At 45.2% G+C, this 101,613-nt stretch overlaps 2 protein-coding genes across 2 annotated transcripts; one reads left to right on the top strand and one right to left on the bottom strand.

Annotated features, from left to right (window-relative positions):
* Window positions 1–25,029: 25,029 nt before the first annotated feature.
* SWSAP1 (SWIM-type zinc finger 7 associated protein 1) lies at window positions 25,030–29,080 on the bottom strand. Its single transcript, XM_063445955.1, has 2 exons — window positions 28,680–29,080; window positions 25,030–25,903 (listed from the first exon to the last, which is right to left on the bottom strand). The coding sequence occupies exons 1-2, from the start codon at window positions 29,028–29,030 to the stop codon at window positions 25,421–25,423; spliced, it is 834 nt and encodes a 277-aa protein (XP_063302025.1). The 5' UTR covers window positions 29,031–29,080; the 3' UTR covers window positions 25,030–25,420.
* A 27,946-nt stretch (window positions 29,081–57,026) lies between these two features.
* On the top strand, window positions 57,027–86,633 carry EPOR (erythropoietin receptor). Its single transcript, XM_063449548.1, has 8 exons — window positions 57,027–57,399; window positions 70,196–70,322; window positions 80,564–80,742; window positions 80,866–81,014; window positions 81,959–82,112; window positions 82,664–82,751; window positions 83,078–83,165; window positions 83,873–86,633. Exons 1-8 carry the CDS (start codon window positions 57,282–57,284, stop codon window positions 84,572–84,574), a joined length of 1,605 nt encoding a protein of 534 aa, XP_063305618.1. The 5' UTR covers window positions 57,027–57,281; the 3' UTR covers window positions 84,575–86,633.
* The last annotated feature ends 14,980 nt before the right edge of the window (window positions 86,634–101,613 follow it).

Consider the following 101,613-nt stretch of genomic DNA (forward strand, 5'->3'; position numbering starts at 1 on the left):
CTCAGGAACACGCATCTTCCATTTTATTGTGAAGTATAAGATCTCTTTTTATTTTCTTGGTGGAGTTTGTGTTTTTTTTTTTGTTGCACTAGAAACCAATTGGGCACATTTTTTGTTTCTCTTTGCACATAATTGTTTCACAATGTGCATAGCCACTGTGTCCCAAACACAGTGCACAAACTTCTATGTCACATCTTATAACAAACAGAGACGATTAGACAAAGGATACACTCCCATGCGCTAAACCCTAAGGGTGGTAGTGCCGGGTGCAACCTGAAGTCTTAGGTACGGCAAATTTTTGATAAATCTAAACGAGATGTATGGTGTAGAGATACCGACCAAGTTTTCTATATACCAGCGATGACATTTTTGCATCATTTAACCGCTTGACTAATTTATTCCAACAACAAATTAAAACAGGATGGGAAATTGCATCTCTGGAAAAATACTTAAAATAACAACTTATACCGAGGGGACTGAGGGTACAAAATATCCCAATGTCACATATTGAAGAGGAAGAGTTCACTAAAGAGTGGGAGGAAGCTGCAGGAATATGTTCCAAGAGATTTATGGAAATATTATGTAAATTTGAATCAAAAAGACTAGAAAAAGTAAACAAAGAGGTTGATGAGCAAATCAATAAGATCGAAAAATGTAAGGATGAACCAAATTTTGAATCATTAGAAACTAAACTCAAGAACAACTTAGACAAATTCCAACAAAATATTAAGATTCGTAAACATTCCAAGTTTATTAGGGATAGCAATGATTTTAAAAATGAGAATGTATGTAGGAAGAACTAGGAAGAGTTTTTCTGAGCCAATTTCAACTTCTTAATATGAAACCAGCGGCTCTGACTCAGATTCAAACAAAGGGGGCACCACAATACCACATGAACGTAACACCAGAAGCATACTCAAAAGAGGGGTGTCTTTTTTAGGGCACCCGAATATGGAGGAAAACATGGCACCGCAGACACGGAGCCATGGCAGACCGCCACAACAGTTCAGAAGAAAAAGGTATTAGATAAGGCACCCGAGGCGAATCAAATCATTAACCTCTCTTCCTATACCACCACTAAATCAGAATTACAGCTATTACAACGTGGTATGTCCTTCGTTTCAGTTTCTAACTTTGATAAGTTTAGCTGGACGAAGGACATACGCCTCTTTGTAAGAAAATTGGCATTGCATAAATTTCATCGTATTCGCGATGAAAAAAGAGCCAAGACACTGGGCTTACAAGCCTCAGATATCGGTCTACTTGATACATTAGTGGACCTATTAGCATGTAATGATACTTCTGAAAATCCACAACCCCCTTTCACACAACTGAAGAAAAAGAGTTTGTTTACCCCGCACTTGGCGGAGTTCAAATATATAGACCTATTTGTTGAGTTAACATGTAGCGAAATTGATAAAATCAATCATAAAGACCTCATGATTCAACCAGGCAGTAACATCACCCCACAAGAAAAAACATCCCTTAAAGGGAAACTCCAGTGCCAGAAAAACGATCAGTTTTTCTGGCACTGGAGGGTCCCTCTCCCTCCCACCCCCAAATCCCCGGTTACTGAAGGGGTGAAAACCCCTTCAGTGACTTACCTGGGACAGCGGCGATGTCCCTCGCCGCTGTCTCCGCCTCCGCGACGCTCCTCCTGGTGATTACGTCGGCCGGTGGGCGAGACTAATCTCGCCCACCGGCCGAGGAGACCTAATGCGCATGCGCGGAAATGCTGCGCATGCGCATTACGTCTCCCCATAGGAAAGCATTGAAAAATCATTTCAATGCTTTCCTATGGGGAATAGAGCGACGCTGGAGGTCCTCACACAGCGTGAGGACGTCCAGCGACGCTCTAGCACAGGAATCCTGTGCTAGAAACTAGGAAGTGACCTCTAGTGGCTGTCTAATAGACAGCCACTAGAGGTGGAGTTAACCCTGCAATGTAATTATTGCAGTTTATGAAAAACTGCAATAATTACACTTGCAGGGTTAAGGGTAGTGGGAGTTGGCACCCAGACCACTCCAATGGGCAGAAGTGGTCTGGGTGCCTACAGTGTCCCTTTAAGCATCTCAAAGAGATAGATGAGGTGATTTTTAAACCATCCGATAAAGGTGGAAATACACTCATCCTCAATAAACCAGATTATGTCTCGATGGTACATAAATTAATCGAAGAAAGGGATACTTATGAAGTACTCAGTGGGGATCCCACCAAAAAATACCTAGTGGAATTAAAAAATATCCTTGATACAGCCTTGTCCCTTCGCCTGATCTCTAAGGATGAATACAATTTCATACTTGTTAAAAACCCGGTAACCGCCACATTCTATGCACTTCCAAAAGTACATAAACAACAACCAGCATTAAGTGGCAGGCCATTTATCTCTGGTAAAGGTAACCTTACTCAAAATGCCAGTCTGTATGTGGACCAGATTCTAAGGAAGTTGGTAGTCGAACTCCCTTCATATTTAAGGGACACGAAACATACATTAAGCATTATAGAAGAAATCAAACTCACCGAAGATGCCTATGGAGTCTCGATGTCGAGAGTCTATATAGCTCTATACCACATACAGTGGGCCTACAACACCTTAGAGCCTCTTTAGATATGCATTCGACAGCTTCGACAAGACATAACCAATTTGTTCAGGATTTGATGAAGTTCATCCTGACACATAATCATTTTATTTTTCAGGGCAAATACTACCACCAGGTGAGAGGGACAGCTATGGGGACGGCTTGTGCCCCCTCATATGGCAACCTCCACCTGGGCTGGTGGGAAAAAACTATGGTGTTTAATGCAAACATGGAGTGTTATACAAAACATATAAAACTGTGGAAGAGATATATCGATGATGTCTTGATCATATGGACAGACACCACCGATCTCTTCCAAGAATTTGACACGACCCTTAACATCAACGATATCAACTTACATACGTTTTAGCAAGTGCAACCATTATCATATACAGTCCCCTTATTTCAAATGTAATTGAACAAATTAAAACAATCATATATAAAATGTTACATTTTAATATAATTTTGTCGATAATCCCTGCATGCAATGACTGATTGAAGTCTGGAACACATGGACATCCCCAAACACTAGGTTTCCTCCTATGGGATGCCTTGCCAGGCCTTTACAGCAGCTGTTTTCAGTTGTTGTTTGTTCATGGGTCTTTCTGTCTTAAGTTTTGTCTTCAGCAAATTAAATGCTCCATCAGGCTGAGATCAGTTGATTGACTTGGCCATTGCAGAATATTCCACTTCTTAGCTTTAAAAAAAACTCTTGGGTTGCTTTCACAGCATGTTTTGGGTCATTGTTCATCTGTAAAGTGAAGCGCTGTCCAATCAACTATGCAGAATTTGGCTGAATCTGAGCAGACAATATATCCCTATACACTGAATTAATCCGGCTGCTTCTGTCCCAACATCAATAAACACTAGTGACCCAGTGACACTGGAAGCCATGCATGCCCATGCCATTACACTGCCTCCACCATGTTTTACAGATGATGTGGTATGCTTCGGATTATGAGCCGTTCCAAGCCTTCTTCGTACTCTTTTCCCCCCTTTCATTCTGGTACCGTTTGATCTTAGTTTCATCTGTCCAAATGCAGTTCAGAACTGGGCTGGCTTTCTTAGATTTTTTTTTGGCAAAGTCTAATCTGGCCTTTCTATTCATGTTTTTTATGACTGGGTTGCTCCTTGTGCTGAACGCTCTTTATTTGCTCTCTTGAATTCTTCTGTACACTCTCTGCAGTCTTCTCATGCAATGTTCTTTACTTGGCTGGATATCAAAGGATCCTACGATCTTCCACCACTGTTTTCCATGGACGTCCAGGCCTTTTTGTGTTGCAGAGCTCACCAGAATCTGCCAAACTGTTGACTTGACCACTCCTAATGTTCCTGCTATCTCTCTGATGGATTTTTGCAGCCTAATGGTGGCCTGTTTTACTTGAATTGAGAGCTTCTTTTGGCCACATGTCGTGGGTTCACAGCAACAGCTTCCAAATGTGAATACCACATCTGGAATCAATTCCAGAACCTTCACCTGCTTAATAAAGAAATGACAAAGGAATAGCCCACACCTGTCTATTAAACAGCTTTTAAATCAATTGTCCAAATATTTTTTGGTCCCTTGAAAAAGAGTGGCCTACATATTAAAGATCTGTAATTCTTAAACCCTTCCTCCTATATGGATGTGAATACCTTCAAATTAAAGCTGAGAGACCACATTTTAAACTCATATTCATTGTTTAACTGTAACTTGAATTTATTTTGGAAACAGCCGAAATAACAAAACTTGAGTCAGTGTTAAAATATTTCCCGACCTAACTATATATAGGGTTTGCCAAATCCACCTAGTTTTCTTAGATACATCTCACTACTTCATGATGTTGGCCAGCGCATGAATTGTGCTGCCCAGTAGTATGTGTCATTCATTTGCTGAAGGAGGGGACCCGACCCCACCCACCACCACCACCTCCACGACCTTGCCTCTATTCCAGGGCTGTTCATGATCTCCCTTCAGTCCGATCCTCCTTTACTGATGTCACTCATCCTTGCTGGTGGGTTAGGGATGTAAGGTGAGGACAGGCTGAAGGGAGGACATGGACGGCACGCGGTGGGGGTGGGAGGGAGAGGGTGCCTCCATTGGCTGGCTGTCACCAGCATGCTATGTGTGCCGAGGATATATGCCAACTTTGAACAGAACTGACACTAGCCAACCCGGAACTCTTGATGGCACTGCCTGGGGTGTAGTTACACTTCTCGCAGAAGCAGAATGAAGGTATGTATGTACAAGTTTTCATAGCGAAACACAGCACATACATACTCCAGGGATGATAACCAGCATGACATGACATGCAGGGCCGGATTAAGAGCACACGGTGCCTGGTGCTGAAAATTATGATGGGCCTAATTACGGAATCTTATCGACCAAAAACACTAACACAGTCATACCTCCCAAGCGTCATGTATCTGATGGAGATGGTGCTGGAGGGAAACTCATAGGATGCAGCTATAAGAAAACACATACTCTATACTAATCTCTCTCTAATTTATGCTTTTATCTTTCATGTAAATCCATAACCCCTAACAGCAGTGAAGCAGGAAGTCAATGGGTGGGGTAAAAGGTTGTGCCACTGGCGCAAATTACGTGACAAGAACTACCAAAAGGGGTGAACATGCCCAAAAAGGGGGCATGTTTGTCCAAAGAATTGGAAGGTCAGCCAGGCATGAATGCATGTCAGGCTGCCTGCCAATCCTGCAGGCTGTCCAACTAAGGGCATACTATGCAGGCAGCACCTTGAGCTTGACATAAATGCGTCTAATGATGCGCTCACTCCATGCTTTCTAAGGACTGTCCCCTAGCACTCGCTGGTCCACTTGCCTCCTTACCTTCTTACTAGCAGGCAGAAGTTCCCGGTATATAGTCTGAGACAGAGAAAAGGTGTATGTAGTTAGTGTAGAAGAAAGGGGACATGCCACAGTGTTAGAGAGACCAACGTCTGCATTACCTAAACCAATTTTAATGTCAGCCAGTCCACACAAGTTTTGTTCCCATACATCCCTCTTAAGCTTCCAAACTTAAAGGGACACTATAGTCACCAGAACAACTACAGCTTATTGTATTTGTTCTGGTAAGTAGAATCATTCCATTCAGGCTTTTTGCAGTAAACACTGTCTTTTCAGAGAAAATAACTCCACTGGCCGCTCCTTAGATGGCTGCTAGAGGTGCTTCCTGGGGCAGTACTGCCTAGTGTGCAGCACTGCCATTCAGTGTCTCCACCCTCTGCATGCAGACACTGAACTTTCCTCATAGAGATGCATTGATTCAATTTATCTTTATGAGGAGATGCTGATTGGCCAGGGCTATGTTGGACTTGTGCTGGCTCTGCCCCTGATCTGCCTAGTTTACAGTCTCAGCCAATCCTATGGGGAAGTATTGTAATTTGATCACACCACCACTTCTGAGCCAGCAGCTGCAGTAATGAATACAAGTAATATTTTACTATATTTAGGGAGGCAAGAAGGGGCCAGGGTGGTGGTTTTAACATAATAGGGTCAGAAATACATGATTGTGTTCCTGACCCTATAGTGCTCCTTTAAGCAAGAGTATGTGACGAGTAGTTAAGGTTGCCAACTTTCTTGGAAAAAAATACCAGACATAATCATTTGTATAATTAATTAGTTATGCGTGACATCACATGATGTAAATCACAAGGAGTGACATCAGAAAATTCTGTAAAATCACCAACAAACTACTCACAGTTTGATTCTGCTGTATATATGGATTGCTCCCAGTGTCTCCCTGTCTCCCAGTGTCTCAGTCTTGCAAGTCACCCAGTGTCTCAGTGTCCCTATGTATCACAATGTCAGTGTCCCCATGTCGCCCAGTCCCCTAGTCTCCCAGTGTCTGTGTCCCCATTTCTCCCAGTGTCCCAATGTGTCAGTGTGTCCCCATGTCACTAGGATACTGGGGACACAGAGACCCGGGGACACAGGGAGACATGGGGACACAGAGAGACATGGGGACACTGGGAGACACAGATATTTAGGGAAACTGGGAGAAATGGGGACACTGAGACACTAGGGACACAGACACTTGGGGAGACATGGGGACAGTTGTGGACATAGACATGGGGACACTGGGACATATAGGGACTCTAGGCACACTGAGACACTGGCTGGGGGACATGGGAACATAGTGTCTCCGTGTCCCAATGTCTCAGTGTTTCCCAATGTCTCTATGTCTCACAGCGTCCCCTAGTGTCTCAGCATCCCCATGTGTCCCCTAGTGTCTCAGCATCCCCATGTGTCCCCTAGTGTCTCAGTGTCCCCATGTGTCCCCTAGTGTCTCAGTGTCCCCATGTGTCCCCTAGTGTCTCAGTGTCCCCATGTGTCCCAGTGTCCCCTAGTGTCTCAGTGTCCCCATGTTTTCCAGTGTCCTCAAGTGTCTGTGTCCCCATGTGTCTGTGTCCCCATGTTTTCCTGTGTCCCCATGTGTCTGTGTCCCCATGTTTTCCTGTGTCCCCACGTGTCTGTGTCCCCATATGTCCCCTAATGTCTGTGTCCCCATGTGTCCCCTAGTGTCTCAGTGTCCCCATGTTTCCCTGCTGCCTTTCCCCCCATCCCTCACTTACCTGACTGTCTGGACTGTCTGGACCACGGATCAGTGAGTAGTAGAAAGAGGCAGGGATATGCTGTAACTTCCTATCCCTGCCTCTCTCCACACACAGTGACCCCTACTGGCCGGTGCTGGTATTGCAGAGTAATCTCCATTATTCAGAGAAAATTACCTGCATTTGTATTGCCGGTATTGCTGCAATACCGTCAGGGCCAGGCAGCCTCAAATACCGGCTGTGCCAGTAAAAAAACACAGTCAGGTGGCAAACCTAAGAGTAGTGTGTAAAAAAAAACAAAAAACATTTTTTTTTTTTTAAATGGGCCTATTCCATGGGCCTGGGCCTGGAGCTGCAGCTCCATCAGCCCCTATGTTAATCCGGCCCTGATGACATGGTGCATCTGACAACCTTAGAAAACAGACACAGCATGTAATATGGAGTCTCATTAGATCTGATCATCAACCGTAACGGTTCTTTCTAGATTATAAGACTGGTGTGAGTTCTTGGATTGTATTCATAGACTCTGATTTCTTTTTTCCTCGAAAAAAATAAAGACACAATGCTTATCGCAATGTCAGAGACAATTGTGACTCGCTGTGTATCCTGGAGATATACAGTAGTCTAACGGGAATCCTTAAATAGTATTAGGATATCCCTAAAAGGTGAGGGTTATAAAATAAAAATAAAATTAAAAGTTGCCTAAATGCTTCACAATATATGGAAAATATATAGATATTAGAATTATATTAGTGATATCAGGTATCTACTATGAGCTTCATTGTATCTGGCTCAGTAGATAACCACAACACTATTTATTTAGAATCTAATATATTAACCAAAAAACAAGGAAAAACAAAATACTCTAAAGTGCTACCCCTAATTAGCCCAAACTGCTGTTTAGAAGTGTATATGGGAAGGGAGGGATTGGTAACTACTATTTTTCACTGCAAATTTTACATGCAGTATATCCTTACTACTATACCATCTACATTCCTTTACCCTAACCTTCTCACAACTATATACTCTATACTTTATTTATCTATCCATAGATGTATCATTGAGCATTCTAAGCATCATGACATCTATGTTTAACACTCGAGGAGAAAATCCCAAATGTTAATGGGTAATTGGAAGGGAGAGCAAGGGCCCGGCTTCCAAAGGCCACTAGCAGAGGGTGTGCCCATATGGAAGAGTAGGTAACTCAAGTCCCATGGCTGAAATAATGAAATAAAATAAAATGAAAATAAAAAATCTTTATTAGGAAAAAATGTTAAAAAAAACAATATGATAACCCAAGTAAGTGCAAACAAACTGTGCAAAAAAGGGTGTGAAAAAACGTGCCACACACACTTGGTCTCAATCTTAGCTAAGGTCCCATGGGTGTACCCCTCAGGTATAATATACTATATGTAAAGTATATTATAGAGGGACCATGCACTTGCCTAGTGGCTAAACAAAACAGGAAAGGGGGCGGAGGGGGGGGGGAAGCAGGGGCTAGCCTGTGTACAAACAGGAGAGAGTGCCCATACACATAAATGGAGCTCCTCCTAGTCAGCACAGCCCAGAAGCATTCGTAAGTAACCTATATAGAGAAGGGGGCAGACCAATGGTATGAAATGCCCTCCTAGTAGGGATAGAAGTAAAGGCAGAGATATCACAGGTGTAATTGTCTGACAAAAAAACAACCAATAAGTGACCCCTACTGTAAGATATAATATAGATAAAAATATAAATGCATCTAAATATCCCCCAATCTAAGTCCAGGTTGATTAGCAGACTCCACTTATACAGAGACTAGGTCCTCTCTTGTTAGAGTATAGGAGGTAGTGTTACTATTCTCCTAACTGCATCATAGTATCAAAGTGCTTGAAAGCAAAATATATAGAGAAAGATACTCAGTTGCTACCTAGTATAGGATAATCTCTGATTGCTAGCCCAGTAGAAAAACAAAGCGGAGTGCAGAGCCCTGGACTGTCACCTGACTAGTTCTAGATCTAATTGGAAGCTAGACAGAGTAATCCCTAAGAGACTTGTGGCGAAACCAACTTCGCCACTGTGAACTGGAGAAGCCTGGTTGCTAGCCTCCTGCCCTGCGACTATGGCCCCTGGACATATTGTACTGGAAAAACTATATTTGGGCATGTAATAATGTATATTACTGCTACTGGGCCTTTAAGGGCCATCCGTGGATCTATGGGGACTTTTGGGATACTGTACCTTTAAGACTGTGGAGCGTAGTACAGTAATCCTGCCTGTAATACTTTAATGTCATGTATGTATTGTTGTATGCAGTTAACCTGGGTTATATATATATGCAGCATTCATCTGATTGTTCGGTAGAATCACTCCATTCATTGTATTGAGGAAACTACCGAACAACCAGACCACCCAGGACTAAGTGTGCCTCCAATTACCGTTTGCAACAATGTTGCAAACGGGTAATTGGCAATCAGTGTAGTGTGGTCTTTGTCCTCTGGGTGGCCGCCATTCGGGAAACAAACACGTGGCGGCGGCCATCTTAAACTACCGAACAGCGGTGTTTTGCCGTCGAGTGTCTGGAACTAAAATCGGACACTTGACTAGGCAAACACCGCTGAGACCTCCATACTTCCAGAAATTCGTATAGAAACTACCGAATGACCCGCCGTTCGGTAGAAAGAACCCCACAAACAAGGGAATTCATTCAAACCCTCTCCAGGCTCTATAACACAGGCAATTCGTCTGTTTTTATTCCCTTGTTTGTGACCGACCGCAGGGCCAAAATGCATGGAACTGTTTTCGGATACTTTACCCATGCGGTCGGTCAAATCTTTGGAACCTCATATCTCCCGAACCATTCATCCGAATGACCTGATTCTTGCATATGTTGTCCCCCTGAATAAGGGCTATCAGGGGATACCTGTTTTGGAGGTGTATTTGGGGTACATCCAGGAATTGGGGAAAAGGGTGTACGGTATAATTATATTAAGTGCTAATCTAAGGGGAGGAAATGTGTGGGAGGTACATCCCTGTGATTGGTTAATTTCATCCTCCCCCTGGGAGTGTCCTGTATGTACTTGTTTGTAATAAAAGCCAGGCTGGATGAGCCAGTCTGTAGTTCCTGTTTAACCCTCAAAATGAAGTGTCGTCTCGTTCTTGGGGGGAATTGGATTGTAAGCTGACTGCCAAGAGTGTAAGCGGATTGTATGCTTTTCTTGTTCAGCTGTTCCAGTTCGGAGTGTTATTTCGTATCCAGATCGGGAGTTTGGTGTTCTGCAGTAGCTGTGCCTGTCTCTAGAAAAGGGGATTATCGCCTAAACGGATTTTTCCCCTTTTATGCTGAAACGGTCCGTTACAAGACTTATCAGCTAGTAACGTAAAACCTGCCTGATTCTATTCGGTATAATCGCCGGGCAGAGTAAACCCTCAATCTAGTACCAGCTATTAGTCATTTCAAAGGGTAAAGGAGAGACCCAAAGTGGTGTTTGGAGGACCCTAAAAACAGCGTTTCGGTGCTATGTGGCGCCTTTATCAAGAGAGTCTTTCAGCCAAATTTACTACTACTAAGTAAAGATTACTTAGTAGTAGTAAATTATGCCCCTACTCGCTATACCGCGAGTAGGGGCATGTCTATTAAAGCCTGTGGCTGCTCACTGTAAAAATTTTTTAGAATATTATGTTTTTTTAATTTGCCTTTTTTGGGGCTGAAAAAAGAAGATTTTAGAAGAAAGAAAACATCGAATGGTAAGTTTTTTTTTTTTTCCAGTTACTTTGTTAAAGGTCCCACCCTCATTATTTTTAGGGTGAGGAGGGTGGGGACAGGGGGGGGGAGGACATTAGGTCCCCCCCTTATTCCAATTTAGGGCCCCCACCGCCGCTCAGGGGGAAGGACATTAGGTCCCCCCCTTATTAGTATTTAGGGCCCCCACCCACCGCCCAGGGGTGGGGGCCAGGGGGAGGACATTAGGTCCCCCCCCTTATTCCAATTTAGGGCCCCCACCCGCCGCTCAGGGGTGGGGAGTCAGGGGGAGGACATTAGGTCCCCCCCTTATTAGTATTTAGGGCCCCCACCCGCCGCTCAGGGGTGGGGGCCAGGGGGGAGGACATTAGGTCCCCCTCTTATTCCAATTTAGGGCCCCCACCCGCCGCTCAGGGGTGGGGGCCAGGGGGGAGGACATTAGGTCCCCCCCCCCTTATTAGTATTTAGGATCCCCACCCACCGCTCAGGGGTGGGGGTCAGGGGGGGAGGACATTAGGTCCCCCCCTTAATTTACTGTGGGCCCCCACTTGCCGCTCAGGGGTGGGGGCAGGACATTAGGTCCCCCCTTATTAGTATTTAGGGCCCCCACCCACCGCTCAGGGGTGGGAGCCGGGGGGGAGGACCCTATTTTTTTTTTTTTTTTTAACAGTGAGCAGCCACTGTTTCCTAGACATGCCCCTACTCGCGGTATAGCGAGTAGGGGCAAAATTTACTAATACTAAGTAATTTTTACTTAGTATTAGTAAATTTGGCTGAAAGACCAATTTAGGTCTTTCAGCCTTTTGGTAGATAACTCCCTAATACCGTGGGAATTAGGGAGTTATCTACTAAGCGGCTGCAAGAGAAGTCCCGAAGTGCCAAAGTCCCGAAATTCCGAAATGCCGAAGTTCCAAAATTCCGAAGTGTCAAAGTGCCAACGTGCCGATGTTCCGAAGTGTCAAAGTGCCGAAGTTCCGAATTGCAAAAATCCAGAATTTCGGAATGCCGAACCGAACCGGAAATTTTCCCCATGCACATGCCTAATAGAGAGACAAGACTCTTCTATCTCTTGAAGTCTTGTATATATTTTATTTGCTTTTATTTTACTCTCTGATATGTGTATCTTTTGGATTACAATATTACTAGCATTACCTATCCAGTATTGACCGATAGTGCATTAATCTAACCTTTAGACCTCACTATAGAGCAGTGTTTCCCAACCCAGTCCTCAAGGCACACCTACCAGTCCAGGATTTAAGGATTACCCAGTTTTGTCTAAGGTGTTTTTTCTTTTTTTTTCTAAAAACACCTTAGACAAAACTGGGTAATCCTTAAATCCTGGACTGGTAGGTGTGCCTTGAGGACTGGGTTGGGAAACACTGCTATAGAGGATGTTTTTTGGCAAGTTTAGCCAGTTTGGATATGTATGCTAAAATGGAGTGCTTCTTGTGCTAGGGGTAGCACTTTAGAGTATTTTGTTTTTCCTTGTTTTTTGGTTAATATATTAGATTCTATATAGATAGTGTTGCGGTTATCTACTGAGCCAGATACAATAAAGCTCATAGTAGATACCTGATATCACTAATATAATTCTAATATCTATATATTTTCCATATATTGTGGAGCATTTAGGCAACTTTTAATTTTATTTTTATTTTATAACTATCACCTTTTAGGGATATCCTAATACTATTTAAGTATTCCCGTTAGACTACTATATATCTCCAGGATACACAGCGAGTCACAATTGTCTCTGATATTATGATAAGCATTGTGTCTTTATTTATTTTTTTCTATACAATCCCAGGGGTTAAGCCCCTTGAGTCTCTTTTTTGGTACTTCAGCTGGTTTTTCACAATTAGACCACCGACACAAGTAGCTGGTGTTCAGTTGTGAATCATTAGTATATATATTTTCTTTTTTTCTCTTATAAACTAATAATTGGTTATAATGAAGTAGCAATATTGAGACCCAATATGTGCATGCCCTGCTTTTTTGGTGTTGACCTCTTTGTGGTAGTGCTTGTGGTCACAGAAGTAACTTGTGAAGGCAGGGCAAAGCAGGGTTCCACAAGCATGTCTGGCAGGAGGGGCAGTTGGGGTGTCTAACCAAAATAAAGTTATAGAAGCATCTCAGTTTGGAATGAGAGATGCCTATGGGCTATACTCCAGGGGACCTTAACCCCCAATTTTTTATTTCTTCTGCCTCTATAAGCCGTGCAGAAGGAATGGAGGTAGTGGGTATTAAGTTGGACTTTCTTCTACCTAGATGTAATGATGGGCCAGTCCTTGCAGTTTCACCTCGAGTCGGTAAATAAGACTCGTAGTGAGGCTGTGAAAGTTGGATATATTGTGGAAGTATAATCAGCAAGATTGAAAGAGTTTATTTTCAATCTCCTTCAGGTCAAAGTACTTTGGGGATAAAGAAACTGGAGAAACTGGAAAGAAGCAAAAGGAGGATACTGAGAAGGAAGCACCAAGCAAGCGAACAAAATAATCTGGAAGCAAGAGGTAGGGTCAGAGGCGTAGCTAGAAACCACAGGGCCCCAGTGCAAAAATTGCCCTGGAGCCTCCCCAAACATCCCCCCCGACACATACAGACAAACATATACACATGCAGACACACACCCACACACACATACAAACAGACACACATGCACACACACATACAAACAGACACACACATATAAACAGACACATACACATACAGAGAAACATACATACAGAGACACACACACACATATACAGATACAGAGACACACACACATACAGACACACACACATGCAAAATGTTTTAGTTACCCTACCTTTTAGGTGCAGGAGGGTGACCTTTCCTGGGGTCCAGTGGCTCAGGCTGATGGGAGAGTTCCCACTCTGACTCCCTCCTCTCCTTCCTCCTTCCTTGCGGCACGGTGATTGCTGGGAGGAAGTAACCGGGGCTGTCACTTCGTCCCAGCGTCTGATCTCATCACAGGGGGCCCGGTTGCGCTGTTAAAGCGCCACAGCACTGACCGTGCCCCCTGGTAATACTTTGCCATTGGGTGACCATAACAGCATGGGCCACGTGATGGGCCCCTGAACGCATGGCACCGCCAGTTTTACCGCACAGGCGTTACATAGCCGGCAGACATCCCAGTCGCAGGGGTCCGCAGGGCCCCCAGGATTGAGGGGCCCGGTCGCAGCTGCGACCCCTGCAACCGTGGTAGTTCCACCACTGGGTATGGTGTCATTGGTGCTAATAATACTTTGTTTGGAAGCTAATAGGTTTGAGGAATCAGATGCAGAACACAGTTGTAGCCAGTAGTGCAGATAGGATACAAAACTAAGCATCAATTCTGGGTCTTAGGTGGTACAACCCCTACGATTTGGATAAGAGCACGTTTAAAAGGATACTATAAATCCTGATAACGCACCCACCCTGCCCTGACAAGCATACCGTACGAAAAGGTCTGAGCAGCAATACCATTCTCAAACAAGGCAAATGTTACTCTGGCTCATAAGCATTCGCAAACCTCCCCTGAACGCAGGTTTCTCTACTGACTACGCTCCACGCACTGCACCAGCACAGGGGGCCCCCCCACGACCGACACTACACAGGCACATAAACCCCAGCAGAACTCTACACGGCGCACAATCACACAGCAAACCGATACGCTACTCACTAACACCCTGCCACTCACATAATCTAGATTACAATGCAAATCAAGCTTATGTACACCTCAATCTGGACCCTCGACTACCACCCACTCATATGACCCACAAGCACCTACAGCTAGATACACAACTCCCGCTAGGAAGGAACATGTTCAGTTTGAATATTTTGCTTGCCGATAGGCTTGTATATAATTTAAATGTCCATTATTGTTATTTCATGTTATAAAAAAAAAAAGTGCTGTACTAATGACATTTCACGACAACTTGATCTCAACCTTACTGTATTGTATCCCTTTTTCACTTGAAAATGTCACTGTGAACTTGTTAACTAAAACATGCACTGCAAAAATAAAGAATTAAAAAAAAAAAAAAAAAAAAAAAGGATACTATAAGCATCAAAACAGCACTAGCTTAATCAAATTGTTTTTGTGTACAGATCCTGCCTCTTCAGTGTCACCGTTCAATTCTCTGCCCTTTAGGAGTTAAATCATTTTTGCAGCCCTAGATACACCTATCCTGGCTGTGACTCACACAGTCTGCGTGAGAAAAAAATGGCTTGATTTGCCATCAGATCTTCCAAAGTTTTATCTCCTGATCTGTTAATTGAAGTCTAATCACACTTATGAAACTCCTGCAGGGTTTTAACCCCTTAAGGACACATGACATGTGTGACATGTCATGATTCCCTTTTATTCCAGAAGTTTGGTCCTTAAGGGGTTAAAGGCTTTTAACAGAGCAGTAGCTAGAAAATTCTAGAATAAACAGAATATGCAATAAATGAAGTGTAAACTTAAGATCTCTCGTTACAGGAAGTTTTTAGGAAAGTTGCAGGGAGCTGTGACTAGGGCTGCATAAACATGATTTAACATAATGTCAGTGTAACGGATCGCCTGGCACCCCGACCGGGTACCTCCGTTAATGGATGCTCCAAGCGCTTCCTGAGGCCTCCAAGCACTCTAGCCGACACCACAATCACCGAATCAGAGAAGTATATGAATCCTCTCAAGCCTCTGAATGCTGTAGACAGTTGAATAGGAACCATACGAATAGGTTTGCACTCCTAGCAGTCAAACTGGAACAGCATGCAATAAATCCTTCCCCCAATAATGAGACGACACTTCACTTTGAGGGTAAAACAGGAACTCTGGACTGGCTCATCCAGCCTGGCTTTTATTTCCATCTCACACATACAGGCCACACCCAGGGGGAGGCATAAAATGACCAATAGTATCACGGGTGCAACCCACACATCCCCTCCCCTTAGTGTGACACATAATCCCATTATGCATACAGTTTAAAACATAACTTTTATACAATATCTGTAACTTCAAAACCATACATCACATTCACATACAAATCACATATTCAGACTCAGCATACTTTAAACATAAACACTTCCAAAATTCAGGCAAATCCCTCCAGTGGATCAAAAGTTACACGGAAGTCCTTTTATGATCGACCGCAAGCACATTTTCTTGCCCAAAACAGTTCCATAGATTTGGGCTGTGCGGTCGGTCAATTCCTGGCATAAAAACGGCTAAGTCCCATTCGAAGTGTGCCTGTACTTCGACTTTAGTCGAAGTGGAGTTGATGTTAAGGGTCGGCGGTGTTCGAAGTTAAAATGGCCGCCGCCACGTGGTCCTTTGTCCGATACCGGCCACTTCGACCACTTCGACAACTTCGGTAACTTCGACAGCTTCGACTGTGTCCGAAGTGCCATATACAAAAGTACCAATCTGTCCCCAACGTATTTAAAGGGCTAGGGACAGTATTATACAATCCACATGCCCAAAAGTAGTTCTTAAAGGGTCAGTACATTATGGTAGCAGTCCATAAGCCCCAATTCAGTCCCTTAAAGGGCAATATCTCCCAGGGACCATAATCACTGGGCAGGAGGCTAGCAACCAGGCTTCTCCAGTTCTCAGTGGCGAGGTTGGTTCCGCCACATTTCTCCCCTTTACCCAATAGACTAACAGGGTATCTGACCTCCTGCCGGTCAGTGCCCTCGTTAGTCCAGCAACCCACCCACAAAACAGAAACAGCAGTGCAGCCCACCCACAATAACTGGTTACTACACCTGGGTAGAGGAGAAATTGGTCCATGTCCAGGTGCCTCACCATGGCTGTGTGGGGGACTGGTAGGCTGCCTTGGTGGGTTGCTAAGTGGGCTGAGACCAGCGGTACTCTGCCCGGATGCCAGCACTACCACGGGAGTAGTCGGGTTGAAGCCTGGTTGCTGGAGACCGACTGTCTCCCATTTAAATACACCGCTCTGTTGCTGGAGACCGACTGTCTCCCCTTTGGTTACACAGCTCTGCTGCTGGAGACAGACTGTCTCCCCTTTGGCTAAACAGCCCTGTCGTGGGGGGGCAGGACCGACCGTCCCTACCCCTTGTGCTGTAAGTGCAGAGACCACGGTCCCATCTGCACAGGTGTGGGGCTTACAGTCTCCCCCTGGTACATTAAGCTGCTGCTGGGGAGAGGTGGTAACCAGCTCCTCTCCCATTAGAACACTCTGCCGCTGGGGAATGGAGACTGGGCTCTCTATTCCCTGTACATTAATGATCCGCCGCTGGGGAGAGGTGGTAACAATCTCCTCTCCCATACATACTTCCCGTCTCTGCGGAGGGAGACCGACTGTCTCTCCTCCCAGCACAGAGTCCTGCTGTGGGGAAAAGGGGGCTGGGCTCTCCATTCCCTGCTGGATACTCTGCCGCTGGGGAATGGAGACTGGGCTCCCAATTCCCAACAAATCACACTGCCGCTGGGGAGGGAGGACGGTCCCTTCAGCTCCCTGTAACTTGGGCGCAGAGACCACGGTCCCATCTGCGCTGGTGTGGGGCTTACTGTCTCCCCTTGGTGTGCTAAGCTGCCGCTGGGGAGAGGGGGTAACAAACTCCTCTCCCTTACACATTTTCAGCCGCTGGGGAGCAGGGCTGACCCTCTGTACTCCCTGTAGGCAGGGCGCAGAGACCACGGTCCCATCTGCGCTGGTGAGGGGCTTACTGTCTCCCCTTGGTGAGCTGTGCTGCCGCTGGGGAGAGGGAATAACAAACTCCTCTCCCTTACACACCTTCAGCCGCTGGGGAGAGGGGATAACAGGCTCCTCTCCCTGCACCGTAGACTGCCGCTGGGGAGCAAGAACGGCACCTTCAGCTCCCTGTAACGCACACTGCCGCTGGGGATCTGGGCCGACTGCCCAGCATACCTGTAGGGCCGGTAGAGAGATCTCGGTCCCATCTCCACCTGCCATCTGTGGGTCTCTCCAGGACCAGTCTATGAGGTCCCCAACTTCTGCAGCTGGTAGTGAAGCAGGGGGTACCTCGGCCACGTTTTCCCAGCTGTAGGCTAGCAGGTCTGGGTCTGCCACCCAGTTTTCCCGGTCTGCGTCCCTGCTCTGCGGCTGGCAGGAATTTAATAGTTCTACATAGTCCATCTCCAGCTCTCGTTCCATGGCAGCGAAACGGCGGAGGTCTTCTCCCAGTCCAATAGATCTCGGGCCCTGTATCATCTCACCTCGGTAATGCAAGATAGCCCAGTACCATGACTCTGCTGGACTGCCGAAGTCGACGTCCTCCGCTAAGGCTTTCCACAACAGGCCAGGGCTAGCGTAGTTCTCCCCCTCTGGCTGGATGCCCTCTGCCCTCCACGTCTCTGGCTGGACAGTGCACCACCACAGTGCCCGGTATGAGGTGTCCAGGCTCAGTTCCCTTTCCACGAGGTACTCGAGTTGTCTTACCCGCTGCCCTCCAGGTTGATCTCCCAGAAGCGGCATCCGCCAGGCCATTTGTTCCTCCAACCGATATGCGACACCAGGAAGGCGCTGCTGCCGTTGATACTGGACTTCCTCCAGGGCATCGTACCATAAGTCTCTCCGGGCATTATCTCTCCATTCCAATTCACTCTCTTCCTCAGGTGTGAGTGCCCAGGGGTCTACGAACCCCATTTTCACAAATCTTTATGTAAACAGGGACGCTGTATGAACACTAGCGTCGCCCTTACTTTGTAAATCCCAACGAACTGTGTCTCCGAGCTGCTTTACCTCGCACTAGGACGCCTTCCCACCGCTGCCACCAATGTAACGGATCGCCTGGCACCCCGACCGGGTACCTCCGTTAATGGATGCTCCTAGCGCTTCCTGAGGCCTCCAAGCACTCTAGCCGACACCACAATCACCGAATCAGAGAAGCATATGAATCCTCTCAAGCCTCTGAATGCTGTAGACAGTTGAATAGGAACCATACGAATAGGTTTGCACTCCTAGCAGTCAAACTGGAACAGCATGCAATAAATCCTTCCCCCAATAATGAGACGACACTTCACTTTGAGGGTAAAACAGGAACTCTGGACTGGCTCATCCAGCCTGGCTTTTATTTCCATCTCACACATACAGGCCACACCCAGGGGGAGGCATAAAATGACCAATAGTATCACGGGTGCAACCCACACATCCCCTCCCCTTAGTGTGACACATAATCCCATTATGCATACAGTTTAAAACATAACTTTTACACAATATCTGTAACTTCAAAACCATACATCACATTCACACTCAGACTCAGCATACTTTAAACATAAACACTTCCAAAATTCAGGCAAATCCCTCCAGTGGATCAAAAGTTACACGGAAGTCCTTTTATGACCGACCGCAAGCACATTTTCTTGCCCAAAACAGCTCCATAGATTTGGGCTGTGCGGTCGGTCAATTCCTGGCATAAAAACGGCTAAGTCCCATTCGAAGTGTGCCTGTACTTCGACTTTAGTCGAAGTGTCGAAGTGGAGTTGATGTTAAGGGTCGGCGGTGTTCGAAGTTAAAATGGCCGCCGCCACGTGGTCCTTTGTCCGATACCGGCCAGTTCGACCACTTCGACAACTTCGGTAACTTCGACAGCTTCGACTGTGTCCGAAGTGCCATATACAAAAGTACCAATCTGTCCCCAAAGTATTTAAAGGGCTAGGGACAGTATTATACAATCCACATGCCCAAAAGTAGTTTTTAAAGGGTCAGTACATTATGGTAGTAGTCCATAAGCCCCAATTCAGTCCCTTAAAGGGCAATATCTCCCAGGGACCATAATCACTGGGCAGGAGGCTAGCAACCAGGCTTCTCCAGTTCTCAGTGGCGAGGTTGGTTCCGCCACAGTCAGAGAATTGAGATGTGAGATTGCAGGGGTATGATCTATACACCAAAACCACTCCTTTAAGCTAAAGGTATTTTAGTGCTTATTATGTCTCGTTATGTATTTTTAATTTAATCGAACCCCAGAATTGGGAAAAGTCAGGAGTACATAAAGCATCAGAGTTGAACGTTGCGCAAGTGGCCTCCAGGAAGCAAACCGGTCTAGACACAAGGAGGGGGTAGCTGTTGTGCACAATACCTGGTTTGTGAGACGTCTAGGATGGCTGTAGAGGCACTAATCAGACTGCATAGCTTATTTGAACATATATTCCACTGTATAGGAGCAAATGCAACCATGTTTCAAACTTGAGATGTTGCAAGGAACACCTCCCTCCCCCTGATCTACCATACTATATAACACTTCATGGCATCACAAGAAAGTCTGCAGCAAAGCTTATGCTTAGTTGATAACTTTGTATAAAACTGGATTTCACGAGAACACTTTGTAAAGTCAATGACCTCCTATCTACCATGTAGTGAAGAGACTGGGGTTGTGTACGCATGGTCGGCCAACTCAGAAGCAGAGCACTCCTAGGATTCAAGCAAGGATGGTCACCATTATGTATGACGTGCAAAGATCCAACAGCAGACATGGTGATCAGATGGTACGAATGCAGACTTTTTTTTTAGCACTAGATGTTTGAGATGGAGACGTGGTTTGGCATTGAATTGCTTGGTAACTGAGCATCTTGAGTTAGCTGGAAATTAAGATCATGAGAGATCTGTATGTGAAGGAGGTTTAGGCAAACATTTTTACCTATATACATTTACTATAACTAATTAGACATTACAGTTGGCATGAAAAATGTTTTGCAAGTCGTATTCACAGTCTAATGAGGAATAAAAATGTTCTATTTTTGGTGGTAATGAGAGGTTCTATCAATACATGAGCATTATATTCTACTCTTGTGTTATGTTTGAGAGTATTGAACTTATGGACCATAATGGTCTTAAAGGAAGTCTCAAGTTATATACTGCAATATGACATCCTAGGAACCACACAAGGCTGCTACCCGATCAGTTCATTTTTAGTATAAAAAATTAACAAAAGTAGAATCGTGATGTTTTCTTGAACCCAGACACAACTCTCTCCCACCCTTGCTTTATGATCTCTGGTTTTAGTTTATGTCTATATTTACATTTCTCTCTTTATGACAAGTGTTACAGACGCAGACTGCAACTTTTGTAATGGAATATTTGGTTATGTGGCTCAGTAATATTTGTTATCTCTCTGCTAGTTCACGCATATGACATTGTTGAATACAGCATTTGTTCTCACAGTATTCAATTTATTTGTGTTTCTCATGCCTCTCTTCAATCCCGTGGCACATGTCGCATCTACTTGACCGTATTCTAAACACTTAGTCACTGTGACACCAGTCTCCCCAGCTCTGGGAAGGTCTGTTTACCGACCAGCGCATTATAGTGAGCAGACAACTTTTAAAATCTAGATAAGAAGTTATTAACCTTTTTTTTTTTTTTTACCCTGACAACCCATTCTTAAATGTGAAATGAATCTTTTTCTGATAGCAATAAAGTACATGGCAAAATGATAGCTGCAAAACATCTTACATTCTTCTCAGTGTTAAGAATTGCCCAATATGGCCTGTACATTACTCAATTTACTATGAGCAGTTGCCCATGATTAAATGGTTATGATTATGTGTTTAAACCAACGGGGAAGTGAAATAGAATGCGGACCCAATCTTAGGTCCTTACCAACAGGATTATTTACTAAAATGTCAGGAATTTAAACTGAATTCAAGGTAATTTCAAATTAGGCCAAAATAGAATAACTGAAAACAATGATGACTTGGAGATTTTATCCAATTTAGCTACATTGGCCAAACATTTTAAAGGAACACTGTAGGGTCAAGAACACAAACATATATTCCTGACCCTATAATGTTAAAATCACCATCTAGCGGGGGCGGGGCCTGACAGCCAAGATGGCCGGTCGAGTTTAACTAGAACTGAGAGTTCCTGGTCCAGCGGGCGCAAACACACTACTTCAGAATGAGATATTGGCACCAACAGCCCGGGAGGCTCGGAAACTGAAGCGGAATCAAGCGGGGATCAGGGGGATACCTCTTCTGACCCGGTACACCAAGCGACTACTGCAACCGGCCAGGCGGCCGATCCCCTGGCATGGGACACGCTCATACCAGAGAGCCCACTATAGTCCTGCTGCCCCCCCTTGGACCGGCGGGGGTTATCCCGCTCCTCGCTGGGGACGACTATCCCCACAACTCAGCATGTAACCAAACGGACCCAAGATACCCCTGAAACTGCTGCCACAGTAGCACCCACAAAACCTAGGGCAAGCACAGGGAACTCAAGCCCAGAACACACTGCCTACGCAGCAAGGCTTAACGTGATTTTCCAGGCCTTTTGGGATGAGCTGGAGCGGCGCATGCAGCAGAGCGCCACACTTAAACAAGGCACCCGCTCATTAGCACCCACGTGGAGCGCCCAAATTGGCCGCCGCGAGTCGATCTACCCACCCGGAGGGCTTGCGACACCGACCAACCCCACACGTTAAACAGCGGGCTCACGCTTCCAATCGGAGCAGCAGACTAACCCCCGGACGGAAAACTCTACAGGACCGAGCGCATACCCGATCCGTGGGCCACCGCGGAAAGCGAGGCTCTTCCACATGCCGACCCGGCAAAGGCCCACAAGCGACGGCATGGAGGCGGGAACCGCCGTGGAGCAAGCCCAAACCTGACAAGCTGCAGAGAGACCAAACTCTGGTCGCCAAACTGCACTGCCTATCATCTGGACCCCAAAGCTTGGCATGCCCCAGTGCGGGCAGGGACTGTGTCCTACCGATGCAAGGAATAGGGTGACTGTGGACTATAATAAGGGTGCACCGGTGGGATCCATCAGCCTTACTCTGCTAGGTGCGAACGAACTGCCTTACTACCCCTGGATGCCACCAGTTTTGATTGCACTCTGAGCCCAGCTAGGTCTCCTGGTAATGTACCCGTTGTTCGTTAATATTTTCTCTATAGACAGGCTGGATATTGGCTGAAATACGCGCTGCCCCTATAGCTATAGCCAGTTACTATCACTGTTATAATGCTTGCAACCTCTTTTGCCCTACCCACTACATCGATTACTAGAAGCACCATAATGTTATTGTAACTAGCTGAATATCTACTATGTTTTATGCTTGTATTATGCTAGATCAGCTAAACTATCACAGCTCAACGTTGACAGCCATGCTAGCTACTGCTGATGAATCTTGTTAAACATTACTGCCAAACAAATGTAAAATTGTGCACGTAAACGCGATACCCCATTGTAACGTGTTGCATTAACGCATGACGATTGACGTAAATTTCACTTAACGTGATCATCATAAATAGACAGGAAAGCTCAATTGTAACTTACTATGTCTATGCACTGTCTACTCTTTCTCTCAAGGAAACGTAAAAAATTGTGCTGAATATTCATATGCCATGTTTTGATTGTTATGCCTATTACTGCTTACGACTGCTATCGTGGCTGAGTAAGCCTATTGTTACACCATGCACAACAAAAATAAAGAATAAAAAAAAAAAAATCACCATCTAGCCATCCTGCCCCTCCCTCCCCCCCCTCTACTAAATATAGTAAAATCTTACTTTTATTGCAGTCTGCAGCTGCTGGCTCTGCCCTGATGTGCCTGCTTGGCTGACAATCAGAAGTGATTATCTCAGTCATGATTCTACTCACCTGTACAAATACAATAAGCTATAGTTGTTCTGGTGACTATAGTGTCCCTTTAAATTTTCTTTGAATCCACTTTGTATTCCAAAAATTCTAAATTGTCCCAAATTTTGCCGTATATCATAAGTCAATCACTTTTCATTGGGCGAAAACAGTTTGTTTTTACTGTGTAAAGAAAGTAACGTAATTGGGTTTCACTATTTACAAGGACATGTAAAAATGTGTACATCAAAATCTATACAACAATAAAACTGCTCTATATTTATTTTTAGGGGTTCTGAAGGCATTGGAAGTTGATGATTAAAGATCCACAGCTTTACACGGAGGCAAAGAATCTTCAATGACCAATAAAGTATTGATAAAATATACTTTAAAAATGTTTCATTTAATGTGAACAATCTAAAATTGTAGGTCTTATTCTTCTATCCACTGCAACCACACAGGGTAATTGAAACATACTGGACTGTTTGTGGTCCTAATAGACCAGTTCAATAGATTCCTGGGATATTCTGGTAGGTAGAGGATCAGGTATATTCAGCAAGACTCCCTAAAGATTAGGATTCCCATGTACTATTGTTCGCTAACCTTTGCCAATACAGATCTTTTTGAACTATATATCCCAGTCAGCCAGAGAATGATGGTAGTTGCAAGTCACCTGACAGCAGGGGGATGGGACCTATTGCACATGTGCAGCAAGCACCACTTTTGCATTAAGACTTCCTCCGTAGGAATGCATTTTGTAATGCTTTCATATGGGGTTTTGGGTGACGCTGGATGTCCTCATGCATAGAGTGAGGACGTCCAGCATCCGAACGACCTGGAAGCCCCTCTAGTGGCTGTCTGGTAGACAGTCACTAGAAATGCAGTTAACCCTGCAGCAATGTAATTACTACAGTTTGTGAAAAACTGCAATAATTACAATTGCACGGTTAACAGACCTAGGACACTGCACCCAGACCACTTCAATGAGCTGAAGTGGTGTGGGTGCCTATATTGCCCGTTTATTAAGCTTTGTAACAAGTTGTGCTTCTTACACAGCATATAATGCAAGGAGTCTCCCATCCCTTTCGTCAAAGACAAATTTGCTGATCAGTGCAGTGATTTATTAAAGGAAGGGGGGTAATTACAACTTTAAGTCCACCCTCTCAGTGACAGATATCACAGCAGTAAAGAGTTACTCAAAGCACTATGACCTCTTCAGTGACATGAAGTGGTCATGGTAGCTGGCGTCATAGCAAAACTCTGCACATACAGTGTTTAAACCTTCTACTGCCAGAGGTGAAACTCCACGCCAGCTTGGCCCTCTGTGCTGGAACACATGTAAGTTTTAGCTTTATTCATATTTAATTTTTGTCGTTCAAGGAGACCACCACAGCCTCTATTTACAGGAAGTGATTTCTCTATATTAGGTAGGTTTTGAACATTACCTGCAGTGAGGTGTAACTAGGGGAGCATAAACAAAAAGATTTAACTCCTAAATGGCAGTAAGACTGCAGGGGATGATCTATACATCAAAACTGCTTCATTAAGCTAAAGTTGCTTTGGTAACTATAGTGTCCCTTTAAAAGAGTAAACAGACGTCTAGATAAACATACAAAGCTGTTCAGTAGACTAAATGTCATAATACTTTAATTTTCTCATTCAAATCACAATAAAGGAATTCACAACTATTTACATCTCCATTGGCAGAAACAAGACAATTTCTAGTTAAGTAAATAACAGGCTACTGGGTAGTTTATATGCCATCGTATGCATTAGCATTGAAATGGACTGTCAGGGTTACTCACTAAACTGAAAAAAGCCGATTTGAGAAATATTTTCTAGTTTAACCATTTTGGTCTTGCGTATGGGAAGTAGTAAGTATTCATTCGGTATATGTAGTCTGCTGTATCCTGCAAATAGATCCCAAAAGTTACACATTACATAAAATATATGCACCTTATGTGAGTTATTGAAAATAATTTTAATGAAAAAATAGAAGTAGATAAATGGTACAATGTGGTCCTTCCAGCAAAATTAGTTTATTAATGTTCTGATGACCGTTTCAGTGGTATCTGCTGCACCTTATTTTCTGTCCATTGGGTTCTATGCGTTTGTTTGTTTGGCTGGTTGTTGAAGATCCTGAGGGTTCCATCCTGATGGATTTGAAGAAACCGTTCTGGGAGATTGTTCAAGTAGGCAATACTATACTTCTTCTGCTCCACGTCTGTTGACACCTCTGGAGATAGGTGGCACTGGTTTGGAAAGTATCTCTCAACAGTCATAAACACCCCATCAACTACCTCCAACGGGGGAACTGCAGACACCAGAAGGCCGCAACGAAGGTTTGTGGAAGAGTCCAGAAGAAGGGCGGAAAGGAAAGCCCCATCAGTAGGGCTACAACCCGGAGGCAGAAAATGCTCCAACCCATCCAACAAAAGAAAGGAGGGAGAGGGTGATGTAAGATGAAGGGAAGAAAGGAGTTGCAGGAGATCTTCCAGTGTTTTTGGGTAGAGAAAGCGGATTTGCTGTATGAAGAAAAGCAAAGAGGGATTATGTCACAACCACGCATGGGCAATTATAAATAATTAGACTAAGGTATAATACATCACGTTGAATTGAGCATAGTAAACTATTCATACAGGTTACATTTTTAAACTGCTGAATGTGTTTTAAAAACATTAAAATAACAGTTCATAGAGTATTTGTTCTGAGCCTTTTTTAAGATTAATTTTTAAAGGATCACTTTAGTGTCAGCAAAATAAAACTAGTTTTCCTGACACTATAGAACCCTTAGTCCCCCCCACCCTCAGGACCCCCCTCCCTCGGCGCTGAAGGGGTTAAAACCCTTTCAGTTACTTACTTTAATCCAGCACCGGGCTCTCTCGGCGCTGGTGACCTCTCCTCCCACTCCGATGTCAGCTCCCGAGTGGAGCAGAATGCGCATGTGCGGCCAGAGCCGCGCACGCATTAAAAAACACACATAGGAAAGCATTTCTCAATGCTTTCCTATGGACGTTCTGCATGCTGAATGCGATTTCCGCATTCAGCGTTGCAGAAGCACCTCTAGCGGCTGTCAGGAAGACAGCCACTCGATGCTGGATTAACCCTAGTGTAAACATAAGCTGAAGTGGTCTGGGTGACTATAGTGTTCCTTTAAGTGAGAAATCAAGTGGGCATTTAAACATACATTTTATTAACCAATACATCCTCTAGAGGGGGCTATAGCTCCTGTCTATAGATATAAAAACTATTTCATATATTGGAACTAGCCAGAAGTTAAGAGCATGATTATACCTATGTTTATTTATGTAAATTGCTATTTTCTGTCCAACCAGCCTTTCTGAAATCCCAGATATATTTTCATTCCTCCTAAAAATTGCTATGTCCAGAGTTCTGAACTCATGGGTGAGATTTCTTACCATGCTCTGAATTTTAGGAGCAAATCCTACAGGGAGATAATTACAGTCATCTACAGATTGCAAGGAATGCATTATATCCATCCTGCTGTAAATACTGCAAACACATCTCCAATTGCATCATAATAGGAGCAAATGAGAGCCCTTTCAATGTGGCCCAGCCCAATGTGACGCAGTGTGAATGACTAAAAATTTGTATTCCTAACACTATAGTGCCCTCCTCCAACGTCATACGAGAGGGGGACCTTATGTGCAGTGAATCAATGCTTTCCTATGGGGACTTGACCAACGCTGGATGTCCTAATGCAAAAGGTGAGGATGTCCAGCGTCGTTTAAGGGACTCAGAGTCCGATAAATTCCCAGAACTGGCAATGTATGGTTAAAATAAAGAAGCAGGTGTAAGTATACATGTAGCTCCTAACTACATCCCTTTAGGAGATTGCTAGAACTTAGTAAAAAGTCCAACAGTCATCAAAGTCTCACTTCTAGCTTTCAAAACGTTTATTTCCGTTAATTAACTTAATGGTATATAAATAAATGTAGCCAAACTATAGACAAGTTGAAGAATTTTGAAACTCAGATTTCAACTTGCTACAGATTCCAGGGAATAAATCAACTTGTTCAGTGAATTCTGACATTTACAGGGTTCTTATTAACATAGATAGACCAATTATTGGTTATTAGAGCAGATACCCATTGTACAGCGCTACGGAATGTGATGGCGCTATATAAATAATAATAGTCTGCATTTTACCAATAATCAGTATCGGCCTCGTAATTTACAATAACTTACTCGCCTCACCCAGTCACCACACGCCGCTTTCTGCATCCAGAAACTCTAGCGCCACCCAATGAAGTTCCACATCGGAATCTCACGTCACCTCTTTCTGGGAGTCCCCGCATGCGGAGCTCAGCTGAAGGCAGGGAAGTGAGACAGTGAATAATCTACTGTAATGTACTGGGTTGGCTGACAGTGAGATGAGTGTGCTTGCTGTCATCAAACTCCTGTCAGTAACAGCACTGTACATGCTGGGTTCTCACAGATCCCAACATGGCCTTAGAGAGATATCAGTGTGATTGCGGCCAGGATGATCAGTTGGTGCCAGATTTGGGAAGCAATTGTTAGTTTTTCAAAAACTTCAAAAGTACAGAATATCAGCACGCGTTATCAGCCATCACTCCAAAAGGCAACCAATCGGTATTTGCTTTAGCAAAATAATATAAGATGATCCCCAATTAGCATACACAGAAATGTATTGGAAAAATAAACTGCACCAATAGAACTTGCTGGGGCATCTGAGCAAACACTTCAACTGCAATTTACTGTCAAATTCAAGGATTTTTCAATACATTTTGCAGTTTGTAGCAATTTAGAGTTTAGTAGGCAACACTATAGATTTTACAGAATTAATGTGTGTAAGATATTATTAGAGGCAAATAACATGACTTTTCTGCTTGGGCAAGTGGATGCAGTAAATATATATTTTTAAATAAAACACACTCCAATCACCATAACCACTAAATCACACTGCAATAGTTATGGTGCCACAAGTGCTCTGGCTCGCGCGCACATTGGCCCCCTAGTAAGGTAAGCTATCAAATAGCTATCTGTAGTGGTTATGGTGCTTGAAGTTTGTTTTATTATATATTTCTTTTATACTCAGAAATTAAAGGTTGCTGACCAGAACAAACCATTATATGGATTAATAGAATAAGGCAGGTCTAAAATATTCTCAAATATAGTTTGTAACTGACTCTGACATTAGAACTGTTGAGTTTACAATAACCGAGTTACCACAATAAAGATGCTACTAAGATTGTAGGGTAGAGAGTCCCCCAATGTGTTCCTCTTTCACCATGCACACCCCAGCCCAGTAATAGGCACCTTGAGTATGAGTGGGTCCCTTGCTAGCTTGCCTGCTCCAGGTAGTTTCTGCAGGGGGTCTCTGGACAGGTAGATCACAGGCCCAGCACCTTCCTCAGCAGCCACAACAGCGGCCAGGAAGAGAAGAGCTGTCTTCCCGCAATCATGGGGTCCAATGAGTAACAGTGGGGGCCCCTGAGGGCCACAGAGAGCAGAGCAGACATAGCCAGGCCCCTGGGGGCCAGTGATGGAGGACTCCCTGTCCTGGGGGGTTGGGTGGTGTGATGGTCCAGGTGGTGACAGCCCAGGGTCACACCTCACATGGCTGGTGTCCAGGAGCTCATCCAGGACCCTCAGAAACACCTGAGCCATGGAGCAACACGTGGGTATCGCGTAGCCCCGCCTTCTCGGTGCCTATTGGCTGTGAGACCGGAAGTAAAGAAATAGATCAGCGTCTGCGTGTCAGGTCTCGATGTCGCGCAGACTGTACTGTGTGTGAATCAAACTGAGGCTTAGAACGCGGAAGTGTCAACATTGTTCTGTGCATCATGTCATTTATGTGCTGTAGTCTGACTGTACATGGAGAGGAGAGGATAGAGCCAGCTAGTATCTAAATGCTCAGTAATAGCTTCCTTATCCATTCAGTGCAGTATAAGGGCTGCCAGACCCACCATGTTATCTTGGATAGCTGCTGTTGAATGGCACATGAAGCATGCTGCCTTGTTGTATGTGGAATTCATATGCTGCAAGGGGGAAATCAAATAGTCATTGAACAACTTATTGAAATTCTAACTGCATGAAAGGTTTACCCCAAGCACCATGACCATCACATCCTGCAGTGGTTATGGTGACTGGAGTACCTTGGCGCTTTTTCACAGTAATGGGCAATTGGTTTTACAACAGTTTGTCGTGTTACATGGGTACCAGCCGTGTCTTCTTTGCATCAGGAAAAAGAGAAGTTGGATGTCTATCCTGCCATGCATTCATTGGCTCAGAGGGTCGGCTGATCACTCTCAGTCAATGGCTTCCCCTCCATGCATAGAAACACGAACAGAGTTGAAAGTAGCCAATCTGGAACTTTTGTTCTAGGATGGCTAGGGACCGTCCGGCAGCAAAGGGGTGAAACTCTGTATAAAATGCTATAATACAGACTCCAGCGACCATGAACACTTCAAATCACTGAAGTTAAGTAGCCCTTTATTGAACTGATTTCTATTCTGCATGAAACGACTTCAGGGCAGCACTATTCATGAATCATCCTACAGCGTGTATCAGCAAAGTGTTCTAGAACATATGTAGGATCTGGCATTGCCAAATGGGATTGCGTGAATGAATATAGTTTCAATATTAACTGACTTCCATAACCTTGCAAGCACGTGGCCTTTAGGCTCACATCATTGCATGGTAGATTTACAGTTTTTGCAAGCTGTTTTTCAAAGACCTCCAAAGAAAACATGCAGAAATAAAAATACATGCATGTTTCCTTTTGTTGTATATCTACTATGTTGTAATAAAAATGTAATACATTTTCAGTGGAGCTTCTTTGGTGCGACCAGTACCCGACAGGTCCGAGGTAAGGTGTCAAACCATTCTCATACCCTGGTGGCCGCCAAGGCAATCCTGGCACCTAAAGCTGACTGAAGAGTTTGTGAGGCTTGGAGTGTTCCTCTAAAGATCAATGGCTATAAAGGCTATCTATTTTTTTCCTGTCTTTTATTCTACTTTTCATTTCTTTGTGTGTGTGAAGGGTATAGTGTGTGTGTGAGAGAAAGGTGCAGTGTGTGTGAGGGGGCCGAGTGTGTGACGGGTGCAGTGTGTGTGTGTGTGTGCGAAGGGTGCTATATGTGTGTGAAGGGTGTAGTGTGTAGGGTTGCTGTAAGTGTGTGATGGTTGCCGTGCATGTGTGAAGGTTGCTGTGCATGTGTGAGGGTTGCCGTGCATGTGTGAGGGTTGCCGTGCATGTGTGAAGGTTGCTGTGCATGTGTGAAGGGTGTTGTACGTCTGTGAAGAGTGCTTTGCATGTGTAAGGGGGGCAGTGTGTGTGTGTGTGAGGCGTGTAGTGTGAGTAAGGAGGCTGTCTGTGTTTGTGAGGGGGCAGTGTATGTGTGTGAGGGGGCAGTGTGTGTTTGTGTGTGACTGGTACATAGAGTCTATGCTGTGTGTAGGTGAATGAGATGTGAATATCTATCTTAATGTCTCCCCTCCCTTTTACCAGGGAGGGGGGATATAATGCTGCCAGCCCTGGTGGTCCAATTGGGGCATGTTCACTTAAGCCTGCAGGCTGACTCTCCTGCCCTCCTGTGAACGCAGCACTGTATCGGAGCTTTGCCATGGTAGCACGTGGAAATGCTCCAACCAGCCTGCTCGCTGGAGGAACACAGAGCCTCCCAGGCCCTTCCCTCCCTCTGCTGGAACTAAGTGCCAGCGGCCCGTTGAGGGAGACCAGCCCGAGAGGGCTTACAGCAAGGCTGACTCGGCATGGTCCGGGTCCATGGCCATCAAAGCCCACTGGGCATTTTCTGCAGAACCCACCAACGCTCACCTGGAATCCCAAACTGCCCACTAGTGGGCGGTAGGGATCAGGTTGACTACCCCTGATATAGACATATAATAAATACCTGTAATTCATCAACATTCAGCATCTATATTGAACCCAACCCCAAACATTAACCCCTTAAGGACACATGACATGTCTGACACGTCATGATTCCCTTTTATTCCAGAAGTTTGGTCCTTAAGGGGTTAAAGGAACACTATAGTCACCAAATTACTTTAGCTAAATAAAGCAGTTTTAGTGTATAGATCATTCCCCTGCAATTTCACTGCTCAATTCACTGTCATTTAGGAGTTAAAGCACTTTGTTTCTGTTTATGCAGCCCTAGCCACACCTCCCCTGGCTATGATTGACAGAACCTGCATGAAAAAAAAACTGGTTTCACTTTCAAACAGATATAATTTACCTTAAATAATTGTATCTCAATCTCTAAATTGAACTTTAATCACATACAGGAGGCTCTTGCAGGGTCTAGCAAGCTATTAACATAGCAGGGGATAAGAAAATCTTAATTAAACAGAACTTGCAATAAAGAAAGTCTAAATAGGGCTCTCTTTACAGGAAGTGTTTATGGAAGGCTGTGCAAGTCACATTCAGGGAGGTGTGACTAGGGTTCATAAACAAAGGTATTTAACTCTTAAATGGCAGAGGATTGAGCAGTGAGGCTGCAGGGGCATGTTCTATACACCAAAACTGCTTCATTAAGCTAAAGTTGTTCAGGTGACTATAGTGTCCCTTTAAATGTATATTTCTTCATCTGTAACCACATCCTATCTATAACAGAAATTATTTTGTTTTATTTCTTAATACATAGTTTTCACATTATATACATACTCCTGTAGCATGGTGACAGATGTGATAAGAAATGGTTGTGTGGGTGTAATACTTGATTATACTTTATTTGATTCACACAGCCCATACCAATCAGAAAAGAAACTTATAAATATTTTTTCATGATATTTTGAATTTATAGATTTATGTTGTGTGATCTATCTCAGTAAGATGTTTGACAGAAAAGTCATTATGCAAGCCGTAAGACCTCAGCCTGCCGTTGCTTTTTAAACCAGACATTTTCAATATATCAAGACCACTCATAGCAGACACAATAAAAAAAAAAAAAAAATCTCAGGTAGCGGAGGAACCTGGAGGGACCATACAAAAAAAGGGAAGGGAGAGCAAGCATAATCATTGAAGGTGTCCTGTCTGTAAGGGAGAAACTCATTATGTCTGTTGCCAGCATTGTCGCTGACAACAGATACGTAAATATGCACAGAATTGACATTTAGCTGTCCGGGTTGTAACTAGCCCCCGGCACACAAGTGCAAATAACTCTGTATGTGCAGAATTTCAAGCTGAAATGCTGCACATCCTGATTCTTACCACCATAACCACTGCAAATCACTGAAGTGGTGATAGTGGTAGAAGTAACCCTTTAATATTTCTTGCCATGTCTATTACTGCAGACCTGGCGTCCTACACTCTGGACTGATCCTCTTTATACAAAGTATTTAGTATTATTGCATATTGAAATTTTGCATCCACCAAGCTAATTTAAATATCAATAGAATAAGTGCTGTCTTCAATGTCAGTGGGCATTAGTTAAAAGGCAGTTGGAAAACATTTGATAGCAGATTGTAAGAAATAAAATAGATTGTCAGCTCTGTTGAAACCAAAGGCTGAATCAATAGACATAAATGGATCAGAATGAAATTTATTGCAACACATACAATACAATTCAGAGGGACGCGTATTCCTGCTACATATATTAGCAACAATGTAGAGATTTCTCTGCTTGTAAACCCCTAGTGGTTGTTTTATATATAAAGCTAAGGCCTCACATTTTCTTATTTATTTATTTTTAAAAACTCTGTTTGTCACCAGCAGGAAATAGTTAACAGACTCAGGCGGGAAAGAGGCCCTACTAGTTGTTTTTTACGTAGGAGTCTTGGGAGGGACAGTGTCTGCTGTTAGAGATAATAAATAACTAAACTAAATGTTTGTGAGACACTCTATGTTCTCCCAAGGATACTGCACTCTCTGCCTGTAGCATATCTTGGAGACACTGCTGTCAAACCACACACTTCAACTAGTACAGAACCAATTGCTATAATCCCACACACACAGCCCTGTCATTGCTATGGTACGGTAATTCAAAGCCACCATTATGATATCACAAATGGCTCTGTCATTACAACTGAAGCATGACAATATGGTCAGTGTCACGACTTTAAAGAAAAAAACTATTATCAAAGCTAATTATGGAACAGTGAGCCCCCTTTCAGCTCTGTTATGGAACCCCCAGAGAAATCTAGAGCCACCATCACCACCTCAAAACCTCATACAGTCCTGTCTTGAGAACTTCATAGTCAGAGACGGATGAAGTTCCCCATGTGCCCTAGGCGGGTTAATCGTTTGGGCCCCCCTTGCATTCCTCACAAAGGGGTGGTTAATGGACCAAGCAAATTCATGGTTCTAGTTGCTTCCGTCTAACCCCTGGCCTTAGACGGATGCCTAGAGTCGCCTTATGGTTAATCCCACTCTAGCTATAGAATCTAGAGTGCATATACCAACTCTACAAAACTCTATCATTACAGAATGTGTAATGATTGTAACTAACACAATGTCCCAAACTCAGTTTTAGTACGGAATCTCCACAATAATCTGGAGCTACCACCTCAAAACTCCATACAACGGTTCATTACCTTTTATTGAGTGGCACAGGTCTCCGTGGGGACTCATTGGAAAGCAAATTCTGAAAAACTCTTTCTTGTGCCCGATGGGATTCAGTGACATTAGGAAATGCAGCTCTGCCATAGCAGTCTATTGCCTGGGGCTATTATGATGTTCCTACTCTCCACGTCTAAATGACCCTGTTTGTGGACTTTTGTCAGCTCTAGAACACGGAGTGAAATTCAAGCTAACTGGGAAATGATATAAAGTCTCTACCACTTAAATTTCAGTCAGAATGAAGCCCCCCAGAGTATTTATATTTTTGATTTAAGTTTGGTTATCAGCTAGAATTTGTTTTTTGTGAGTATATTCTTAAGTTTTCAAACAGTTTGTGCAGCTACAGGTGGATACCAAATCCACCATCTTGTGATTTATTCCAAACTGTAGTTGACTATAACCCATTAGTGTATAATACCGGCACAAGGTGAGTTTAGGGGCTGTGTTGGCTCCTGTGTTTTTGGTGAGCAACTACATGGTCACTCCAACAACTCCGACCCCTGATGCTATAGGTCAGTGAAGACTCACGGCAGAAAAGGCTACCCACAGTGACATCATTTAAAAAAAAGAAAGGTAGGGGTCACAATTTCCTTCTATAATAGAGTGCATCTATGTTAAAGGAACACTTGAACTGGTAAGCTCCCAGTGTAAGTCTCGCGAGAGCCGCGGGGTCATAGTGCGGGTCTCTCGAGACTTACACTGTGAGCTGACAGAGGAGCTGCACGGACCGGTGCAGAGGAGGAGAGAGCTGACAGGAGCTGCAGGAGAGGTAAGTAACAGCTTCCTGCCAGCCCCCCCACACACTGCACTCATGCACACACTGCACTCATACACACACACTGCATTCATACACACACTGCATTCATACACACACACTGCATTCATACACACACTGCATTCATACACACACTGCACTCATACACACACACTGCACTCATACACACACTGCACTCATATACACACACACTGCATTCATACATACACACATCACTCATACACACGCTGCACTCATACACACACGCTGCACTCATACACACCCACTACATTCATACACACACACACTGCATTCATACACACACACTGCATTCACACACACACACTGCATTCATTATATACACACACTGTAAATAAATATTCAATTAATATAAATTTTTTAGGATCTAATTTTATTTAGAAATTTACCAGTAGCTACTGCATTTCCCACCCTAGTCTTATACTCGAGTCAATAAGTTTTCCCAGTTTTTTTGGGTAAAATTAGGGGCCTTGGCTTATATTCGGGTGGGCTTATACTCGAGTATATACGGTATTTGATTTTATTGTATTTTTATGTTCAGGTACAAAATGGAGTTTAGCCTCTATCCATGGAGATAATTGGATTACTTCCCAATTATCTCCAGGATAGAGAGGAGGGTTTATCTACATCAAGGGGGAGTGTTTATGCTTGTGCCACTGTGATTGGCTACTTTATCCACATTGTCCCAGTCTTCCATCTGGTCCCCTAGGGGAGTGTCCACCAGGTGGGAGACCTGCATAAATACTGGGCAGGTAGCCCTCAATAAACCAGATCTCTGCTTAACCCTCAATACGGAGCTTGGTCTCGTACTTGGGGGTATTGGATTTGTATGATTTACTCGTTCGGCTGTTTGGCTCATGAAAGATTTTGTATGGTTCCTGTTCGGCTAACAGAACCTTACAGTTCCCTGGTGCCTGTGGAATAATCAAGGGAATTGTATTTTATATCATCTGTTCGGTAGTAATGCACCTTATAAATAAATGAATCAAACTACCGAACACCGGACCACCCTGCTGGTAATTAAGGGATATTTTACCTCCCAGTTCTATTTCAGCCGTTCGTATGGGTCAGCACGAATCCTTTGTGTTAAGTATAGTTGGCCGCCATTTCGGGACTTTGCACGTGTTCGCGGCCATCTTACGCACGAACAGCGGTGTTTGCCAGCAATCGTCTGGAACTAAAAAAGGCTACGCAAACAGGCGAACACCGCTGAGACCTCCATAGCACCGGGGATTCGTGCCAAAGCTACCGAACACCCTGCTGTTTGGTAGAAAGACTTAACAGCCTATGGGGATTCTAGCGACCACCGAGATTCGAATCGATGGCAAGATTTTCGTGCCTTTTTACCGTACGAACGAGGACCGACCGCAAGGCCAAAACTTATGGAACTATTTTCGGCTAGTTTGTCTGTGCGGTCGGTCAAAACTTTGGAACTCCATAACTCCCGAACCTTTCATCCGAATGGGCTGATATTTGGATATGTTGTTCCCCTGAATGAGAAAGGTGTACCCCCTGTTTTTGGGGTACATCCAGAACTTGAGTAAAATTGTGTATGTTTTAATTATGTTACATGTTATCTGAGGGGAGGAGACGTGGGGGTTGAACCATGTATGTGATTGGCTATTTTATACCTCCCCCTGGGTGTGTTCTGTTTGTACTTTACTGTAATAAAAACCAGGCTGGGTGTTCCAGCACTCAGTTCTTCTTGACCCTTCAAAACGTAGCCTCGTCTCGTTCTTGAAAGGGAATTATATTGGATTATTACTCTGCTCTTTTTACAGCTGAACCTGACTCTCCCTCTGGATCTCGTGGATGGGATTATACCAGTTTTACTTTGATACAGCAACTTGCCAAGGAAAAGGACGTCTCCAACGGCTGATACCCTCTCACTACCTGGGTAGCCGTTACAGAACTGCTATTAGCTGCTTCTTCATTCGGAAAGGGAACTTCCTCAGCGGTATTAACCCCTCTTATACCAGGGTGTACCGTAACAGTATAAATAACACAAGCAGAATACGGCAGCATAGACACCTCAATTTAAAAAAAATAGGACCGGCACGCTACGGGACATCTCAATCCTATATCGGCACAGTGCTGCTTAAAGGTTGCCTACCCCTGGCTTAGATCATCAATTCTGATCTCAGCCAAGGAGACAGGGGGGTGGAACCAAACACTATCCTGGCCAATCAGCATCTCCTTATAAAGATGTATTTAATTAATGCATCTCTATAAGAAAAGTTCAGTGTCTCCATGCAGAGGGTGGAGGCACTGACTGTCAGTGGTGCACCCAGAAAGCACCTCTAGTAGCCATCTGAGGAGTGGCCACTGGAGGAGTTCCTAGTGTCAGGATCGGGACAGGGATCCAACACGCAGAGTACAAACAGTAGCCAGATACGTATACCGGACCTTAGAATGGCCGGACTAACGTAAGTAGCACAGTATAGAATGGTCAAAGACAAGCCGAGGTCGAGGGTAACAGAAGACAGGTAAGCGAGAGACAAGCCGAATCAAGGGTAACAGAGATAAGCAGAGTAAGGTAAACAAGCCGGGTCAAAACCAAAAGGGATAATAGAATACACAAGCACTGAGTGACTAGAACAAGCTAGAACCACGACAGGGCAATGAGCTAATGAAAGAAGCTCGGTTAAATACCCTGTTCAGAGCAGTAACCACGCCTCCGAGGCGTCTTGATTGGTCCTGCAGCAATTGACTGACAGGTCGTTCCGGGGGAGTGTCCTGATGACTACTTCCTGCCTAGATGCTGTAAAAGGCAGTCACTCCCTCGCGGCCGGCCTAGCATGACCGGATAGACCGCGGGGAAGGGAGCCATCAGACCGTCTGGATGGAGGAACAGCTAAGTCTCTACCTCTTTCGGAGGTAGAGACCACAGGTACCCTGACAGTACCCCCCTCTCAGATACGCCCACCGGGCGGAATGAACCAGGACGAGATGGGAAGCGAGAGTGATACGCCCTGCGGAGACGGGGAGCATGAACATCCTCCTGAGGTACTCAACTCCTCTCCTCAGGACCATATCCCTTCCAATCAACCAGATATTGTACTCTCCCCCGGGAGATTCGAGAATCAATAATAGAGTTAACCTCATACTCCTCCTGACCCTCCACCTGAACGGAGCGAGGAGGGGCTATTGTGGAGGAAAATCTGTTACATATGAGTGGTTTCAGCAATGAAACGTGAAACGAGTTCGGGATGCGTAAGGTATTAGGAAGAGCTAAACGATACGCAACTGGATTGATACGGGTCAGCACCCTGTAGGGTCCAATATAACGAGGAGCGAACTTCATGGATGGCACTTTTAAACGGATGTTCCTCGTGCTCAGCCATACCCTATCACCTGGAACAAAGACCGGAGCCGCCCTTCTACGTTTATCAGCGTGTTTCTTAACCAACATAGAGTTGTGCACAAGGATTTGTCGAGTTTGATCCCACAACTTCCTCAAATTGGCAACATGAACATCAACCGACGGCACCACCTGGGAAGGAGAATCCGAAGGAAGAATAGACGGATGAAAACCATAATTCATGAAGAAGGGGCTTGAATGAGTAGAATCGCAAACGAGATTGTTGTGTGCAAACTCCGCCCAAGGAATCAAACCGACCCAATCGTCCTGGTGTTCTGAAACGAACAACGTAGATATTGTTCAACTTTTTGGTTAGTGCGTTCAGCAGCTCCATTGGACTGAGGATGATAGGCAGAGGAGAAATTCAATTTGATGCCTAGTTGGGAGCAGAATGATCTCCAAAAACGGGAAACAAATTGGGAGCCTCTGTCAGAGACAATTTGGGAAGGTATCCCATGCAACCGGAAAATCTCCCTGGCGAATATCTCCGCTAATTCGGGCGAAGATGGGAGTTTAGGTAAGGGAATGAAGTGAGCCATTTTAGTAAATCTGTCTACCACAGTGAGGATGACAGTCTGCTTTTTAGAGATAGGCAAATCAACAATGAAGTCCATTGCCAGACAGGACCAAGGCTTTTCAGGAACCTCTAAAGGGTGCAGAAATCCGCATGGAAGCGAATGGGGTAGCTTGGTCTTGGTACAAACTTCACATGCCCCGATGAATTCTTTAATATCCTTGCGTAAGTCAGGCCACCAAAAATCTTTAGAGACCAGCGCATAAGTCTTGCGGATACCAGGATGCCCAGCCACCTTGCTGTTATGGAGACAGCGTAGCACCTCCAGTTGGAGAGCGGCAGGAACGAAGTGTCGATCCCCAGGAGTCTGTTTGGGTGCCAAATGCTGAAACTTCATGATCTCAGAAAGCAATGGAGAGTGAATCCTGAGATTCGTGTTCGCGATGATATTCCCCTTAGGAACTATGGATGACAGAAGTGGTTCAGTTATAGTGGATGGTTCATATTGACGAGACAAAGCATCGGCTTTAGAGTTCTTAGAACCAGGTCTATACGTAAGTACATAATTAAAGTGAGTGAGGAACAAAGCCCAGCGAGCCTGCCTGGCGGACAAGCGCTTAGCCTCCCCAATATAAGACAAGTTCTAATGATCCGTTAGGATAGTAACAGGGTGTAGTGTCCCTTCCAGTAAATGTCTCCACTCCTTTAAAGCCTTAATGACCGCTAACAGTTCCCTCTCCCCGATGTCATATCTGCTCTCAGGCCCAGAAAATTTTTTAGAGAAGAAACCACAAGGGTGTAACGGTTTATCCACCCCTAACCTTTGAGACAGAACAGCCCCAACTCCTGTCTCAGAAGCATTGACCTCGAGCAGGAAAGGCAGAGTCGTATCAGGATGAACTAGAATGGGAGCTGAGGCAAAAAGTTCCTTGAGAGTCTTAAAAGCACCAAGAGCTTCCTCAGACCAGAACTTAGTATCAGCCCCTTGTTTCGTCATATTGGTAATAGGCGCAATGATAGAGGAGTAACCCTTAATGAAGCGCCTATAGTAGTTGGAGAAACCAATAAACCTTTGGATAGCCTTGAGTCCTTTGGGCAAAGGCCAGTCTAAAATAGATTGGAGTTTACCAGGATCCATTTTAAAACCTTCCCCAGAAATCACGTACCCAAGAAAGTCTACCTGAGACTGATCAAAACTGCACTTCTCCAATTTGCAGTATAGACCATGTTGCAGAAGTTTGAGTAACACCTTTCTAACCTGTCTATGGTGAGTCTCAATCTCCTTAGAGTGTATTAGTATGTCGTCCAGGTAAACAATAACACAATCATGCTGAAACTCCCTAAGTACCTCATTAATCAACTCTTGAAATACTGCAGGAGCATTGCATAGTCCAAATGGCATAACAGTGTACTCGTAATGGCCATACCGGGTATTGAATGCCGTCATCCACTCGTGACCTTGCTGGATTCTCACCAAATTGTAAGCCCCTCTGAGATCTAACTTGGTGAAGATTTTGGAGCCCTTAAGACGATCAAATAACTCGGTAATCAGTGGGATGGGATAGGCATTTCTGACAGTTATTTTATTTAAGCCTCGGTAATCGATAGGTCTCAGCGTGCCATCTTTCTTTTTAATAAAAAAGAATCCCGCCCCGGCCGGAGAAGAAGACCTCCTGATGAATCCCTTTTCTAAATTCTCCTGAATATACTCCTCTAGAACCGAGTTCTCCTGAACAGACAAAGGATATACATGGCCCCTCGGAGGCATAGTCCCGGGTAGAAGCTTAATTTTACAGTCAAATGACCTGTGTGGCGGCAAAGAATCGGCATTCTTCTTGTCAAACACTGCCCTTAAGTCTAGGTAAAGGTCTGGTATTTGTCTTTCTGTGGACTGAGTAGGATTCTCCTGTATGTTAATATTAGCTAATGGAGAAACCTTGCACAAACACCGATCCTGGCAGCCCTGGCCCCACGAGAGTATCTCCCCTAACTCCCAATCAATAATAGGGTTATGTTCCTTCAACCATGGGTACCCCAGAACTATGGGAACGGAAGGAGACGAAATGAGCAGAAGAGATAAATTCTCCACGTGTAGGATGCCAACATTTAACTCAATGGGTATGGTTTCACGAAAGATAACAGGGTCTAGTAGTGGTCTACCATCTATGGCCTCAACGGCCAAGGGTGTCTCCCTTAGCTGGGATGGGAAATTGTTTTTACTGGCAAAGGCTTGGTCGATAAAATTCTCAGCAGCACCGGAATCTATCAAAGCCATAGCCCTTACTACTTCCCTCCCGCAAGTTAAGGAAACTGGTAGCAGAAGCCTGTGATCTTTATACTTAGGATTAGAGGACAAAATAGAAACACCCAAGGCCTGTCCTCTAGAGAGACTTAGGTGCGAGCGTTTCCCGGGCGGTTAGAACAGTTTGAGAGTAAATGACCCTTAGCTCCACAATACATACGCAAACCCTCTCTTCTCCTGTACTGTCTTTCCTCCTCAGAGAGGCGGGTATACCCTATCTGCATAGGTTCAGGAAGCAAAGATACCGTGGAGTCAGGACTTGGAAAAGCGGGAGTTAACCTAATAGAAGGTCTCCGGTTCTTCTCTCGAGTGTTCTGTCTCTCTCTTAAACGTTCATCTATACGAGAGATGAACGAAATTAAATCCTCTAAATTCTCAGGGAGTTCTCTGGTAGCAACCTCATCAAGGATTACTTCAGATAAGCCATTCAAAAATACATCCATATACGCCTGCTCATTCCACTTGACCTCTGACGCCAGAGACCTGAACTCTAGTGCATAATCCACCAGTGTTCGGTTCTCCTGTCTCAGACGCAACAGTAGTCTGGCTGCATTAACCTTTCTACCTGGAGGGTCAAATGTTCTTCTAAAAGCAGTTACAAAGGCGTTATAGTTATAAACTAATGGGTTATCGTTCTCCCATAATGGGTTGGCCCATCTCAGAGCTTTCTCAATAAGTAGGGTGATAATAAATCCTACCTTTGCCCTATCTGTAGGATAAGAGCGAGGCTGCAATTCAAAATGGATCCATTGGCCCTGTCGTAATGTCAGGATCGGGACAGGGATCCAACACGCAGAGTACAAACAGTAGCCAGATACGTATACCGGACCTTAGAATGGCCGGACTAACGTAAGTAGCACAGTATAGAATGGTCAAAGACAAGCCGAGGTCGAGGGTAACAGAAGACAGGTAAGCGAGAGACAAGCCGAATCAAGGGTAACAGAGATAAGCAGAGTAAGGTAAACAAGCCGGGTCAAAACCAAAAGGGATAATAGAATACACAAGCACTGAGTGACTAGAACAAGCTAGAACCACGACAGGGCAATGAGCTAATGAAAGAAGCTCTGTTAAATACCCTGTTCAGAGCAGTAACCACGCCTCCGAGGCGCAGGGGAGGGCTGGCAGCCTTAGGCCTGGGGGGCAAAACCAGTCAAGTGGCCCATTGCGCCACCAAATCGGTTCACCATCCATGCCCACCTTTTTCTGGTTTTATAACGGATATTGATGTTATGCTAATCAGTAGCTCTTTGCCATACCCGCTCCTTCACGGCTCTGACTTTCAATGTTGTCAGAGCACAGGCTGAGAATCTCTGAGCCTGTGCTCTGACTCACTAACTGAGCGCCGGAACCACAAGGGAGAGGATATGATCTGACTGCACCTACTGCTGGTGCGCACCAGTGGACCACCAGCGAATCGTTTAAATTAAATATGCTGGTGTACCCAACTTGTGAGCTGTGTTGGCCGCCGGGCGCCTCTGTTGTCATGGCACCCTGCGTGACCGCACAGCTTGCCCACCCCAACGGCTGGCCCTGCTGACACACACTGATGTTACTACTTAGACATCCCTCAATATTAATACAGAGATGAGAGTAAACACCAATAAACTGTGGAAACAGAGCTGATCCCCCCAAATTTATAAAGGTTTGCTTAGAGGATTTATTGTAAGATTAAATCATGCCTCCTCCTCTCTCCCCCATGCGCTGCTCTGTAGGCTGGGAGGAAGTGAAGAGTAATCACAGTCTCCCAGCACAACGCCACCTGTGGCTGCATGGGGAACAGCTGTTTAATGGAATGCTTGCAGGACGGCCAGCTGCCGCAGAACCTCTTTGTTTCCGTCTCTGCAAAGGGCTCCAGGCACTGCTTGTTGTGAGTGTGAGCCACTGTAAATTAGGGGCAGAGGGCACTTGCACTGCGGTCAAGACGGGTCTGGGCAGGAGGAGAGTGCAGTGCAATCAGTGAACTCCCCTCCTGTGGGTCACCAGTAGACTGCCCAGGATCAGAGCCGGTGCAAGGATTTTTGCCGCCCTAGACAAAATATAAATTTGCCGCCCCCCCCCCCATGTGACATCACAATGCCCCACCCATATGATCTGCCATATGAACTAACGCCAGTGCTGCACACAGTGTGTGTTTACATTAAAAAGCCTGCAGGGACCAGCTATAGACACCAGAACCACTTCATTAAGCTATAGTGTCCCTTTAATGTGAGGTAAATTATAGATTAGTGTCACTAATAATATACTAGATTGCCTACTTACAATTAGATGAGGATGATGGTGGGCTGCAGTTTGGCTCCACTGGTCTGGTGTAGAACAGGACCTCTGGAGGCTGTTTGCAACTGTGGTCACAAAATTCAACGTTCTGGGAGAATTGGAAGCAGCTCCATTTTTTGGGGGCCTCTTACACAGCTCAAGGTCTGGGCCCCAGTGCCTGACAGTGAGTATGCCCATAAGGCCCACTCATAAGTCCACTTATATGTTCCACCCACCCATGAGCTCGCTCACAGGGAGTGGAGTGTGTAGGGGATGTGTTATGTGTTATCTAATATGTGTGCTTATGGTATGTAGTGTATAGGGATACTAGTTTGTGCAGGTGATGCAGTGTGTTTGTGTGTAGTGGAAGCAGTGTGTATTTGTGTATAAGTGTCAGGATCGGGACAGGGATCCAACACGCAGAGTACGAACAGGAGAGGAGTACGTATACCGGACCTTAGAATGGCCGGACTAACGTAAGGAGAAAGCAAAGAATGGTCAGAGACAAGCCGAGGTCGAGGGACCGAGAGAACAGGTAAGCGAGAGACAAGCCGAGGTCAAAGGACACGAGAGGTAAACAGGAACGATAGTACAAGCCGAGTCAAAACCAAATAGAACAATAGACATAAGAGCACTGAGGAACCAGACAAGCTAGAACCACGACAGGGCAATGAACCATTACACACATCCCTCTTTTATACCCTGGTTCTCTAATTGATGACTCCGCCCTTGCCGAGCCCTGATTCGTTGTTCCGAACTAGATTGACAGGTCGGGATGTGATTGCCGTCATGACGTCGGCTCCTGAGCGTCGTGTCATAAAAGGAAGCGGGGCTATCCCGGCCGGCGTGGGAATGACTAAGAGAGCTGTGAGGATTGGATGAATCAGCCCCCCTGAGAGAACGGCCGTCGGGAAGTCTAACCTCCTCCGAGGTAGAGACTTCAGGTACCCTGACAGTACCCCCCCCCCTCAGAAACGCCCACCGGGCGGAAGGAACCGGGGCGAGACGGAAAGCGAGCATGAAAAGCCCTGAGAAGGCGAGGAGCATGCACATCCTCCTGGACCACCCAAGATCTTTCCTCAGGACCATATCCTTTCCAGTCAACAAGATACTGCACCTTCCCCCGAGAAATCCGAGAATCGAGGATGGAATTGATCTCATACTCCTCCTGACCCTCAACCTGGACAGAACGAGGGGAAGGCACAGTGGAGGAAAATCTGTTACACACCAAAGGCTTTAATAAAGAAACATGAAAGGAGTTCGGGATGCGTAAAGCAGGCGGAAGAGCCAGACGATATGCAACAGGATTTATACGACACAGAACCCTGTAAGGACCTATGTAACGAGGAGCAAATTTCATGGAAGGAACTTTCAAGCGGATGTTCCTGGTACTCAACCATACCCCATCACCCGGAGAGAATACCGGAGCCAGCCTTCTGCGTTTGTCAGCGTGTCGTTTGGACACCATGGAATTATGAATAAGAATTTGTCGAGTCTGATCCCACAACTTTCTCAGATTGGCAACATGAATATCAACCGACGGTATCCCCTGGGAGGGGGAGGCCGACGGAAGAACGGAAGGATGAAAGCCATAATTCATGAAAAAGGGGCTAGAACGAGTAGAATCGCAAACACTGTTTAGTCATGTTGGTAATAGGAGCAATAATAGACGAGTACCCCTTAATGAAGCGCCTGTAGTAATTCGAGAATCCGATAAACCTCTGAATGGCCTTGAGTCCCTTGGGCAATGGCCAATCCAAGATAGATTGGAGTTTAACAGGATCCATCTTAAACCCCTCACCAGAAATAACGTAACCAAGAAAGTTTACCTGAGATTGGTCGGAGCTACACTTCTCCAATTTGCAATACAACCCATGCTGTAGGAGTTTGTGCAATACCCTTCTGACTTGTTTGTGATGAACCTCAGGCTCTTTAGAGTGTATTAATATATCATCCAAATAAACTAGAACACATTCATGTTGAAATTCCCTAAGAACCTCATTAATCAAGTCCTGGAATACAGCAGGGGCATTGCAAAGCCCGAAGGGCATTACCGTGTACTCGTAGTGGCCATACCGGGTATTGAAAGCCGTTTTCCATTCATCGCCCTGCTGAATTCTCACCAAGTTATAAGCTCCCCTCAGATCTAACTTGGTAAAAATCTTAGAGCCTTTAAGGCGATCAAATAGCTCAGTAATTAGGGGAATCGGATAAGCATTTCTGATAGTTATCTTATTCAAGCCCCGATAATCAATGCAAGGCCGTAGTGTACCGTCTTTTTTATCTACAAAAAAGAAACCGGCTCCGGCTGGAGAAGAGGATCTTCTAATAAATCCTTTGTCTAGATTCTCCTGAATGTACTCTTCTAAGACTAAGTTCTCCTTAGTGGATAGAGGATATACATTGCCCCTCGGAGGCATAGTACCAGGTAGGAGATTAATCTTACAATCAAAGGACCTGTGTGGGGGTAAAGTATCAGCCTTCCTCTTATCAAAGACTGCCTTTAAATCCTGGTACTGGGAAGGTATCTGTAATTCTGTGGGCTTGTTAGAGTTACTAGGTGTGTCCACTACGCACAATGGTGAGACTTTCTGTACACAACCTTTCTGGCAACCCTGACCCCAAGAGACTATTTCACCTTGCTCCCAATCAATAGTAGGGTTATGCTTTTTAAGCCAGGGATACCCCAAAACTATAGGAACTGAAGGGGATGAGATAAGCATGAGATAAATCTCCTCCTCGTGTAAAATACCAATGGTTAACTTAACTGGTATAGTTTCACGAGAAATCACAGGATCTGATAAAGGTCTACCATCTATGGCCTCAACGGCCAATGGAGTCTCCTTTAGCTGAGATGGGATAGAGTGGTTTTTGACAAAAGTTTGATCAATAAAGCTTTCAGCTGCTCCGGAATCTATTAATGCCATAGCTTTAAGTACTCCCTTTTCCCAAGTTAAAGAAACCTGTAGTAGTAACCTATGATCCCTGTAATCATATGTAGAGGACAAAATAGAAACACCCAAGGCCTGTCCTCTGGAGAAACTTAGGTGCGAGCGTTTCCCGGACGGTTAGGGCAATTTAGGCGTAAATGCCCGCCTACTCCACAATACATACACCGACCCTCCCTTCTCCTATATTGTCTTTCATTCTCTGAAAGGCGAGTGTTACCAATTTGCATAGGTTCTGGGAGAGCTAGTATAGTAGATTCAGAATTCTGAAATGCGGGAGTTAGTCTTAAGGAAGGTCTATAACCATTATCACGAGTGTTCTGCCTCTGTCTCATACGTTCATCTATACGAGAAATAAATGAAATTAATTCCTCTAAATTTTCAGGAAGATCCCTTGTGGCAACCTCGTCTAAGATCACATCTGATAATCCGTTCAGAAATACGTCCATATAGGCTTGTTCATTCCACTTGACCTCTGCCGCCAAGGATCTGAACTCTAGCGCATAATCCACAAGGGTTAGATTATGCTGTCTAAGACGTAATAGTAATCTAGCTGCACTGGCCTTTCTCCCTGGGGGATCAAAAGTCCTCCTAAAAGTAGTAATAAACGCATTATAGTTATAGACTACTGGATTATCATTTTCCCACAGAGGGTTAGCCCATCTAAGAGCTTTGTCAATGAGTAGCGAGATTATGAATCCAACCTTCGCCCTGTCAGTAGGGTAGGCGCGGGGTTGTAATTCAAAATGAATTCCTATCTGGTTTAGGAAACCTCGACAGGTATCCGGAGCACCGCCATACCGTAAAGGGGAAGTAACACGGGAAGAAGTTCCCACTGTGGCTACCTCTAGGCCTCAGTTAGCAAGAGAGATAGATGGAGTACGCATCTCCTCTGCTTGATTACTCGGATGGGATAGTAATGCTTGCAGCGCTAGGGCCATTTGGTCCATTCTATGGTCCATGGCTTCAAACCTCGAGTAAGGCGGACCAAGCTGAGCGTTTGTACCTGCAGGATCCATGGCCCTGTCGTAATGTCAGGATCGGGACAGGGATCCAACACGCAGAGTACGAACAGGAGAGGAGTACGTATACCGGACCTTAGAATGGCCGGACTAACGTAAGGAGAAAGCAAAGAATGGTCAGAGACAAGCCGAGGTCGAGGGACCGAGAGAACAGGTAAGCGAGAGACAAGCCGAGGTCAAAGGACACGAGAGGTAAACAGGAACGATAGTACAAGCCGAGTCAAAACCAAATAGAACAATAGACATAAGAGCACTGAGGAACTAGACAAGCTAGAACCACGACAGGGCAATGAACCATTACACACATCCCTCTTTTATACCCTGGTTCTCTAATTGATGACTCCGCCCTTGCCCTGGTTACCCTGGTTCTCTAATTGATGACTCCGCCCTTGCCGAGCCCTGATTCGTTGTTCCGAACTAGATTGACAGGTCGGGATGTGATTGCCGTCATGACGTCGGCTCCTGAGCGTCGTGTCATAAAAGGAAGCGGGGCTATCGCGGCCGGCGTGGGAATGACTAAGAGAGCTGTGAGGATTGGATGAATCAGCCCCCCTGAGAGAACGGCCGTCGGGAAGTCTAACCTCCTCCGAGGTAGAGACTTCAGGTACCCTGACAATAAGGGATGTATTATGTGTTTCTGGTTGTGTGTGAGGGATGCATTGTGTGAATCTGTGTTTGTATGCATAAGGGATGCAAGGTGTGTGTCTGTATGTGTGTGCATTGAGTGTAAGAGATACATTGTGTTTCTGTGTGTATGTAAGAAAACAGTGTGTGTGTTTGCATGTGTGTGTAAGGGTTTGCATTGTATGTTTCTGTGTATGTGTGCAAATGATGCATTGTCTTTGTGTGTAAGGGTTGCATTGTGTGTGTGTGTAATGGATGCATTGTGTGTTTCTCTGTGTGTAAGGGAAGCATGTTCTGTTTCTGTGTATGTATAGGGATGCATTGTGTGTTTCTGTGTATGTATAGGGGTGCATTGTGTGTTTCTGTGTATGTATAGGGATGCATTGTGTGTGTGTGCGCGTAGTGTTAAAGAGCTCCCTGTCTTGCCCCCTGTCCTATAGAGCTGTCCCTTCTGTCCCTTAGAGCTCTCCCCTGCCCCTTAGTGGTCTCTCCTCTCCCCCACCCTCCCGTAGCAGTCTCTTCTCACACTCACCCACCCTCATGTGCTCTTCTCATCCCCCCTCCACCCTCCCTGTGTTCTTCTCACTCCTCCCTCTGTGTGTTCTCACCCCCCCCCTGTGTTCTTCTTACCCCCCTCCTCCCTGTGTTCTTCTTACTCCCCCCCTTGTTCTTCTTACCCCCTTCTTCTTATTACTCCCCCCTTCTTCTTACCCCCCTTCTTCTTCTTACCCCTCCTTCTTCTTCTTACCCCATTCTTCTTCTTACCCCTTCTTCTTCTTACTCCCCCCTCTTCTTCTTACTCCCCCCTCTTCTTCTTACTCCCCCTTCTTCTTCTTACTCCCCCTTCTTCTTCTTACCCCCCTCTTCTTCTTACCCCTTCTTCTAATTACTCCCCACTCTTGTTCTTACTCCCCCTTCTTCTTCTTACCCCCCTCTTTTTCTTATCTCCCCTCTTCTTACTCCCTCTCTTCCATCTTCTTACTCCCTCTCTTCCCTCTTCTTACTCCCCCCTCCCCTCTTCTTACTCCCCCCGCCCCTCTTCTTACTCTCCCCCCTTCCCACTTCTTACTCCCCCCGCCCCTCTTCTTACTCTCCCCCCTTCCCACTTCTTACTCTCCCCCCCTCCCCTCTTCTTACTCTCCCCCCTCCCCTTTTCTTACTCTCCCCCCCCTCCCCTCTTCTTCTTACTCTCCCCCCTCCCCCCCCCCTTCTTACCCCCAACCCTGTAGGTGGCCGAGCTGCACTCCGGTCTGCGGTCCCGGCCGGAGTGATAGGAAAGTGCTCAGTGTGCACCTTCCTGTCAGTCCGGCCGGGTAACGGAAACAGAAACTCCTGTTCCGCGTGGAACAGGAGTTTCTGTTTCCTGTACCCGGCCGGACTGATAGGAAGTGCAAACTGAGCACTTTCCTATCACTCCGGCCGGGACCGCGGACCGGAGTGCAGCTCGGCCACCTACAGGGGAGGGGAGGGAGGGAAAAGCAGCTGCAGCCGTCTGAGCGCTCTGCTCGGCGGCTGCAGCATTTAAAGGGCCGGCCCGCCGCAGCCGGTCCTAAAATAATTTCGGGCGGCCTGGGGGGCAATTGCCTCCCTGCCCCCCGGCCCAGCCCGCCCCTGCCGAGGCGTCTTGATTGGTCCTGCAGCAATTGACTGACAGGTCGTTCCGGGGGAGTGTCCTGATGACTACTTCCTGCCTAGATGCTGTAAAAGGCAGTCACTCCCTCGCGGCCGGCCTAGCATGACCGGATAGACCGCGGGGAAGGGAGCCATCAGACCGTCTGGATGGAGGAACAGCTAAGTCTCTACCTCTTTCGGAGGTAGAGACCACAGGTACCCTGACACCTAGGCAGCAATGCAGACACTGCCTTTTTTCTGAAAAGACAGTGCTTACTGCAAAAATTGTGCAGGGACTGACTATACATTAAGCTGTAGTTGTTCTAGTGACTATAGTGTCCCTTTAAGATTAGTAGGCATGCTTTAACAATAATTATGTGGCTAGGATGTAATCAAAGACGACGTTTCAGAAATGCTGCAAGAACATCTGTAAGTGAATGTATATATTAAAGAAAATAAATAAAATGAAAAAGAAGGTTATCCTAATTCAGCCACAAACCAGGTATAATATAAAACAGTCTGATATCGTGGTATAACTAGCAGTGTAAAGTAGGTCATGTCAGCAAGCTCCCCGTGCTATTTTACCCATGCAAAATGAATGCCTCAGGATTGATTTATGACAACAATACCTATCACCCAGTAATTTTTCCAAAAGTAATCCTAAAAACATTTGTAAATATGAGCATTGCCCAATGCTTCCTTATTCCTGACCTCCACACCAGTACGATACACAAGATGACCAGACTTTTATGTATTTATAACCACAAACAACAAAACTTCGGGATACGGCAGAGAATGATTCTAAATGGAACATAAAAAATATACAACATAGTGAAGTACAATTAACACATCTTTTTGCGCTATATATGAATGCACTCACAAAATTGTAGTAGAATATATCGCTCATAGGGTGCCTCCCCCGATAGATGTGGGGGGCTGATGGTCCCTTGGCTCCTCGTGAGGCTCCTTATTAATGCTCAGGACTTCAGACAGGTTGGTAGGAAAAATGCTTTTATTGATAAAAGGTGAAAAATCACCATCAATAAAATAAATTAAAAGACGGTATGGTCCTACGCGTTTCGTTCTGCAAAGAACTTCCTCAGGGACCGCATATAAAAATAAGATCAATGTACAATCATAACATATGAAAAAAACATATATGTTTTTTTCATATGTTATGTTTTTTTCATATGTTATGATTGTAGGGATATGTTTTTTTCATATGTTATGATTGTACATTGATCTTATTTTTATATGCGGACCCTGAGGAAGTTCTTTGCAGAACGAAACGCGTAGGACCATACCGTCTTTTAATTTATTTTATTGATGGTGATTTTTCACCTTTTATCAATAAAAGCATTTTTCCTACCAACCTGTCTGAAGTCCTGAGCATTATTAAGGAGCCTCACGAGGAGCCAAGGGACCATCAGCCCCCCACATCTATCGGGGGAGGCACCCTATGAGCGATATATTCTACTACAATTTTGTGAGTGCATTCATATATAGCGCAAAAAGATGTGTTAACTGTACTTCACTATGTTGTATATTTTTTTATGTTCCATTTAGAATCATTCTCAGCCGTATCCCGAAGTTTTGTTGTTTGTGGTTATCTATATTTGAAAAGGTCGTCTTCTTTGGGTAACGATCTTGGGAGGCTGCATTATAACATTTAAGCTAAGTATTTGTGTATATATTTAAATACAATTACTATCTATAGTAGTGTGTATACTGCATTGTACCATTTTATGTATTTATGTCTAGAGGAAAGAAATTACCTTTTTTCATGAGATGCCACAATTTCTTGTAAATTTATATTAAAGATTTAATAAGTGGCATCATATTCCAGTTTGGACAAGGCAAAACCGGGGTGTACATTGCAAATGGAGATTTAGTTACTAGCTGTTTCGGATGATCTTTAGGGTCTTTTTTTAGGGCTTTTTTGGGCTTGATTTAATGCACCAGATAAACAGGTTAGCTTCAACAACAACCAATAAATGTGCATCAAAAGCAGATTTATCTGCCTTTTTAATGATCATCCCTGTTAGTCATTACAAAATAAATGAAATAGAAGCCCATGCAGGTCAATATGACCCTAATATTATCACAAGGAAGGTACTAAACCTCCCTCATGCCCCTAACCATCACGGTTAGACACAGTAAACTAAACAGTGAGCAGCCAGCAGCCCAGTCTCTATTAACATACAGGGGGTCAGGTCATTGTCCGTGTTCCCATGATGGGGATATAATTAAATAATAAATATGAAAGTGTACCCCAAAGGTGTACATCCAAAAGGTGACCAGCAGGTTGTATCAATTAATATAAATGGGGAGGAACCTAGTGTTCTCCCAGAACCCCCACCTAGGAGCAATGAGTGGGTGCTCTAATTATAATAACAAATTAAGGGCTGTTCTCCCCCACAGCACCACCCATAAGTGGCGAGTGGGGACTCTAATTAGAATAACCAGGGGGGAAACCTAATTCCCCACAGCCCCACCCATAAGTGACAGATGGGCACTCTAATTAGAATAACCAGGGGGGACCTAATCTCCCCCACAGCCCCACCCATAAGTGGCAGGTAGGTCCTCTAATTAGAATAACCAGGGGGGACCTAATGTCCCCCCTCCCCATCCCCAAACCATGGGCGGCTGATGGAGGCTATAATTACAATGCACAAGGAGTGAGGACATCCCATCGTCCATCCTCCCCCCACAGCGCAATATAAATAATCCAAGTTAACCCACAGAGCTTTGCGTAGACTGAGCATGCATAGCGGGGAAGAACCCTATTGCTTTTTTGCACTTCAGTTTCTATGTAGTATTTTAATAGTTGTGTTGGGACTTAGAGGGACAAGCATCACTTGACAATGAATTTTTTCAGCAAGCAAGCATACAATTTTAAAGAAATATACAAACCAAAATAAAGCAAGAACATCTTTGAAAATGATGTAATAGACATTTATAAACTTGGTCAGAGTCCCTTTTTGTTGTGTCACAATGATGTATGTCCCTTTAGTGGATTTTTTTGCCCTTTTTGGTGGCTGAAGAAAGAAAGATTTAAGAAAAAATAAAACATCTGATAATAAGCAGAATTTTTTAAATTTATTTTTTTACCCCCTCACCCACGGAGTGAGGGGGTAGGCAAGACTTTTTATTATGGAAATGGGAAGGGGTGCACACTGCACAGAGCTCTAGCCAAGTGGGGGAGAGAACCTTGAATAAATTATGGCATGTTCACCCCCCTTCTATATTTAGTCAATCACTTGGCGGAGACCCTCAAGAAGGACATTAGCCCCTCCCCCCAGTATATAAAGTCAAATATACCTGCCACCTACTCCATATTTTATTTAATTAGTTTCCTCTACTGTGGGGGAAGGGAGGGACACTTGCTTTTTTATCTGTCCACCCACCCATCATTTAATTTATAGCCCCCACCCAATTCCCACGGGTTGGGGCATAGCAGGTACTTGTGCCAAGTATGTTATTAACACATTGAGCACTGCACATAGCTCGTCTGGGCAGAGGTGACATTACCATATGGTGCAGCCGGGGGGCGCAATTTCCGGGTGACCAGCTGGTTGGAGCGCACAGTATTTGCATTTTGCCGCTCACTCTATGCCAGCGTTTCCCAATTGGGGTTCCGCCAAAAGTTTAAAAAAATAAAATGGCCGCGGGCAGCGAGGGAGCAGTGAGCAGTGATCTCCCTGCTCAGCTCCCTCGCGCGCACAGCAGTGATGCTGGAGCCGGAATATGACATCACTCCGGCTACAACATCACTAAGAGGCATGCAATTGAGCTGAGCAGGGAGATCACTGCTCCCTCACCGCACGCATGCCAGCCACTCAGCAGCCCCACTAGACCCCAGGGACTCCATGCCTGCACTCCTAAAGGTAGGGGGGCTGGGTGGAGTAAAATGTAAAAAAAATTGTATGTGTATCTGTTAGGGAGTTTGTATGTGTTTGTGTGTTTGTCAAAGAGTATATGTGTGTTTGTCAGTGAGAGGGAATGTGTGCTTGTCAGTGAGTGTGTGAGAGTATGTGTTTGTCAGTGAGAATTTATTGGTTCTTCTCAGTGAGAGTGTATATGTGTTTGTATGTGTGTCTGTCAAAGAGTATGTATGTTTGTCAGTGAGAGTGTATGTGTGTCTGTCAAAGAGTATGTGTGTCTGAGTGTGTCAGTGTGTGTATCTGTGTGTCAAGGTTTGTGTATGTGTCACTGTGTGTATCTAAGTGTGTGTGTATGTACCAGTGTGTGTGTGCGTATGTCAGTGTGTATGTATCTGAGTGTGTGTATCTGAGTGTGTCAGTGTGTGTATGTGTCAGTGTGTATCTGTGGGTGCAAGTGTGTGTATCTGAGTGTGTGTGTATTTGTGAGCCAAGATGTGTGTGTGTCAGTGTGTATCTGAGTGTGTGTATCTGTGTGTCAAGGTGTGTGTCAGTCTGTATCTGTGTGCCACTATGTGCCAGTGTGTTTGTGTATCTGTGTGTCAGATACATACACACATGCACACACACACACACACACACACACAGATACACACTGACACAGAGATACACACACTGGCGCATACAAACACAGATATACACACCTTGACACACACCAACACATACAAACACAGATACACACACCTTGACACACAGATACACACACACACACACACAGATACACACTGTGTGTCAAGGTGTGTGTATCTGTGTCAGTGTGTGTATCTGTGTGTCAGATTCATACACACTGTCACATAGTGGCACACAGATACACACACCTTGATACACAGACACATACAAACACAGATACACACACTTTGACACACAGATACATACACACACCTTGACACACAGTGTGTATCTGTGTGTGTGTGTATCTGTGTGTCAGTGTGTGTATCTGTGTGCCACTATGTGCCAGTGTGTGTGTGTTAGACATGTGCAATTCGTTTCGTTCCGAATGCAAATTCGGACGAAATGTCCGAATTGCTGAATTTCCAAAGTGCCGAATTTAGGAAAGCCGAACCGAATTGCTGAAGTACCGAATTGGCGAATTTCTGAAGTGCCGAATTTCTGAATGCCGAACCAAGCCGAATTGCAGAAATGCCCTAGTGCCGAAAATCGGAAGTGCCGAAGTGCTTCAGATTTCTGAAAAGTGGCAAAACAAGAGAGGGTTGGGATTGGGGTAGGGTTAGGGTAGAATTAGTGGTTGGGGTAGAGGTACGGTTAGGACTAAAATTAAAACCAGCGTGCGGGCCCTGGTGCAGTCGCATCAGCTGCACCGGCGGTAGTTCCGCCACTGGGCAGGGGGAAGAAAGAGAAAGAGGGGGGTTATCAGAGGCTCACAAGGGGGTGTAAGACACACAAAGAGGCAAAAGACATTTAAAAGAGGGATATGAAAAACAAAAGGGGCTAAAGAGGGTAAGAAATTCAAAAGCAGGCTTACGAGACACACAGGTGATGGTGCTTTTTTTCTTTGGGTGGAGGCAGGAAAATGTCTGTTTAGCCAAAAGTCCTTGCACCAGCCCTGAGTCTGGGATTATTAACTGGAACATACCTGGGGATATCTGATCTAACCTGCTGCCAGGCTGGGTGCAGGCTCAGAACTAAATGGATCATGGGACGCAGGAGAAGGAGTTGTGGGTTTCAGCATTTCATTTTATTTCTTACACGCCCCAAATACATATTGTGAATAAGTAAACATAATATTAACCCCTTAAGGACCGAGAACGGTTCAGGACCGTCATCGGCATTTTTGCGTTGCCGACCGGTGACGGTCCTGAACCGTCCTAACAGTCTGAGTTACTTACCCGATCGCAATCCTTCCCCCGGCGGCGATCGGCGGTGCTCCCGGTGTGGGGAGACTGCCTGCAGCCCAGACAGTCTCCCCGCGGCGGATTAGGACCCCTGGGGCCATGTGATCGCTCAACACAGCGATCACATGGTCACAATGGGTGTCCATGTGCCTGCCTGCAGGGGGACTGTCTGTGCTGACAGGATGTCTCCCTGCTAGTGTAAAGTCATTAAAACAAATAAAGTTAATGTTAATAAAAAAAAATAATAATTATATATGTGTATATATATATATATATATAAATATATGATATATAGACATATGTCTATATATCATATATATAATGTCATACTAAGTGTATTTTTATATTAATATGTACATATATTAATATAAAAATACACTTATAATTAAATTACACACCTATATATATAATATATATAATAACTATATATATTGTATATAAATATTATTTTAAAATACAAATAAGTCATTTAAATTAAATAAAAAAATGTAAAAATAATAATAAAAATTTAAAAAAATGATATATCTATATGAAATTTTATTCTAACTGTATTTTGATATTAATATATATATATTTATATCCAAATACAGTTAGAATGAAATTGTATATATAAATAAATAAAAAGAATACGAACTATACATTTGTCCATATACAAAATTACATAAATAATTATATAAATATACACGTAGACTTCAAATATATAAATATGCATATATATTTAAATTCTACGTGCGTATTTATGTAATATTTTTACATAATTAAGTAATTTTATTGATTGCAATTTAAAGGACCTGCCTGCCAACCCAGGTCGAAAGTCCAGAGAATTTAATTTGCTAGCACTGTATTTTACCCTGTAACTTTCTACGACACCCTAAAACCTGTACATGGGGGGTACTGTTTTACTCGGGAGACTTCGTTGAACACAAATATTAGTGATTCAAAACAGTAAAACATATCACAGTGATGATATTGTCAGTGAAAGTGACTTTTTTTTGCATTTTTCACACACAAACAGCACTTTTACTGATGATATAATTGTTGTGATACATTTTCCAGTTTTGAAACACTTATATTTGTGTTCAGTAAAGTCTCCTGAGTATAACAGTACCCCCCATGTACAGGTTTTATAGCGTTTTTGATAGTTACAGGGTCAAATATATGGGTCAAATATTTTTACATTGAAAATGGCCAGGTTGGTTACGTTGCCTTTGAGAGCGTATGGTAGCCCAGGAATGAAAATTACCCCCATGATGGCATACTATTTGCAAAAGAAGACAACCCAAGGTATTGCAAATGGGGTATGTCTAGTCTTTTTTAGTAACCACTTAGTCACAAACACTGGGCAAAATTAGCGTTCAATTTAGTTTTTTACTTTTTTCACACACAAACAAATATGAACGGCCAGTGTTTGCGACTAAGTGGCTACTAAGGGACAGTTTCCCTTTAACGTTACTAAACAATAGGCTTTGAACTATTGCACTACACCAACTTCCATGCATTCCTCTTCCCTAGCATCACCACTAGAGTGTGAGCTTATAGGAACAGAGCCGTCAATCCTTCTGTACCAGTGGGTGTAGATATATGACCATGTTATGTTATATTTCATGTAATATTCCTTGTATATCACTTAGTCTGTAACACTCTTATATTGTACAACTTTATGGATATTGCTGGCACGTTATAAAACAAAAGTCTGTATTATGAAATAGTTCTCGTATGGACACATTTGTTTGTGGCACAAAAAAATTTCAAAACATGTGCCATGCTTATTTACTCTCATTTCTACCAGTTCCCACTCCGCCAGTGTATCTTATCTCGGTTGTCACACGTGAGTAAAGACAGGGAGAGAGACAGGGGTAGAAGCGTGAGTGAGAATCAGAGGGTACAAAACACGATGTTGACTCGCAGAGGACAGTGTGTGTCTGAGTGAGATAGAGAGAGAAAGGGGTGGTACGAACGTGGAGTGTGAACGTCTCTTGACAAAAGAAAGTTAGTAAGAAAGACAAAAGGAGAAAAATATACAGTGCAAGCTATGGCAGAAATGACAGCGACAATGTCAGAGTGAGCGCATTGGGTGAGATTGCTGGATACTTAATGAGACGAAGACCCCCCAAAACACCATGGGTGTGCGCAGTACGTGCCTGCCAAGGAGTTTATCCTGGTGGTCTCTCACAGTAATGCTGGGCATCTTTGTGGGTATCTCTAGAGAAGCACTTACACCTCAGTTTCTTCGCAGAGGTAGGTAGAATGTTGCATGCCTACAGGTCGCCTGTCCTGTTATATTATTGTATGTCTCTGGTACAGCTCTCTGTCACTGTTCTTGTCACCCTGGTATCTGCTCCGATATCCTCTTTAACTTTCACAAACTCGTCCTATTTCTAACACTGCGTCTGCTTCTTAATTAACGCTGCCACTAATTGGGAGTGAAATATGGCATAATTAAAGGATGAGTCCCACTGGGCAGCATAGTAACCTAGTGACAATGACAAGTTTAATGGGTTAAAGGATCAGTCCCAATAGGCAGCACAGTGACATAATGACATGTTTAATGGGTTAAAGGATCAGTCCCAATAGGCAGCACAGTGACATAATGACATGTTTAATGGGTTAAAGGATCAGTCCCAATAGGCAGCACAGTGACATAATGACAGGTTTAATGGGTTAAAGGATCAGTCCCAATAGGCAGCATAGTGACATAATGACATGTTTAATGGGTTAAAGGATCAGTCCCAATAGGCAGCACAGTGACATAATGACAGGTTTAATGGGTTAAAGGATCAGTCCCAATAGGCAGCACAGTGACATAATGACATGTTTAATAGGTTAAAGGATCAGTCCCAATAGGCAGCACAGTGACATAACGACATGTTTAATGGGTTAAATAATCAGTCCCAATGGGCAGCACAGTGACATAATGACATGTTTAATGGGTTAAAGGATCAGTCCCAATAGGCAGCATAGTGACATAATGACATGTTTAATGGGTTAAAGGATCAGTCCCAATAGGCAGCACAGTGACATAATGACATGTTTAATGGGTTAAAGGATCAGTCCCAATAGGCAGCATAGTGACATAATGACATGTTTAATGGGTTAAAGGGTCAGTCCCAATGGGCAGCACAGTGAAATAATGACATGTTTAATGGGTTAAAGGATCAGTCCCAATAGGCAGCACAGTGACATAATGACATGTTTGATGGGTTAAAGGATCAGTCCCAATAGGCAGCACAGTGACATAATGACAGGTTTAATGGGTTAAAGGATCAGTCCCAATAGGCAGCACAGTGACATAATGACATGTTTAATGGGTTAAAGGATCAGTCCCAATAGGCAGCACAGTGACATAATGACATGTTTAATGGGTTAAAGGATCAGTCCCAATAGGCAGCACAGTGACATAATGACATGTTTAATGGGTTAAAGGATCAGTCCCAATAGGCAGCACAGTGACATAATGACATGTTTAATGGGTTAAAGGATCAGTCCCAATAGGCAGCACAGTGACATAATGACAGGTTTAATGGGTTAAAGGATCAGTCCCAATAGGCAGCACAGTGACATAATGACATGTTTAATGGGTTAAAGGGTCAGTCCCAATGGGCAGCACAGTGACATAATGACATGTTTAATGGGTTAAAGGATCAGTCCCAATAGGCAGCACAGTGACATAATGACATGTTTAATGGGTTAAAGGATCAGTCCCAATAGGCAGCACAGTGACATAATGACATGTTTAATGGGTTAAAGGATCAGTCCCAATAGGCAGCACAGTGACATAATGACATGTTTAATGGGTTAAAGGATCAGTCCCAATAGGCAGCACAGTGACATAATGACATGTTTAATGGGTTAAAGGATCAGTCCCAATAGGCAGCACAGTGACATAACGACATGTTTAATGGGTTAAAGGATCAGTCCCAATAGGCAGCACAGTGACATAATGACATGTTTAATGGGTTAAAGGATCAGTCCCAATAGGCAGCACAGTGACATAATGACATGTTTAATGGGTTAAAGGATCAGTCCCAATAGGCAGCACAGTGACATAATGACAGGTTTAATGGGTTAAATGATCAGTCCCAATAGGCAGCACAGTGACATAATGACATGTTTAATGGGTTAAAGGATCAGTCCCAATAGGCAGCACAGTGACATAATGACATGTTTAATGGGTTAAAGGATCAGTCCCAATAGGCAGCACAGTGACATAATGACATGTTTAATGGGTTAAAGGATCAGTCCCAATAGGCAGCACAGTGACATAATGACATGTTTAATGGGTTAAAGGATCAGTCCCAATAGGCAGCACAGTGACATAATGACAGGTTTAATGGGTTAAAGGATCAGTCCCAATAGGCAGCACAGTGACATAATGACATGTTTAATGGGTTAAAGGGTCAGTCCCAATGGGCAGCACAGTGACATAATGACATGTTTAATGGGTTAAAGGATCAGTCCCAATAGGCAGCACAGTGACATAATGACATGTTTAATGGGTTAAAGGATCAGTCCCAATAGGCAGCACAGTGACATAACGACATGTTTAATGGGTTAAAGGATCAGTCCCAATAGGCAGCACAGTGACATAATGACATGTTTAATGGGTTAAAGGATCAGTCCCAATAGGCAGCACAGTGACATAATGACATGTTTAATGGGTTAAAGGATCAGTCCCAATAGGCAGCACAGTGACATAATGACATGTTTAATGGGTTAAAGGATCAGTCCCAATAGGCAGCACAGTGACATAATGACAGGTTTAATGGGTTAAAGGATCAGTCCCAATATGCAGCACAGTGACATAATGACATGTTTAATGGGTTAAAGGATCAGTCCCAATAGGCAGCACAGTGACATAATGACATGTTTAATGGGTTAAAGGATCAGTCCCAATAGGCAGCACAGTGACATAATGACAAGTTTAATGGGTTAAAGGATCAGTCCCAATAGGCAGCACAGTGACATAATGACATGTTTAATGGGTCAAAGGATCAGTCCCAATAGGCAGCACAGTGACATAATGACATGTTTAATGGGTTAAAGGATCAGTCCCAATAGGCAGCACAGTGACATAATGACATGTTTAATGGGTTAAAGGATCAGTCCCAATAGGCAGCACAGTGACATAATGACATGTTTAATGGGTTAAAGGATCAGTCCCAATAGGCAGCACAGTGACATAATGACATGTTTAATGGGTTAAAGGATCAGTCCCAATAGGCAGCATAGTGACATAATGACATGTTTAATGGGTTAAAGGATCAGTCCCAATAGGCAGCATAGTGACATAATGACATGTTTAATGGGTTAAAGGATCAGTCCCAATAGGCAGCACAGTGACATAATGACATGTTTAATGGGTTAAAGGATCAGTCCCAATAGGCAGCATAGTGACATAATGACATGTTTAATGGGTTAAAGGGTCAGTCCCAATGGGCAGCACAGTGAAATAATGACATGTTTAATGGGTTAAAGGATCAGTCCCAATAGGCAGCACAGTGACATAATGACATGTTTAATGGGTTAAAGGATCAGTCCCAATAGGCAGCACAGTGACATAATGACATGTTTAATGGGTTAAAGGATCAGTCCCAATAGGCAGCACAGTGACATAATGACAGGTTTAATGGGTTAAAGGATCAGTCCCAATAGGCAGCACAGTGACATAATGACAGGTTTAATGGGTTAAAGGATCAGTCCCAATAGGCAGCACAGTGACATAATGACATGTTTAATGGGTTAAAGGGTCAGTCCCAATGGGCAGCACAGTGACATAATGACATGTTTAATGGGTTAAAGGATCAGTCCCAATAGGCAGCACAGTGACATAATGACATGTTTAATGGGTTAAAGGATCAGTCCCAATAGGCAGCACAGTGACATAACGACATGTTTAATGGGTTAAAGGATCAGTCCCAATAGGCAGCACAGTGACATAATGACATGTTTAATGGGTTAAAGGATCAGTCCCAATGGGCAGCACAGTGACATAATGACATGTTTAATGGGTTAAAGGATCAGTCCCAATAGGCAGCACAGTGACATAATGACATGTTTAATGGGTTAAAGGATCAGTCCCAATAGGCAGCATAGTGACATAATGACATGTTTAATGGGTTAAAGGATCAGTCCCAATAGGCAGCATAGTGACATAATGACAGGTTTAATGGGTTAAAGGATCAGTCCCAATAGGCAGCATAGTGACATAATGACATGTTTAATGGGTTAAAGGGTCAGTCCCAATAGGCAGCATAGTGACATAATGACATGTTTAATGGGTTAAAGGGTCAGTCCCAATAGGCAGCACAGTGACATCATGACAGGTTTAATGGGTTAAAGGATCAGTCCCAATTGGCAGCACAGTGACATAATGACATGTTTAATGGGTTAAAGGATCAGTCCCAATAGGCAGCACAGTGACATAATGACATGTTTAATGGGTTAAAGGATCAGTCCCAATAGGCAGCACAGTGACATAATGACATGTTTAATGGGTTAAAGGATCAGTCCCAATAGGCAGCACAGTGACATAATGACATGTTTAATGGGTTAAAGGATCAGTCCCAATAGGCAGCACAGTGACATAATGACAGGTTTAATGGGTTAAAGGATCAGTCCCAATAGGCAGCACAGTGACATAATGACATGTTTAATGGGTTAAAGGGTCAGTCCCAATGGGCAGCACAGTGACATAATGACATGTTTAATGGGTTAAAGGATCAGTCCCAATAGGCAGCACAGTGACATAATGACATGTTTAATGGGTTAAAGGATCAGTCCCAATAGGCAGCACAGTGACATAACGACATGTTTAATGGGTTAAAGGATCAGTCCCAATAGGCAGCACAGTGACATAATGACATGTTTAATGGGTTAAAGGATCAGTCCCAATGGGCAGCACAGTGACATAATGACATGTTTAATGGGTTAAAGGATCAGTCCCAATAGGCAGCACTGTGACATAATGACATGTTTAATGGGTTAAAGGATCAGTCCCAATGGGCAGCACAGTGACATAATGACATGTTTAATGGGTTAAAGGATCAGTCCCAATAGGCAGCACAGTGACATAATGACAGGTTTAATGGGTTAAAGGATCAGTCCCAATAGGCAGCACAGTGACATAATGACATGTTTAATGGGTTAAAGGATCAGTCCCAATAGGCAGCATAGTGACATAATGACATGTTTAATGGGTTAAAGGGTCAGTCCCAATGGGCAGCACAGTGAAATAATGACATGTTTAATGGGTTAAAGGATCAGTCCCAATAGGCAGCACAGTGACATAATGACATGTTTAATGGGTTAAAGGATCAGTCCCAATAGGCAGCACAGTGACATAATGACATGTTTAATGGGTTAAAGGATCAGTCCCAATAGGCAGCACAGTGACATCATGACAGGTTTAATGGGTTAAAGGATCAGTCCCAATAGGCAGCACAGTGACATAATGACATGTTTAATGGGTTAAAGGATCAGTCCCAATAGGCAGCATAGTGACATAATGACATGTTTAATGGGTTCAAGGGTCAGTCCCAATAGGCAGCACAGTGACATAATGACATGTTTAATGGGTTAAAGGATCAGTCCCAATAGGCAGCACAGTGACATAATGACATGTTTAATGGGTTAAAGGATCAGTCCCAATAGGCAGCATAGTGACATAATGACATGTTTAATGGGTTAAAGGATCAGTCCCAATAGGCAGCATAGTGACATAATGACATGTTTAATGGGTTAAAGGATCAGTCCCAATAGGCAGCACAGTGACATAATGACATGTTTAATGGGTTAAAGGATCAGTCCCAATAGGCAGCATAGTGACATAATGACATGTTTAATGGGTTAAAGGGTCAGTCCCAATGGGCAGCACAGTGAAATAATGACATGTTTAATGGGTTAAAGGATCAGTCCCAATAGGCAGCACAGTGACATAATGACATGTTTAATGGGTTAAAGGATCAGTCCCAATAGGCAGCACAGTGACATCATGACAGGTTTAATGGGTTAAAGGATCAGTCCCAATAGGCAGCACAGTGACATAATGACATGTTTAATGGGTTAAAGGATCAGTCCCAATAGGCAGCACAGTGACATAATGACATGTTTAATGGGTTAAAGGATCAGTCCCAATAGGCAGCACAGTGACATAATGACATGTTTAATGGGTTAAAGGATCAGTCCCAATAGGCAGCACAGTGACATAATGACATGTTTAATGGGTTAAAGGATCAGTCCCAATAGGCAGCACAGTGACATAATGACAGGTTTAATGGGTTAAAGGATCAGTCCCAATAGGCAGCACAGTGACATAATGACATGTTTAATGGGTTAAAGGGTCAGTCCCAATGGGCAGCACAGTGACATAATGACATGTTTAATGGGTTAAAGGATCAGTCCCAATAGGCAGCACAGTGACATAATGACATGTTTAATGGGTTAAAGGATCAGTCCCAATAGGCAGCACAGTGACATAACGACATGTTTAATGGGTTAAAGGATCAGTCCCAATAGGCAGCACAGTGACATAATGACATGTTTAATGGGTTAAAGGATCAGTCCCAATGGGCAGCACAGTGACATAATGACATGTTTAATGGGTTAAAGGATCAGTCCCAATAGGCAGCACTGTGACATAATGACATGTTTAATGGGTTAAATAATCAGTCCCAATGGGCAGCACAGTGACATAATGACATGTTTAATGGGTTAAAGGATCAGTCCCAATAGGCAGCATAGTGACATAATGACATGTTTAATGGGTTAAAGGATCAGTCCCAATAGGCAGCACAGTGACATAATGACATGTTTAATGGGTTAAAGGATCAGTCCCAATAGGCAGCATAGTGACATAATGACATGTTTAATGGGTTAAAGGGTCAGTCCCAATGGGCAGCACAGTGAAATAATGACAGGTTTAATGGATTAAAGGGTCAGTTCCACTATGCAGCATAGTGATATAATTATATGTTTAATGGGTTAAAGGGTCAGTCCCACTGGGCAGCATAGTGATATAATGACAATGACAGGTTTAATGGGTTAAAGGATCAGTCCCACTAGGCAGCATAGTGATCTAATGACAATGACAGGTTCAATGTGTTAAAGGGTCAGCACAGTGATCTAATGACAATAACAGGTTTTATGGGTTAAAGGGTCAGTCCCACTAGGCAGTCACTGGGACGCGCAGTGACCTAATGACAGTAAGGTGTTTAATTGGTTAATGTGTCTAAAAGTTGCAGAAGTCAATGTAAAGTCCAGTTATTTTGCTGCATAAAGGCACACCTGGCTGAGTTTACCTGCTCTTTTAAATCAATAAATCGGACTGTTTGTGAGATGGAGAGTGAAGAAAAGGTGTGAAACCTTTAATATTCTCCATTTTTTTTAAGGCAATCTTTAATGAGCCCCATACTGTCTGGAGAATAGGAATGGGTGTTTCGTTTAGTACAGTGAGGGCACAAGACTCTCTTTTTTTATATACTAGATGTGACTATCTGGATGGGTTTGTCTATTCCTTTTATTACGTAAAATAAGTATCATTAAGGTATTGGGAGAATATTCTCCAATTTGCTCTCCTGGACGTCCAATATAATAATACATTTAAAAAAAAAATCTACAAATCTGAGCGATACCTTGTCTGTAAATAGTTTTAGTTTGAAAGGCTTAACAGTGCCCCCACCATGGTACTGAAAGGGTTACTGAAAGGTTACATAATAAATTGCAAAACAGTCTTTAAAAAAAAATAGAAGAGTTTCTTATGGGAAAAGACAGTGAGATCCTGCTGCAGGAAAGGCCGCCATTTCTCTGACTCACTACTCCCGCTACCTTTATCTATGGTGCCAGATGGACACATAGAGGAGGGGTGTGAGGATGAGGACACGTACTGTGTGTTCACTACTCTACATGTGAGATCCATGACTTTATGTGAACCGTGTTATTGTAAACAACTTGTGATGGGGGTTACTACGATACATAATATCATACAATAACAAGATCATGGGTTCAAAGAGAGGGGGGGGGGGGGGGCAGGGGGGGGGACTGATCTCCCCACAAAATTATTTTAAAAAAAGAATAGACTGATGTTCTATAGTCATGATGGTCTATCTCATGGGTAGGCAAGCTTTGGCAGCCCAGATGTTGTGAACTACATCTCCCATAATGCTCTTACTGCCATAATGTTGGCGAAGCTTTAGGGGAGAGACAGTCCACAACATCGGGAGTGCCGAAAGCTGCCTACCCCTAGTCTAGCAGTTACCACCGTCTGCCTAATAGTTTAAGCAACCTGTAAAGTTATTGGTTAATTTCTCTACCTAGCTGTCCTAGTGTGGTTTAAAATGGGAAATTGTGTATTTGCATGTAATCAAAAGTTAAGGCCATGTTGTTTAAGCCATGTTGTTTAAATAGACACTATCACTTACAGGGAAAAAATAGTAAATTCTATTGCAGCGTATAACGGGGTAAATAAAGCTCGCCTTGTGTTAAACTTCCGTGTTGTGGATGACAAACTTACATGATGTCTTGCGCATGTTGATGCGTGCTGTAGCATCTACAGAGAAATTGGGTATAGTGTGTACTTAACAAATTTACATACTATGCTCAGTGTGCTCATCATGTCACAAAAATGTAAATATTTATATAGTCATTTTTAAAAAAAAAAGTAGATTAATATATACCCCATTGTTTTCAATATCCTAAATAAAATAAGGCACTTAGGAGCCGGGTTACTGTAGTAAGATGTTACAGTGTAATAAGGCACTCAGGAGCCGGGTTACTGTAATAAGATGTTACAGGGTAATAAGGACCTCAGGAGCTGGGTTACTGTAATAAGATGTTACAGGGTAATAAAGCACTCAGGAGCTGGGTTACTGTAATAAGATGTTACAGGGTAATAAGGCACTCAGGAGTCGGGTTACTGTAATAGAATGTTACAGTGTAATAAGGCACTCAGGGTTACTGTAATAAGATGTTACAGTGTAATAAGGCACTCAGGAGCTGGGTTACTGTAATAAGATGTTACGGGGTTATAAGGCACTCAGGAGCCGGGTTACTGTAATAAGGCACTCAGGAGCCGGGTTACTGTAATAAGATGTTACAGGGTAATAAGGCACTCAGGAGCCGGGTTACTGTAATAAGATGTTACAGGGTAATAAGGCGCTCAGGAGCCGGGTTACTGTAATAAGATGTTACAGGGTAATAAGGCACTCAGGGGCTGGGTTACTGTAATAAGATGTTACAGGGTAATAAGGCACTCAGGGGCCGGGTTACTGTAATAAGATGTTACAGGGTAATAAGGCACTCAGGGTTACTGTAATAAGATGTTACAGGGTAATAAGGCACTCAGGAGCTGGGTTACTGTAATAAGATGTTACAGGGTAATAAGGCACTCAGGGTTACTGTAATAAGATGTTACAGGGTAATAAGGCACTCAGGGGCCGGGTTACTGTAATAAGATGTTACAGGGTAATAAGGCACTCAGGGTTACTGTAATAAGATGTTACAGGGTAATAAGGCACTCAGGAGCCGGGTTACTGTAATAAGATGTTACAGGGTAATAAGGCACTCAGGAGCTGGGTTACTGTAATAAGATGTTACAGGGTAATAAGGCACTCAGGAGCCGGGTTACTGTAATAAGATGTTACAGTGTAATAAGGCACTCAGGGTTACTGTAATAAGATGTTACAGGGTAATAAGGCACTCAGGAGCTGGGTTACTGTAATAAGATGTTACAGGGTAATAAGGCACTCAGGAGCCGGGTTACTGTAATAAGATGTTACAGTGTAATAAGGCACTCAGGGTTACTGTAATAAGATGTTACAGGGTAATAAGGCACTCAGGAGCTGGGTTACTGTAATAAGATGTTACAGGGTAATAAGGCACTCAGGAGCCGGGTTACTGTAATAAGATGTTACGGGGTTATAAGGCACTCAGGAGCCGGGTTACTGTAATAAGATGTTACAGGGGGTAATAAGGGACTCAGGAGCTGGGTTACTGTAATAAGATGTTACAGGGTAATAAGGCACTCAGGAGCCGGGTTACTGTAATAAGATGTTACAGGGTAATAAGGCACTCAGGAGCCGGGTTACTGTAATAAGATGTTACAGTGTAATAAGGCACTCAGGGTTACTGTAATAAGATGTTACAGGGTAATAAGGCACTCAGGAGCTGGGTTACTGTAATAAGATGTTACAGTGTAATAAGGCACTCAGGAGCCGGGTTACTGTAATAAGATGTTACAGGGTAATAAGGCACTCAGGAGCCGGGTTACTGTAATAAGATGTTACAGTGTAATAAGGCACTCAGGGTTACTGTAATAAGATGTTACAGGGTAATAAGGCACTCAGGAGCTGGGTTACTGTAATAAGATGTTACGGGGTTATAAGGCACTCAGGAGCCGGGTTACTGTAATAAGATGTTACAGGGGGTAATAAGGGACTCAGGAGCCGGGTTACTGTAATAAGATGTTACAGGGTAATAAGGCACTCAGGAGCCGGGTTACTTTAATAAGATGTTACAGGGTAATAAGGGACTCAGGAGCCGGGTTACTGTAATAAGATGTTACAGGGTAATAAGGCACTCAGGAGCCGGGTTACTGTAATAAGATGTTACAGGGTAATAAGGCGCTCAGGAGCCGGGTTACTGTAATAAGATGTTACAGGGTAATAAGGCGCTCAGGAGCCGGGTTACTGTAATAAGATGTTACAGGGTAATAAGGCACTCAGGAGCCGGGTTACTGTAATAAGATGTTCCAGGGTAATAAGGCACTCAGGAGCCGGGTTACTGTAATAAGATGTTACAGGGTAATAAGGCACTCAGGAACCGGGTTACTGTAATAAGATGTTACAGGGTAATAAGGCACTCAGGAGCCGGGTTACTGTAATAAGATGTTACAGGGTAATAAGGCACTCAAGAGCCAGGTTACTGTAATAAGATGTTACAGGGGGTAATAAGGCACTCAGGAGCCGGATTACTGTAATAAGATGTTACAGAGCAATAAGGCACTCAGGAACCGGGTTACTGTAATAAGATGTTACAGGGTAATAAGGCACTCAGGATCCGGGTTACTGTAATAAGATGTTACAGGGTAATAAGGCACTCAGGAGCTGGGTTACTGTAATAAGATGTTACAGGGCAATAAGGCACTCAGGAGCCGGGTTACTGTAATAAGATGTTACAGGGTAATAAGGCACTCAGGGTTACTGTAATAAGATGTTACAGGGTAATAAGGCACTCAGGAGCCAGGTTACTGTAATAAAATGTTACAGGGTAATAAGGCACTCAGGAGCCGGGTTACTGTAATAAGATGTTACAGGGTAATAAGGCACTCAGGAGCCGGGTTACTGTAATAAGATGTTACAGGGTAATAAGTCACTCAGGAGCCGGGTTACTGTAATAAGATGTTACAGGGTAATAAGGCACTCAGGGGCCGGGTTACTATAATAAGATGTTACAGGGTAATAATGCACTCAGGCACCGGGTTACTGTAATAAGATGTTACAGTGTAATAAGGCACTCAGGAGCCGGGTTACTGTAATAAGATGTTACAGGGTAATAAGGCACTCAGGAGCCGGGTTACTGTAATAAGATGTTACAGGGTAATAAGGCACTCAGGAGCTGGGTTACTGTAATAAGATGTTACAGGGTAATAAGGCACTCAGGAGCCGGGTTACTGTAATAAGATGTTACAGGGGTAATAAGGCGCTCAGGAGCCGGGTTACTGTAATAAGATGTTACAGGGTAATAAGGTGCTCAGGAGCAGGGTTACTGTAATAAGATGTTACAGGGTAATAAGGCACTCAGGAGCCGGGTTACTGTAATAAGATGTTACAGGGGTAATAAGGCGCTCAGGAGCCGGGTTACTGTAATAAGATGTTACAGGGTAATAAGGCGCTCAGGAGCAGGGTTACTGTAATAAGATGTTACAGGGTAATAAGTCACTCAGGAGCCGGGTTACTGTAATAAGATGTTACAGGGTAATAAGGCACTCAGGAGCTGGGTTACTGTAATAAGATGTTCCAGGGTAATAAGGCACTCAGGAGCCGGGTTACTGTAATAAGATGTTACAGGGTAATAAGGCGCTCAGGAGCCGGGTTACTGTAATAAGATGTTACAGGGTAATAAGGCGCTCAGGAGCAGGGTTACTGTAATAAGATGTTACAGGGTAATAAGTCACTCAGGAGCCGGGTTACTGTAATAAGATGTTACAGGGTAATAAGGCACTCAGGAGCCGGATTACTGTAATAAGATGTTACAGGGTAATAAGGCACTCAGGAGCCGGGTTACTGTAATAAGATGTTACAGGGTAATAAGGCACTCAGGAGCCGGGTTACTGTAATAAGATGTTACAGGGGTAATAAGGCGCTCAGGAGCCGGGTTACTGTAATAAGATGTTACAGGGGTAATAAGGCACTCAGGAGCCGGGTTACTGTAATAAGATGTTACAGGGTAATAAGGCGCTCAGGAGCCGGGTTACTGTAATAAGATGTTACAGGGTAATAAGGCACTCAGGAGCCGGGTTACTGTAATAAGATGTTACAGGGGTAATAAGGCGCTCAGGAGCCGGGTTACTGTAATAAGATGTTACAGGGTAATAAGGCGCTCAGGAGCCGGGTTACTGTAATAAGATGTTACAGGGTAATAAGGCGCTCAGGAGCCGGGTTACTGTAATAAGAAGTTACAGGGTAATAAGGCACTCAGGAGCTGGGTTACTGTAATAAGATGTTACAGGGTAATAAGGCACTCAGGAGCCGGGTTACTGTAATAAGATGTTACAGGGTAATAAGGCACTCAGGGGCCAGGTTACTGTAATAAGATGTTACAGGGTAATGAGGCACTCAGGAGCCGGGTTACTGTAATAGGATGTTATGGGGTAATAAGGCACTCAGGAGCCGGGTTACTGTAATAGGATGTTATGGGGTAATAAGGCACTCAGGAGCCGGGTTACTGTAATAAGATGTTACAGGGTAATAAGATGTGACAGGGTAATAAGATGTGACAGGGTAATACGTCATTTATAAATCATTCTTTTTTTCCCCCCCAGTTTATGAGGTTATCCATGTGAACTCGACGATTCCATACTGTTACACCACAAATGAATTTGATCTGGTTTGCTTCTGGGAGAGCGAGGAACTGGAAAATTCAACATACACCTTTCAGTATGAATATGAGTGAGTACAATGCATGTAGTCCTGTCCCTCTATGTACAGTCACATTATCACACACGCAGTTCAGAGGTTTGGGTATAAAGTCCCTTTCTCTCCACAATGGCAGGAGATGGCTCTCAGCCAGGGCCGTCTTTAATACTGATTGGACCCTGGGCAGGTATTTGATTGGGGCCCCTTGACCTAGCCCTTCCCCTTCCTAGCATGCAATCACGCCATCAACGTCCACACAAAAATAAATAAAAAACACACACTTAGCCCTCTCATTTCTTACTGAGACAAAATACACATACTAACATTCTTACAGATGCAAACACTGACATACATAGAGACACATATGCATATACACACTGACACACCTACATACACTGATGCACAGATACACACACTTACATACATGCAGATAAACAGAAACACTAACATACAGATACATACAGGGACCCACATGCAGATACATATATACACACAGATACAGACACTGACACATACAGATACACAGACACACATGCAGCTACACATACACACAGAATGATACACATTCAAATACACAGAATGACACTCACACAGATACAAACGCAGACACACATGCAGATACACACTGACACACATGCAGATACAAAGACATGCAGACACACATACAAACAGATACACATATAAACATATACACATATAGACATACACATATACAAACAGAAACAGATACACCTATATACAAAGACACACATATGGACAAACAGAAACTCATACTGATGCACAGGGTCACATAGAGACACATGCAGATACAGAAACACACATGCATACAAACAGACACTGCATACAAACAGATACATACAGACAGACAGACACATACATACATACAAACAGACACATACATACATACAAACAGACAGACACATACATACATGCACATTTTTTTCTTTGTTTCCTACCTTTGGAGTGCAGGAGGCTGGCTCAGGCTGATGGGAGTCAGAGCTCCCACTCTGACTCCCTCCTTTTCCACTCCTCCTCCCGTGCGGCGCTCGATGAATGCTGGGAGGAAGTGACTGGCTGTCACTTCCTCCCAGCATCCTGACATCACAGGGGGCCCGGTTGCGCTCCTAAAGTGGCCAGGCCCCTGAAAATCCATCGCTATCGGGTGGCCCTTAGAGCATTGGCCACCCAATGAGCCTCCACATCGCGCAGCCCACGGTGGTAGTTCCACGCGGGCCGTACACACCACAGCAGCTGGAGGGTTGCAGGGGCAGCTGCTTTGGGCCTCCTAAGACTGACTGGGCCTGGGGCAGCTGCCCCTTTTGCCCCGTGTTAAAGACGGCCCTGCTCTCAGCAATGCTGGACAATCCCTCTGCGGGACGTCAATATCTTGTTTTGAATTGTTTGAATTCTCACAAGAATTATGTTCCCACCAAACTGTTTGTTATAAATAAAATTCTCTGTTATATTTTAATTCAGTTCCGACAGCCAACCAGAGCCGACAGATTAGTTATTTTTATTTTATCAAGATAATTGATGTAAAAACATGATGATCGATCGTTAGGGGACAGCCCTTAAAAGTTCATTTTATTTTCACAGATCGAGTGACAAGTTACCAATAGAGGGGGAACAAGGAGGAGCAGTAAAAACAAATCTACATTTGTATATTATATAATTAATAAATATATAAATACATACATGTAGATATATTGTCTTACTCCTTTTCCTGTTTTTCCCTCTGTTGGTTACTTCTCACTTAATCTGTGAATTAAATGAAGCAAAAAGAGCCTATCGGTGTAATGTAAATTATATACATAATATTTATATTTTACAGTACCCTGATTGGCCAATTTTTTCGCCCTTTTTGCGTCTCGGAATCATTTTTCACGAAACGATTGCACATGCAAAATTAATTCTAACCAAAACGCTACATGGACAAATCAAAAAATCACCTGAACAGAACTTCTGTTGAACAAATCAATTTGGACAAACCAAATGTTCACCATGCACAAGTCTACTGGGCATCCCCTGGTCCTGTTGCCAATGGGCTAAGTGGCCCATCAAGCCAGCACAGAGGCAATATTAGCTCCTCTACCTCATAGTGAAATGGAGGGGGGAGAGACCCCGCACTCTGTGGTAAATACTAGGGATCTCACAGAGCACATCCTTGGTTTTATTGGCTGAGTAGTGGCTACAAAACTTTACAGATGTTTAGTGGTTATTCGGCTTTCATTTGCCACTTCCGCCAGGTGTTCACCCAGCATTATGCTGAGCTGATGTCCTTTTGTTTATCTTCTTGAATCATTTGACCCTGACATATGCTACTGTTGAGCATCAACGATGAGCGAGTGCGTTAAATGCATTTAAGATAGAATTCCTTGGGTTCGTATGACACTATCTGTCAAAGATAAGGGAGGTAGCACTGAATAATAGGTAACTCCGGGTGCCATGTTCCAAGGTACACTCAACAGGCTTTCAAAAGCACAAAATAAACCAACGACGCGCAAGACAAACAGTAGATAAGAGAAAGAGTTTCATTTCTCCAATGTGGACCTGGTGGCATTTCAGACCCAAACGGGACCTTTGTCAAGCGTAGACTATCAGTCGAAAATCTGAGTATACTTTTTATAAAAAAAATATATATATATTTTTTCCTTGAAACAGGTAAAAATATAAATAGTGACACAAGTTACATAAAATAAATACAATGAGCTTCTTTAAATACTACCTGGAGAGGAGGGAAAGTAAAGAACCATAATGATCTAATGATCCAGTCTGCCCATTCTCCAGATTTGTATTCCATAGAAATTGTATTATATAGAGATTCAGAGACATTGTGTATTTCTGGCCATTATTATCCTAAAATATCGAGAATGGCCAAACCTGCTGCAGCCCTGTTAGACTGATTGCTATGCAAGTCATAGATTTGCTGGTGGAGCTCTGCATGGCTGGAGAACGTTTCATACAGTCAGTGTACCCTGAATGATCTCATCTTGACGTCTTGGTACTTTGAATCTTAAATTCTCACATTTGTTGGTGGGTTCTGCAGAGCAGTGAGTTTATAGGAAATGTTTCCATGAATGAAAATAAAATGTTCTGTTCTACACCAGACAGAGTACAGAACTCTGGGAATCCGTAGAACACAGAATCGTATTACCATTAATTCTCGCAGGGTTAGAAATGGCATTTTGCCCAGTCCTTTCTATGACGACTGCAGTTTGATAAGATAATCCCAGCATATGTTATTCCAGACAATAGTCACATAGTTGCCAAATGTCTCCCGATAGAGATAGGGCACATCCATTTCCTGCTGACAGAGTGTTTCACACAGTGAGGTAATTTTCAAAGCTGGCAAGATCTATGGCACATGGCGGCACACATCCCTACCCAGCCTAAGTCACATGGCGGCATACATCCCTACACAGCCTATGTCACATGGCAGCATACATCACTACCCAGCCAAGGCACATGGTGGCATACATCCCTACACAGCTTATGTCACATGGCGGCATACATCCCTACACAGCCTATGGCACATGGCGGCACACATCCCTACCCAGCCTATGTCACATGGCGGCATACATCCCTACCCAGCCTATGTCACATGGCGGCATACATCCCTACCCAGCCTATTTCACATGGCGGCATACATCCCTACACAGCCTATGTCACATGGCGGCATACATCCCTACCCAGCCTATGTCACATGGCGGCATACATCCCTACCCAGCCTATGTCACATGGCTGCATACATCACTACCCAGCCTATGGCACATGGCGGCACACATCCCTACACAGCCTATGTCACATGGCGGCACACATCACTACCCAGCCTATGTCACATGGCGGCACACATCCTTACCCAGCCTATGTCACATGGCGGCACACATCCTTACCCAGCCTATGTCACATGGCGGCATACATCACTACCCAGCCTGTGGCACATGGCGGCATACATCACTACCCAGCCTTTGTTACATGGCGGCATACATGATCCCTACCCAGCCTATGTCACATGGCAGCACACATCCCTACACAGCCTATGTCACATGGCGGCATACATTCCTACACAGCCTATGTCACATAGCGGCACACATCACTACCCAGCCTATGGCACATGGCGGCACACATCAATAGCCAGCCTGTGGCACATGGCGGCACACATCACTACCCAGCCTGTGGCACATGGCGGCACACATCACTACACAGCCTACGTCACATGGCGGCATACATCCTCACTACCCAGCCTGTGGCACATGGCGGCATACATCATCACTACCCAGCCTGTGGCACATGGCGGCATACATCATCACTACCCAGCCTATGGCACATGGCAGCACAAATCACTACCCAGCCTATGGCAGGTGGCATATAATACTACATGGTCACAACTCCTCCGTATTATGTTACCTGTCTCAGAACACGAGGTCTTTGGGATTGGCATTCCTAATATCATTAAGAATAGACATGAGGGGGGCGGAGCTAGCGGCACACTGCAGCGGTCGCCATTTACTACGGCTCCGACAAGCCAGCGCGCAAAACCGGCCAAAACATGGCACTAACAGCCCATCGACTGAAGAGGACTGCAGGGTCACTCTCCGGACACCCGGCGGATCTTGCAGATGCCTTTTTTTCAAAAATCGGGCACAAAACGCCGAACCAAGGGACCCGGGGCCTACCGCACGAGTGAACACCACCTAACCAGGGAGCTGACTTCGTGGCTTGGCGGGAACTCATTACTCACCGACGCCGACTTCCACACCACGGAAGAAATGGGGCGGAAATCTCACAAACCGATCCTGAGCACTCCCAAGCCACAAAGGGCATATGCAGCATGCTGCAATCCCCTCCGCCTGCACGGACCCAAGCCGTCGAGGGGTCAGAGGATGAAGACTCCACTCACAGTATGATTACGGCAGGCACGGGAAACGCAAGTATGTACACCCAGGATGACACGGCACCGGCATCGAAGCGAGACATCCAGGACATGCTGGCCGGTCTCCAAAAGAACCTTCAGCACATGTGGCAAGCTGACCTAAAAGGGCTGGCGGCAGAGGTACAGGCAGTAACGGCGAGAACCCAGGCCGCAGAACAAGAGGTGAGAGAAATACGCCAAGACATCACCTCCCTTAAAGACACAGTCTCCCAAATACAATCCACACAAGCAAACGCCATCAAACAACTGGCTATACTAGACAATAGGGGCAGGAGAAAGAACATTAAAATCAGGGGTGTATCAGAGGTGGTACTACTGGACGAACTGCCCCATTTTATCAGACGCCTGGTAGCTGCACTCCTCCCCAACAGACAGGCGAAACACTTCATGTTTGCCGGAGTATATCGCATTGCAAAACCGCAGCAGGCACCGAAGGCAGCCCCGCGTGACATCATCCTACGATGTCAATCCCTAACGGATAAGATAGCCCTGATGACGGCCATCAAAGAGAAAACAATTAACGACTTTGAAACACACAGAATCACCTTCTTCCAAGACCTGAGTAGAGACACTCTCCTTTGGCGCAAGAGCATGCAGCCCATCACGACCACCCTGCAAGCAGCGGGCCTCAAGTACAAATGGGCTACTCCCAGGACATTATGGGTGACTAAAGGTGACCAACATTACAAGATCTCCAATTTAGGAGAAGGATCGGCCCTACTGACCACTCTGGGACTGTCCATTAACACCAGGGCACCAACCACACCACTGCCGGGACCGGCAACCTGAAACCTGCATTGGTCACACCGCCAGACTATTATTATTATTATTACCATTTACTGTTCTTATGTTTTTATGCCATCTTTATTCACTGTTTATCGCACCCTGTTTAGATATCTCTTTTGAAGACGAACTAAATCACACACAACCTGTTCCGCTGACCCAACCTCACCGGGTGGTACCGACTACACGGCCCCGTGACGATGAAACAACGGCCCAGGTCCAACCAATGTCCCTCATCCCCCCCCCCCTGAATGCCCAGGGTTACAGGGCACAGTACATTATGGAACCCTCACAGTACATTACATAACCAGAACTCCATACCATCCTGCACTTACACATAGACGAGACACAAAGGCTTAGATCCTGTCTGTTACCCACCATGACACACGTTAAACCACGCAAGGAACTAAGTGATTACCCAGGCCATAACCTGTGCCAGTGTCCCAATATAGTCGTATAGTCCCCCCGGGACGACAATAGATACATACATAACACGCACCACTGGCATGGCCAGACCCTCGCTACAACTACATAGCCCTCATCAACACAAAATGTGCATAGCTCGACTCGGCCCAACGCATAAGACGACTGTAATGTGAATGTTCTATCGTGCAACTGATGTTGTGGCATGATTACCTTTATATGTACTCGCTGAAACTACACCAAAAATAAAGAATAAAAAAAAAAAAAAAGAATAGACATGAGGGAGGATAATGCTTAGATAAATGGCAACTAGTGATGTCGCGAACATAACATTTTCGGTTCGCGAACGGCGAACGTGAACTTCCGCAAGTGTTCGCGAACGGGCGAACCGCCATAGACTTCAATAGGCAGGCAAATTTTAAAATCCACAGGGACTCTTTCTGACCACAATAGTGATGGAAAAGTTGTTTCAAGGGAACTAACACCTGGACCGTGGCATGCCGGAGGGGGATCCATGGCAAAACTCCCATGGAAAATTACATAGTTGATGCAGGGTCTGGTTTTAATCCATAAAGGGCATAAATCACCTAACATTCCTAAATTGTTTGGAATAACGTGCTTTAAAACATCAGGTATGATGTTGTATCGATCAGGTAGTGTAAGGGTTACGCCCGCTTCACAGTGACAGACCAAACTCCCCGTTTAACGCACCGCAAACAACCGCAAACAGTCCATTTGCACAACCGCAAACTCCCCATTTGCATAAGGTTGGATACCAAGCTAGCCATGTCCCGTTCCTTGTCCTCACTGATGTCATTGAAGGTCTCTTCCTCCACCCAGCCACGTACAACACCAAGGGTCCCCGAAAGGTGACAACAAGCCCCCTGGGACGCCTGCTGTGTTTGGTCTTTTCACGTGACATCCACGGACGCATCGTCATCATCAACCGCTTCACTTGTATCTGACAACTCAGCAAAGGAAGCAGCAGCGGGTACAACATCATCATCATCACACCGTACGTGTGTAATGCTGCCTGACTGAGACATATCCCTGTTATCTACATCCTCTGGCAATAATGGTTGCGCATCACTCATTTCTTCCAACTGATGTGTAAATAACTCCTCTGACAGATCAAGTGAAGCGGCTGTGGTGCTAGTGTTGGTGGTGGCGGCAGGCGGGCGAGTGGTAACTTGAGAGGTGCCTGAAGCTAAGCTGGAGGAGGATGGTGCGTCAAGGTTCCGAGCGGAAGCTGTAGAAGATTGGGTGTCCTGTGTTAGATAGTCAACTATGTCCTCAGAACTTTTCAAGTTCAGGGTACGTGGCCTCTGAACACTGGGCATTATTCTAGGGCCAAAGGGAATCACAGCACCACGACCACCCCTGCGAGGTGGCCTGCCTCTGCCTGTCATTTTTTTTCCGATTAGTGGTACTATGCGTGCAAGCTACTGTGACAACAGATATGAGTGGCACTGGTGTGACACTGTGCCCTGGCAGGCCCTGAAATGCACACTCGTGAAGGAAACTGACTGCTATTATATTACAGTCCAAAAAGTTTAGTTTTTTTTAAATGCAAGCTATATGGACACCAGTGAGTGAGTGGTGGCACTGGGCAGGCCCTGAAACACACACGCGTGAAGGAAACTGACTGCTATTATATTACAGTCCAAAAAGTTTTTGTTTTTTTTAAATGCAAGCTATTGTGACACCAGTGAGTGAGTGGTGGCACTGGGCAGGCCCTGAAACGCACACTCGTGAAGGAAACTGACTGCTATTATATTAGTGTCAAAAAAGTTATTTTGTTTTTTTTAAATGCAAGCTATTAGGACACCAGTGAGTGAGTGGTGGCACTGGGCAGGCCCTGAAACGCACACGCGTGAAGGAAACTGACTGCTATTATATTACAGTCAAAAACGTTTTTTTTGTTAAATGCAAGCTATTGTGACACCAGTGAGTGAGTGGCGGCACTGGGTAGGCCCTGAAACGCACACTAGTGAAGGAAACTGACTGCTATTATATTACAGTCCAAAAAGGTTTTTTTTTGTTAAATGCAAGCTATTGTAACACCAGATATGAGTGGTGGCACTGGGCAAGTGGGCACAGTATACGCTGTGAGCCTGACACACACGCTGGCAGACAACTAATTGCTATTCAATCTATTACAGTCAAAATTGTATTTTTTTTTTAAATGTACACTACTGTTACACCAGATATGAGTTGCACTGGTGTGACACTGTGCCCTGGCAGGCCCTGAAACGCACACACGTGAAGGAAACTGACTGCTATTATATTACATTCAAAAAACTTTTGTTTTTTATAAATGCAAGCTATTGTGACACCAGTGAGTGAGTGGTGGCACTGGGCAGGCCCTGAAACGCACACGCGTGAAAGAAACTGACTGCTATTATATTACAGTCAAAAAAGTTTTTGTTTTTTTTTAAATGCAAGCTATTGTGACACCAGTGAGTGAGTGGCGGCACTGGGCAAGTGGGCACAGTATATGGTGTGAGCCTGACACACAGGCTGGCAGGCAGGCAACTGCAATTACATTACACAGAAAAAAAAAGCAGACTGATGTTCTAGCCCTAAAAAGGGCTTTTTGGGGTGCTGTCCTTACAGCAGAGATCAGATGAGTCCTTCAGGACTGTAGTGGACACTAAATACACTAGCTATCAATTACCCTATCAAATCAGCAGCAGCTACACTGTCCCTCCTCTCACTAAGAATGCAGCTTCACAATGAATGTAAAATGGATGCTGTCCAGGAGGTGGGAGGGTCTGGGAGGGAGGGTCTGCTGCTGATTGACTGGAATGTGTCTGCTGACTGTGAGGTACAGGGTCAGAGTTTACTCAATGATGACGAATAGGGGGCGGACCGAACAGCACATGTGTTCGCCATCCGTGGTGAACGCGAACAAGCGATGTTCGCCAGGAACTATTCGCCAGCAAACAGTTCGGGACATCACTGATGGCAACACATAGATACAGATTCAGTAAAACTACCAGACTGACAGAGGCAGGGGACACAGGGTTAAATTCAATATTTTAAGGGCCATTTCTATGGGTTGCTTATCTGAATCAGAGTGATATCAGGATTGCACTCTGATGCACTCAGGAACACTTTTCTTAAATTCATTAATAATTAAAAAAATATATTTTAAACCCCAAACAGCAATCTAATTCTATAGCATGGGTAGGTAACCTTCAGCCTCCAGATTTTGTGAACTACATGTCCCTGATGCTTTATCAGCATCATGACTGCAATAGCATTATGGGGGTTTTAATGTAAAACATCTGGAGTACCGCAGGTTCCCTACCACTGCTCTAGACTCTAGCATTATAAATATAACGTAAACTTTATATATTATAACCAAATGTGTCTCTACAACATATTTAAACTCATAATAGTGGCCTTTTCCTTTCCTACAATCTAACATTGGTGCAAAAATCCTTTGAAATAAAGTTATTGGGATTCAAAATAACTATAAATGAATTAAGACAGTGAACACATTTTAGTTTCTTTATTTTGCTACAGACAGCTTCTGCATTCTGAGATGTCTTGGACAATCTGAGCCCTCTCATTAATCTCATTGAGAGTGTGGGGATATTCCACAAGCCTCTCCTTTGACAAGCAGGGCCTTATGGTGTATGTAGTTCAGGAATAGCACATTTAGTAATAGATCACGACTGTTAAGAGCTTGAACTTGATTTACCATTTACTAATTACATGACCTTATTTAGTGAATACATAAAGGGTTTATTTCTAAATTGTGAGAATTAAAACGTACAGGTCAAAATATTCAAGTTTTTGTAGTTATGTCACTAAATGACTGTTCAAGGAAAAATCTCCGCAACCTCTATCACCGTGACAACCTCAATTATATATACGTATGAATATTTATAGAGTAGTTTCTTAAAAATACATTTTTGCAACATCTCAGTGGGCTTAGTCTCCTGCGCTTGGGCCTTTATTATTTTCATACAGTTATACAATTCTGGTTACATTTTGTTGAATGTTCTAATAATGGATACATTAAATGATTGTTATTTTTTGAAGTTTGTTGATAAGTAAGCAAACGTTGAAAGATTAATTGTTAGATATAAGGAAATTGTTATAATGAACTGTTATATCTGTCTAGTGGCCAAGTCAAGTCTTGCAATCTGATGACACAGGCATCCTCCGCCGACACCTGGTGGCACATATGCAATTTCCCAATGAGCGACGTAAACTCGTTCACACCCATAGACATTGGAGTGTCTAAAAGTGACAACAGCAGCAAAGTGATGTACAGGAAGACGGTATACACCGATCAAGTGGGTAAGAATTGACAGGAATAACACATTTTATGTGTTATCTAAACTAGTGGAGATGTTTTCAGAATTACTGTAAGTGTGCGAAACGAGTAGGGACTGACAAACATTGTTCTTTATCTCCTACAAGTGTTCTTGGAGCCTCCCAGGAATGTGACAGTGAAAGAGACAAACACTCCGCGAGTCTACATGGTATTCTGGGAGCCACCCATCATGAGCTTCGAGGACAGCATTACATATCAGGTCAGCTGCACACCCACAAACGATGACGAGCAAATGGTAAGCAGCCTGGTTCATAGCGTGTGTCTTTATAGAGTGCAGTGTGTTCATTATCAGTGTATAGATACTCAGTATTATTATACAGCGCAGTGTGTTCATTATCAGTGTATAGATACTCAGTATCATTATACAGCGCAGTGTGTTCATTATCAGTGTATAGATACTCAGTATCATTATACAGCGCAGTGTGTTCATTATCAGTGTATAGATACTCAGTATCATTATACAGCGCAGTGTGTTCATTATCAGTGTATAGATACTCATTATCATTATACAGTGCAGTGTGTTCATTATCAGTGTATAGATACTCAGTATTATTATACAGCGCAGTGTGTTCATTATCAGTGTATAGATACTCAGTATTATTATACAGGGCAGTATGTTCATTATCAGTGTATAGATACTCAGTATTATTATACAGCGCAGTGTGCCCATTATCAGTGTATAGATACTCAGTATTATTATACAGCGCAGTGTGTTCATTATCAGTGTATAGATACTCAGTATCATTATACAGCGCAGTGTGTTCATTATCAGTGTATAGATACTCAGTATCATTATACAGGGCAGTGTGTTCATTATCAGTGTATAGATACTCAGTATTATTATACAGCGCAGTGTGTTCACTATCAGTGTATAGATACTTAGTATTATTATACAGCGCAGTGTGTTCATTATCAGTGTATAGATACTCAGTATTATTATACAGTGCAGTGTGTTCACTATCAGTGTATAGATACTCAGTATTATTATACAGTGCAGTGTGTTCATTATCAGTGTATAGATACTCAGTATCATTATACAGCGCAGTGTGTTCATTATCAGTGTATAGATACTCAGTATCATTATACAGCGCAGTGTGTTCATTATCAGTGTATAGATACTCAGTATTATTATACAGGTAGCCTTAGAATTATGTAACAATGTATCTGCTGTTGTTTCAGAATGAAGGTGATGGTATCACAGGGCAGAACAATTTTTTGCTGACACAGCTTAACGCTAATACTCGCTATTCAATCCGAGTGAGGGCCAAAATGAATGGCTATTCATATAATGGGTACTGGAGCGAGTGGACTCAGCCGATAGTTGTACAGACAGGTAAGACCAAACACACAAACAAAACAACTGCAAATACATGACCCAAATTAAATAAATGTCTGGGGAAATAAACAAACACATCAAGACTTTGTCTCTGTAATTCTCCTCCGCCTGACGTTCTTTGATACAAGGCCGAGCTACAGAGCCAGTCCCTGCAGCCATCATCAGTGACGGCTTTAGGGAATGGGCTTTGTCTATGGAGAATCCCATGGTCTTGCATGATTGCCCATAGCCCTTAATGCTGTACTCTCGCGCATGCACGAGATCAAGGAGGCGGTAGGATCAAGGTGGCGGTACCCACAAGGGACAGGTTCATGTGAGTAAACTCACCTTTACTTACCCCCACCACCACCGGACCGCCAGCGGCGATGTCACAGTCTGGGGACTTTGGGAATTTGGCCCCAAACGGTAACAGTGCCTCTTTAAATAATTGGAAAAACGTATTCGATAATAGTAAATCAGCACTAAGTGAGTGAATAAAGAGATGGAAGGTGTAAATTTAAGAACTTGTGCAGATGAGGTGGAATGTGACCTGTTTGTTTACGTTTCAGACTTTGATCCGTTATACATTGTGCTGTGTGTGGCAGTTGCGTTGTTGATGGTCATCATACCACTAGTCCTGTTATTGAAATATATCAGGTAAGGAATGAACCCCTATAAATACAACTCTTTATTTAAAACGACAATAACAGTTTCTTTTGTGGCTAACTGAGGCTTTTTTCATGATTTTGCTTCACTTTTACATATACTATCTTCTTTGTAGCATTCGTATAGAAAACATGTTTACACTTATAATATAATGGGAAATCAATCAAAATCCTTAGTAGATTCCCCCTCTCCCCCCCATTATTATGGCTTTTATCATTAAAACCAATATTTAATTGAGGGCTTGTGTAAAATGTCATGGCTGTTGCTATGTTTGTATTTGCTACTCTATAACATTTCCTGGTTTATCTTTATTTCAGTATCATTAAACACAGGATTTGGCCACAGGTCCCCACCCCAGAGAGCCACTTTCAAGACCTCTTCACAATCCATAAGGGAAACTTTCAGGTACAGTTCAGTTCTTCAATCTATTTTTTTTTCCTTTTAAATTAAGTTTCAGACCTGACTCTTTTGAAAATATTACAGGGACACTATAGCCACCAGAACAACTACAGCTTATTGAATTTGTTCTGGTGAGTAGAATCATTACCTTCAGGCTTTTTGCTGTAAACACGGTCTTTTCAGAGAGAATGCAGTGTTTACATTACAGCCTAGTGATAACTTCACTGGCCTCTTCTCATATGGCTGCTAGAGGTGCTTCCTGGGGCAGTGCTGCACAGTGTGCCTGACCCTATAGTGTTCCTTGGTTATATTGATAGGAAAAGCCGATTTTATAAACAAGTTTTAGATGCACAGACAACTGCAATTAGAATAATTACATTTTAAGTTCAACTCATTGAGTATAACTGGGAAAATGTAGATTTAGTTGCACGGTGAGCAGGTGATGTTTAGTAACATGGCAAGCAGGTGAGGTTCAATCACAGTGTGCAGGTGATGTTTAGTAACATGGCGAGCAGGTGAGGTTTAGTATCAAAGGGTGTTCAGGTGAAGTTTTTTTAACGTGGTGAACACGTAAGGTTTAGTACCACGATGCGTACATGAGGTTTAGTAACATGAGCAGCTGAGGTTGGGGTTAATCCCAGGTTTAAGTTTGTAATTTCTGATTTAAGAATCCTTATTGTCAAACCCATGTATTGTGTTTCTTTTATCTGCAGCTATGGCTTGGCCAAGCAGACTTCTACCTCATGTGGTTCTCCAGACATATCTTCTATGAAGCCCCATACTCTGCTTTGGAAGTTCTTTCAGAATTGCCATCCGCACCAATGCCACAGTGCCCTGCTATACAGCTGCCCTCCAAGGATAATTATGTTATATTAAATGATAATATCATGCCACAGCTCCCTGCAATGGTAAATGGCAGATGGCAGCCATTCAGCTGGACAGAGCCACCAAGGAGAGAATCCATTGTGTTCAATCCTGAGCCTGAGGAGACTACAAAAAGGAAGAATGGACTAGTAGGGTTTGGCTGGCTGGAGACACAGAGTACCGAAACCAACCATACAGATTCCGGTGTTGGTGAGGCATCCACTATTGAGAAAAGTCAGGAGGAAACATTTAAATGTGAAAATGACATGATAAAGGGTCCCAAAATAGAGAGTGACTGGCTAAGGATGTCATGTGTGGATAACTATTGCCCCGAGGAAGGGAAGCAGAGTCCAGCCTCTAGCTTTGAGTATACTATAGTGGAGACATGCGATGGACTCCTATCTCCCAAACCACGTCCACTACCTCCTTCTCCTCCATCCTTGAAGTATGCATATCTTCTCATGTCTGACTCTGGAGAAGAAAGTCGTCCTCCATCTCCCAATCTTTATCAGAACAACCAATTTCTACCCCCTCTATACTCACAATGCTAACTGCAAGATTTTTAGGTGGTGATGTAAAAGAGAAAGAAAGGCTCAAAAGTATCAGAAATAAATGAGTCAAAAATGAGCAAAGAATCGGGAAGGACAAGCATTTGGAGCATTGGATTTTCCTTAAGGCAATATATGTACATATAATCCAATAATGCTCCACAAAATGTTACAATCCTGACATCATTCCCATGAATCATTCACATTCAATGAATTACACTGACCTGTGAAATTCTTCATTTTTCATCCCATAGAATGGAAGACTCTTAAAAATGGAAAATGTGATGATTCATTTCTAACCTGTCAAGACTGATCTTCCATTGTTTGTGCAGTCTAGTTGAAGGTCTTGGGGCCGTAGTTGAAATATGATGCTCTTGTCTCCATGGTCTTCAAAATCTGAGACAGTCTTACTCCAATAGGTTCCCCTGAAAACTGAAACTGCATTACACTGTTCTACCGTAACCAAAACGTTATACTTTTTATACACTCTCATTCCAACTATTTTTTAAATAAGCTGATGTTGCACTATTTAGTGTGGTGCCCTAAAGGAGTGGTTTCCAACCATGACAGACTCAAAGCACACTTCAATGAGATAAAAGATTCCTAGGCCCACCTACCTTTTTGGTTTCTTTCTATCTTTGTCAGCTGCTTATACACGTCACACTCAATCAAATATTACGAAAGAGGTATATACTCCTAGACAAACTGACCTGTTAATGCTGACATCTGTTTTAAAAACTTATATTTTGCACCGCAGTCAACTTAATATAGCCATTGGCTCATGGCACATGTAGGTAGCTTAAGACCAACCAGCAAGCCACGAAACAGGGGTCAAAAACCACTGCTCTTGGAAGCCACCATGTTCATTGACTTGATTTTGTTGGGTTCGGGAGTTCTTGGAAATGTTTCTGTTAAAGCGAAGGGTCATCTCTGAACAAATACATGGAGTGTTAATAACTAGAAAGGAAAGAAGCAAAAAGGATTCCGAGTCGAAAGTTGAGAGGAGGACAGCGTTTTTGTTTTTGTTTTGTTTTTTTTCGGAGAGAGAAGGAGGTTTATGGTGGGGGAAAGAAATCAGTTGTCTTTCTCGTTGTTGGAAACTGTGGTTTATATGTAAAATAAAACTGTAATATATAGCTTATTACTGCCATTTACATGTATAAGGAAATATAAGGTGGTCAAGAACCAACTAATATGTGATGCGTGCCACGTCTTTGTGTTTGGAAGAAGACATTCCCTTTGATGTAAAAAACAGTTGTTATTTTTGTCACTGAGCAATAGTTTAAAGGGAAACTATAGTGCTAGAAAAATCTCACACTATACCTCCCTATAGTGCCACCCTCACTCGCCCTCCCCCCCCCTTCCCTCGTCATGGAACACTGATGTCCCTCAGCGCTGGGCCTGACTCCGCTTCTGGTCCTCCACCGACATCAGTTGGCAGGGGGGACCTAATGGGTAGTGAGCGCAGTGCTCGCATTAGAACCTTTCTTATATGAGAGCATTAAAGCTTTGTTTGATGCGTTCCTATGGGATTTTGCATGACGCTGGATGTCCTCTAGCAGAGCGTGAAACTGTTCTGCGTCAGTTACGTGACCAAAAGTTGCCTTATGATCTGGAAGTCCCTCTGATGGCTGTCTAGTAGACAGTCACTAGAGGTGGAGTTAACCTACCAAGGTAATCATGGCAGTTTATAAAATAAATTGCAATAATTACAATTGCAAGGTTAAAGAGCCTGGGACACTGCACTAGGACCACTTCAATAAGCTGAAGTAGTCTGGGTACCCATAGTGTCCCTTTAATAGTTACTTTGAAAAACAATGTATTGGCAATCAGATGTTAAGAACCTCTACTATAGATTTTGTACATATACATTTGTATGCCTGTGGCCATGTGTCTTCATGAATATTACAATTTATTTTAAATAAAAGTTTATATTTTTGTATTTTTTGTAACACTGTGATTGTGATATTGAAATTAAACTAGACAAATTGTGGATTGTGTCTCCATACAGAAAACCAAACAAACATTCAATAATAAGGGCCTTAATTTTATATTTTTGCACAAGCTTTTGAAATAATTTTATATTTTTGGCTTAGCTTTTAAAATTCTTTTTTTTTTTTTTTAAATATAAAAATTTCCAAAAAGATGTCATATATAAAAAAAATACATATCAATATATCAGAAACTAATATTAATGTATATATTATTATCATTTTAAAAGTTTATGCAAAATATAAAATCATTCAAAATGCTTATTCAAAAACTTTGACTTTTAGGCAAAGTTCAAAAGTATGACGGGAGAATAGGAGCAAATGTCGAGAATGAAAGATTTCACCTCTGACAATAACAGTGACTCTTTACAGGAAGTGCAGTAAACATGTAGAATCCACTGAATATATACCAAGAGTAGGCAACACTCCAGATGTTGTGGACTACATCTCCCATAATGCCCTCACAGCTATAACGCTGGGAAATCATCAGGGGACTGTATTCCACAACATCTGGCGTGCCGAACGTTTCCTACTCCTGACCAACACCATCTGTGGCTTTGATTCAATAGGAATTTCAAAGGATTCAACATTGTTAGAAAAACTAAAAAAATATATTTATATACAGAACTCATCTTCAAATGTCTGTGAGAATTTATGTAGGTAAATAATCGGGAAAAAATTTCCTACATTATTGAATTGTTTGGAAAGCTTAACCTAAAGAAATGTCTAATATAACATATAATAAAATATATATATATATCACATAATTCTGTACAGATTTATCGGAATGCATTTAAACATTGGTTTAATGCTGCGTTTGCTATCTATTGTCATTGGAGAGCAATCCTTTAAATGAACACTGTCCTCAATATTTTCATTATCTTGATAAATGCATTACATTATAAAATAGAAGTGGTAAGCAACCATCAGCACTCCAGATCTTGTGGACTACACATACTATAATGTTTTTACATCCATACTGCTGGCAAGGCATCAGGGGAAATTAAGTTCACAATATTTGGAGTTCCAAAGGTTGCCTACCCCTTTCTCATTATGAATTCTTTTTTTTCAGTTCATATATATTGACATTTTTGAAGACATCCCTTGCCTGCCTTTCCACCTCTCCTTATTTAAAATAAAAAAAAAAATGGTGACAGTGTTCCGTTAACTTCTCGTTGGATATTTAGATATTCAATACATGTTTGCCTTTTATTAAAACAAAAATCCCATGTGCACACCCTAATGCATGGGTAGGCAACTCTCGAACTGCATATGTTGTTGGCTACATCTCCCAGAATGCTTTTAAAGACAAAGTGCTGGCAAGGCATCGGGGGAGATGTAGTCCACAGATTGCCAAGGCTTGCCGACCCTTGCCCTAAAGTGTAGTCCGCATGCCTGGCACTAACGGCACAGGAGGCCCTTATGTATGAAGTTTTGTGACTGTCGATTTGGGTGGGAGGTTATGAGGATGCACGTAACTGTACAAACAGAGTTTTGGGGGAATTTAATTATTCTTCATTAAGGATTAGAATGTGCACATTTATCTATGTAAATATGTATTTATCTGTAAATACGTTTTTCTATTTTTTTAAATATCATTTTTATCACCAGATATTTTGATAACGTTCAATGTTTCAATAAAGTGCGGTGGTCATTTTTACATCAAGTCAGACATCAAGTGTCATTATTAATTAACAGAGGGGTGACCATCTGGGGTAAGGGGAGACATGGGGAGCATGTGTCCACAGAAATAACACACAGAGCTCTGTGCAATGGGTGTTAGGACTCGTTTTTACCATCTGGTCTTATTTACAATAATTTCAGAGATGCATATTTCCTACTGAAGCTTGTCTCAAAGTTAATACTTGGTGCAGATGGTCTGGCTGAGAGTGATGTGCAATGAGCAATCTAAGTGCGATATGGAATGTATACCAGAATCTCGAGTAGCATTCCACAGGAAACATGCTGGGTGCACAGAATCTGCTTACTATGAATAAAATCACTGATCTGGGGGGGCGTGGCTTGCCGTGCATGGAGTGAGTCGCACATCGCCGGAGCTCCGCGAACCCGGACCACAAAGCCCCTTATAAATGCCACATTTCACGACTAATATGGGGAGAACGAAACGCCAGGGCACCCCAGGACCCTCAAGCACTAGCCCACCGAGGAAAAATACCGGACCGCTGGATGATTTCCTTGCCTACCCGGACGGCCCCCGAGCCGCGAAACACGCGGACAAAATGGCGGCCGTGTCCCCGGACCTGGACAACAACGCAGGTCTGGAGCCGGGCCCGGTGGGGAGTGACCAGTTAACGCACATTACCGCTGAACTGGCCTCTATATCTGCCAACATGCTCTCCAAAAGCGATAAAACTGCACTGGTAACGGAACTAAGGGCGGCGATCAGAGAGGAGATCCAGGAGGTGCGCAGAGACCTCACTGCCCTGGAGGAAAGAGTCACGGAGCTGGAGGGGGAGAATATCAGGGCCATCCAGCACTCCCAAACCGCTGATCATGCCACTGCTAGACAGGGCTCGGTTCTGCTCGAGCTCCGTAGACAGGTGGAAGATTTGGATAATAGGGGGCGACGAAACAACATAAGAATCAGAGGCCTACCGGAGGCTGAGCATGAAAACCTGGGCACTGCTCTCAAGCAGCTCTTTACCCATATCTTGGGTGTGGATGCCCCGGATGACTACCAGATTGAACGAGCCCACAGGGCCCTTCGCCCCCCCAGAAGAGATGGCCTTCCACGCGACGTCATTTGCTGCCTCCTGTCCTTCCAACTCAAAGACGCCATCATGAGGGCCGCACGTGCTCAGACTGTCGTCTTCCAAGATGCCGCAGTCTCGCTTTACCAGGATCTATCGGCCCTTACCCTGGATGCAAGGAGGGCGTTGCGGCCACTCACGCACATCCTTCAGGAGAAACGCATACCCTACAAGTGGGGTTTCCCCTTCAGCCTCCAAGCCAAGCGGGGGAACACATGGTGCTCCCTGAGATGGCCCAACGACGTACCCAGCTTCCTGAGATCGATGGACCTTCCGCCGGTCACCATCCGCAACTGGATACTGGACCAACCTCCACCACGCCCGGAGCACCCGGAGGTACCTGCACAGCTCCGCAACCAGGCACGTAGAGACACACAGCCTCTCCGATGGGGAGGCCCTAACGGGCCCGAAGAATAATCGAACTCGTATCAACCCCAGCCCCGGTGTCCCCTGGCACACTGTGATTGCTCCTGTAAGCGGACGTACCTACCTAACGGCCTCGATGACAGCTAAGTACTCATATAATACTGCACACGGGGTACACTGTTGTTTTCTCTCCCACGCAGACCATGGGGGCCCGGGGTCAGAAACTTGGGGACACTCAAGGCAACTGGGGGGGACTCGATTTCCCACGTTTTCTATAGCTTTTGGGTGGGGTACGGGTGTGGACCCTTATATTATTGCCCCAGGACGGCCGCTAACGTACCTCCTCACGCCCGGGAAGCCGGAGCACACCGTTTCCCTTGACACCTGCTACCACCAAAGCCGGGACTCTGGACGCTACCCAAGGCCCAGCCGACCGCCCGCCCGACTGCCCATGTCGAATTGCAAGCCTCCCCAATAATGTTTAGAGCCCCCGGGAACCATTTCCCCTCTCAACTGTTAGATAGGGGGGACCCAGTGCCAGGTTGGGGCTGGGTGTTGGCGGGAGGGGGGGACTTGGATTGGTTTTGTATGTTATATTGCATATTAACTGTTCTATTACCCGTTGTGTATGATACCAGTAGACTCGCTCTCCCCGAAACCTATTGCCCATGCAGCCGCTAAATATGCCACTAAGCTGTTGTTGACCCGGCCCGAACCCGACACGCTCCCCCGATTAGAACTGGAGCGGCCGCTCCGTTCCTGGGTTGGGGGATGGGGGGGGGGGGGGGTGGGGGGCCCGTGGGTGGCTTAGCCTTCACCTGAACATCCCATGTGGCACGTGGCGAGACATGTAAGCTAGCGCACTCACCGCCCGCGCCCTACCGGGCGCCACGCAGTCCCGGGCAAACCTCTACTCCCGCTACCGGACTGCCGATGCCCTTAATGCCCAAGGGACATGGCGGACCCCTCCTCTGCCCAGTGGCTAGGATGGGGATACCGCGTGTACGCGGGGAGCCTGACCATGCTTCATTTGCTGTATATTATGTATATTATGTGAATTGTTGTTTGCCTTGCACGCTGTTTGCATAGCTGCTTTCCTCTTACCAGACTGTGCGCTGATTTTCTAACCCACCAACAACCCCGCACGTCTTTCTAGCCCGAAAGAACCTGCAGACCCTCCCTTGCCCAGCAGCTAAGACATAGGGCCTAATGAGCTAACGGGGAAATTGGCTAAGGTTCAACTGTTGTAATAATTGCGAACTGTTGTTTGAATTGTATGCTACCTGCAAACTGATGCACCCCTCGTCAGAATGTATGCTTCTCTCTGCCCCGCCAGTTGCCCCTTGCACCTCTCTCTCCCCTCCCCTCCCCCCCGCCCCTGCCCAGCCGATCGCTGTTACCATACGGCCCGGACGAGAGAACCACCATGGCCACCTCACCCTCCCCGCAATACCGGGGTCATCCAGGAGAGGACCCCCCCCCAGGGAAACGTACTTGACGCAACTAGGCCCCCCTCCGGTCCCCGCAGTCCCGTAGCTTTGACTGCTGACCCGCACCTAACAAGCCCTTACGGACGCCTTCTGGCCCCTCAAACAGACCGCTAACTCCACAAGTGTTGCCCCCCCTCTTGCACTGACCAGAATGACCCCTGAACGACACTCTACCCACCCTAATGTGGTCCGGGGGAACGTGACACCCGGTGCCACCGGACGGTTCTCACACGGTTGCCTATAACCCCTGACCCCCTACTAGGTGCCCACCTGCTCCTATCTTCCCCTCCTCATCCCCCCCTTACCTCTCCTTCCTCTACCATCCCCCTTACCTCTCCTTCTCCTACCACCCCCCCGTCGGAACCCCACGGTCCGACCCCCCCCGCATCTCGCGCCAGTGCTCAGCCATGGCATCGGGCTATCGGCCCGCACCTTTAATCCTGAGGACGCATAATGTCCGAGGCCTCAACACCCCCGAAAAACGGAGACATTTACTACGCTCCCTCTGGGCTCAGAAGACCTCGGTGGCATTCATTCAGGAAACACACCTGAAGGGGGGGGATGCCCCCCTGATCAGGGATAAACGATTCCCCCTAGGCTATTATGCCAATCATCCCGACGCCAAAAGAGCGGGGGTAGCCATCATCTTCTCCCACAGCACCCCTTTTACCAGCTCCGCCTCACAGGCAGACCCCCTGGGCAGATACATATTTGTTAAAGGCGATATTGCCGACCATAAGTACACCTTCGCCACGATATACTGCCCTAACAAAGGACAGCACCGGTTCATGACTAAAACCCTCACACTGTTAGAAAAATTCCGAGAGGGCACGCTGATCCTGGCCGGAGACCTCAACATCCCACTGGACCCACGGATGGACTCGTCTGTGGGCACCAGCGCCATTCCCCTACATTGTATACGTCAGGCTAAACAATCCTTAGCTAAATCAGGCTTGATTGACTGCTGGAGGGTGGTGCACCCCGAGGACAGGGATTACACTTGCTACTCAGCAGCCCACACCAGATACAGTAGAATAGATTATATTTTCCTTGCGCAAGAATATCTCCCCCTCCTGATGGATTCCTCCATTGGCATACAACACGACTCAGACCACGCACCGGTCCAGGTTACACTCAAATCACCGCTCTTTAAACCCAGTGAACGCCACTGGAGACTTAACGAGAACATTCTGACGGACAATGAAACTACCACACGCGTAGCCCAAATACTGACCCAATACTTTGATGACAATGACACACCGGACGTTGCCCCCCTCACTATATGGGAGGCACATAAATGCGTCATACGGGGACACCTGATCAGTCTATGCACCCAACGGAAGAGGGAACATACCGCTAAGATACAGGACCTGACACGCGAAATAGCTACCCTAGAGACACGACACAAGACTGACCAAACAGACGATATCTACCGCCACCTTACAGACGCGCGACGACAGCTCAAAGACCTCCTATCCCAGAACCTATTACTCACCATTCGCAAATCCAACAGACATTTCTACGAGTTCTCAGACAAATGCGGTAGGACACTAGCACGCACCCTGAAACAGAGACAGAGACAACACCACATACACCAGGTCAAGGGACGGGACGGGACTATGAAAAGGACACCGACTGATATACTACAGACTTTCAGGCTCTTCTATGAAGAGCTCTATAACATAGATAATACCACCCGACGTACTGATGCGCCCCAACACTTGCGCAACATAGAGAACTTCCTTACGGAACACGTTGGCCGCTGCGCTCAAACGATCTAAAACCCACAGGGCCCCGGGCCCGGATGGTCTGCCCGTCTCGTACCTACGCAAGTTCGGGGACGTGCTGCTCCCACGCCTTGTACTAGGCTTCAACTCTTTGCTGGAAGAGGGTCGGTTCCCAACAGATACTCTACGCGCCACCGTGACGGTCATTCCAAAGGAGGGCAAAGATCCCGCGGAATGCGGGAGCTACAGACCGATCTCCCTCCTTAACGCAGACCTCAAGCTTTTCGCCAAAGCCATAGCCATGAGACTTTCCCGAGCACTCCCTACCCTTGTCCACCCGGATCAGGTAGGATTCATCCCGGGACGTGAGGCGCGTGATAACACTATCCGGGCCCTACACATGATCCATTCTGCCCGGTCGATGAAGAAGAACCTAATTCTGGTCTCCACTGATGCAGAGAAGGCCTTCGACCGGGTAGATTGGCTGTACCTCGAAGCCACCCTTCGCCATATGCAATTTGGCCCCCATATCCGCTCATGGATCCTCTCCCTATATACAGACCCTACGGCCCGCATTCGGGTGAACGGCGCTCTCTCGGCCCCCTTTTCCATCCGTAACGGAACTAGACAGGGGTGTCCTCTATCCCCCCTCCTGTTTGCCCTCACTCTGGAACCTTTTCTAGAGGCGGTCAGACGGGATGGGGGCATCAGCGGATACCGACTCCACCATACGGAACATAAAGTAGCGGCTTACGCGGACGATATGTTATTCTTTTTAGACAACCCCGCGATCTCTTTCCCCAACCTCCTCCGTGCCTTCAGAACCTTTGGCGACATATCCAACCTAAAACTCAACATGAGCAAATCGGAAGCTCTACCGATATCCCTCGCAGCTGAGAGGGTCGCTCACCTAAAATCCCAGTTCCGCTTCTCGTGGTGTGACTCCAAACTTAAATATCTTGGCGTATGGCTGCCCAGCGACCTATCATCCCTATTTCGACTGAACTTCCTCACCATACTCGCGGTAATACAAACGGACCTGCAACGCTGGAGGAATCTTTACGTTTCCTGGTTCGGACGAATCAACGTGGTAAAAATGAATATACTCCCGCGTCTCCTGTACCTGTTCCAGGCTATCCCCATCACCATCCCCAGGACATACTTTCAATCACTGAACACAGCCATACGGCAATTTGTATGGAATGGGAAGGCAAGCAGGATTAGCAGGGCACTATTAGAACGCCCCAAACGCAAAGGGGGCGCAGGCCTCCCTTCCCCTCAAGGGTACTACCACGCGACACATCTGCTTAGGGTGATAGACTGGCACGCCCACCCCACGGCCAAGCAGTGGGTCCCCATTGAACAGGCGCAGGCGAGGGGCGCTCTTCCCTCCCGCCTGTGGCTCAGCTCTCTCACTTTAACATCGCTACAAACGGGCAACCCTCTGATCGACGCTACATTACGGGTCTGGTGCTCACTACGGTATACACGCCAGCTCACCACCACCGACAGCCCCCTTACACCCATTACCCACAACCCGGGGGTGGGTGGGGGTCTCACGCCAGCAGACCTGCGCTCCTTCACCGACTCCGACTGGCTTAGCTTCCGACAGCTCCTACAGGGACATCAACTTATACCCCTTGCGGCCATCCTGGGTGACAAGGCCCCCACAGGACTAGACCACTTCCACTATGCTCAGATACGGGCCTACTATAACGCCTTTTCGAACAAACAGTGCCTACACAGACCCCCCACACAGTTTGAGTCACTGTGCACCTCCCGAACCCACCCGGACAAGGGAATATCACTGCTTTATGCGACACTGCTTGATAGCGAACATCGGACACACCCTAGATATATAGCTAAATGGGAAGAAGAGACAGGGACTACACTCACGGACCAGGAATGGGACAAGATTTTTGCGCTAACACACAAAACCTCCATCAGCTCTAAGGTTCAGGAAACAGGCTTTAAGATCCTCACGCGCTGGTATAGAACCCCTGACGTGGTACACCGTATAGACCCGGGATCCCCTAAGGAATGCTGGAGATGCGGTGGCACGGACGGTTCCTTCCTCCACATCTGGTGGACGTGCCCTGATATTGTGCCTTTCTGGACGCAAATCAGAGAAGCCATCCGTCTCATAACAGACATCACCCTCCCCTTTCACCCTCTCACCATGCTACTGCACCATACAGACATGTCTATCTCGGCCTACAAAAAATCCCTGGTCAGACACCTCCTGACTGCAGCCATAGCGTTGATTCCCGCCCAGTGGAGACAGAAGGGTGCACCCACCTTCCAGCGGTGGCTAGACAGAGTAGGGGAGTTACACCACATGGAATCACTCACGGCAGCCCTACAGGGTAGATTGGAGAGATGCAATCGTGCCTGGATGCCATGGCTGTGGTACCTCATGATGGACGGGGCCGGGAACCGTGGATCCCTCTCCTCCCCCCCCTCGTCCCCACCCTCTCTCCCCTCCCCTCCTCTCCCTGCTCACCTACATTGAAATACCGTCCATATACCGCCCAGACCTTGCCCTACCCTGGACACCTGTCATTCATAACCAGACTTCGGACACAGGGTCATTGACCCCTCACATCTTGGACTATACTGCCCCACTCACGTTAGCTGACCGGCCTGACGGACTCTGACTTAACCAGATCCCTAGACCGCTGTGACGGACGACCCCTACCCATACCCGCCAGACTACCCCGTAGCCATTTCTCGACCAGGTATCGCGAAACAGGCGCATACCTTTATCCCATCATTTTGTACCCCATACCCCGTTTGCTGATTGTCACAGTCTACGCTCATGTAAAAGGGGATCACGACCCATATTACGACTATGCTGAGTTGCCCCACATGTGATACTTACCTGATCTTATTGTTGTAAGTTATTAGCCCTAACAGAAACTCCCTAACGTTGGCATCTTCCCGCCCTAGACCCCATTTGTATTTTACACCCCACTCTTGATTTACCTCTGTACGCACCAATGATTCGAAGACACCCACATCTGTTTACCATTGCGTACTCCGGACCACAAGCAGGTTACCGTGGCTCCTTGCAAATGTACTAACAAGCTTGTTAACTAGTTGCTTTCTATGTTTTATCTGGAGGGCTCTGTCTGGGGCTCATTTTTGCTATAACTATGCTATGATGTAAATTCCTATGCCACATACCGGAGTTTTTCGTTTGGGTTTATGATGATTGGTGTGCCCTACAGCTCATCTTGTTCACATGTACTGTACACGTTTGAATTTGGAAAATAAAGATTGTCAAAAAAAAAAAAAAAATCACTGATCTGTACATATATTCCTAGACAGCAGGGACATGACCTGATACTGTGTTCTCTCTCTCTCTCGGAACCCTCAGCACTCATAATAAAGCCCTGCAGTCAGACACTGTTACTAAATCCAATTTAACAGTCACCAATCTCGTATTTGAAGAGGATGAACAACTGCAATTAGGGTTCTATTTAGACTCAAAGAAGCTACAGACAGTTCAAAATTTGAGTAAATGCATATAACAGCTGTATGGTTTGTAGCAAACATTGCTATCCAGTTATTACATTGAACCTTTTGTACTTGAAAAATACACACCTATTGGTGGCTGTCAATCAGACAGCTACTAGGAGCCTGAAGCCCATGGAACAGCGGAGTCAGGGGAGTGGGCCTTGACAGAGCCAAGGAGTAGGCAGGGGAGTTACTAGTTAAAGGGGTGTGTTTATCTGAAAAAGGGGTTGGAAGAATAGGGGTATATTAAGCAGCCATTTAAGAGTAGGGGACATTTTAACAGAACCTTCACTTACCTGTTAATTGTTTTTGGCAGGTCTGTGTTGGTTTTTTCTTTTTTCTTTCAGGTCATGGCGTCGCTGGAGTGAGAGCTGCTGTGCGGGACAGAGGGCTGGCCTGGCTTCACGAGCAACTGGGGGCTCCGGTTCCCCCCCCCCCACACTCCCTGCGGCGGCAGCACGGCGTTCCGTGAGGAGGGCGAGACCGCCCCAGCGGCTGAGCCCAGGCGTCGAGCCCGAAGTCGGCAGATGGAGGAGCCCGTCGGCGGAGGCTGGAAGGGCCCTGGAAGTGGTCGCGGGCTGCAGCGGAGTGGAGGAGACGCGGCCGGCACCGTCTGTTCGACGCGGTGCCGGTCGGGCGCGAGCAGCAGCCCCGCCGGAAGGCGGCTGGCAGGACTGTCACGGCGGAGGCAGGGACCCAGAGCGGAACGGATGGAGGGAGCAGTGAGAGGATGCGGCCCGGTGAGTCAGGAGCCGGCGCTGGGGCCGGGCAGCGGGAGGTGGTCAGGGTGGAGGCTTCTGGAGACCAGGCTGTCCCCCTGATGGCAGGGGGAGCCTCTGGAAGCAGGGACACACCGGGGGCGGCCAATAGCGGGGCCAGGTTCAGCACTGGGGACGCAGATGGCGGGTCCACCCAGCCAGGTACCTTGGGGCAAGCGGGGCCCACGGCTGTAAGGGACTTGGGGTGCCAAGAATGGCAGGTGGAATCCCCAATTCACGTGGCGGCCCAAAGGGGGCCAGGGGCAGCGCACAGGGACCGGTCACAGGGGTCAGCCTGGGGCATGGAGGAAGGAGGGGTTCGGAGAGAACGGGAGGGCCGCAGGGGCAGCTCCCAGGGGCAGCTGGATCTTACCCACAACCCTAGACCGCATCTCAGCAGGGAGCAGCGCGGCTACAGTGCCAGGCGTGACAGGAGGCAGGCGGAAGGGTGGAGTGGCAGGGAGAGGAGCTGGTCCACAAGCAGGCGTAGTAGATGGAGATCAGTTTCTAGGGACAGGAGGAGGAGGGAACGGCGCAGCGCGTCTGGGTCATCAGGCAGGAGCTCGCCAGGTCAGCGGCGAAACGCATACGGCCGGGAGGGCCAGGCAGTGGGACGGGACATGGTGCAGGACAACAGGCAGGAGCGTAAGGAGGAAGGGCGGGTATGTGAATATGCGGACAAACTACCCAGGTGTCGTTCTCCTTGCAGGTCGCGCAGCACTACACCTACGGTCCTGAGGCGGGGCCAGGCTGACAGGAGTCGGCGCCTATTGGATGCTCCGGAGCCAGGCATGGCGGACGGAAGGGAGACAAACCCACGGCCTTCCGCGGCTACGGGCTCGGGCGGTGAGTCAACTGATGCACCACACGCAGGAACACTGTTGAACTGTTTAAAATCATTTTTAGACTCATGGGCAGGGAAGTATCCTCACCACAGTTTGGGAGAGTGTGGACGTGTGAGAAGGGACAAGGGTCGTCGGGTAGGGCTGAGGGACCTACACAGGGTAGCGATATGGGGTTATCAGTGTCCGAAGCAAGTAAGGAGCCAGGGGAGAAGGCTGGTGTAGGGGGTGAAATTACAGACGCTGCGCGTCAGAATGTGCACGTGTCTTTCTCGGGCCCCTTAGGTTGTCATTTGAAATTGGAAGTAAAGGAGAAGATTTGGAAGGGAGAGTTTGTGGAGGTTTTTTCCCTCCTCTCGTTGGAAGAGTTTTTGGACTTGAAGGAGGAGGACAAAAAGGATGCGAAGAAGGAAGAGGAAGAGAAAAAACGTAGGTATCGGAAGATCCCCAAAACATTTGGGAATTGGCTAAGGGCCTTTTGTATCCTGGCCAGCGTGATAGGGGAAAAGTCCCCGGATCGATGCTCACAACTCTTCTGCTATCTCGATGGGATCGGGGACGCGTACCGGACTTACGGAGGTGTAGCCTGGTGGAGGTATGACGAGCAATTCCGCCAACGGTTAGCGGCGAATCCCAGCATGAGGTGGGACCAAATGGACCTTCCCCTCTGGATGCGGCTCATGATGGCGCAGAAGGCTGCACCTTTTCACGGGACGGCCGGTGCGGCCCCTGGGGGACCTGCATCGGCCGGGCAAAAGAAGGGTTTCTGCTGGCTCTTCAATGAGGGCCCATGTAAATGGGGAACGTCGTGCAAGTTTAAACACGAATGCTCCGGTTGTGGAGGGGCCCATGGAGCCAGTTGGTGTTTCAAGAGAGGTAAGTCGGCACCCGGAGTGGGAGCCAGTGGGGCGACGGCCCCCTCCGCTGCCGCGGGGGACAACCCCGGTGAAGGTAGGCGAGATGCTACCGTGGCTAAAACGGTACGCTAACCAACAGGACGCTGAGTTTTTATGGCGAGGTTTCACGGAGGGGTTTATCATACCGTTTCAGGGTAGGGGCTTGGGGAGGTTATGTATTAACCTCAAATCTGTTAGGGAACACCCAGAGGTGGTGCGGGACAAGTTGCTGAAGGAGGTGCAGCTGGGTAGGATGGCAGGGCCTTACGCATCCCCGCCGTTGTCGGACTTGAGGGTGTCCCCGCTGGGGGTGGTCCCCAAGAAGGAAGCAGGCGAGTTCCGTTTGATCCATCATTTATCATACCCGAAAGGGGCGTCAGTAAATGATGATTGACACGGCCCTGTGCTCCGTATCGTATGCATCATTCGACCATGCAGTCGAGTTGGTTCGGAGAGCAGGGCGAGGGGCGTTGATGGCGAAGGTAGATGTGGAAGCAGCCTTCCGGCTCCATCCTATTCATCCGGACTGTCACCACCTGTTAGGGTGTTTTTTCAAGGGTAATTTTTTCGTGGACTTATGCCTACCCTTTGGTTGCTCCATTTCCTGTGCGTATTTTGAGAAGTTCAGCACGTTTTTAGAATGGGTAGTGCGTGGGGAAACTGGCGGGGGTACCGTGGTCCATTACCTGGACGACTTCTTGTGTGTGGGCCCGGCGGGGTCCGACAGATGCGCCCAGATACTACGAGTTTTTCAAAGGGTAGCGCAACAGTTCGGGATTCCTTTGGCAGAGGATAAGACGGTGGGACCGACCGAGTGCCTGAGTTTTTTGGGGTTGGAAATCGACTCGGTCCAGGGGGAATGTTGGCTGCCAGCGGAGAAGTTGAGGGTGCTCCGCCAGCAAGTGAGCGCAGTGAAGGGCGCTAGGAAGGTTACCCTGAGGGGACTGCAGTCACTGTTGGGAAGCCTTAACTTCGCTTGTAAGGTGATTCCCATGGGGAGGGTTTTTTGTAGACTGCTGGCCAGGGCTACCTGTGGAGTCCGGCTGCCGAGTCACTACATCAGGGTGTCTGTGGGCATGAGAGAGGACTTGGACATTTGGGACCGTTTCCTAACTGAGTTTAACGGGCGTGTGTTTTTTAGGGATGAGGCGGCAGCATCGGGTGACGCCGGGCTGTTTACGGACGCCTCGGGGAGCGTTGGCTTCGGGGCATACCTGGGGGGAAATTGGTGTGCCGAGGTTTGGCCTAAAGCTTGGACGGAGAGCCCATTGATTAGGAACCTGGCCTTCTTGGAGCTTTTTCCTGTAGTGGTAGCGGTATCGCTCTGGGGCGGGGAGCTCAGGGACAAAAAGGTTATCTTCCACTCCGATAATATGGCAGTGGTACAGGTGATTAATAGTCTCTCGGCATCGTCCCTCCCCGTGGTAAGGTTGTTACGGCATCTAGTTCTCCTGTGTATGTCTTGGAATATTGTCTTCAGAGCGCGGCACGTGCCGGGTCTGCTGAATGTGGTTGCTGATGCTCTGTCTCGTTCGCAGTGGGAACGGTTTCGGGAAGCGGCGCGTCTCGGGCTAGGAGAGGAACGGATAAAGCGGATTGAGAGATGGGAGTCCATCTGGTTCCACGCATATGTGAGGCCGGATAGGTTGGTGTGAAAGGAAAGGTATGGTTGTGGGACACAGGTACTCCGCCGGAAAACGTATTTTGTTTCTTTTCAGGCTTGGTCGCTTGGTTGGTGGGTCACTCGTTTGTCTACTGGGCGCAGAAGAGGGCCGCAGTTCGGAGACAAGGCACACAAGTGGGTTTTCTTCTGGACACGGTGGACCTTCAGTGGTTTGGTTTTCGGGGTTTTAGTTGGCAGAGCATAAGCGGGGAGATTTTTAGGAGGATATTGGGGGGGTCTGCCCCGGACATAATGTTAATTCACGGTGGGGGTAATGATTTGGGTTTGGTTCCCTAAAGGGTATTGATCAGGAGGATGAAGCGGGACGTAGATAGGCTGCGGGAGCTGGTCCCTGGCGTGGTGGTAGTGTGGTCGGAGATGGTGCCGCGGTTTAACTGGAGGCACGCCAGGGACTCAGCGGCAGTGGCACGTTGCCGAGGTAAAGCTAATAAAGCCATGGCGGTCTTTATTCAGGGGATAGGGGGGGTCCCGGTGAGGCATAGGGAACTGGAAGGAATGTTACCCGGTTACTTCTGAAGAGATGGGGTACACCTGTCTGAGGTAGGGTGTGATTTATTGAATTTGGGTTTACAGGACGGAATTGCAAAAGCCCTATTTATGTGTGGTGGGGGACGCCCGAGACATTAAGGTATCAAGTCTCTTGCTGTGGCGGGATAGGGCTTGGGTAATTGGAAGGTAGGAGGAGTATCAAGTGGTTAGGCTAAAGTTAGGCTGGATTAGACCGGAGTGTTAAGTGGTTTGTGGGTTCGAGCTCATCGGTGGCTCCGAACCAGGTGGTGTAGGGGGATCTCGGTACACCCCTACAGTTAATAAAGTTATGGATATGGGGCCTCTTTGGTAGGCCATGTGTTATGTATTATTTGTTATTTATAATGTTATGTATTGTTATTGGGCGGGGTCATTGCCAGGGGTAATTTATGTACGGTGGGGGATGGTGGGAAAATTTACATTATGTGGCAATGACCCCAATTTGTTACCTTGTTTATGATAATAAATAA

This window comes from Pelobates fuscus, chromosome 3 (genome assembly GCF_036172605.1).
Source record: "Pelobates fuscus isolate aPelFus1 chromosome 3, aPelFus1.pri, whole genome shotgun sequence".
Classification (NCBI taxonomy): Eukaryota; Metazoa; Chordata; class Amphibia; order Anura; family Pelobatidae; genus Pelobates; species Pelobates fuscus.

Coding starts and splice junctions, on each gene's coding strand:
- SWSAP1 (XM_063445955.1), bottom strand. CDS start 29,030: ATGGCTCAGGTGTTTCTGAGGGTCCTGGATGAGCTCCTGGACACCAGC. Junction 25,904..28,679: donor GGGACCCACTCATACTCAAG/GTGCCTATTACT, acceptor TTCTTCATACAG/CAAATCCGCTTTCTCTACCC.
- EPOR (XM_063449548.1), top strand. CDS start 57,282: ATGGGTGTGCGCAGTACGTGCCTGCCAAGGAGTTTATCCTGGTGGTCT. Junction 80,743..80,865: donor GGTATACACCGATCAAGTGG/GTAAGAATTGAC, acceptor ATCTCCTACAAG/TGTTCTTGGAGCCTCCCAGG. Junction 82,113..82,663: donor GCCGATAGTTGTACAGACAG/GTAAGACCAAAC, acceptor TTTACGTTTCAG/ACTTTGATCCGTTATACATT.